Genomic DNA, 121,896 nt, shown 5'->3' with positions numbered 1-121,896 from the left:
TCTATAACTATAATTGAACAAAAAAACATATTTGATGCCTAGTTGGTGCAAAGTTCTTAAAACAGTCCTTCTCAAGAGATAATAATTCCTGGGGCCCTAGGTGGCTCAGTGGGTTAAGCCTCTGCCTTCAGCTCAGGTCATGATCTCAGGTACTGGACTGGAGCCCCAGATGGGTCTCTTTGCTCACCAGGGAGCCTGCTTCCCCCCTCCCCAGCCCTGCCCTCTGTCTGTTTCTTTGCCTACTTGTGATCTCTCTCTCTGTCCAATAAATAAACAAAATATTAAAAAAAAAAGTTCCTGTGGGTTTTTATTTATCTTTCTTGAAGTTTATATTTATATTTGGAATGTGACAGTATCTTTGTGTTCCCTTTGTGAACTCATAGTACTATGTCAAAATGTATGGATTTATCATACATCATGAGCCATTTGTCACATATCAAAATGCTGGGTTTAAAAAATATATTATTTATTTATTTAGGAGAGAGAGAAAGAAAGAATGAGCAGGGGGAGGGGCAGAGGGAGAAGTAGCCTCCCCAGCAAGTAGGGAGCCCAAGGAAGGGCTTGATCCCAGAATCCTGGGATCAAGCATGAGCCAAAGGCAAACGCTTAACCAAATGAGCCACCCAGGCACCCCGAAATGCTCAATTATGAGATTTCTGAAAGTAATTTTTAATTATGTAAGAAATACATGAACCCATTCTTGTAAAAAATGAAAACAATATAACCACAGCTCAAGGGCTCCAATTCTGATCCTGACTTTGACACCACTGTTAATGTGTGTATTCTTCCAGACTTTTTGCCATGCATTTACATACTTATGAATTCATATAAAATATATGCTTTTATTTTTTTAAAGCTTTATTTATTTAGAGAGAGAGCATGAGCAGGGGGAGGAGGAGAGGCAGAGGAAAAGGGAGAGAGAGAAGCTGTCGGAGTTGAGCAACTCGCAGCGACCAGGGAGCCCAGTGTAGAGGGGGGTACTCCATCCCACAAAGCTGAGATCACGATCTAAGCCGAAATTAAGAGACTGAGGGTCAACCGATTGAGCCACCCAGGTGCCTCACAATATACACTTTCATAAAACCAATGTTATACTATATTTTACACGCTAAAACAAAACAAAACAAAACAAAACCCCTCCAACCCACCATTGGATTTATTAATCTTTTAAACTGCTATATGTATTCTATACTATGCAGTTTCACCATTAATCTAGCCATTTACCTTCTGTGAACGTCCCACCTCTTTAGAGTTAGTGAGCCAGACTGAACAGCTAGCATACAGCTCATTGTGCAAACCTGCGGCTGTTTTCCTATCCCTGAAGGGAGTTAGCCAAATTGCAGGGTCACAGGGAAGGTTCAATTATGAAAATGTAATATATCATGCCAAATAGTCTTCCAAATTGGCTGTACCAATTTACACGCCTATGCAGAGATTTTTAATTCGTTTTCAGCAGATAATTTTACCCTAGAAGTCCCGGTTGGGCTAGCTCCACCCCTTCCCTGGCCATAACCCAGGCTGCACGCCCCCACGTGCCACCCAAGCGCCAGTTTTGGCCCCGCCCTTTCGCGCCGAGGACCAGCCGCTTGGCCTCGCCTCTTCCGAGGGCGGGGCGTGGATGGGCCCTGACGTCACTGCCGGCCAGACGCCATCTTGCTGGTTTGCGGCCGGTCTTGGATGTGGCGGCCGCGGTGGTGAAGGCGTGGGGAAGGGTGGGGTGAGGGGGCGAGGCCGCGGCGCGGGCGGCTAAACTCTCCTCCCCTCAGCCCCACCGCGTGGGACGGCGTGAACGCGGTGTCGGAGGGATGTCAGCCTTCTCTGAGGCGGCGCTGGAGAAGAAGCTGTCGGAGTTGAGCAACTCGCAGCAGAGCGTGCAGACCTTGTCCCTGTGGCTCATCCACCACCGCAAGCACTCGCGGCCCATCGTCACCGTGTGGGAGCGGGAGCTGCGTAAAGGTGAGTCGCCCCGCCGCCGGCCTGTTCCCTGGTGCCGCCGGGCCCCCTTCCCTGCCAGCCCCATTCCCCCAGCGACCCCAGCTCCCTGCTGCCCGGCACCGCCCTACCTGGCGCCCCCGGCTCCCCGGCGTCGGTGGTCCGCGGGCTGGGAGGAGCGGCGTGCGCCGCGCTTCCCGCAGAATCTGCGCCTTACTGTAGGTATTACTGCGTAGGGAACGAAGCATGCAAAACAGAACCAAAAGCCCTTCTGATTTAACACGGAGGCAACAGTCAGGGGCTCAGGGCTCTTTCCCTGTTTAGGGCCAGAAATTCGGGCAGTCAGGTATTTTCTTTCATTCTGTAGATAAAATGGAAGATAGGGCTGGAAAAGGGAAGTGGAAGTGGGAAGGAAAACAGATTGGTGTGGGGTTGGGAGTTAATTCCATCATTTCTATAACACGTCGACTCAGTCTTGTAAAATTAATAGCGGAATCAGAGTTTTGGAATCGGGGAATCTGAAATTGCATCCATGCATGATGCAGTGGATTTTTTTGTAGATTTGTTGGTAATTTTAGAGGACTAGGTTTCAGCGAATTTATTAACTGCCTGGATTGCAGTTGCCTCACGTCAAAATGAAGGAGTTAGATTGAGTGATTTAAAGTCCTTTCGTGCTCTGTGACTATATACTTCTAGGGCAGTGTACTTGTTTTGCAAAACATTAGTGCTCCTGTAAATGAAGTTAACTTTTAAGAGTAGTATGTGCTCTCACTAAAATATTCAGAATTATTTCACTTCTGCAGAGCAACTGTATCTGTAAGAACTATGTATGTTAGTGTGACTAAAAATTTTAAAATTTTTATTTGGGTCTGGGTTGGCACCTTAATTCTTGATTTATTGGAGAGAGAGAACGGCACTCCTTGTTACTGTTTCAGACCCCCCGATGTATTGATATGATGGTTATTAATTATGGGCTTTAACAACTTATTATTCAAAATAGATGCTTGATTACTGACCCATATGAAAGCCCTATCATGTGTTAATATGAGCGCTAAAATGTGGCATTGGCTATAGGAAGTGGAGAAGAACTGTCCTTGTGTATTTGCTTGTGGTTAATCTCTTAGGAGAAATGGACTTAGAGCCTTGTTTTTCAGTTCATATATAAGTGCATGTGTATTGGCACTCAAGGAGGAATTCTTCATCTGTGAGGGTTCAGAAAGGTTTGAGAAACCTAGGTATAAACGTCTGGAAAATAGCTGTGAACTTTGAAAAGGCAGTAATTGTCTTTGCTGCAGATTTTGGAAACACATAAAATCAATAAAGGATTGGTACCCAAACTGTCTTAAGAACTACTACAAATCAGCAGAAAAATAGTAATGCTGTTAAAGGCATTTCACATGAGGGGAAGCCTGAAAGGCCAAAAAATGATACTTAATAATCAGGAAAAAATAAACCGATGAGGTACCACTTTATAATCTTCAGTTTGTAAAAGTATGACAATACCAAGAATCAGTGAGGATGAGGAGAAACAGGAACACTCTTACAATGCTGGTTGGAGTGTAAAAAGATCAACCTAGTGACCTCTAATGAAGTTGAAGGTACATAGTATTTGACCTAGCAGTTCTTCTAGGAAAACTAGTACCTGTGCTCAAGAAATTACATTTATTGCAGCTTCTTAGTAGCAAGATTAGAAACAGTTTAAATATCTCATTAGTTGGGACTATGGACAAATACATTGTAATATTCATAGACTGTAATACTGACCAGCAGTTGTCATGAAACAATATGATTGAATTAAAAAATAACAAACAAGCAAAATGTTGAGCTAAGAAGGCAAGGTGCAGACCAGTATGCTATTTGCTAAAGTTTGAAAACATGCAAAAACAAATTCTGTGTTTTGTACCTGTAGTTACAGTTAAAACATGCATAGTGGTGATTAACATCATGTTGCAAGATAGTGGTTACCATAAGGGGGAGAGGAAGTGAAAGTGGATCTGTGTTATCGTATATTTCATTTATTTTTTCAAAAATTTGATACATATGGGAGAGTGATAAGGTGATATTTACTGGGCTTGGGGATATTTCCATACATAGAAGCTTCATAGTTAGGAAAAACTTAAGGCCTATAAAAAGATGCATTAGGAGGAGAGTGGTGTTGGGTGATGACGGTGATAGTGGTAGTAGTGGCGATGATCATGCTGCTGCTGCTGCTACTGACTGCCGTTTTGTTTGGTCTTGGATTATCTGCCAAAAGTTTCCTTTCTTTGATATGACTGTACTTTTGTAGGGTGCAGTCTTTGTGTCCCCCCACCTCCTCTGTAGTTCTCTTCTTCAGCTTTAGGATCCTGCATTGCCTGTAATGTAATGAGAATGAGAATGAATAATTTACTGAACATCAGGCATTGTTTTAGCCATCTTACAGTGATATCGTGAACCCTCATGTTATCTCTACAAAATAAGTGTTTATAAAATGAATTGAGGGTCAGTGGCTTGGGCCTCTGCTTTCAGCTCAGGTCATGATCTCAGGGTCCTGGGATCAAGTCCCACATTGGGCTCTCTCCTCGGCAAGGGAGCCTGCTTCCCCTCTCTCTCTGCCTGTTTGTGATCTCTCTCTCTCTGTCAAATAAGTAAAGAAATAAAATCTTTTTAAAAAACCAAATTGATCAAACTTGAAGTAAAGAAGCAAATGAATAAAATAACACATAACATTTTATGTTAAGTGTGGCATTCTTTAGTTTCTTGAAATGTTTAAAGAAGACAAAAATGTGACACTAGTAGGAAAAATTACTGTTTCAAAGATGAGAAGGAATAGGTAACACGATAATGTCACACATGGTAATCATTCAGTTTGGAAGATTTCCTTTCTTCTTCTACCTTCCTTATTTTTGCATCCTTCAAAGAAAGAATTTCTGGAGTGGGGACAAGAAAAAGAATTTCTCTTTAGAGGGATATCCCCGAAGGCCTTTATGAAGACTAAAATAGCTATAATTTCCCTGAGAAATGCAGTAGAATGTAACCAGAAACATGAGGATTTTGTTGTTTTTGTTTTGTTTTTAAATTTTTATTTATTTATTTTTAAAATTTCTTTTCAGTGTTCCAGAGTTCATTGTTTATGCACCACACCCAGTGCTCCATACAATACTACCCTCCATAATACCTACCACCAGACTTACCCAACCTTCCACCCTCCTCCCCTCCAAAACCCTGTTTGTTTCTCAGAGTCATAGTCTCTCATGGTTTGTCTCCCTCAGGATCTTGTTGTTTTGTAAGAGCTTTAAAAAAAATTTTTTTTTTTTTTAGAGATTTTATTTATTTTAGAGAGAGAGAGAGATCAGGAGCTGGGGGTGGGGTGTGGTAGAGGGAGGAGCAGATTCCCGCTTAGCAGGGAGCCCTATGTGGGCCTCAATCCCAGGACCCTGGGAACGTGACCTTAGCTGGAGGCAGATGCTTAACTGATTGAGCTACTAGGTGACATATAATAACTTTATTGAGATATAATTAACATATTACATAATTCATTCATTTAAAGTATACAGTTCAGTGGCTTTTAGTGTATCATATAGTTATGAGTCTGCTACTACAATTTTAGAATGTTTTCATCACCCAAAAAGAAATTGGCTTTTAGGCATCATCCCTAACCCCTTCCACCTTCCCCAGCCCTGGGCAACAATTAATTTACTTTGTCTCTGCAGATTTGCCTATTCTTAGCATTTTATTAAATGGAATCATACAGTATGACATCTTTTGTGACTGATTTCTTTTGGTTAGCATGTTTTCCAGGCTCATCCATGTTGTATTATAGCATCTATCAGTACTTCATTCATTTTTTTTTTTTTTAAGATTTATTTATTTTAGAGAGAGAGTGTGGGTGGGAAGGGCAGAGGGAGAGATAGAGACAATCTTAAGCAGACTCTAAGCTGAGCATGGAGCCTGATATGGGGCTTGATCTTATGACCTTGAGATCACAACCTGAGCCAAGACCCAGAGTCTGACAAATAACCGACTGCGTGGCACCCCAGTACTTCATTCCTTCTTATGGCCAAGTAATAATTCATTATATGAATTTTTTTATTCATCAGTTGATAGACATTTGGGTTGTTTTCATGTTTTGCTCTTATGAATAATAGTGCTATGAACATTTGCATACACATTTTTGTGTGGGTGTTTTTTCATATTTTTTGGAAATACACCTATGGGTAGAATTGCTAGGTCATATAGGAACCTTGTGTTTAACCTTTTGAAGAACTGCCAGACTGTTTTCCACAGTGACTATCATACAGTCCTGTCAGCAGTGCATGAGCATCTAGTTTTTCTACATCTCTGCCAACACTTGTATTATCTTTTTTATTATAGCCACCTTGCTCAGTGTAAATTGTTGAATGATTGTGATTTTCATTTGCATTTCCCTGTTGGCTAAGGATTTTGAGCATGTTTTCATGTGCTTATTGGCCATTTGTATGTTGTCTTTGGAGAAATGTTTGTTGAGATCTTCCCCTCACCCCTTTTTTTAATGTAGGCTCCATACCCAGGCTGGAGCCTAGTGCAGAACTTGAACTTACCATCTTGAGATCAATACCTGAGCTGAGATCAAGAATTGGGCACTTAACCGACTGAGCCACCCAGGCGCCCTGATCCTTACCCATTTTCAAATTGGGTTATTTGTCTTTTTATTAATTGAGTTACAAGTGTTCTTTTTTTTTTTTTTTTTTTTTAGATTTTATTTATTTATTTGACAGAGAGATTACAAGTAGGTAGAGAGGCAGGAAGAGAGAGAGAGAGGAGGAGGAAGGAGGCTCCCTGCTGAGCAGAGAGCCCGATGTAGGGCTCGATCCCAGGACCCTGGGATCATGACCTGAGTTGAAGGCAGAGGCTTTAACCCATTGAGCCACCCAGGTGCACAACAAGTGTTCTTTATGTATTCTGGATACTAGTCCCTTATCAGTTACAAGACTTGTGAACGTTTTCTTTCATTCAGCAGTTGTTTCTTCACTCTCTTACTTACTGTCTTTTGAATGCAGTTGTTTTCATCTCTGACTCAAGTTTGGGGCTGAATTATAAAACTATTAACATATATCACTAATTATATGTTACTCATTGCTATGGAAATAATGACCATGAACATACCAGAGTTTACAAAGCAACTCTGATATTTGGGCTCTTTTCTACACACAAACACAATAGAATTGGCCTCAGTCAGTTGAGCGTTTGACTCTTGGTTTTGGCTGAGGTCATGATCTTGTGGTCACGGAAGGGAACCCCATATCAGGTGCTGTGCTCATCATTGAGTCTGTTTCAGCTTCTCTCTCCCTCTTATTCCTGCTCTCTCACTCTCTTTCTCCAAAAATAAAAATTTTTTTAAAAGATTTTATTTATTTGACAGAGAGAGATCATAAGTAGGCAGAGAGAGAAGGGGAAGCAGGCCACTTGCTGAGCAGAGTCGGATCTCAGGACCCTGTGATCATGACCCGAGCTGAAGGCAGAGGCTTAACCCACTGAGCCACCCAGGCACCCCATTCCTCAAATACTTATTGAGAGAGCTCCTGCTCTGTTGCTAGACCAAGGATGATTCAGCAGATAAGACACACATAGCTGTCTTCATGGAACTTACATACCAGTCAGGGAAATGGACTCTACTAATTGTACCTGAATAATGATACAAAGAAGAAATATAACTGGAAAACTAGACTGGTGGCAATCGGGGAACGCTTCTTTGATTTGAGATATAAAATATGAATAGAGTTTACCAGAAGTTTACAAAATATATGGACAATTTTTACTGTTGTTTTAGTCGTTTAAATGTGGTTTTATGTAGAACAAATGTTACTTGACATTGTAAATATAACAGTTCATGGTTCCTTTTTGGAACTAGGCAGGATAATGAAGTAAACATTTTAGATAAAAACATTTTTTTAAAAGATTTTTTTTTTAATATTTTATTTATTTAGTTGACAGAGAGAGATCACAGTAGGAGAGAGAAAGGGAAGAGATCACAGAGAGAGAGGAAGGGAAGCAGGCCCCCCGCTGAGCAGAGAGCCCGATGCGGGACTCGATCCCAGGACCCTGAGATCATGACCTGAGCCGAAGGCAGCGGCTTAACCCACTGAGCCACCCAGGCACCCCTTTTAAAAGATTTTATTTATTTATTTGACAGACAGAGTTCACAAGTAGGCAGAGAAGCAGGCAGAAAGATAGGAGGAAGCAGGCTCCCTGCTGAGCAGAGAGCCTGATGCGGGTCTCGATCCCAGGACCCTGGGACCGTGACCTGAGCCGAAGGCCCCACTGAGCCACCCAGGCGCCTCTAGATAAATTTTTAATGTTCTATGTCTACAAAGAACTTGAAGTGATTTAAGATACTTTATTTTTTTAAAGATTTTATTTTTATTTATTTATTTATTTATTTATTTATTCAAGTAGGCAGAGAGACAGGCAGAGGGGGTGTAGGCTCCCCACTGTGCAGAGATCACAATGTGGGGCCTGATCCCAGGACCCTGAGATCATGACCTGAGCTGAAGGCAGAGACTTAACCCACTGAGCCACCCAGGTGCGCCTAAGATATTTTAAATCTTTTTGTTTTTAAAATGCATTAAGAGGATTATAATGATTAATATTATGGTCACCTTGCTGTGACCTAGGTTTTTTGGACATTTTTGGTTCTGTAGCATAACACTTGGCTGCTACCAGGCACCTATTAGTCTTATTCTTCTTTTTACAGCTTTTCCTTAGTCCCTTCTCTAATAGTCCATACTCTGATAACTGAGAAATTAAGTAAAAACTTCACTATGCTTATGTTAATTGCCTGGACTTCCCAGGTGTATTAAAAAATATATAGCAGTATCTTACTAATAACATGCCCAAAAAAATAAAACTCGAAAGGGAAGAAAGTTTATAAAGAGAGGAGTAAGACTCCTTTCCATTATTCTTCCCTTCCTTACCTACGCATTTTCCCCACCTAGAATCAGTTTGTTAACAATTTGTATATTCTTCCAGAATTTTCTATGTATATATAGCAATTTATATGTTATAATTTCATTATCTTGCTTGGACAGATGGTAGAGTATTATATAGATTAACATATAGACTTCTCTTGCTTTGCATTCTTCTAATATATATTTCAGATTGTTGCATATTTGTGTATATGGTATTGCCTCCTTTAAAAAAGTTAGAGCAACAGGGTTGTCCGGGTGGCTCTGTTGGTTGTGTCCAACTCTCAATTTCATCTCAGCTCATAATCTCAGGGTCCTGGCATTGAACCCTGCATCAGTTCCACACACACAGTAGGGGTCTGTTTGAGGGCTCCCCCATCTCTCAAATAAATAAATAAATAAATAAATAAAATCTTTTAAAAAGATTACTGCATGTATTCTGTTTTATGGGTGCACCAAAATTTATATAACCATTACTTTTACTGGTGAACATTTACGATGGATCTGTTTTTTAATATTAAAATTTGTAAATATTAATTTATGTTACTAAATATTCTAGATTCTTCTGTAGTGATTTCCACTGACTTAAGAGACCATGATTGAAGTGATAGCCATTATAGAAGTAATAGGCATTAGTGTATTACACCATTTTTTTTTTAAGACTTTATTCATTTATTTGACAGAGATCACAAGTAGGCAGAGAAACAGGCAGAGAGAGAGGAGGAAGCAGGCTCTCCGTCGAGCAGAGAGCCCAATGCGGGGCTCGATCCCAGCACCCTGGGATCATGACCTGAGCCGAAGGCAGAGGCTTTAACCCACTGAGCCACCCAGGTGACCCTAAAACCTTTTTTTTTTTTTTAAAGATTTTACTTATTTATTTGACACAGGAGAGAGTATTACACCTTTTATTTTTTTTTTTAAGATTTTATTTATTCATTTGACAGAGAGAGACACAGCAAGAGAGGGAACACAAGCAGGGGGAATGGGAGAGGGAGAAGCAGGCTTCCCACCAAGCAGGGAGCCTGATGCGGGGCTCCATCCTGGGACCCCGGGATCATGACCTGAGCCGAAGGCAAACGCTTAACTGACTGAGCCACCCAGGCGCCCCATTACACCATTTTTAAAGTTCATTTTTATTCCCACATATTTTAAATGTTTCTTTTATTATAAAATTTTTATCTGTATTTGGTATAATTTTATTGTCCTTCTGTTTCATTTGTGTCTCTATTCATGTACCACTATCACACTCTGGTATGTTTTCATACCTGGTAGGACATCTCCCCACCCCAGTCCTTTCTGCCCAGCCCCCTGCAAGTTGGTTTCCCCCTGACCCCCAGTTGTCTTGTGTATTCTTGTTTTGTTTTTCCAAATAAAGTCTAGAGTCAGCTTGTTATTTATAGGGTAAAAAACCACTTTGGTATTTTTGGAGTTACACGTCAGGTTATACATTAGCTTAAAGAAACTTCACATCTTTTAAATGGCAAATTGTGTTTTTATTTTTATTTTATTATTTTTTTAAAGATTTATTTATTTATTTGACAGAGAGAGAGAGAGATCACAAGTAGGCAGAGAGGCAGGCAGAGAGAGAGGAAGGGAAGCAGGCTCCCTGCTGAGCAGAGAGCCCGATGTGGGACTCGATCCCAGGACCCTGAGATCATGACCTGAGCTGAAGGCAGCGGCTTAACCCACTGAGCCACCCAGGCGCCCCGCAAATTGTGTTTTTAATGGCAAACCGTGCAGTCTTACTCTACATGTATTTATTGTAATTCTTTAAATAGGCTTTTCTCAAACTTGTTCAGATATCACTTCTTCATACTTTATAAAGGTTATAACTTCTTGATACTTTATAAAGACCATGGTGATATGCACACTTAATTTTAAACAACTGTACTAAATGTATTTTAATTAATTCTAGTATAGGCTAATAGACATAAGTGTCAAAGGATTAAGCAGCATTATGCAAAAAACCTTAAAAACTGAAAAAAATACGTATTTTTATTAATTGAGAAAATGGTTTGCAGTGGTTGGTCTTTGTGATGGCACACTTTGGTCCATCTCAATGAAAGTCATTCTGCTTCAAGAGCATGGCTTTAAAATCCTTACCTAGTCAACAAACTGCTTTTGTTTTTTGTTTTGTTTTGTTTTTAGTATTTGTGAAAATTATGTGTATTGTATTCTCTTTTATAGAATTTTTTAAAAAAGATTTTATTTATTTGACAGAGACAAAGACAGTGAGAGAGGGAACACAGGCAGGGGAAGTGGGAGACCGAGAAGCAGGCCTCCTGCCAAGCAGGGAGCCCAGTGTAGGGCTCCGTCCCGGGACCCTGGGATCACAACCTGAGCCAAAGACAGATGCTTAACAACTGAGCCACCCAGGCTCCCCTATAGATTATTTTTTTTTAAACAAATTAAAATTTTTTGGGTGGTCAGGGACCATGTTTTGCTGATGAAAAAATTAAGTTTTCTTAGAGTATCATGAATTACTATCTTAACCAAACTTGTGATGGTTAATTTTATATGTCAGCCTGACTGGTCCATCAGGTGGCTAGATATTTGGAGATTTAACATTTAAATCTGTAGACTGAGTAAAACAGATTGCCCTTCTTTATTGTGGGTCGGCCACAGTCAACTGAAAGCCTGAAAAGAACAAAAATGCTGACCCTCCTGTGAGTAAGAAGAAACTCTTCCTGCCTGACTGGGCTCTTTTCCTGCCTTTGGACTCAAACTGAAACATGGACTCTTCTCGATCTTGAGCCAGTTTTCAGACTGGAACTATACCATCAGCTTTCATGAGTCTCCAGCTTGCTGCCTGCAGATCTTGGGATTTGTCTGCCTACATAATCTCATGAGCTACTTATCTTAATGTTATCTCTCTATATGTATATACATACACATTTTATTGATTATTTTTCCTGGAGAATGCTGATAATATAGCAACTTTATTTAGATTTACTATAATTTAGTTAGTAAATCAGCTGTATTTGCTGTGGATTTAATCCAAGTTATTGTTTGAGAATTTTAAAAATGCAGTTGATGTGCTATAACTAATACATAAAAACTCTTAAATGATTAAAAGTAATTTTGTTTTATATATTTATAATTTGGTGCCTTAGTTACTATATCTGTTTTCTCCATCAATATGTTGATGACTCAGTGATCCTTTTTTTAGTCCCAGTCTCAGTGTTTATAGACTCAGTTTGTACTAAGTAACCCTTTATGTCATCTTTCCCCACTTCTATCCTACTGTTGTTCTTAGCTTTCTTATTCTAGTTAAAGATTACTGTCCACCAGTTGCCTAAGCTCAGAACTTTAAGTTTGGCCTGGACCCTCTGCATACATGCCTCACTTTCAGCTATTTTGTTGCTATATTAAATAATATCTCTACTGCCCACATCCTCCTCTTCTCCTAGCACCCTTAAGTATCCTCCATCTAATTTCCGTGTATCTAGCCTCTTCAGCCAACTAGTTGTCCTACTTACTAATGTAACATAGAATTACCGTATGACCGAGTAATTCTACTTTTAGATATATGTTCGTAAGAATAGAAATATTTAGGCATTCAAACATACACTTTACAAGAACGCTTATAGCAGTGCTATTCACAATACCCAAAAGGTGGAAACATCCTGAATGTTCATCAGTGGATGATAAATATATGTGGTGCAGTGGAATTCATGCAGCAGAATATTACTCAGCCATATAATGAGAAGGAATGAAGTGCTAATTCTGCTGCAGTGTGGATGCACCTCAGAAACCTGTGAAGTTGAAAAAAGCCAGACACAGAAGGTAACATATTTTATGATTCCATTTGTATGAAATACCCAGAGTAAGTAAATCTACAGAGATGGAAAGTGGTTGCCAGGAACTGGGAGGAGGGGTAGGAATGGAGAATGGACTAAATGCAGGTCATGGTTGTGCAGCCTTATGAATGCATTTACTGCCGCTGAATTATACACTTTAATGTGGTTAATTTTATATTATGTGAATTTCTCCTCAGAAAAAGTGATGTAAAGGGCACCTGGGTGGCTCGGTTGGTTAAGCGACTGCCTTCGGCTCAGGTCATGACCTGGAGTGCCAGGATCGAGTCCCATATCGGGCTCCCAGCTCCACGGGGAGTCTGCTTTTCCCTCTGACCTTCTCCTCGTTCATGTTCTCTCTCACTGTTTCTCTCTCAAATAAATAAAATGTGTTTTTTTTTTTAAGTGATGTAAACACCTTGCACATTTGTGTGCTTTTATATACTTTTTTTTTTTTTTTTTTTTTGGAGACAGAGACTGCAAGCATGAGGGAGGGGCAAAGGGAGAGAGAGTGAGGTAATTTTTTTTTTTTTTTTAAGATTTTATTTATTTATTAGACAGAATCACAAGTAGTCAGAGAGGCAGGCAGAGAGAGAGGAGGAAGCAAGCTCCCTGAGGAGCAGAGAGCCCATTGCGGGGTTCGATCCCAGGACGCTGGGATCATGACCTGAGCCGAAGGCAGAGGCTTTAACCCACTGAGCCATCCAGGTGCCCCAGAGTGAGAGGATCTTAAGCAGGCTTCACACCCAATCTCATGACTTCTTTCTGCAACTTCCTTTAGTCTCCAGGAAGGAAGAGTTAATTGTCCATTTATAGTCCCTAGTCCTAGTTTTGGGGATGAGGTTTTTTTAGGGGGAGAAAAATTCCAGTTAACATTCTAGAGTTGTAACAGTGTAGTTTGGATTGGTACCAGCTTTTCTTCAATAGCATACAAAAACTGTTCCTCTACAGCTGTCTCCCCCTTTATGTTATTATTGTTGCAAGTTACATCTTTATAAGTTGTATGCCCATCAACAGACTTATAATTATTGTTTTATGCATTTGTCTTTTAAATCATATAGGAAACAAAGAGTTACAGACCAAGACATATGTTAATACTGGTTTTTATATTTACTTATGTAGTTGTCTCTGTTGGTGATCTTTCTATGGCTTTTAGTTATTATCTAATGTCCCTTAGGATTTCTTGTAGGACAGGTCTACTAGTGACAGACTCCCTCGGGTTTTGTTTGAAACCTATTTTTGTTTGAAAACTATCCTTCTTTAGTATTGAAGGATAGTTTTGCCAGATTTCTTTCAGCAGTTTTTTATAAAAATATGGCATCTCACTTACTTTTGGCCTGTATAGTTTCTGCTCAGAAGTTGGCTGTCAGTCTTATTGAGCTTTCTTTGTACATGACAGTGAGTCATTTGCTGCTTTCAAAATTCTTTGTCTTCTGAAAGTTTTTTCACAATGTGTCTCAGTGTGGGTCTCTTTGAATTTATGCTACTTAGAGTTCATTGAGATGCTTGGATTTGTAGATTCATGTTTTTCCTAGATTTGGGGGCATTTTTTGGCCATTGTTTCTTCAGATATTCTTTATGTGCCCTCCTCTTGTATTGGTGGTGTGCCACAGAACCCTTAGGTTCTGTTCACTTTTCTTTATTCTTTTTCTTTCTGCTCCCCAGACTCCCTTTCAGTGGTCTTACCTTTAAATTTGCCAAGTCTTCCAACTCTGACATAGTCTGTGGTATAACCTCCCAAGTAGTTTCTTTTGCTATTGTTATAGTGCTTGTCATTAAGTATTTTAATGGTTCTTTTTACTGAAGGACTGAGCCTATTCCTTTGTTGCCTCAGAATCTAGCACAAGGTAGATACTCAGTAAATATGTGTTGAATGAGTTATTGAATGAATGCTGGAAAGTATGTAGTATCTGAGACTTCTAGAGCTGGAAGGAATATTGCAGAATGGTTTGCTTTTATTCAATTAATTAATTAATTTAAAAATATTTTATTTATTTATTTGACTTAGAGAGCATAGCAAGGGGAGCAGCAGGCAGAGGGAGAAGCAGGCTCACTGAGTAGGGAGTCCAGTGTGGGACTTGATCTCAGGACCTTAGGATCATGACCTGAGCCGAAAGCAGACACTTAACAACTGAGCCATTCAGGCACCATTTGTTGTTTCCTTTAAAGACAGTGCCTGATTTAGGAACTTCTGACATCTTAAGGCAAATAATAAATTTCAGTTATGAACATTTCCTTTTTTGGTCTGTAATATTGTTCTGTTCTTCCTGTGTTTATCAATTCTTAGAGTAATGTTCTTAAAGTTTGGCTGGTGGATCACCAAGATTCTTTTAGGGGGTGTATGAGTCTACCAGGTAAAAATTATTTTCGTAATACTTCTAAGACATTTTTCCCCTTTTAATGGTTAACATGCTATGATACTGTAAAAGCTGATGTGGGTGAAAACTGGTAGTACCTAAATATTAATCAAGGCAGAGGGACCACTCTGTACTAAAACTCAGTATGTTTTTCATACCACATTCACAACTAAAAATATATCACATTCCTGACTGCTAATCAAAGCGTTCACATTACTAATTTCGTTATATCTTGACCCGTGAGTATATATTTGTGTGTGTTTGTGTACACAGTGCACCTTTCTTTATTGTGGTAAAGTATATGTAATACAAATTTACCATTTTAATCATCTTTAAAATGAGCAGTTCAGTGGCATTACATACTTTCACATTGTTTTGCAACTGGGATCTCCATCCATCTCCAGACCTCTTCTCATTTTCCCAAACTTGAAACTCCATACTCTTTAAAAAATAAGTCCCCATTCTCTCCTTTCCTAGCCCTTGGCACCACCCTTCTAAACTCTATGAATTTGATTACTGTAGGTACTTAATAGAAGTGAAATCATATAATTTATTTTATGTGTATGACTGGCTTATTTAACTTCGTATGTCTGCAAGGTTCATTCATGTTGGAGCATATGCCAGAATTTCTGTCTTTTTAAGGCTGAATAATATTCCGGTTTATGTGTATACCACATTTTATTTATTCATCTGTTAATGATGCATCTGTTGCTTTTGCCTTGTGGCTGTTCGATATAATGCTGTTATGCAAATATATGTTGGAATGGCTTTTTTGTTTCTTTTTAGTATGTATCCAGAAGTGGAATTGCTGGGTCATATAATAATTCTATGTTTAATTGTTTGAGGAACCACTATACTGTTTTCCATAGCAACTGCACCATTTTATATTCCCACTTGTAGTGGTTCCAATTTCTTTCTCTCTCTCCTTTTTTTTTTTTTTTTTTAAATTTTTTGTTATTTATTTGTTAGAGAGAGCACAAACAGGAGGAGCCACAGGCAGGGGGAAAGGCAGACTTCTGCTGAGTAAGCCCGATGTGGGACTTGATCCCAGGACCCTTGTATCATGACTTAAGCTGAAGGCAGATGCTTGACAACTAAGCCACCCAGGAGTCCTGCATGGTTCCAATTTCTGCAAATCCTTGCCAAAGTTTATTATTTTGTATGTTGTTTTGTTTGGTTTTGTTTTTGAAAATAATCCTAATGAATGTGGAGTGGTATCTGCTTGGGGTTTTGTTTTTAATTTTTTTTTTTTTTTAAGATTTGATTTATTTGTTAGAATGAGCACACACACAAGTAGGGGAAGTAGCAGGCAGAGGAAAAGGGAGAAGCACGCTCCCCGCTGAGTGGGTTCCTGATGTGTGGCTTGATTTCAGGACCCTGTGATCATGACCTGAGTTGAAGGCAGACACTTAATGACTGAGCTACCCAGGCACTTCTGCTTGGGGTTTTAATTTGTATTTCCATAATGACTAACGATTCTGTATGTAAGCATTTATTTCTGGGCTATTTTGTTCCTTTATCTGTTTGCCTGTATTTATGCCTGTACAATACTATTCCAATGTGTGTAGCTTTCTAGTAGGTTTTGCAGTCAGGATGTACAAGCCTTCCAACATAATTTCTTTTCTAAGATTCTTTTGGGCATTTTATATCACTTGAAAATCTATATGAGTTTAGGTTGGGTTTTTTTATTTCTGCAGAAATGCCATGGGGAGTTTAATAGGGTTTCCATTTAATCTGTAGGTCACTTTGAAGGGTATTATCTTATCAATAGTGAGTCTTCCTACCCGTGGATATGGGATCTATTTGAATTTATTTATGTCTTCTTTCATTTCCTTCAGCAGTGTTTTATAGTTTTCTGTGTACAAGTCTTACACCTCCTTTGTTAAATTTATTTCTAATTACTTTATTGTTTTTATCTGATTATAAATGGAATTTTCTTTAGTTTCCTTTTGGGGTTGTTTATTATAATTTATAGAAACTGAATTTTGAGTCCTGAGTTTGTATGCTGCAACTTTGCTAAGTAGGTTTGTTATTTGTGGACTCTTTTTTGTGGAATCTATTTTGTGGAATCTTTAGGGTTTTCTATAAATAAAATCATGTCATCTGTGAATAGATTTTTTGAAAAGTTCATGTGTCATCTTGAGCCTAACAACGTCCCAATATTTTTAAACACTTTTCCAGTGAAATCAATAATGATATTTATACATGGGACTTTTGATACTGCCTAATGAAATGTTTCTGAGCCAAAGGCAGAGGCTTTAACCCACTGAGCCTCCCAGGTGCCCTGGAAATACATTTTTTAAACATTATGTTAACATCTAATTTTTTATTACTACTATGAAATGAACTAATATTTTAAGATTCTTCTGTTTTAATTTTTTTTTTTTAAAGATTTTGTTTATTTGACAGACTGAGATCACAAGTAGGCAGAGAGGCAGGCAGAGAGATAGGAGGAAGCAGGCTCCCCGCTGAGCAGAGAGCCGGATGCCGGGCTTGATCCCAGGACCCTGGGATCATGACCTGAGCCAAAGGCAGAGGCTTTAACCCACTGAGCCACCCAGGCGCCCCATCTTCTGTTTTAATTTTTAATAACATAAGTAAGCATTGATAAATATGAGCAATGTGAGTAAAATCTCTTGGTGTTCTCAATAATTGGTAAGAGTATAAAGGGGTCCTGAGAGCAGAAAGTTTGAAAACTGCTCTCAGATTAATAGAGACCATGAATATTTTATGTTAATTTTGTTTTATTTAATCTTAATCTTGCCTAACTTAATACAGTAGTAGTTTTAATTTTTAAAGCTGTAGCTTTCAGATCCTCTTGGGGTGAAATCAAAGACATTGCTATTAATGCCTGTAAATAGTATGCAAATAGTATGCAAATACCATGTGAGGTTTCTTCCAATTACCTTTTATGGGCATTGCTTGTGTAGTGATTTTTTTTTAGCCCTGAAACTAGAGATATTAATGTGAAATTTTAAAAAATACTGTATATTTTTAGATAATTGTAGATTCACATTCAGTTGTAAATACTACTTCCTGTTTGGCCTTTGCCAGCTTTCCCCAGTGGTAACATCATGCAGAACTCGTTTTTGTAATTTCCAAAAAAGTAGATTTTGAATAAAAAGCACAGCAGAGTTGTGATACTGACATTATTATAGTCAAGATAAAGAACATTTCCAACACTGCAAGGAATTTTGTTGCCCTATATTCATTTCACTCCCAGCACATCCCCTACTTAACCTCAGTTTATCCAATTTTTGCATTTTGAATTATGCTTTTAAAAAAAATATATTGTTTTAGAGAGAGAGAGAAGGTGTGCTTGCACGTGCGTCCCCAGTGAGCCAGGGGGTGGGAGGTCAGACGAAGAGGGAGAGAAATGGACTCCCTGATAAGTGGGGAGCCCAGTGCTAGGCACTGTTCCATACCCCCAGATCACTACCTGAACCCAAATCAAGGGTCTGCACTTAATTGACTGAACTCCCAGGTGCCCCTGAATTATGCTTTTGATGTCACTTAAGAACCTTGCTTAGCCCTGGATTTTGTTCTTTATCCCCCACTATGTTTTGTTCTAAAATATTCACATAATTTTGCCTAAGTCCATGATCTGTTTTGAGTCAATTTTTGTGTAAGGTGTGAAATTTAGGTCAAGCTTCGATTTTTGCATGTAGATGTTTAGAATCTCCAGCAGTTTGTTCAAAGGCTGTCGTTCTTTCATTAAATTGCTTTTGCACTTTTGTTTAAACTAACTTGGACTTACTTGTGTGACTCTATTTCTGGGTTCTCTAGTCAATAGATCCACCAATGAATACCATACATAGTGTTTTTCTTTCTTTCTTTTTCTTTTTTTTTTTTTTTTTTTAAAAAGGTTATTTATTTGGCAGAGAGAGAGAATTGAGACCACAAGCAGGGGGAGCAGCAGAGGAAAAGGGAGAAGCACCCTCCCTGCTAAGCAGGGAGCCTGATGCGGGGCTTGATCGGGGCTTGATCAGGGCTCCATCAGGGCTTGATCAGGGCTTGATCACAGGACCCTGAGTTCATGACCTGAGCCGAAGTTAACTGACTGAGCCACCCAGGCACCCCAACATATGTAGTCTTGGTTACTGCAACTATATCTTGAAATTGAGTAAACTGGTTCCTCCTGTATTTTTCAAAATTGGTTTAGCTGTGCTCCTTCCTTTGCTCTTCTATATTGACTTTAGAATAATCTCATCTATATTAATAAAAGCTATTTGATGAGATTTTGATAAGGGTTCTTTAATGCTGTATATTGGTTTAGGGAAAGTTGACATCTTTATTACTTTGAGTCTTCCAGCCCATAAATATGGCACAGCTTTCCATTTCCTTAGATCTTCATTGATGTTCACAATCAACATTATGTAGTCCTGTATGTGTTTTATTGTTTTCACATTTAAGTATTTCAGCTATTTTGAGCAGTTTAAAATGGTATTGTATTTTTAATTTCATTGTCCACATGCTCATTGCTTATATGTTAAAATACAAGTGATTTTTAAGCATTTATCTTGTTTTTTCTGACCTTGTTGAACTTACTTAGTTATGGGAGTTTTTTGGTAGATTTCCTTGGGATTTTTCTGTGAAGACAGTTACATCATTTGCAAATAGGTACACTTTTATTTCTTCATCTTTGACCTCTGTGTTTTTCTTTTTCTCATCTTATTGAACTTGCTGGCATTTCAAGCACTGTTGAGTAAGAAGGAGAGTGGATATCTTTGTCTTTTTCCTTACTGGGAAAGAAGTCAGTCTTCCACCATTAGAACATTATCTGTAGTTTTATTTTTAGATTTTGTATCAAGTTGAGGAAGTTCCTCTCTATTCCTGGTTTTTGAGAGATTTTAAAATAAAATGTTGATGAATTAAGCCTTTTTTGTATCAATTGATCATGTGATTTTCTAAATTCAGTCTTAATATGCTGTATTATTGATCAGTTTTCAAATCTTGAGCCAGGTGTACATCCCTACCAAAAATCCCCCTTGTCTGTGATTATGAATTCTTTTTACATATTGCTGAATTCTTCTTCTTCTTCTTCTTCTTTTTTTTTTTTTTTTTAAGATTTTATTTATTTATTTGACAGAGAGGGATGCAGCAAAAGAGGGAACACAAGCAGGGAGAGTGAAAGAGGGAGAAGCAGGCTTTTCACAGAGCAGGGAGCCCGATGCAGGGATCATGACCTGAGCCAAAGACATGCTTAATGGCTGAGTCACCCAGGTGCCCCTACATATTGCTGAATTCTATTTGCTAAGTTTTGTTAAGGATATTTACATCTGTATTCATAAGGACTTTTAGTCCACTTTGTGTGTGTTTGTGTGTCTTGTTTTAAAATCAGAGTAGCACTGACTTCATAAGATGAATTTCCCCTACTTCCTGGAAGAGGTTGTGTAGAATTTTAAAAATTCTTTAAATATTTGGTATAATTATTTAGCAGAAACCATCTGGATCTAGAGTTTCCTTTTTTGGGAACTTAAAAATTACACATTCAATTTTCTTAAGTGTCATAGGACTATTTAGATTTTCTGTATCATACATTGGGTGAGTTGCTGTAGTTCCTATTTTTTTTTGAGGAAGTGTAGTCCATTTCACCTAAGTTGTCAAACTTACATGTCTGGGGTTGTTCGTTGTATGGCATTAGTATCCATATTGACTATAATGATATTTCTGATACTGAAAATTCGTGTTTTCCCTTTTTTCCCTTGTCATTCTTGGTAGAAGTTTGTCAATTCTATCCATATTTTCAAAGAAACAGCTCTTTGATGCTCAACTTTACTAATCATTAGGAAAATGCAAATAAAAACCACAATTAGGTATCACCTTACACCTGCTAGAATGGCCCTCATCAAAAAGATAAGAGATAACAAATGCTAGAGAGGATGTGGAAGAAAGGGAAACCTTGTGCATTGTTGGTGGGATTATAAACTGATACAATTACTATGGAAAACAGTATAGAGGATCCTCAAAAAATTAAAAATAGAGCTCCCATATGATGCAGCAGTTCCACTCTGGGATATATCCAAAGGAAATGAAAATGCTAACTTGAGAAGGTATCTGCACCCCCATGTTAATATCCGTATTATTTACAGTTTCTAGGACATGGAAACTACCTAAGTGTTCATCCTCAGATGAATGGATAAAGAAATTATTGTATATATACACAATGGAATATTATTCAGCTATAAAAATGAGGACTGTTGCCATTTGTGACCTGGGTGGACCTGGAGGGCATTATGCTAAGTGAAATAAGTCAGACAGAGAAAGACAAGTACTGTATGATCTTATTTATATGTCACATCTTAAAACAAACAAACAAACCAACCCTAGAAACAGAAACTCAATGAAACATGAAACATGTGGTTACCAGAGGTGGGAGGGGGATTGGAAGAAAGGGTCAAAAGGTACAAACTTCCAGTTACAAGATAGGTAAATGCTAGGGCTGTAGTGTGCAACATGATGACTGGTTTATCTTGCTGTATTATATAAATGAAAGTTTTTAAGAGTAAATCCTAAGAGTTCTCATCATAAGGAAAAAAACCTTTTTTGGATCTATATGAGATGATGGATATGAAACTTATTGCATTGTTTCTTTCTTTTTTTTTTTAAGATTTTATTTATTTATTTGACACACAGATCATAAGTAGGCAGAGGAGCAAGGCAGAGAGGGAGAGGGGGAAGCAGGCTCCCGGCTGAGCACAGAGCTCGATGTGGGGCTCCATCCCAGTACCCTGGGATCATGACCTGAGCTGAAGGCAGAGGCTTTAACCCACTGAGCCACCCAGGAGCCCGCATTAAGTGTTTCAAAGTGTATGTAAGTCAGACCATTATGCTGCACACCTTAAACTTGATGTACAGTGATGTATGTCATTTAAATCTCAGTAAAACTTGGGGGAGAAAACAGCTTATCTTTCATGGATTCTTTTTCTTCTACTTTTGTTTTAGTTTGAGTAATTTCTGCTTTTATTATTTCCTCTTTCTGTTTTCTTGGGTTAATTTTGCTCTTATTCGAGGTTTTTGAGGTGGGAGTTTAGATTATTGATTCGGGACTTGTTCATCTTTTCCATTATATGCGTTTAGTGCTAAAAGTTTCTCAGCCCTGCTTCAGCTTTATTCTACAAATTTTGATAAGTTTGTATTTTCAGGATATTTGTGTATGCTAGTTGAGGCATTCTTATGATGACTGGCTTAAAATTTTTGTCAGATACTTCTAGTATCTTTATCACCGTAGTGTTAGCATCCATTGATAGTCTTTTTTCATTCAATTTGAGATCCCTTTGGTTCTTGGTATAATGAATGATAATTTGCTTGATCTATATTTTGTGTTTGAGAGATATTTTGTTTGAGAATCTGGACTTTATTTAATACCGCTTTATCTGAATTTCTAGCACATTATCCCATCAGGGGAGGGAGTTACTCTTTGTTACTGTTGTGTGCAAGTGGGAGTGTGGCTGACATTACAGACTGGGGGTTAGGAATGTAGGTCTTAGGACGGCTGGGCCATTGTGGAAGTCCTGGCTCTCCTCTAGGCTTCCTGTGACTCCATCCCAAGGGGCAGTGCCTTCTTACTGCTGGATGGTAATGGAAGTCCAGGCCTCCCTAACTTTGCCTTCTCTGACATCACTCCGGAGAGGTGATAGGCTCTACATCACAGCCTGGCTTCCCAGTTAGCCTTTGTTAGTGTGGATGTGGGCGGGCACAGTTTTTTGTACTGCTTTATTTTTTTTCCCTGTGGTGTTTGGCTAGAGTAGATTGGTTATTGTCCAAAACTTTCATGTCTTTCTAGGCTTCTCTTCTCCTGGTCATTTGGCTAGAATGAAAAGTTTGTGTTGGAACTTTTAATGTCGGCACGTGTTAGGATTTCTGGGTTGTTGACTTAAAGGCAAAAAGAAAACTCCAAGAACTGACCCAAAGATTCCTACCCTGTCTGCCTTTGTTTCTTTTCTTATGTTTGGTAGTTGTACTTTGCAGGAGAAATAGGGAAAACTACATCTGCTCCATCTTCCTGGAAACACAAGTTCCCTACCAACTGGTGTTTATATTGGAACTGGGACACATCACTTGAAACTCTGAGACTAGTATTTTTACTAATGTTTTCTTGTCTTAGATATTATAAGATACTTTCTGGTTTGCATGTTGTATTAGTATTTTAACAAGCTTATTTTATTATAACTATGCTAAACACATTTAGTTTTTATTGCTTTAAAATACACACTTATAGGGTGCCTGGGTGGCTCAGTGGGTTAAGCCGCTGCCTTCGGCTCAGGTCATGGTCTCAGGGTCCTGGGATCGAGTCCCGCATCGGGCTCTCTGCTCAGCAGGGAGCCTGCTTCCTCCTCTCTCTCTCTCTGCCTGCCTCTCTGCCTACTTGTGATCTCTCTCTGTCAAATAAATAAATAAAATCTTTAAAAAAAAATACACACTTATAAAATTTAAAACAGCAGAATAGTATGTTAAAGTGCTAAGTAAAAATACACTGCAAAAAGGCCAGTTATTCCCAAATCAATTTGTAAAGTCAGGGCAGTCTATAAGAAATTTGTTCTTTTACAAGAAATTTAACTAACTCTAGAGGTCATTGGGAAAAGTAAATGTAGAGGAAGAGCCAAGGCAATTTTTAATTTTTGTCTTGTGAATTTTGACTTTTTTTTTTAAGATCTTTATTTATTTATTAGAGAGAATAAGCAGAGGGAGTGGCAGGCAGAGGGAGAGGGAGAAGCCAGCTCCCTGCTTGGGAGCCCAATGTGGGGCTCCATCCCCAGGACCCTGAGATCATGACCTGAGCTGAAGGCAGACATCTCACTGACTGAGTCACCCAGGTGCCCCATGAATTTTGACAATGTTGAAGAGAAAACAGTAATGGAAATACTGTGCTTTTTTAGGTATCTGCACAATCTCTAAAGGCATCAAAGTTAGAAAACTATGATGTCAGTACAGGAAGAGGAATGTGTATGAAAGGAACAGAGTAGATACTTAGGAGGGAACCCATTTTATGCAGGCATTTGGTAAATACGACACTTTATATTTATGGGAGAAGAACTAGAATATTAAAAAATGATTCTTAAATTTCTACTCAATACCATATTTAAAGTTAATCCGGTTAAAGATGCAACACTGCAAAAAAATCCGCTATGGAATTATGTTAGGAAAAAATGCATTTATAGTTCTGTCTAGTCTTATGTAGTGAAAAGACTTTCCAAATAAGGCCCAGGGGTCTTATAAGAAATAACGGAGGTGGGGGGGTGCCTGGGTGGCTCAGTGGGTTAAAGCCTCTGTCTTCGGCTCTGGTCATGGTCTCAGGGTTCTGGGATTGAGCCCCATGTTGGGCTCTCCGCTCAGCGGGGAGCCTGCTTCCCTTCCTCTCTGCCTGCTTCTCTGCCTACTTGTGATCTCTGTCAAATAAATAAAAATCTTAAAAAAAAAAAAAGAAAGAAAGAACGGGGATCATGACCTGAGCCAAAGGCAGATGCTTAACCGACTGAGCCAGCCAGGTGCCCCTATAAGTCATTCTTTTTGATGCTCTTTTGCCAGTGGCAACCTCTGAGGGTCACCCATATCCTTTGGATACAACCCCAGTGATTTTTAAATAGCTTTCTTGCTTTTATCATTGACAAGTCATGCCAGGCTCATCTTACGCATTTCCTACTTTTATTGCCAAAATGTGTAGGGACCACAGTATGAGTTCTGGATTGCTAATTAATTTCAGTGCATTTCTTTGAATGCCTTTTATTACTTAAATAATTATTTCATTGATAAATGCAGGTAATAACTTACCGTGTAGGGTTGTTTTGAAGATTAAATTAGATACACAATAAACTTTAAGAGCAGTGCTAGTTATAAGAAAATAGTCATATATTTTTTAAATTCAGGTATAATTAACATACAGTATTATTAGTTTCGGGTGTAGAATGTAATTCAGCAATTCTATATAATTCTTAGTGCTCATTGTGATAAGTTTACTTTTAAACCCCTTTATTTCACCTGCCCTACCACCCACCTCTCCCCAGCAATCACCAGTTTGTTCTCTGTATTTAAAAGTCTGATTTTATGGGACGCCTGGGTGGCTCAGTTGGTTAAGCAGCTGCCTTCAGCTCAGGTCATGATCCCAGCGTCCTGGGATCGAGTCCCACATTGGGCTCCGTGCTCAGCAGGGAGCCTGCTTCTCCCTCAGCCTCTGCCTGCCATTCTGTCTGCCTGTGCTCGCTCTCTCTCCCTCTCTCTCTGAAGAATAAATAAAAATCTTAGAAAAAAAAAAAAGTCTGATTTTATGTTTCTCTCTTTTTTTCCCTTTGTTTTGTTTCTTAAGTTCCGTATGAGTGAAATCATAATTTAATTTAGGATTATACTGTCTAGGTTCATCTGTTTTGTTGCAAATGGCAAGATTTTATTCTTCTTTATGGCTGATGAATATTCCACAGTATATCCATCTTCTTTATCCATCAGTGGACACTTGGGTTTCTCCCATATCTTGGCAATTAAAAAAAAAAAAAAAAGATTTATTTATTTATTTAAAGAGAGCTTGTTAGGGCCGGGGGTAGAAGGAGAGGAAGAAAATCTCAAGCAGACTTCCCGCTGAGCCTGGACATGGGGCTTGATTTCACAATCCTGAGAGTAGGATCTGAGCTGAAATCAAGACTTGGATGATCAGGGCGCCTGGGTGGCTCAGTGGATTAAAGCCTCTGCCTTCGGCTCAGGTCATGATTCCCAGGGTCCTGGGATCGAGCCCTGCATCGGGCGCTCTGCTCCGCAAGGAGCCTGCTTCCCCCTCTCTCTCTGCCTGCCTCTCTGCCTACTTGTGATCTCTGTCTGTCAAATAAATAAATAAAATCTTAAAAAAAAAAAAAAGAGTTGGATGATCAACCTACTGAGCAACCCAGGTGCCCCCATATCTTGGCTGTTGTAAATAATGCTGCAGTAAACATAGGGGTACATATATCTTTTTGAATTAGTGCTTTTGTTTTCTTTGGGTAAATACCCAGTAGTGGAATTCTTAAATCATATGGTAATTCTGTATTTTATTTTTTGAGGGAGCTCCATATTGTTTTCCATAGTCACTGTGGAAATTCCACTGTATTATTTTTAAAATACTATCCTTAGAAGAGCAGAAAAGATTTAGTCTCAGTCCCACTGTAGAAGTGTAATGTGAATAAACTGTATGACATGTATTCTTCCAGAACTCTTCCAGTTGACAGTGTCTTCTACAGTTGTCTGATGGTCTGGGATGAAGTTTGTTCTTTTCAAGATTTTAAAAATTCATTTGTTGCATATACTAAAATAAAAATTTTTGAAATTATTTCAGGAACTTCGACCTGTTAGACTGGGGAAGATGTCCATTTGCTTGGGTCTGGGTTTTTTGTTTCATTTTGTTTTTCTACCAAATATTGAAATAAGAGAGATCATGTACCTATAAGACAAAGTCAGATTGGAGCATCAAGTGAGCACTACCCAGAAGCCCTTTTCAGCATGTAGGCCCAAGTTAATTATTGAATATATAACCCATGTATTTTCCCTTTATTATATTTTTTTCAAAAATTACTTATTTTAGAGAGAGAGTGCATGATGGCAGGGGGAGAAGGAGAGGGAGCCTAATGTGGGGCTCAATCTCATGACCCCAAGATTGGGACCCGAACCAAAATCAAGAGTCAATCACTTAACCCACTGAGCCACCCAGGTGCACCATGTGTTTTCCCTTTATTACTTAAATCTTTGTTGGTTATTCTTGACACATACCCCTTCCCAAATTATTTCTTGATCTTCCCCGAAGTAAGTCTGTCTACTGTGTATTTGTGTGAATGTGTGTAACTTACCACTGTGTCTGAGATACCTTTCTGTATCAGTATATAAATTTCTCTCTCTCTCTCTCTTTTTTTTTTTTTGGAGGGGTGAGCGCGGCAGAGGGAGAGAGACTCTCAAGCAGACTCCACATTGAGGGTAGAGCCAGACATTGCACTTGAGCCCATGACCCTGAGATCATGACCTGAACCAAAATTAAGTTGGACACTTAACTGACTGAACCACCCAGGCGCCCCCTGTCTCATTTTTTTAAAGATTTTATTTATTTATTTGACAGAAAGAGATCACAGGTAGGCAGAGAGAGAGGGAAGCAGGCTCCCTGCTGAGCAGAGAGCCTGATGCGGGGCTTGATCCCAGGACCCTGAGATATGACCCCAGCCAAAGGCAGCGGCTTAATCCACTGAGCCACCCAGGCGCCCCCCTCTGTCTCATTTTTGAACAGCTGTAGATTATTGGGTTGTATGGATATAGTATGATTTATTTAGTTATATCTTGTGATGTGTATCCATAGTGATTTCTTTGTGCAGTTATGATAATATGTCCATAGGGTAAATTCCTAGACATGAAATTTGCAGGGTCAAGGGATTTGTGCATTTACACTTTTCACAGGTATTGCTAAATTAATTTTCTAAGAGGTTGCACTAGTATATATTAACCACCAGTGTCTGAAGGTATCTAAAGGTGATAATCTTGGTCATACTTTTGCTAACTTTAGTTAGTGTCAGACTTTGACCTTGATCAGTCTAATAGGTGGAAAATAATTGGTTTTAAAAGCTTAGTATTTTTGTTTATTTCATCCTTCCATTCACATTAGCCCGTTTTTCTGTAGATTATTGATTTGTAAGAGCTCTAGAATGGAGGAGGAGATAAAAATAATTGAACTCAGTACTTTGAAAATAAGCAAGATTAGCTTGACCTGAAAGAAAGTTTGTCTCATAATCTGAATTTGAAGTTGAGTTTTCTGAGAGCAGTGTAATTTTACATTTTCCCCCCTTCTGCTATGCTGGGTAAGGTTAAAACCAAAAACCAGCTTAGTGGAACAAATAATTAAAGGAAGAGGTTTAGGCCAAAAATTACTGATTTAGTAAATAAACAAATTTTGAATCAACTGCTGGGCTTAATTCCACCATAGATGGGTCGATAGAGTGACGGTTGTTGCTTTCGATGAAACTTAGTTTAGTTGGGAAGCATTAGGTAGATTAAATGGAAGTAGTTGTAGTTGGAATAAGTGCTCTATAGGAAAGAATGGGGTGCTGTGAGAGCATATCGGCATTGCCTAACCTGTGGACTGGGTGGTGCAGGAGAAACAGAGGAACCTGCTGAACTGAGGTCTAAAGGATGGGTAGGAGTTGGGGAAGTTAGAGGAGTGTTGTATAGGGCATGAAGAGAGAATAGTATAGAGGGCAGAGACAGACATTTTTGGGCCTTTAGTTTCTGTTAAGGATTTACAGTGTTATCTGGCGAATAATCTTTGAAGAGTTTTAAAGCAAGAGATGGGCTGCCAAAAGTCTGAGGCATTGTTTCAGTGGTACGGGAATACACTGGCTTTATCCCCTCATTTTTCACCCACCTCAGTTGTTATGAAGCAGCCAGCTGTGTCTGACTGAACTCTTGCTTCTGTCTAGGACAGATAGAATCTATTCATGAATCACCTGTGGACTTTGCACTTTCTGTGGCAGAGAGTTAAAGCAGTTTCTGCCATATAACCAACTGTTCATCTATATGAACATGTCTTGTAGTTTATAGTAATAATCAGTTTACCAGGGAATTACATGAGGCTGTCCCGCAGTTGTTAGTAAATCTTTAGTAGATTTTTGTTTCAAGATAATGGCTTTTCTTCTGATTTCCTCCTATAAGAGCTATAGTAGTGTTCATTGGTGTGTGGGGTGTGTGTGTGTGTGTGTGTGTGTGTGTGTGTGTGTGTCTTTGTGTATATATTCGTTTATTCAGGTTTCTTTGCTGCTTTTCCCATGTAGTAGGCTTCCTTTACAAAGAGGTTCTTGTGCTAATAGATAACACAGTAAAATTTTAGCTGTTGTATTTATTTGCATTGTCATCTAGTGTGGTTTTAAAGTTCAGTCACCACAAAAACATGAGTGATTACCTTAAATTATGATATTCTGCTTTATATCAAAATGAATAGGCATATATGGTTTGTACAGTTGTAAGAAAATAAGTAATGATGCTCTCACTTTTTGAAAGATTTTATTTATTTATGTATTTATTTATTTTGGAGAGAGTGAGCAAGAACATACACAATTGAGGGAAGGAGCAGAGGGGGAGAGAGTAGGAGAAGGGGAAAGAATCCCAAGCAGACTCTGTGCCGAGTGTGGGAGCCCAACATGGGGCTCAGAACCATGACCCTGAGATCATGACCTGACTCAGAATTGGAGTCAGTTGCTCAACCGGCTGAGCTACCCAGGTGCCCCAGAGCTCTCACCTTCTGATTGTGAATAAGTAAAACTAGGTTCTGAACTGATCATGAGTTGCTGCAACTAGGTGGCATTTATGTAGTCCTTTGACTGGCAAAGTTTGTTTCATATTGTCTAATTGTGTATTATTATGTAGCTCTTTCTGACTTATGTGATGAACTGAATTTGTATTGCTCTTTTGGGGGATATGCTCAACATTTTAGGTAATATTATGTCCTCATATATTAGCCAGCCAGATTCTATTATTATTTACTTGTTTTGATTTACCTGTTCACATACAAGGTCCAAGGAAAAGGGGCTATACTTAATACCCGCTGTAGCTTAGAACTTTTAGTTCAGAGAGGTGAGATAGAAAATTGTTCCTCCCAATGAAAATATTGCCTGGTCCTTATTTGGTTATACTTTATTGGCACAAAAATAACAGTATACACACATACAGATACACTGGGTTATAATATTATATTTATGATTGCTTCCAATGTTGGCATGATACATTAGTGGAGAGAAGGAATAAAGAGAACTCACGTTTTAAATGATGTGACCTGTCATGTGCCAGTCTGTATAGAGCTTGAAAACTCTTGATTGAACAGGAAAGGTCAGTGCCTGGCATGGTCCTTGGCATATAGCAAACATTAAATAAATGTTATTTACTTTTTTTTTTTTTTAAAGATTTTATTTATTTGACAGAGAAAGAGATCACAAATAGGCAGAGAGACAGACAGAGAGAGAGATGAGGAGAAGCAGGCTCCCTGCTGAGCAGAGAGCCCCATTCGGGACTCGATCCCAGGCCCCTGGGACCATGACCTGAGCCAAAGGCAGAGGCCTAACCCACTGAGCCACCCAGGTGCCCCTAAATGTTATTTAAATTGAATAGAAAATTTAGAAAATAACTTTTTATAAGGAACCCTGTGACAATAAAAATAAAGGAAGTGATTAGGTCAGACCCAGTTTTAAGTATTACATTTTATTGCCAACAGAGTTTTTGCTTTAAGGAATTATGAAATGGTTTGTTTGCTCTTGCTGTTAATTTTGTATGCTTTAATAACAGTTTGTGGCTCTGTTATTATCAAAGTTCACTAGAAAATCATTTTTGTGGGGCTCCTGGGTGGCTCAGTGGGTTAAGCCTCTGGCTTCGGCCCAGGTCATGATCCCAGGGTCCTGGGATTGAGCTCCTCATTGGGCTCTTTGCTTGGTGGGGAGCCTGCTTCCCCCTCTCTCTCTCTGCCTGCTGATGATCTCTCTCTCTCTGTCAAATAAATAAAATCTTTTAAAAAAAATTTTTGTGTGTGTGTGATTTTCTTTGGGAACTGCTTGTTGTGATAAGTTCCATTAGTTTATTTTTGCCCTATATGAAGATATACATAGTTTTAGTTTTTACTGAAAATTTGGAGAAGAATATTCATTATAGCAGTTCCTAGGTATTTCTCATATTTTAGCTTGGGTTCTACAAGGGGAAAAAAAGGAAAATAAAGTCTTGAGATTTGGACCTCATACCAAATCCATGCTGTAGTTCTGGGTTTGTTTTTTGTTTTTTGGGGGTTTTTTTGGAATATGCTGGGAAATATATTTTGAAATCTTGTGAATTTTTGCTTTAATGTACATTGTAGAAACCATTCTAAATTATTTTTAAGAGATGATAGCCCATGGACTTAAACGTATTTTAAAATACACATTTTTAAATTTGAGTGATACATAATAGAATTTACCATTTTAACCATTTCTAAGTGTTCAGTTTATTGGTATTGGATATATTCATACTACTGTGCAACCATCATCACCATCTATTTCTAGAATTCTTTTCATCTTATAAAACTGGAACTTTATACCCATTAAACGATAACTCTCTGTGACTTCTCCCCCCAGCCCTTTGCAGTCACCTTTTGCTTTCTGTCTCTCTGAATTTATTCTAGGTACTTCATAGGAACAGAACCATATAGTAGTTTTGTTTTGTTTTGTTTACTGGCTTGCTTCACTTAGCGTAATATCCTCTAGGGTCATTCATGTTGTAGCATGTGTCATGATTCCATTTGTATGGACTACCACATTTTTTTAATTCACTTATCTGTCAATGGATACTTGCGTTGCTTCTACCTTTTGCTGTTGTGAATAGTGCTGCTAATATTCTAAAATATTTTGGTTGAGTCACTACTTGATCTTTGCAAAAGATAACCACCTTTCATTTATAACATAGTCATAAGAGGCATAGTCCAGTTAAGACAGAATGCTTAGGAGTTGGACTTTGGATTCAAATCCTGGCTGATCCCTTCTTGGATATCTCGCTGTGGGCAGATAATCCTTTTGATGCCTATTTATTGAACTGTCAAATGCTGATAGTGATGGTACCTTACATAATTTGGAGTAAATTAGGTAGTACATGTAAAGTGCTTAGAATAATAGTGTGTAACCATAGTAAAAGTAGTATTAACCTTTTCTTTGGGTAGGGATAGGTAAAAAAGAGACAGGATTGAATATTGGGAAAATTGTCATTATGGTCATCTTCATGAGAAAGGGTCCTGCTCTCTTAATCAGTTATACTGAATGGTTTATCTAACTGTACAAGAGCCAAAAGAATCAGAACTTGGTCTTTGTTATTGCCCTCTCTTCCATATCTTAGTTCTGTTCCAGAACTTTCAAAAGCAGAGTAGTGGGCCCTATCTTTAGATAGGCAAATGAGTCTATGGAATGGATGGCATAGATTTGTAAAGTCTGGTCATTTCTTTCTTTCTTTCTTTTTTTATCATGAAAAAACTGTATTTAGATCTAGCCAGCTGGACTCAGTTTAGATGATCCCAATTATGTTGGCAACATCCAAAGCATCATAGTCAGGGGCCAGCCAAACATATGCCTTCTACTCTCCATCAGGCCTGATTAAGGTGTTGACCTTGGCTACATCAATGTCATAGAGCTTCTTCACAGCCTGTTTGATCTGGTGCTTGTTAGCCTTGACATCCACAATGAACACAAGTGTGTTGTTGTCTTCTATTTTCTTCATGGCTGACTCAGTAGTCAGGGGGAACTTGATGATGGCATAGTGGTCAAGCTTGTTTCTCCTGGGGGTGCTCTTGCGAGGGTATTTGGATTGCCTTTGGAGACGCAGAGTCTTGGGTCATCGGAACGTAGGTGATGTGTGGATCTTCTTTTTTTTTGTGACTGTAGACGCCTTTCAGCACCGCTTTCTTGGCTTTCAAAGCCTTTGCTTTGGCTTCGGCTTTAGGAGGGGCAGGGGCTTCCTTCTTAGCTTTCGGCACCATCTTCGTAAAAGGGAGTCTGGTCATTTCTGACTCAGTATTTTAGTTTCCTATAAGAAGGTTGTGTGTGTCACTAGTTTCCTCCCAAGAAAGATGTGAACTAGAAGTGGCTTTTAATGTGTTGAATGATTAAACTTGAATATTCAAATTGAGAGGGCTCATTTTGTCTTAAATCCACTAAGCTGGCCCACATAAATTGAGCCTTCAATTATCAGTCCTGACCATAAGTTTCCACCATTGAATGTGGATGCCGCAGAGTCCAGTGCTGAATATAACTGTACTACTTTGAATAATTCATATTTAATCCTAGTAAAATTACATTATGAAAATAGTCAATATAAAAGATATGTTCCACTGGGGTTCCTGGGTGGCTCAGTAGGTTAAGCCTCTGCCTTCGGCTTGGGTCATGGGATCGGTCCCGTGTCGTGTCCGGCTCTCTGCTCAGCAGGGGGCCTACTTCCCCCTCTCTGTCTACTTGTGATCTCTCTCTCTGTGTCTAATAAATAAATAAAATTTAAAAAAAGATATGTTCCACTAATTAAATTTACTTATATGTATGACTCTTATTTGGGTTGGACTTAATACTATACAACTTAACATTGTAACTACTAAGAATGTATTCTGGCCCGCAATTGGAGAAATCTCTTCCATTTTTTTAGAAGGATGACTACATCCATGGAATGTTGTGAGAAGAGACATCTTTTTGTCTAGATGAATTCAGTTATATAAGGTGTGTAATCCAGAGGAGCCTGGGTGACTCGGTTAAGCCTCTGCCTTTGGCTGGCTTGGGTCATGATCTCAGGGAGTGTCCTGGGATGGAGCCCCATTGTGCTCTCTGCTCAGCAGGGAGCCTGCTTCCCATTCTTTCTCTGCCTAACTCTCTGCCTACTTGTGATCTCTGTCTGTGTCAAATAAATAAATAACAAAAAAATCTTAAAAAAATAGGGGTGTAAAAGTGGTTGAAAATCTAAACTGCCCTTTTGGTCTCCCTAACATTTACTCTATTAGCTTGGGAAATATTTATTTCATAAACAAAACACACATAATTAATTGAAATGAAGTCTCTTTCAACGTATTTTACATTTTGTACTCTTATTTTACAGTAATTTAATGATAACTTTAAAATCAGTGTGGTTATTGAAACAGTCATATATTCAGTCTTTAGGGTTCCATCTTAACATGACCAGTCACCATCTTATTTCAAATAATCTGTATTTCACGTAGTGTTAGATAGTTTTAACAAGATTTAGTACAGATTGATTCACAGAGATGCATTTTTATAGACTTGAGGATTTTGTTGTATAAAACTGCTCATTTGGGAATGGTGATAAGACAGGAATCAAAGGTAAGTAGTTTGGGCAGCTTAGTAAGTCAATGAAACTAATTGTTGACTAATTTCTCCTACTGAGTCTTTTTTTTTTTCCCCCCTCATGTTGTATTTCCAGAAACTATAGAAACCTCTAGTGAGTTAAAGAATAGTGACTTAATAAGTTTGGTGGTAGAATGAGAAGTTAGAGTTGAACATGATACATAAAGGTTAGTAGGTTTGTTGATTCAGATATTGAGAAAGTTTGTCCAAGTTAAATGAGGATATTTTAAGTAGATTTTTAATTAAAAAAAATTTTTTTTTTTAATTTTTCAGCCAAACCAAACAGGAAGCTTACTTTTCTCTACCTAGCCAATGATGTTATTCAGAACAGCAAAAGGAAGGGGCCGGAGTTTACAAAAGATTTTGCACCAGTTATAGTGGAGGCTTTTAAACATGTTTCAAGGTATGGTAATTGTTTGGGTACTAGGTAATCTGTTTTAAAATTTGCATAATATGTGCTTTTGTTAAAATTTGCTGTAAGCCATTCAACAAAAAATGGAATGAATTTCTTTGAAATTTTCATTTGAAAAGACAACTATAAATGGCATTTGTAAATATATTAAATACTTTGTATGAAGGGAAATTTTTGAACTGTTGCAATGGTGGATATTTGGAGTACTTGAATTAACAGCTTTCCTTTAAGAGACCAAAAGTAACTGCGATTTTGGAATGAACTTCATTAAGAAGAATTAAAAATTTGTGTGCTTATAAAGCTATCATTTTTCTGACTAATATTTCTGGATAAACATCATGCCTTTTCCTTTCATATTGCTTATAATTTTGAGGGTTTTTTAGTGTTTGGATATATATCATAACATTTTAAAATGCTGTGGAAGTATAGAATATTTAGAATAATAAGCCTGTTGAAAAATTTTGCTACAGAAAAATTCTGAAGGTAAAAGTCAGTGCTTTGGCTTAATGTCCTTTTTAATGCTTATGTCCAAACATAGGCAAATATTTGGTAGTTTACTAGTAAGCATTATTGGGGGTAAACTACTAAATCAGTGTAAATTACAGAATCTAGGGGTAAATCTCTGAAGATCTCTGTTGAATGATTTAAGGATAAAAAATATACTCCAGGCATGCCTTGCTAATTTAATCATAGTGGATGCATTTTTCAAAAATTACAGTGTATGAAATACTGCTCTGTGTTATTCTTAAATGAGTATTATTTATATTTCCTTTTAGATAATGTCTTTTGTCATCTTTTCAGATATTGGCATTTCTTAAGAGTTCAGTCCTAGGCCCTCTTTCTGTGGTCATACTCTTGACCTCTGGTGATTTTATACATTGCATGTATTTAGTTATTATCCACACCCTAATATCTCACAGTCTTATTCTCCAGTCCAGATGTGTTTTCTTTGTTTTAGACCTGTGTGTCCTGTTGCCTGATGGATTTCTGGTTGCATGCCTCCAGACATCTCAAATGTACTGTGTCTCATATTGAACTCATATTATGTCCTTGCTCCCTGTCAGACTTGTTTCTCCTCTATGTTTCACTCTCTAAGTGGATCCAACTCTATCTATCCAGATGGCCATATGAGAAATTAGGTGTCATCTTTAGCTTTCTCTGATAATGTGATTTATAGTATATCAAATTCTCCATTCTCCTTCACTCCCTTTATCCCATGTAGTGTATATAGTTCCCACAGTTATTTAGATTTTTTCCCATTCCAGTTCCCATAATGTCTTCTTTTTTTTTTTTTTTTAAGATTTTATTTATTTTTTAACTGAGCACCCAGGTGTCCTGATTTTATTTATTTTTTAGAGAGAGAGTGCACATGAGAACATTGGGGAAGGTGGGGACAGAAAGAGAGGGAGAAGCAGTCTTCCTACTGAGCAGGGAGCCCAAGATGCAGCTTGATCCCTGGACCCCAAGATCATGACCATGACCTGAGGCAGACACTCAACTGACTGAGCCACCCAAGAACCCCCATATTGTCATTTTCTTTATAATTGCAGGAGCCTCTAGTATTGTTTAACCAACTTAGGAAACTAGCCAGTTACAGAGCTGATCATAACACTCCCTTGCCTTTGAGGTCTCATTTGTCTCAGAGATAAAGTCTAAAGTCCTGAGCAAGATTTAAGGTGTTGCTTCATGGCCTTATCCACATTTTCAGACTCCTGTCTCACATTTCTTCCACACACACAATTCATAGTCCAAGTTAAAGCTAACCGAACTCACTCTTTTAGTTCTTTCTACCTTAACGCTTTTAAATATGTTGCTTCTCCTGAGAAATTCAATAAAGTATTTATTGACTGCCTACTATGTGCTGGGCCCTAAGGATACTGTAGTAAACAGGATAAAGTTCTGTCCTAGTGGAGCTTGCATTTCAGTGGATGACAAAAGTAATAACTAGATATATAGATGAATATATATTATGCTAGTCCTAAGTATTGTGAGGAAATTAAGGAAAGAACTAGAGGATATGAGGACTTTATATCATGAAATAAAGAGTGACTATTTTGGGGAGATGGCATTTGAACAGAGACTGAAGGAAAAGATGAAATGAGCCACTTGAGCATCTAGGAGAGGATTCTGTGTAGAGGAAATACTTAGCAGAAGTAGTGAGACATATGTGTGCTGGGCATGTTTGAGGATCAGCAAGGAGATTTGTACAGGAGAAGGTATTTAGAAAATGTGGACTGAGAAGTAGCCAGGAAGTAGAACATGTCCACCTTGTGGTCCAGAATAAGGATTTTGGTTTTATGCTTGGTATGATTGATAGCTGCTAGGCGATTGAAGAGCTGTATGATTTGACTGACATTAGTAGAGCATAGAGTAAAGATGTAAGAGCCTAAGAGACCAATGAGAAGACTTAAGAAATCCAGGCAAAAAGTAATAGTAGCTCAGTCTACAGTGGTAGTGATGAAGGCAGTAGGAGGTGATTGGGAGTCGTCTGTTTGCCACTTTCCTGTTGTTCAGTCATTAGATCTCAAATAACACTTCCTCAGATATATTTTTAAATCTGTTTTGAAGTGGGCTAGGCCTCTGCATTATGCTTGTCTTTAATACCTTGTTCTCTTTTGTGGCCCTTTTTTGTGGCCCAGCTGCCATAAATAAAGCTCCATTTGTATCTCAAAGATAGTGCCTCTGATAGTGTCACAGATAGCCTTGATCAATACATATTTGTTAAATAAATTTAAAAGTCACCTATTTGGAAGCTTCTTAGCCTCATATTCAGCCCCCATTTAGTTGGGGCATCTTCGTTGTAAACCCCTAGTAGCCAGTGTGAGCACTTTTACATTTTCTTGTAAATTTTTGTTTAAAATGTGTCTGGGGGCACCTGGCTGGCTCAGTGGGTAGAGTGTGTGAATCTTGATTTCGGGGTTGTAAGTTTGAACCCCATTTTGGGTGTAGAGATTACTTAAAAATAAAATCTTAAAAAAATATGTGTCTAAAAGCTTTTAAAGGAAGCAGAGAGTGGGTCTGTCTTGATCACTTCACCACTGGACTTCTGGTCACATAGTGGTGCTCAGTAAACATTTGAACAGCTTTTTTCAGGGAATGAATGTCTGATTGTATTGAAAATCCCCATTACCTTTTCAGTAGCTCTATTAATTATTATTTGTATTTTTTCTTTAGTGAAACTGATGAAAGTTGTAAGAAGCACCTTGGAAGGGTATTATCTATTTGGGAAGAAAGGTCTGTTTATGAGAATGATGTATTAGAACAACTTAAGCAAGCTCTGTGTAAGTGTGTAATCTTTTATCATGATCTCTTCGTTAAAATGTTTGCTTTCATTAAAACTTCAGTGTTCTCCCTTTTCAGATGGTGATAAGAAGCCTAGGAAGCGAACTTATGAACAGATAAAGGTGGATGAAAATGAAAACTGTTCCTCTCTGGGATCTCCAAGTGAACCACCACAGGTAGAAGTTTTTCTCTGTTGAGGAAGTTATATTACTGTTACTTCATGTGGCCACCAAGCTTTATTAATTTTGATGTTTTACTTCTGTAAATTGATTTTTATTATAATTCTGATTATAAGAAAGAAGCTATATGACTATCTCTTATTTTCTGATGACAGATTGCTTATGTTTAATGTAGTATGTTGTATATTAGGCAACTATATTTTGCATAGAAAGAGGATATCTGATTGCTAAATATGATTAGGTCTGGTGAGATATCCCCATTTAAATAGTTTCCTTTTAAATAAATAGAACATTATATGATAAGACTATATTATTATATGATTTAAGTACACTGAAAATGCCATTCCTAGAGATAAACACTGCCCTTTAGAGTATTTTTTCTTTTAAACATGTAAAAATGAGTGTTATAGTAACAAGCATGTATTCATATAGTTCTATGTAACTATAGAACCATATAGTTCATGGTAAAATAAGATGGATTAGAGTCATTATCTTAATACCCCATGTCCTCCCAGGTTGGTACAGTATAGCATTCTTTAGCCATCAGATGATTCCAGAAAAACATTTTTAACTTTTAATTATGTGGGCATTGAGTGTTAAAGCTTCCTCCTTCTATGTTTCAAACATATAGGAGGGACAGATAAAATTTAAAAGGAGAGAATGAAGACATAGCCATACTCATAAAACAAGGTAAATATCTTCGTGGGCTAGAAGTGGTACAGAAGCGCACAACTCCATGTGTGTGCCAGAGCCTGGTTTTTGCTAAGCTTTGGTCTGGAAGCAAACATGGCTTTCCAGAAATACTAGGGTAATAAGAACTCAAAGTGCTCCATGGGAGTTGGAGGACTGGACCTGAATTCACTGCACGAAACCAGAGGCTGGGTGAAACGCTTTCCCCAATGAAAGGAGCTTGAAAGGAATAAAATTGTGGGTGTGTTATGTCAGTGTTAATACTGGGGAGGCAGAAAGAATCTCAGCTAGGTGGTCAGCTAGGACTGGAACCAAGCTACCTGTTCACTCGTTGACAGGAGGTACTGAAGCCCATATGATCACCAGGGAGAAAAGCTTGAGGAAAAAATAACAACAACATTTCAAACAACCAAACACTTAGGTTTATATTTCTTCCTATTTGGCAATAATTAAGACAAAGCACTTTGTGCTGAGAGCCACCTTATGATTCCATGAACAGTATTTTACCCAAGTTCTGGAGATGGGGTCTGATCCTCTTGTGTTCTCTGTGATGAAAAGAGTAGCCTCGGTTGTACTTCTTAGGAGTATCTGTCTGACTCTAATCTAGTACTTAAATAAAATGCTGTTGTTTTTCATTTTATAATGACTACTTTCAGATTAGTTACACTGTTTAATTCTCAGTGGTTCAGCTTTGTAGCTGTCATTTTATTCATGTCATTCTTTATAAGAATGGCTAAAATTTCTCTTTGTAGGCTCCAGTTGAGCTCATTTCTTTCTCTTCTACGAGAAAGTTGTAGGCTAATGTTTTCAGACAACTTTGCTTTTTTTTATCTGATCCTTGACCCAGCTCTGGAAACTTAGAATTAACTCACGTGGGAATGTGAAGGTGAGATGAGAGCAGGTTGTAGTGAAAGCATGTATATCAAGACCATAAAGCCAGATTACTTCTCAGAGCTTCAGAAAATTTGAGAACTTTCTAAGACTGATTAAAAAATGACAGTATAAAAGTTAATTGGGGAACCCTGAGAAACAAGCTTTCTCATAATCATTGCTCTTAAGCTCACTTTCATTTGTAGTGGTATATATCTTAAATCAAAATTATTTTGTAAAATATTAGAATATTAAACACATAGTAATGAATTAAAAGCATATGTGGGGTAGTATATTTCTTATTAGACTCCATTCTTTTTTAAGATTTTATTTATTTATTTGACAGGCAGAGATCACAAGTAGGCAGAGAGGCAGATAGAGAGAGGGGAAGCAGGCTCCCCGCTGAGCAGGGAGCCCCATGTGGGTCTCCATCCCACGACCCTGGGATCATGACCTGGGCCAAAGGCAGAGGCTTTAACCTACTGAGCCACCCAGGTGCCCCTAGACTCCATTCATTCTTATCACATTTGATCATTTACTTTCTGCTAGACTCCAGTGACAACTTTTTTGTAAGGGAATAGCTTAAAGAAAAATCAATAACGATCTGTCAGTGTATCTTTAATGATGCACAGAATTGTATATATCCTATATTTTTCAAGTGTGTGTGTAATTTCCTACTGTTTCAGGAACTAGTCTTAGAGATTAAAAAAAAAAAGCAGGTGGGATATAAATGGAGACCAGTAAAAAAAAAATGTATTAATTTTTCTCTGGAATAAATTTATAGATATTATGAATTGAAGTTACCAGCAAAGGCTTGCCATTCCCTCCTAATTATATCTGATATGAAAACAGTGCAAGTAAAATATTCTAGTGATAAAATAATTTTTATATTGGCTAAGTGTTTATGGAAGTATTGATCATCAGATATATGGAATTTTGTGATATTTTAATGATCTTGTTAACAAACTATAGAGTAGTTGAAGATAACCATATTTAAACATATTCCCAAACTTCATTGCTCTTCTGCTTTAATTACATCATGTAGAAATAGAAACTTGAGGTCTCTTCTTTGTTGTAGTAGAACATGATTTGTATCCCCCACCCCAAATATCCAATTTAGTATTAAAATATTCTGCTCAGGTACAGTGATAATATAATAAATATGTTGTATGTAAAATTTGTATTGTGTAGGTTGAAGTTATAGCCTGCTTTCCCTTTTGCCACTGTATGTATTTGGCATATAAATGAAGCCTGTTACTTTCAGAGTCTGACAGTTATTTTTACACTATCTGTCTTTACCACTGGAGTATGACTTCCTGACGGCTGAGGGCCATATCTTATTTTAGTTTTCAATATATATTTTTAATATTTGACATAGTATAGTTTGTTTTTCTTAATATTTCTTAGAAGAAATGGACTGCCTTCAAAAGTAGTTTATATTTAAAACTTTATAGCCCATAAGGAGTAAGGAATATGAAATAAATTTTAAGCCTTTCGTATTTGTTCAAGCTTCATTTATTGTGGTTCTAAAGTTGTATAACTTTTTAGACTCTAGATCTTGTTAGAGCATTGCAAGATCTAGAGAATGCAGCTTCAGGTGATGCAGCAGTTCATCAGAGGATAGCATCTTTGCCTGTTGAAGTTCAAGAAGTATCCCTACTAGATAAGATAACAGGTAAGAAAAAAAAATGTGATCTGGAACTTTTTTGGAAGTCAGGGTGAGGGAATGGCATATGGTGTTGTTTTTGTTGTATAATGTTGTTATTCTGTGCTTTTCTTAGATAAAGAATCTGGAGAAAGGCTTTCTAAAATGGTAGAGGATGCTTGTATGTTGCTGGCAGATTACAATGGCAGATTGGCGGCTGAAATAGATGATAGGAAGCAACTCACTCGAATGTTAGCAGATTTTCTTCGTTGTCAAAAGGAAGCCCTTGCAGAGAAAGAGCATAAATTGGAAGTGCGTAACCTTTTCCTTCTTTAGTGTTTATTTGCTTAATTTATTTCTTGGTAGCCATTTCAAAATACTCCATTCCTGTACATTTTGCATTTTTTTGACATAGACCTTTTGAGACAATGGCCCAGGTAAGCTATTCCTTGCAGGAACAGGTTTCTTTCTGCTTGAACCAAGTCAGCAGCCTAAGGAAACTTAGAAATTTGGTATTATGAAAATTGGTTGCTTTATAAAATTATTCATGTGGAATTCCGGTAAGAGTAATTCATCCAAAGAATTTAAACTGTCATTTTCAAGAACAGAACTAATTGGAAAACAGCAATATAAAGTCTGGTGTGAACTATAGTAATTTATGGTTGGATTTATTGAATTCCTGTTCTGAGTACATGTATGTACTTTTAGGTATACAATAAAAAAATAAAGAGTTTTTTTGGCATAGAATTAATTCTGGGTATGTTAGTCCCCCTCTCGCTGTCCCTCTAAAGTTCATCAGTTCTGTTCAAGAAGTTAGTCTTCAAGTTACTCTTTTGTTGCATCCCTGATTCTGATGTTTAACATATTCCAACTTCACTCCTGGCTCATACGCAACCTTTGGTAAAAGAAAGTCATCACTCCTTTAAGTTAAGTGGTGATTGATACTGTTGATGAGTCTGGGGATGCAGAGCTGAAAAAGAGAAACATTTTCCTATTTCCATTGGGCAGAGTAGCTGTTGTCAGGGGTGAATGGACCAGAATCTTTTTTGACTAGTTCTTGTTTAAATTGTTTATTCCTCTAGCAATTTCTTATTCTATCTATGTATGTAGGAGAATTTCTAAGTTGTCTGGATCCCTTTATTTAAGCAGTTCTCTGTAAATTTTTAGGTTTGTTATGATACTGCCTCTACTAAGTGGCTTTTATTAGTGTTTAGTTCTTGTTTTAGTGGTCTCTGCCGAAGAGGATCATCATTTCTGCCTGTGAGACCAACTATTTGATCATGAGCTCTCCCATCCCAAATTCTCAACTTTTAATTTAGCATTAACCCTTTTCAATTTGGGGCATAGTTATTGGCACCATGCTCTACCTTTAGAAAGGTTTTGCAATTATACATGGAAAGGAAAAGGTAAAAAATTTTATGAAGGAACGGGTGATACTGAACTTAGGTAGCTTTTGATATTGTGATGCAACTTCTGTGTTAAACATTGTTACTTGTTTTATTGTTAGCAGAATTAAGGGTAAGTAATGTTATGCAATTTTTGTCCTTCGTCTGTTGGTATGGTTTCTTTAACTTCTATTGAGCTTCTGTTGCAGGTATTGGACATGGGCGTATCTTCTAACGATGTCATCATCATTAGCATATTCTTCCTGCTAAAAATAAACATCAAACTCCAAAGCCTGTATTGTCTCATGTTTTTGAAAATTGAAGACTGAAACTGTTATTCTACTGTATGCTACTTTTTCACTTTTTTGTTATTTATCACTGGTTATAAAAATAGAATTTGCTTGAAATGTAAGGAAGTATGGAAATAGATCAGATGTCACCCTCCAGTTCCCTCTTTTCCCAGTTCCTTTCAGCTAGATTGCATAGTTGATGGTTATAGGTGATGAGGCTGATCATAATAATAGCAATCACATTTACCATGCGTTAGGTACTGTTGTAAGCACTTCACATTAATCCTATATAGCGGGAAGAATGATCCCCATTTTACAGGTAAAGAAAACGGAGGCACAGGGAAATTAAATAACTTGCCCAAGGTCACAAAGAGGTAGTGAGTTGTCCAGAACCCAGGAATTCTGCCTCCAAAGGGCACATTTTTTCCCAGGTTTTAAAGAAATTTAAGTTCGTAGCAAAAGATAGAAAGTCTCTCTCCAACTCTTTGTGCTTCCTCCCTCCTCAGAGGTAATCACTGTGTTAAAGTGTTCTAGAACTTGTTTTTCAGCATGACTGGATATTATATTAAAAAAGAGACCACCTAAATTATGCTGAGCATGTTTTTAGAAGTAATAAAAATGTAGATTTACAATAAATTAGGAAGTCATTCCACAGAGCTCTTTGTAAGTTACCATTTATTAACTGAGTGATTTCTTTGTCCAAAGATTACAGAAATGATTTGAGATATTTAGACATTTTTTGTATCAAGTAGGTGGCATCACTTTGAAGTTGAGACTGAGAGGTCAAGATTTATACTTACCGTACATATAAGCCGTGGTATCATCAAATAGTTTTGAGTTATCTGCATCTTTGAATATCAGCTGTCATTGATCAGGTATTGAGTCATTTTTTGTTTTTTGTTTTTTTCTTTACATCGAACATAAAGTATTCAGGAATTGTCTCTTTCATATTTTTTAAGGAGGTTGGTATTAAAGCATTTGTAATGAATGAAAACATGAAGTGTTCTTTAAAATTTTGGCAATTACGAATCATTTTTGGAATTTGTGACTAACTTTAGCTGGTTTCTAAGCAGATGACTGTTTAGACTATTAATCTAATTTATGCTTACAAAATGCATGTCACAGATGGCTGTAGAAATCATATCTTACCACTCAGAAGTAGAAAATACCGAATAAACCCTTGTTCACCTCGTTTATTATTTTGGAAGATATTCATGGATAGGGAAGACTTAAAGTGACATTTTGATTTTGATACTGTTGGGGAGGGTAAAGTACAGATATCAGCAGTTCTTTCACATTTAAAATGATAAGGTCTTTGATGCTCAATATAGGTGGTGTAAGGAAATATGCTTTTATAAAATCCCTGTTTATGTCATTGTACCCAGGTGTGTTTTAAATTGCTAGAATTCCATGGAATATTGGAAGTCACAATTTGATGGCTTTTAAGTCAAATTATAGTTCCAAGTTCTAGAAGTCTGGATGGGAAAACTGTCAGAGAGGACTGTATTTATCGTTTTTGTTTATCTTACATCAGTATATTCAGATTTAGCTCATTTTTAAAATTGAGGGTTTAGTATTCATTGTATGAGTGTTACTTGTTTAGTTTATTTAAGCCTGTCCCTCTTCTCGTGGTGTCAGATTGCAGCCACTGAGTTGCTTTTATTAGTTTTGTGTGTTATATAGGTAGTGTTGCAGAGAACATCCTGGTGATTCAGGCTTAGTTTAGTTGTCCAAGTGTATTTGCAAGATTGATTGTCCGAAACAGAATAGCATATGTGGATCCAAGGGAATGTGTGTTTATGTTTCGACAGGATACTTAAGTCCACCAAAAGTTTCTGCCTATTCATTCATTCATTCATTCATTCATTCATTCATTTTGCTGCATTTATTTATTTATTTGAGTATAGTACACTATGTTGTATTGGTCTCAGGTGTAAATATTCTGCCTTTTTAAACTCCATGCAGTATGAATGCATCTTTTCCTGTACAACCTAACCCATGCTGAATATCAGTGATTTAAAAAAAATTTTTGCATATCTGATAGTTTAAAAATGATTTTTTTGTTCACCCAGATTGGTCATCTTTTTAAAATATTTACCAGCTATTTTTGTTGTATAATCCCTATTTCCTTTGACTGTTTTTCTGTTTGATTCTAAGTTTGCATGTTAATGTTTGTCTTTTCTTTTATAGATTCTGGGCTTTCTGGATATAGTTAAGATGGTCTTCTCATTTCATAACTTTAAAAATACTATGCTATCTTTCTAGATTTTTTCCCTAGTAATTTTATCCATTAGGATTTTTTAATTTATGGTGTGACATACAGCTTTAATTGAAGTGATAGTAAATGCCCCTTGTCATGTGCTAGTTAATGGTTAATGAGGCCGTTTCTGTTATATTTAATTCCTATATATATATACATGGGAATGTAGTCCCTTTTTAATTCTAGTGGCCCATTTGTCTTAACCATCTTTAATTAAGCAGTAGATTTTTGTATTATTTTTGGTATTCATGTCTACAATTTTAATTAATAATGATTGTTGTATATATGAGTTTTTACTTTCTTTCCACTTACTTTATATGTATTTGCTTTCATACTTAATATTTCAAATGGCGTGGGGCATCTGGGTGGCTCAGTGGGTTAAAGCCTCTGCCTTCAGCTCAGGTCATGATCTCATGGTCCTGGGATCGAGCCCCACATCGGGCTCTCTGCTCAGCGGGGAGCCTGTTTCCCCCTCTCTCTGCCTGCCTCTCTGCCTACTTGTGATCTCTCTCTCTGTCAAATAAATAAATAAAATCTTTAAAAAAAAAAAAATTCAAATGGCGTTTTCCCAAGTAGACATTTCTTACTTTACTTGGCCTTCTCCCTGTTTCTGAATACATTGTTTACTTTTGTTATCCATCCCCGCTATCTGCTAGACAGTGTTTTCCAGGATTTTCAAGAATGTTTACTTTCATAAAGCTTTGTTTCCCAGAAAGTTCAATTATCATTTTTTAAATGCTTAAGATAAATTTTGTTTTGCCTGAGACTTTTAGTGATTAGAGATTCCTAATGTCTGTTCTTTCACTATAGGAATTAAGAATGTTTTAAATAGACAGCCCTGAAAATGCAGATTTAAAAATTTTGCTGAAGGTGTTACAACACCTGCATATAGCTTTTTGATGGTTATTTATCAAATTTCAAATTTTATTAAGATTATAGTGGTAAAGATACGGAGAACTGCTTATGGAATCTTTCATCTGTAGTTCAGTTATTTCTTACATTTTACTTTTTTTTCACTGAAGTAATTGATTTAACTTTAGAAGTAATTTGATAAGATGGAGCTATATGGATTTTTTTAAAGTAGACATTACTAATTTCTGAATGGTTCTTATTTTTTGAGATCTAAATATTAAGAATCATAATCTTAATATTTTTTATTGATTATGCAGTAATCTGTTTTCATCATAGGAAAGAAGCTCCTTGAGCAAAAGGTTTAGCCCTGTGTTTTGGCTTCATGTATCTTGTGTACTTTTCATGTAATATATGTACAACTTAAACTACTGTTTTCCTTTTTAATGAATGGCTATATCATAATTTAACAGCTCTGTGTCCTTTGACTAAGTGTTTTGGTTGCTTTGATATTATTATAAACACTGTTGCAGTGAACAGCTCTTATAGTATACTCTTGACTCAAATATGTCTTCTTTTGTGATAAATTCCTAAAGATGAAATTGCTAATTCATAGTAAGGACTTGATACATGTTATCAATCTAACTTTCAGTAAGATTGTACTACATCGTCTTTGATGATTCCCAAATATTATGTATAGGTCTTCTGGGCCATTCATTTCTCTCTTTTAAAAAATGCATTATATTGCTGGGTAGATAACATGGGGCATGTGTTTTCACTTTTGTCCATGATTTGGATCTTCAAATGCAGATCTTTGGCTTGGTTTCTCACTCCTGTTTTTTGGCTTTATGGGGTAAGAGTTTTAACAGACTGATATAGAGATTTTCAGTTGATCCTTATTGTCAGCGTTAAGACTCACTATTAGGTTTCAAGGAGCTTGGTACCTCAAAGTCCTGAGCCTCTCCAAAGTTCCTCAGAATGAATTAAATCACTTTTGGTCATTATTCCTTTGCTCCAGTTTTTTCTGTCTTCCAAAAGTTTCTTGACAGCTGTGTGCTGTGATTCCCTTTTCTTCATTCCTTTGGGTTTCCACCTTTAAAAATTGTTTTACTGTTTTAGTTTCTTTTTGGGAGGGAGTAGAGATAAATATGAGTTCAGTTTATTATAAAAATGGAAGACCATTGTGCCTTTTAAAATAGAACTATAGTATATGTGTTTTTAACTTCTGCCAAGCTACCCTTGTCTAAGTGGTTGTCATATTACCTAGATTGTTAACAACTCATCTTCCTTTTCTTTCTCCTAACTCCTGTTCTTCCTAAGCAACTGCAGCCTGGTTTATCTTTGAAGAAGTCTGGGCTCATCATACCCCTGTTTAAAACTCTCCAGTGCTTCCCATTACACTTTTAAATCTTATTTAAAACTCCATGATACCACTAGTTGTGAGTCTCATGTAACCTCATCTTGAACCATCTCAACAGCATCCATTTAAGTCTTAAAGCAGGTGAAGCATTTTCTAGCGCAGGGTTTCTGCCTTGCTAATCGTTAACAGAATGGGTGCAATGCTCTCTCAACCAGTTCATGACTTAACTGATGTCTTTTTTCATGTAGATGTATGTGCCCCCCCCCCCCCCCTCACCTCTTCAGCCTCTCTCACTGCCTTTTCATTTGGTTCCACATACCCCTTCTCCTGCCCTCTTCACACCCAGTATATTACAGTGTCATTTTCTTTTTGGCTTTTTATTTGTTTTTCCTTTATGGTACATATCACTCTTGGAAGATTTAAAACTTTGTTTTTCATGTTTATTGCCATATTGTAAATGGTTGGAGTAGTACTTTTCTCCTGGTGTTTTTGTTAAATGAGTAAATGATTGAAATGATGAATGAGTGAATATCAGTACGAATGTAATTTGCAAGAAGTATGTAAGTATTTATGTTTTAAATTGGTGACTTATTTTGTAACTAAACCAGAAAAAGAATGCTGCTTTAATAAAAATGATTAAAGAGATTTGAGGCTTTTGAGGAAAATTATATCAAGCACAGTAGGTGAACTAGTTTTTAAGTCATATTAGTCTAGCCGAATACTTTCAAAAGGTGGGCCTTGTTTTCAGGAATGCAGCTTATAGAACTGCAGTTGAGCATTTGAAACAAAGGAGTAAGTGGCCATTTAAAAATTGTAAAATTATTTTACCAGTTTGCCCTGTTTTTCCTTCAATAGAATAACATGTTAACAATATGTTAGAAAACATGAGTAACAAAATGAACAGTACTCAGCCTCGAAGAAGCCCTGAATGAGTCACCTGGTAGAAGAACTGGAGCCACAAGTGAAATCAGAGTCTTTAATCAGTGTTCTTTCTTTTTACATAAAAAGAAAGGAATTTAAGCTGTAATTGCCTTCTGGTTGCTCACTCATTCAAAGAATAAACTAATAATGTAATACCCTTCAAGAGGAACATTGTGATTAAAAATTTATGTTTACAAAGCAATTAGCACTCTCCCTGAGCAAATAAGTGCTCAGTAATGGATAACTTCTACTGTTGTTACTGTGGCCGCTGAGACTTACTAGAAGTAAGTCTTATTAAGTGATATTGAAAAGTAGGTTGGAACCAGATTGTGGAGAGCACTGAAGGTCCGGTTGAGCTGATGGTTTTAGCAGTCTAAAGGCTGGAAAGGAATGGTGATGTTGGCAGTGTTTGCAAGCCTGGCTAAAGTTACTGAGCGGTTTACAATGGGGAGAATTTGCAATGACCAGATGGGGTGCCTGGGTGGTTCAGTGGGTTAAAGCCTCTGCCTTCGGATCATGTCATGATCCCAGAGTTCTGGAATCTAGCCCCACATCGGGCTCTCTGCCCAGCAGGGAGCCTGCTTCCTCCTCCTCTCTCTCTGCCTGCTTCTCTGCCTACTTGTGATCTCTGTCAAATAAATAAAATCTTTAAAAAAAAAAAAAAAGACCAGATAGGATTTAATTAGAAAATTTTACATTATGGATAATATAGTTAATAATAGCAGTGAGAAAATAAAGGAATGAGCAGATACTGGAAACAAATGGTAAAAATATATCAATTAGGTTTGAGGATAGAGAGGTAGAAGGAATCCCAATTAATGAAATGTTGAAAACCATGAGTCAAATGATTTTGACATTGACTAAAAGAATATTAAAATAGGGAACTAGTTTTGGTGGGGAGGATGATTTTGATTTTAGGTAGATCAAATATAAACTTTGTTGTTTTTATTTTTTGTGCAGCGAAGTTCAATTATTTTTATTTTCTCCCAGCTTTATTGAGATAACTGACATAATGAGCAAACTATTTTAAAATTCCTTTTTGTTTTTGCTTTCTTAAAAAATTGAATAGTTGACACTAAAATTTTTCTGATTGTAAAAGTAGTAAGTGATCCTCATAGTTTAGAAACCATTCATAAGAACACACAGATAGCACCTGTAGTCTCACTACCCCTCAAATACCACTGATAAGATTTGGAAGATGGAATCATACAGTGTGTACTATTTACATATTGTCTTTTTTACTCATTTATAAACATTTTCTCATTATCTAAAATGAAGTAGTTACTTTTTCCCAGTTTCTTGCTATTGAAAAACATTGCTTTGAATCACCTTTTTTGCTGAATCTTTGCTTATCTGTGATAATTTTTTTCATGAATTCCTAGATGTAGGTAGGGATAAAAATAAAACAGTGAAGCGAAATTATTTTCATGCTCAGTCTGCTCCAACTTAAGAAAACAAAATGATATTCTTCTGGTGACAAGAGGTGGTGGAAGTGGAGATGTCCTCAGTTGCATTTTATTGATGTAAATTCATATGACGCAATCTTTGTGAAGAGAGTTGGTAATAAATACTAGAATCCCTTATTTTACATAATTTTTTCTGGGTTGTTTTGTTTTTTTCCTTTTACCAGGTCATTTAAATTGCATAGTGCTCTAAAAGTAGCTAGTTAGTAGGGGAAATTCTGGGAGCCATTAAAGTGATGGCATGGTTCTTGCTTTTGTATTTTAAAATATTATAAAATATACATTACATAAAATTGACCATCTTAAGCATTTTTAAGTGGACACTTCAGTAGTGTTAAATACATTCTTTTTGCTGTGCAGCCTATCTCCAGAACTCATTACACTTTCGAATTCGAAAGTCTGTACCCATTAAACAACTCCTCATTCCCCACTGTTCCCAATCCTGACATCCACCATTCTTTCTGTCTCTGAATTTGACTAGGTACCTAGTATAAGTGGAATCATACACTATTTGTCCTTTTGTTATTGGCTTACTTAGCTCAATGTAATGTACTTTGGTTTTATTAGTGTTGTATCATGTGCCAGAGTTCCCATTTTAAGGCTGAATAATATTCCATGATGTGAATGTATCCACATTGTTTTCCAGTGCATCTGTTGATGGATACTTGGGTTGCCTCCACTTTTTGCTGTTGTAAATAATGCTGCTACAAGCGTGCGCTTAGCAGATACCTCTTTTGAGTCCTTAGTTTCAGGTCTTTTGGGTTGGATTGCTGGATCATATGGCAATCCTATTTTCAGTGTTTTCAGAAACTGCTGTACCATAGCATATCATCCATAACAGCTGTACCATTTTATGTTCTTACCAACAATGCAGTGAGTTCTATCTTCACTTCCTCAAAAACACATATTATTTCCGTTTTTATTGATAGTAGCCATCCTAATTGATTGGCCATTTATTTATGATCTTGAAGAAATGCCTGTCCATGTCCTTTGTCCATTTTTTAATTAGGCTCTTTGTTGTTGTTACAAAGCGATGATATATATAGTCTAAGGTTCATGGTAACTTGTTACTAGAAAGAGTTTTGGAGATCATGTAATCCACCAGTGCTGGATTGTGCTAGATGTTATTCTAGAACATTTCCCAAAAGATAGCCTCTACTTGAATGTTTCTGATGTAAAGGGAACACACTGATTGAGAGCAGTCTTTTTTCCATGTTCTGGAAAATTGCTAGAAACATGTACTTCTTTTTTTAAATTTTTCACAAAAGTATTTGCTCAAATATATATACTTATGTGTTTGTATGTGTATCCATACATAAAGATTAATACATTGGAGAAAATGGAAAATAAGAGCTCCTTATTTTTCCCCTCTTTGCTCCTTATAGACCAATTTTGTTTATAAGATCTTAGATCCTTTATTGGTGTGAAAGAATCATTTTTCTTATTTTTTATTGTGTCATTACCATTTTTCATATATTACTTGTTATTAAAATTTTTGCCTGAATATGTATTTTAGTATACTATGTCAAAATAAAGTACAGGTATAGCATTCATGAAGAGTGACAAAAATAGTGTAAGGCAAGACTGAGAATGGTTTTTCCTTTCTGCTTGTGGGTCATGTCTTTTTTTTCTCTTTTGTCTTAGTTACTGTATTTTTCCTTTCTCTTACACATTTAACACTTTGCCTAACACATATGTAGGATATTGGCCTTTTGTTAGTTTTGCTTGGTATTTGATGTTTCCTTTTATTGTGAAGATCTAAGTTGCCTTTCATTTTTGTTTCAGTTTCTCCTTAAGTCCCTGTTATGTTGAATCTTCCAAGTCTTTACTTCATGGTGTTTATCATTTCTCATTATTTTTCCTCTTTTTTTGTTATTTTCATTTAATATTTTCCTTGAGTATTTTGTTGTTGGTATTGTTTTTGTTGTATTCATCCTTATAGTGTGCTTATCTTATGTTGGGAGTTGAGATAGTTTTCTCACATTTTTTTGGGTTTCTTTTGGAAAAAAGGGATTTATTATAGCTTTTATGGGACAACTCACAGATGATACAATTCTGGGGCAAGTCCAAAGGAAATCAAAGTCACAGGAGATGATACTGCCAGAGTTTTGTGAGTTTGCCAAGTCAGGCCAGACTTGATCAGAACCTTGCATCTATTTTGCCAGCACACCAGGCACATCATCCAGTGCTGGTTTGGTTATTGTGATTCCAGAATCTTCATGTTATTGGGAGTCCCAATGGGCACAGGTTGCCTTATTAAAGTCACCCATGGGAGAATCAGCAGTATAAATGTCCATAACTACTAGAATAGTCATGCCATATCAAGACCTTGATACCAAGAGTGTTTGTGCCTATTTAATGTAAATGTAAAATACTGTTTAATTAGGTAGTAATAATGTGGGGGAGATTTTTGTTGTTGGTTATCATTTTATTTATTGCAGCAATGAGTGCTTAAAGCATTTACTCTCCCTGCTTTTAGTTAACTTTTCCTAATCCATGGGTTGGGAATTTTGCAAGTAAGTATTTAAAAGTGTATGTCTGATGAAAGTAATGGGCTCTGAGAAAAAGATTTGAGTATCATTTCAGTAAACAAAGTATGTAACTATAGTTAAGATCTGTAATGTGTCTTTATTTTTTTAATAAAGAATATTTAAGTAAGGTCCAGTAAATAAAATTTTTACCATAACATAAGTAATTTATGACATTTATTTCTGTTGTGTATAATCCTCTAGGCTCTGAAGTGCACATGTGTATTTTTTTTTAATGGAGCATACATATTTTTGACAGTGGAGGGTTGGCATTATTTTTATCATGTTAATTTTGGGACTACTTCATACCTCTTTAATTTTTTAACATCAGCCATTCTGGGAGTTGCTCATCATTCTCACATACTTAATTTCTAAAATATGTGTATCTTTATTATCTTACTGAGTCAATGTTCCAGCCTGTAGATTTTCTTGAAAACTTGACTTTTGTCATTTCTTAGTTTGGCTCTCTTGGCTTGCTTGCTTTTGCAGGTTTATTAAGGATATATTCTGAGTTATAGATAAGATGTTTCTATGTGTTAGAGAGACAAGTCCAAAACATAGGTCTGTGGTTAGAAATTTTTCTTAGTTGACTTTGGTCCTAGATCAGTGAATAAAACTTTGAGAAGCAGTTTAGCTTTGTGATGAAGAGTGGGAACTCTGGAACTGGATCATCTGAGTTTAAATTCTGGCTTCGCCACTTACTAGCTCAGTGATAACTAGGCAATACATTTGACCTCTTTGGTACATCAGTTTCCTTGTCTGCACAATAGGGATATTAATTATACCTCCCCAGCATGTAGTAACTACCTGAGAAGTTCCAGCCCCACACAAGAAAACTTGGAGGTTTTCTAGCTAGCTTGTCTGTCTTAGATCTATAGTCCTCTCAAAAAAGGAAGGTTTTTTTATTGCTAGTTATAATCTTAGCATCCTAAGGTTTGTGCCTGCATTCCTGTGTTTTTTAAAATAATATGTTTAGTCACATTTTGAGATTCTGACTTACCTGTATCAGCCTTACTTGTCTAATGTTACGGAATCTATCTCCTTAAAATTCAGTACAGTATTTGCTCACGTTCACCCTTTTAGTTCTTCGTGATTTCTTGAAAATAACTGTCTCAGAAATCAAGTTGGTCTAAAGTGTTTTCTACATTTCACCCCAGTGTTCTGGAATGTAATTGATTATGTTGAGAGATTTGGATTCAAATAAAGTATTACATTGTTTCCTTGATGATTTAGATTTTTTTTTCTATTCTTAGGGAAAAAAACAAAAGAATAGTTGCTTAGACATTCTACCCTTGACTTCTATTTTAAGATGTTAGAATAAATATGTAAAACTTAGTATGGTCTGTCTTTATCATATAAGTAATTAAGATATATAGATAGATACCTTACATATTGCTACATATCATGTAAAAATAAAATAAAAAGATAGATGAAATGAAAAGAGGGTGAGAGGAGAGAAATAGATGGAAAGCCAGATGAAATAGAGGGGTTGAGATGAAATGTATAGAGCTACAGAGCTGCATGAGTTGTCCAATAAGTGGCCTTTAGCCACCTTTGTTATTTAAGTTAATTAAAATTAAGTAAAACATAAAATTTAAATCCTCAGCACTAGCCATATTTCAGATCCTCAGCATGTGACTTTTGGCCACTTTGTTGGATGGTGTAGATACACAGAATTTTCATTGTCACAGAGAGTTGTGTTCATAATGATTGGTCAGGATGGTCAAGGTTGCTTAAAAGATACATATTGATACAAAGAAAATGAAGAAATTATATTTCCTATATATAATATATGACATAAATCGGCTCTGATAAAAAGGAAATGATGGGTGTCTCCTAGGGTCAGTATTCTTAGTAGATAGATACTGACAGGGATTGAATTGAAGAGAGGAACTGCATCTTGGCATTTACTAAAAGTGGAAGTGTTTACACAAATACTCTATACCCCACATAGAACACCTAGAAGCAGGAGGTTGGAACTAAGGGTACTCCAGAGTGGAAACAATCAGGAGGGTTAATTCTGATGCATCTCCCTTCTTGGACCAGATTGCAGCGATGAGGAATCTGTGTCTGTATGGGAACTTGGAGCAGAGGAGAAGAGCCCTTCTGGCTGGTGAGGCCCTGGAGTGATGCGGATGATATATATTCAAAACACCAATCATTACTATAGTCCATGTTGGATATTGTCCACTTTACTGACAACCGAAGCAGGTCACATACAGTCTGTATACATAAGGATAATAGTATCACTGGAACCACCAAGCATTTTCAGAAAAACAATACATAAGACAGTAGGCACAGAGGGATGAAATTTCTCCTGGCAAATAATAGAAGACTTAGCACACTGAGGTACTGAAAATGCCTAAATACCTGGAGATCCCAACCCACCCCTATCCCTCAGTAAATAGAGTGTTCTCATAGCCATGTTACAAAAAGCTCTGTACTTTGTAATTCTGACTGAAAAAGGAATGATTGGGAATTCTAAACAAGTAAGGAAACAACATTAACAACAGCATTATAATCATAATGGTTGTAAAATGAGAGCATAAGAGTGAAACAGTGGGACAAGCTACTTTGTGAAATTGTGGAGAAGTGAGGTTGCTGGGGAAGTTTGGACTTCTGTAGTCAGTATACATAAAGCATTCCTTAAAAGTGTGAATAAAATAAAGTTACAGGACATTTTTGCCACAAAATTATGTATTATGAAGGACAGTTTTCCTCAGGCAGATTTCTTATGTTAAAAATTACTATAGTTAATATTTTTTAAGGTTATTGTTTGTTTGTGAGAGCTTGAACAGGCGATGTGGGGTGCAGAGGGAAAGGAAGAGAATCACAGGCAGGCTCCATGCTCAATGTGGAACTAAACACAGGGCTTGATCTCATGGCCCTGTGACCCTGAATTCATGACTTGAGTTGAATGCTTAATCGATGAGCCATCCAGGTACCCCTGTAGTTAATATTTTAAGCCCTGTTATTTGAGATGTAAATTAGTAAGGACCTAACTATTAAAAAGACAATGCAATTTTAAATAATATATCATTCCTAAATAGGAGTAACATTTAGTCAGGAAGATCTAATCTTCAAGTTGAAAGGAAAAATTTTAGTTTTTAGGGCTTTGAACTAGAACTGCAATGTTAATTTTGACCATTGTGCTATCAGCTTTCCTTCAATCAAAAAGCAAAAGATATGTAACAATTTGCCATCTTCTCATCCTTTCATGAAATGTAAAGCAATATACCTCCTCTTTGGATTCATGAAATTCCCTTTGAGTTTGGACCATTGGTTTTTGGGTTTTGTTTTTTTGTTTTGTTTTGTTTTGTTTTTTTTAATGCTGAATCCCATTTCAGAATTACAAAATTCTGTTCTCATTTTCCTTTAATGTGGAACATTTAGCCAACCAGTTGATGTCCTGGGATTATCTAAGTGGACCTAAATATTTGCCACCATTAGCATGTCTTAGTACCCACATAAGTTTCCAGACTGCTGTACAAAATGACTGTAGCATCCTTATGGGATAGCTTTGACTTGTTTGCTAACTATAGTGTGAAACTTGAGTTTGGTGTCAAAGCTGTTTAGAATTATCTGTATATTGTATATATACATACTGTACATTAGGCATACCAGTATACGTGCATTTCAAGCAAAGTGTATTTTGTGTGAAAGTTGGAGATGCCCTGTAAGTAATGCAGAACTGAAAATTTCACAGTACATCTGTAAATGATAACACTGTTAAAGAGTTTCCTTTAGCAGGATGAGGCAAGGGAACAAAAGCAAAAGAAAAAAAATGGACAGAAGGAAAACTGGGACGAAGAAGTAAGATAGGAACAAACAGTACAGCTTGCTTTATGCCTACCAGAATTTAGTGTTGTGTTCCCATCCAACACCTTGTACAGTGCATACCAGGTGACCCTTTTTCCTTTAACTCGCTACTTAGAAGTTATCATCTGGGGGAACGTGGGTGGCCCAGTCTTTTAAGCCTCTGACTTCGGTTCAGGTCATGATCTCAGGGTACTGGGGTGGATGAAGACTCCCTGCTCAGTGGAGAGCCCCTTTTCCCCTCTTTCTCTGCCTCCCCTGTTCAAGTGCGCATGCATGTGCTCGTTCTTTCTCTCTCTCTCAAAATCTTGGGGAAAAAAAAAAGTTATCTACATGGAGGAGTGAACTATCTGGATGACCGGGGCTAGTGAGTTCGAGTTCTACCTTGTTAGGGCTCTGCATGCTAGATTACACTCTGCAGTCCCTTTCTGACTAATCAGGGAGCATCAGTACCTTTGACTTGAACTTTGTACAGCAAAAAAAACAAAAAACAAAAAAAACCCACCCACATTTATTCATCAAAAAGCTCTGCTTTTGATGTCCTATTAGCTTATTTTATTTACTCAGAATTATTCAGCCTCTTGAATGAATCTGCCAATAGTGGATAAAGGATGTTTCCATGAATTCTGTGAGTAAAAAATTACCAGTGTCTTTTTATCTAACCTGAAACCCTACGGTTGCACTTAAACTTCACTATAGGAGAGAGATGATTTAAAATTGAAAATTTTATCATAAAATAACTAATAGCTTTTATTCTGTGCCAAGGTACTGTTGTAAGTATTGATTCTATTTTATCTGGAATTCTGTAAAGTAGATAACTTTTGTTAAACATGTTTTATGACTGGGAACACCAAAGCCCAGAAGTGTTAATATATTACAAAGAAATTTGAAAAACCCATTAAACTGAATACTTTAAAGCCACTTAGCTCCTGATGACATTTTGATATATTTCCTTTTATCTTATAAAAATCATAAATTGAAAACATCATTGTAAGGAGTTATAAATTTTTAAAAAAATAGTTAATAGGGCGCCTGGGTGGCTCAGTGGGTTAAGCCGCTGCCTTCGGCTCAGGTCATGATCTCAGGGTCCTGGGATCGAGTCCCGCATCGGGATCTCTGCTCAGCAGGGAACCTGCTTCCTCCTCTCTCTCTCTCTGCCTGCCTCTCTGCCTACTTGTGATCTCCCTCTGTCAAATAAATAAATAAAATCTTTAAAAAAAAAAAAATAAAAAAATAAAAAAATAGTTAATAGCCATACTGTATGTACAAATTTACATTCTACTAGGATATCTTAGTCTTCAGTGGGTGTAGAGTATGGTCTTAGAATAATGAACTAAGAACTTAAGAGTTATGGGTTCTGGAACTTACTCTCTGAACTTAAAATTGTATAATACCAAGCTTGTTCTTTTCTCATCTTTAAAATGTAGATGTCAAATCAAATGATTAATAAGATCTATTCAAGTTCTAAAATTCAGTGTTCTTTTCCCCCTATTCCTTATCTCATGCTTGGGAACTTCTAAGTACTTGAGCTTAATTCAACTTATAAAAGCAATATGTAGAATTTAAAACTTTACCCTTGCCTTTTTCCCCAAAAACACTCTGCCATCATAAAAACAATACATGTTTATTATAGAAAATCTGGAAAATAGGGGCACCTGGCCGGCTCAGTTGGTAGCATTTAGGGTTGTGAGTTAAAGCCCCACGTTGGGTATGGAGCCCACTTAAAAGAAAAAAAAAATCTGGAAAATACAGAGAAAGAAATACAGAAAGTTTACATCAACCATTGAAAACAATTATTAACATTTTGATGTATTTTGTTCCACTCTTGTTTTTAAGTAGTTGTGTATATTCACTTTGATTTTTTTAAGAAAATGTATGTGCAACTTCTTTTCTAAACTTAACACTTACAGCTGCTGGTCAGCATTTATTTATTTGTTTGTTTGTTTCCTTCATTTCAGATAGGAGTGGAAATTTAATGGAAAAAACAAAGACCATTTATCCACATTGGGTTAAATAAGTTATACTTCTTGGACTTATTTAAAGAACTAGGTGTCTGACAAAATTGTGGAGAGATAAGTACTATCAAGAATATTTAAGTTATTGGTTTAATAAAAAGTTATTGCCTAAGTCCAATTCCTTCAGTATCCCATTGTAATTTATTAGGGGAGCGATATTACTGGTTACTATGCCATCTAATTTATCCACTCCTTGCTTTGGAAGTAAGATTTGTGTTAAAAATAGAACTTAAGTCTTGATAATTTTAATATTGCATATATCGGATTTAAGTAAAAGTAAACCTCTTACATAGTTAAGTCAATTAAAAATATATGGAGTACTGTGAATCATTTATACTAACCATCTCATAGAATGCTGTCAGACTTAGCTTCCTAAAGCAAGAATTCTTTGTAAAGCATCTCTTAAATCTGGTCGTGTTTAGATCAGTTTATGGAGAAAGTTAATTGCTTCAGAGCAAAGCCTGTTCTTCTTGGAATCTTTCTAAGATCCCAGTCATCTGATCCAATATGAAATAATATTCTTGGGAGGTTTTTAGCATTAGTAAACATTATGTTTTATTTTTTAACTATACTTTTTAAAACAATTTACATACCAAAAGGCACAGATAGTGAGGCAGTTCATTATCTGTAAACTTGATGAGTTTGATGACCTATTAGATGCTAGACTTAACATTATGCTACATAATAACACAGTAACATACAGTAATATTGCTACAGTTTTGTATTCTAATTCCTAATGAGATGGTAGATATCATTTGACTTGCAGGACTGTAAGTGTGTTTAGGGTGTTTTAATTTTTTAAAAAGTGTTCATGAAAATCAGATTATAGAGTACTAGAAGAATATGGACATTCTTAACCTTTTTTTGAGTTGCCAGAAGCTTTGAAAAATCCAACATGTACATAGATTTGCTTACAACTGCAGTTTAGGGTTACCTCTGAGACTAATAATAGTTCACAGTTTGATGACCATTGTTCCATAACCAGTGCAAATTGAATGGGGTCTCTGGAAATCTTGCATTGCTTTCTCTGCTTAAAAACTTCCAGTCAGTTCTTCCTGAGCTCACAGTGTCAGTATGGTCAGGACCCAGCTTGGCCTCACTTCATGAGAGGAAGCACCAGTCATGGAACAGTTAACATGGTGATGACATAGCTGGCTTAAACAGTGTTAAGATACACTTACGCATTCAGATTATGGCAGGTACATTTGGTTTCATTGGATGCTTGTTCAGTCACTGATGGGTTTCTTACTCAACTCTGGATTCCACATTAGCAAAAGGAATTAACTGCAATGTATTCAGAGGCAGCCAAGATGACATAGGAATTAGAAACAGTACTTTGAAGGACACCTGAAGGAAATGGGGATATCGAAGATCAGACTTGGGGACAGGCATAATTTATGTGCTATCTCCACATGAAACTATCAGAAGATAGAAAACTGTAAGGGGAGTTGGGTTTAGATAAGAGAGTACAGCTAGGACTACTGAATATATTACAGGTGACAAAACCATTCTGCTAGTTAGAATTCACTAATGTAAAGGACTGTTTAATATAAAGTACTGAGTTTCAGCCTCTGCCATCTGTATCTACAGCAAACACAGCCCATCTCCTGGTCAAAAGAAGGTAAAACCTCATAATAAAGACCTGTTTACTTCAGTTCCTGTTAAATGATAATCATGTTCAGCTTTTGAAAAAATTACAGAGTATGCCAGAAGTCAAGAAGCAGCCTGAAGAGACCAAACAGATTCATGTAGGACACAACTTTTGGAACTATCAGACAAAGAATTTGACTGGTTAATGTGTTAATAATTCTAATGGAAAAGTAGATACCATGCTAGAAATAAAAAAACACAAGTGATGAGTGCCTTTTATGGTCATCTCAATAGACTGGACACTGCTGAGGAAAGTATCGGTGAATTTGATAATAGGTCAATAGAAAATTCCAAACTGAAATCCAAAAAAAAAAAAAAAAATAAGGGGGAAGAAATCCAATATAGAACATTGAAAAATTGTGGGATAATTTGGAAAGATTTCACATGTACTTGGAACACAAGGAAAACAATTGAAGCAGAAGAAATATTTGAAGTAATGACCAAGAATTTTCAAAGTTAATGACTGACATCAAACCACTGATCTAGGAAATTCCAAGGACAGATACTAGGCAGGATACCAAAAAACCCTACAGTCTACACTTAGGCATGTCTTTTTCAAACTGCAGAAAGCCAAAGACAAAACCTTGGAAGAAACAGGAGGGGCAAGGAAGAACTCTTTATAGGACAAGAATTACAGCAGGTTTCTCAGCAGAATCACTTGAGCAGGAAGGGAAGAGGGATGAAAAGTGTTGAAAGAAAAACTTCACCAACCTAGAATTTTATATCCAGTGAAACTGTTCTTCAAAAGTGAAGGATAAAGTAATGAGTTTGCTGTTTGAAGTGATGAAGAAGAGGTTGAATGACCAGGATAAGCGGATTGTTGGTTTACTGTTCGTATTTTATTTATAAACTATTAGCCCTGGGAGATGGATAGGATGTATTCAGTGGTTTTGAGGAGCGTTATAAATCATATTTTGCTCTTGGAGCTTTGCTCCGAACATGAACATATTAAGGGTTGGAGGGGGAATGTAGCCAAGAAACTTTTTGCTCCCAAACAGCTCAGAATCTCTGACTTTTGGTTTGCCTGTTAGAAAGTCAGAGTGTAACAGTGTTTCATAAGACACCCAGTTTGTTAGATAGCTCACCTTTATGACCCTGAGATAGTGTGATTCTTTAGTGACTAGATAATACATACTGGGGGAGTGAGGCTGAAATAGTGTAATTAAGTCTACTTCGTCATTTAAATATCTGTAGAAATAGAAGGAAAAATTGACTTGATAGTTATAGCTCACTGACTTATATTACTCCACCCAACTTGATTTTTAAGTTATTAAATAAACAGAATTAGTTTACATGCTTTTAGCTCCTGGACAACCTCTTCCCCACCAAAATCAAAACTGATAATTATTAGTAGGTTCTGCTTTTCTGGAATATTGGTCATCACTCCTAAGTTTACTAGCTCCCTTTCTTATGTCATTTCCCTTGTGTCTTCTCTGTTATTGCTTTTACTATTATTGGTCCTTTCTGTGTTTAAAAAAAATTAGCGTTAAGGCCCATATGCTATTATTCATGAGAAAAGGAAAACTCCAGTACTGGGACGTTCAGAGATGTTTAAATAGCAGAATTAGACTACCTAATAAAAGTCACAATTTGTAGGATTATGTTTTACAGCCAGCACTTGGTCCTGACACTGTGGTATTTGATGTAAAGTAACTTTTATTTGGATAACGTACTTCTTCAGAATACCCATCCTATTAATAATTTCAAGATGTGAAAGCATAATGATTAAGCATGAGGACTCTGAACCCAGAGTGTCTAGGTTTGAATTCCTTTTTGCTCCTTAATCTCTTGATTTGGGGAGAAGTTCCTTAATCAGTGGTTAATTGTGCTTTAGTTTCATTATATGTAATGCATGGATAATAATAGTTTCTACCTGTGGAGATTAAATGGACCACTTAGAACAATGGCTGGCATTTAGTAAGCACATCAAAATTTTAGTTAAGATCACAATATGCTGGATTACATCTAGAAATGTAGAAAGCTTATTTTTAACAGTATCTACCCTTATTACAAGTTAGCATTGATTTCCCAAAACCCAGTTTATAACCAGGTGATTGGATTCCTTGCAGAAAAAAATAGTCCCTGAGGAAACCGTCTTTTTTTCACTTGTTAACAATTTAGAAGGCTAATGAACCTTTGCAGTATAGATTTATAACTTATTAACAGGTAGGAATTACTTATTTCGGGGATGTTTTTAAAATAAAATCTGCTTTTAGAAAACTTACCTAGAGAATGAGGGTAAGCCTTCAGAGGTTTGTTAGAGATTATTTACACTGAAGTATTTTCCATTAAATGGTAAAACTTAGGTACATAATCAAGGAAAAATGGCTTTGTCAGGAATGTGATCTGAAAGGAAATAAAGGATTTGATAACTGCATTTATATTTTTTTAAAGGTTATCAAAAGCAGGATTATATCCCAAGTGAAATTTGGGTACTTACAGAGGACAGAGCAAACCACTAAATACCTTTATCTGCCATCCCATCTTTTTCCTGGAGATGGCAATACACTTAGCTACTCCCAGTCTCAGAAAGTCTCTAACATGGAATTTTTTGGTCTTGGTAAAAACTAACAAAACCCTGTACAATTTTTTTTTTAAGTCTTGATCAATACTTAATATTTCCTGTCTATCCTAGCAAAGAGCCTCAACAACAGGGTAACCAAAATGAAGTCAAGTATAGTGAATCCTGAGAGATAATCAAAGCTTATAGTTATATTGAAGACAGAGGCTTAAGAAAGATGTGTTATGTTAACATTTTAAGGAAGGCAAGTGAAATACACGTCAAAGAACAAAACTATTTAGGTATCTGCAAGAGCACAAATAAAAAGAGCCAAGATTGTAAAGATTGGTTCTAGAATATAAAAATTATGTCTCAGTACTGTTTTGCATGAGGATAACTAACTCTACCCTCAACACTAATTTGTTCTTTTCTGACCCAAGAATTTACTTATTTTAATTACCAAATATTTAGTTACAATAAAGACTGGTGAGAATGATAAAATGTGAATTTTAAATAGAACTTAATCAAGCAGATTTCAGACTAAGGATGCATATATTAAGATACACAGGGAGAAATTAAATTGCTTAGATATTTGCAAAGATGCGCCTTTGGAAATACTTTGGAAACAAGGTGTCATGGAAATACTACACCACTACATCTATCGTTAAGAAATACTGTTGGGTAAAGTCTTTAACCATCATGCTCAGATGTTCCCTCTTTCCCTTGCTGAAAAAAAAAATCCAAATATATATTTTTATTGGGTGTTACCCAGTCCCATCACATTGTTCTTGGAAAGGACCATGAGGATTGATTTCACAAATGAAAAGTGAGAGTGACTTCTCAAAGCTTTGTTTTCAGAGCATTCTGAAGCCTGGGCTATGCTCAGATTTGCATCCTGCAAATGCTGCACAGCTTGCTAAGTAGAATCCATATTGGGCTTCCTGCTTGATGCATTCCTCCTGCTACAGCAGCTCTCAGCGGATAGGGAGAAAGGGGCTGTAACATGTCAGGCCTGATGCTTGCAGTTGTTACCCAGTTTTTAATGACCACATGTGGATGCACTTGAAATTCTTCTCTTAAGGCTTTTTTAAGAAGTCACTGTCAAGTATGGCCTAAGAGTCGAATTATTAGTAACATCTGCAGGAAAACAGATGCTACTTATATTTAAATATAAATATTTAAATTCAGAAATAAAACATTTAAAGCAACTGGAATTTTAGAAAAACAGTATCTGGGTCAGCCCTAAAATGAGGAAGAACTCCAATTTGGGGGCATTGATTTTCTTAGCTCTTCTTAGTGCAAGATGGTTTTGGTACCATCCCAGAATGGTAATCACAAGTTATATAGTACTTAATTATTTGGAAACTTGTACATTAATTTATTTAATCCCCACCTCCCTATAAAATAGGTTTCCCTGTTTTATAAAGAAAACACCTGAGGCTTAGATAATCTCATGGAATCATTGCCTAGAGTCACATGGGTATTACACTGAGGAGGCAGTACTGACACCCAAATCTTCTGACTTCATGCCCAGAAGTATTGACTAGAGACCTGTTCATATCCAGTGCTCTGCTGGACACAAAGTGTGTTTCACCCTAATTATGGATGTGAAGACTAGATAAGAGTGTAATAGTATTTAAGTTCAGAAGTAACTAGTGGCTCAGGAAGTTAGTGTGAGGCTAAAGTAGAAAAAGTTTCTGTTGTAGTGTCTGGTCTTAAAGGTTTTCTAACATGGAGAAGATTAGACAATACATACTCAGTTGTAAAGAAAGGGTTTTCAAAAGGTAGTTCAGAATTCAAGCTAGCTCTAACCCACTTTCAGTCCACACATGACATCACACCTAATGCATTAAGGCTGAAGTACATGGTAATAAAAAGCTTTTGGCCTTTGGGATGGAGACACATGTGTGTATCTCTCTCTCTCTGCCTGCCTCTCTGTCTACTTGTGATCTCTCTCTGGTCAAATAAATAAATAAAATCTTTTAAAAAAAGATAAAATAAAAATAAAAAGCATTTATGGATTTATGATGTGTCTCATTTAAAATACTGTAAATAGCTTTTGGCTAAATAGGTGGTTAAGACAAAAGAATTTGTAGAAGGAAAAGATGCAAAGTTGGTTCTCTAGTTAATTTAAATATCATTTGTTCCTAGTAGAAAAGCACTCAGGTAAATTTTTCACTTGATTTAGATCCTCTTTTCAAAAGTAATTTTTGGGGTGCCTGGGTGGCTCAGTTAATTGAGTGGCTGACTGTTGATTTTGGCTCCGGTCATGATCACAACGTTGTGAGATCAGCCTGCATCAGGCCAGCCCTTGTCAGGCTCTGCCGTTCAGTGGGGAATCTGCTTAAGGATTTTCTCTCCCTCTGCCCTTCCCCCCCCAAATAAATAAATCTTAAAAATATAAAAGGTTGTAGCTGAACCATTAATGAAAATATCTGTATTTTCTTATGAATGTTGCATTTCTTAAGAAATGTAACTCTATGTGTAAGGGTTTTAGCTATTCAAATGACTAGAATTGTTTTGTTATTATTGGTGTTCTCAGTGTTCATCAACTTTCTAGTATACCCTATATGTGTAGTATGTGAATAGTCAGTAGCATGTCAGAGCAGGATGTTGTTGAGTGATCAGGTAGTAGTGAAAGTTCAGTGTGGAGGAAGTAATCTGAGAAAGTTCGGTTGGAGGGCTTGAGATTTAAGCTGGCCCTTATAGGATAGATAGAAATTGGATGCAGATCCGGGGCAGGTAAAAATAATTTGGACAAAAGCTTCTGAAGAGAAATTTGTATCATTTTTGGCTACAGAAAAATTTTGTGTTCAGAGCAGGTTTAATACTACAGAATCCCTCATTATTTGTTAGTAAATGTTGTGTGTTGCTTTACTGTGTTATTTGGAGGCCGAAGTTGCAGATCGTCCTGCAATATTCATAACAAATCTGCATCAGAATTTAGATAATTTAATATAAATGGTATTCTACAAAAGATCTTGAATAGTTTTTTATTGTATCATCTTTCTGAGTGGTGGTTGTTGTAGCATTTGTTGAGAATAATGATCTATTTATTATTAATTTTGATGAATGTTATTAAATAAAATGTGTTGTGTGGCGGGTGTCAGGCATTTCTGACTTGAGCAGTTTATGCTGAGTTTCCTACATCTGTTTTCTCATCTGTAAAACAGGGATAGTGATCCCTGTCTTTTAATCTTTTGTGAAGATTAAGGTAAGAATGTAGGCAAAGGGGCTTCGGTAACCTGGGAAAATGTTTATTTTGTCCATTAGATTTTTTTAAATAAACTTTTTATCTTAGACGATTTTAAGTTCACAGAAAAGCTATGAAGACAGTACAGAGAGTTCTCGTTATACTTCATATCCAGTTTCCCCTGTTAATATTTTATGTTAGTATGTTTGTCATAATTAGTGAACCAATTTTTATTAACTAAATTCCACACTTTATTCAGATTTTTTAAAATTTTACCTAATATCCTTTTTCTGTCCAGGGATCCCATCTGGGTTATCATATTACATTTATTTGTCATGTCTCCTTGGACTCTTGGCTGTGACACTTTTTTTTGACTCTCCTTGTGTTTGATGATCTTGATAGTTTTGGGGAATATTGCTCGGGAATTTCATGACATGTCCCTCAGTTGGGATTTGTCTGATGTTTTTCTCAAAATTAGACTGGAATGAAGGAAGGAAGGAGGAAGACGCAGAGGTCAAGTGCCATTTTCATCACATTTTGTCAAGGTACTTAACTATCAAATCACCTATCAGTGTTGATGTGCCGTAGATCACTTTGTTGAGGCATTGTTTGTCTGGGTTCTCCACTGTAAAGTTAGTTGATTTATTCCCCTTTTCATACTCTTCTCTTTGGAAATAAGTCACCAGGTACAGCCATACTTTAGGAGTGAGAATCCATTAAATTTTGCAATTATGAAATGCTTTAAATGGACCTTTTTGAAACCTCAAATTATACCTCTTTATATTGAATTCTCTCATAAGAACTTGGAGAGCAGTTACTGCATTGGTTAAGGATGATTGCTGGGTTCTTCACATAGTGGATGTGAATGGTATATAGTTCTTCTGAGGGTTGGATAGTCATAGTACCAAATTAGTACTAGAACATAGTCCCAAAATAGTTGGGAAAATTAGTAATTTCCTAAGGAAAAAAGTTCAAACCTTTCCACATGTAGGCTTCCTGATTAATTTTCACTGCTTTTTTTTTTTTTTTTTTTTTTTTTTTAGTCCTTTTTAATACTAGGAACATTTCTGCCTTCTGTCATTAGCCTACTTCTATTTCTTGTGTGATTCTTACCAGGAATGGGAGGGGACATGCCGTGTTTTGGTGTATATTAGAATCATAGAATCATGTGGATTCAGTAAATCAGGTCAATATACATTTAATTTTTTTCTGAAACCACAAAAAGCAAAGATTGACATTATCTTGTGTGATGACAGATATACAGAAGATAGAGTGGGGGAAGGGAGAAGCAAAATGGTGTAAGGTGGCTCAGAAACATTTCTATATATGTACTCATAAAGGCCTAATGGGCTCCTGCATGTCTCATGGTTTATAGATAGGTTTTTATTTGCTGCCTCTGAAGCCCAAATCTTACTTCCAGAATGCTAGAACCACATTTCCAAGTGCCTTCTAATAGAAGTCCCAAGGGTAACACACTTCACATACTGAATATTGAACAATTTTCTACCTGTCTTTGCTATCTCAGATCATAGCATCTCCATCCAACTACTCATCAAGCTTGAAATCTCATCATTCTTCACATGAGAACTATAACCAGTCTTGCTAATTTTTCTTACTACAAATTGTTTTTGTCTTTTGAATTAAGGTATTGCATGCACACAGTGTAGTTTATAAAGTGCATTGCTGGGATGCCTGGGTGGCTCAGTCAGTTAAGCGGCTGCCTTTGGCTCAGGTCATGACCCCAGTGTCTTGGGATCAAGTCCCATGTCGCTCCTCGCTCCACGGAGAGCCTGCTTCTTCTGCCTCTGCCTCTGCCTGCCACTCTGCCTGCCTGTGCTCTCTCTCACACTCTAACAAATAAATAAATAAAATCTTAAAAAAAAAAAATGCATTGCTGCTTGACGTACAGTGTAGTTTGTGACGTGCTCTTCTACTTCTGGCTTGGTTCAGGCCCTAGTCTGTCTTTCCTAGACAGTAAACTCCTAATTAGGATTCTTCCTCAGGTTTGTCCTCTTAAATGTGGCTGTATTTGCTAATGAAATTAATTTCTCATGTTGCACCATGCTCTGTGGTGGTAGTGAATTGGCACATAGCGTGCCCTTCATTCTCACTGCCCTGCTGTCTTGCTGTTCCCATGTCCTATTATGTTCTACTCACATTTCCTCAATTCTGAAAACCTTCCCTGGTCTATGTAGTGTGGCAGAGTGCTCCATCCTCCATTTCTGGTGTGTCACAGAAAGTGGTTTTTGCATCTAATGGAATACATCATAATTTATTGTAATATTCATTTTTTGCATGCCCATTAAATTGTATATTCTTCTAGGTGAGGATTATGATTCATCTTGGTGTTCCTAACGTAGTGACTGGTACCTTCTATAGTAGATACTCAAGAAACGTTGAACTGAAGTATGGAGTAGATCAGTTGAGACCTTTGAATTCAATATCAAATAACAGAATGATGAATTTTTTGAAAAAATGAAATATGCAGTGAGCTAGAATCTCAAGTCAGAATACTGTCATCTGTAATGTTGGTATGTAAATTAGTAGGTGTTGTAAGGTACAGGTGATGTATAGAGAGTAGTTATTATACAAGACCAGAGCCTGCTTCCCTCTCTCTCTCTCTGCCTGCCTCTCCATCTACTTGTGATTTCTCTCTGTCAAATAAATAAATAAAATCTTTAAAAAAAAAAAAAAGAAAAGAATGAGAAGATTATGAAAGGGATTTAAAAAAAAACAGTATTGGCTTTACCTATTTTTTTTTTAAGATTTTATTTATTTATTTGACAGACAGATATCACAAGTAGGCAGAGAAGCCAGGGTGGGGGGCGTGGGTGGGGGTGGGCAGGCTCTCTGCTGAGCAGAGAGCCCATGTGCGGCGCTCAATCCCAGGACCTTGGGATCATGACCTGAGCCAAAGGCAGAGGCTTTAACCCACTGAGCCACGCAGGTGCCCATGGCTTTACCTATTGACTGACTTCTCAGGTTTACTTACCCTGATACAGTACATGTGTGCCACTGGACCCATAATTTTTGTTTTCTCTTTCATGCCTAGGAGTTTTTGTGGAGTTTTGGGGGGTTTGAGGGGCAATGTTGGTTTACTAATAGAATAAGAAGAGATTTGTTTTTACCAGCTTTGAAGTAAAATGGACAGATAAAATTGTGTATATTTAAACTGTACAGTGTGATGATTTGATATATATCTACTTTGTTGAAGTTTTCACCACACTCAGTGTAATTAACACATCCATCACGTCACATAGTTTTGTGTGTGTGATGAGAACACTTAGGTCTCCTTTCAGCAAATATCAAGTACACAACACAGTATTATTAAATATAGTCAAAATGCTGTAGCTTAGATCTCCAGAGCTTATTCATCTTAAAACTGAAGGCTGGTACCCTTTGACCAGCATCTCCCCATCTCCCCCTGACATCTCAGATTTTGGTAACTACCATTCTGCTGTTTCTATTGAGTTCACCTTTTCTTTCCTTTTTTTTTTTTTTTAAGATTCCACATGTAAATGAGATTATATAGTATTCATCTTTCTCTGGTTTCACTTAGCATAATATCCTCTAGGTTTATCCACTTGCAAATGCTAGAATTATCTTTTTTCTTACAGTTGAATAATATTCCTTTATATGTGTATGCACCCTATCATCTTTATCCCTTCATCTGTTGACAGAAACTTAGTTGTTTCCATATCTTGGCTGCTGTGAATAATGTTGCAGTGAGCATGGAGTGCACTCTTTGAGAATACTGATTTTCTTTCTGGGGTCAGTGTTAGATATTTGTTCTAACATCAGAAAGTCACCTTCTAGCTGTCTTCTTCCCTATTTCTCTCCTGCAAATTAGTTGGCCTACAATTTAGCTCCTATTAACAATCTCCTAATTGCCTTTCACCATAGCTTCCACTGTTCTTGACAGTACCCTTAGGCCTGAACTTCTCCTTGCCTTGTGGTTGTAACTAAAATTGACAAGTTTATGTTCTATCTGTTTTACTGCCTGCTTCTGTCAGGCAAAAATCTTTTGTGTCAGGGGTCTGTAACTAGGGATGGGGACAACGGTAAACCTTTGTTTGAGTGTTACCTCTGCTGTAGGCGTTCAGCTCTTAGTAAGAGTGAGGAGGGGTGTAGCAGCCTGTTTTCATCTCAGCTTTCCCTTTCTGATTAGAGCATCACCTCCCAAATGGGGTGCAGGGGTTGTCAGTGTCCCAGTATTCTTGGCTTGCCACATCCAAACAGAGTCTCTGTTTCACCAACAGAGGCAAAGAGTGAAGAGCCCCTGGGCCCTTAACTACACTATCCTGAGGCAGCCTTAGCAGCAGGTAACTAGGGGCAGCATCACAAATGCTGATGCCTTGCCCCTCTCAGGAAGAAAGCCCTCTGGGAGCTGCCAGGGAGTGATTCTTGTGTTCTTGCAGTGGTCTGAGGGGAGTCTGCCTTGCTTAACTGGGAGTAGGCAGGGAGGGAACATCTTGGTTCACATACCACAGATGCTCGCCTTTCCAAATGTATTTTTCTGGAACAGATATTTCTTCACAGGTTCTTTGCCTTTAGGATCATTTCCAGAAGCTTTAAATGGCTAGTATGGTTTTTAGAAACTGTTTTCACCAGGAGGTGGGTCAGTTGAACTCCTCAGACTGTCATGGAAGTCAGTCTCCTCTAGGTCAGTGGTTCTGAAACAACAGTTTGAATCTTTAATCCCCTCTTAACTCTCCCCCTACATGGATCCTTCTTACTCTCCTTTGGCCCAACTTTATTTTCTTTACTGTATTCATATCTGAAATAATATTTATGTTTTTTGTCTCCTTCCTCCTGAAATGTTAGCTTTGTGGAGGCAGGAGACCTCATTTCTTTGTTCATTTTTTAAATGGTGTATCTCCATTAATAAATTTATACTTGCCATATATCAGGGACTGCTGTGATAGCATTTCTGTAAAAGTGCTGTGAGATTACATTCATGGTGCTGCGATGATTTTGATCTGAGAGAAGTACTATTATTGTACATCAAATCAAAGTAATACATCCTCTTGTAAGCATTGTGGCTGTACGAAACCAACCTGTGGAATCTTGTAGCCTCTTTCTAGACCACCTAGTTGGGTAATTTAAGACTTTCAGGGCTATGGCCTGGGTCATGTTATCAGATAGATACCAGGTTTCATCCACCTTCTTCTTTGGGCTCACATCACACAGCTTGCCACAGGTCGTTAAATCTTCTGGGTAGGAGATCCTGCCTATGACAGTAGAAAAAGCTTTTGACTACTACATACTTTTCTTTCTCTTTGGGAAAAGTGTGACTTCACATGTGTATGAAAGATAATAACTCTTCTCATGAGATTATTGAGAGAATTAAATGAGTTCTATTTTAATGCGTAGCATGTAATGGACATTCAATAAATGGCAGCTTTTTATATTTTTATACTTTCATATTTGCCAATTTTTTGTTTGCAATAGATACCAATTAGCTGAAGGCTTTTAGTTGCCAGTATCATTTGAATCAAATTTTTATTGAAGAACAACCTATGAGGATGCTAGAAACTAGAAATTAGGGTGAGCAATAATAACCACTAAAGGTACATAAGACATTTCTCAAAACATATTCTTTAGCAGAGAATAATTGCTTATAAATATGTTTGAACAGCATCTCAATATATCATGCTGACCCCAGAGTGCTTTATGCGGCTCAGTTGGTTAAGCAGCTGCCTTCGGCTCAGGTCATGATCCCAGCATCCTGGGATCGAGTCCCACATCGGGCTCCTTGCTCCGCAGGGAGCCTGCTTCTCCCTCTGACTCTGCCTTCCACTCTGTCTGCCTGTGCTCGCTCTCTCTCTCTCTCTTACAAATAAATAAATAAAATCTTTAAAAAAAATGTTTTAAATTAAAAAAAAAAAAAAGAATGATTCAGCGAAGAACAGTGGGACAAATGGAGAGTAGTGTTTGCCCCATACCAGTGTGTTTTGAGAAAGAAATGTGCTAAATGTGGACATGTGTAATGAGATCCTACTGAGAAGTATGCATCTAGAATGTGCAATATTCTGGTGGTAATCTTTTGTGTGCCACTCTGAGGTACTATGCTGAAACTTACTTGGTGTTCCAATGTGTATCACTGGTGAAGGGGATAGGGGTAGGGGAAAATCATGCCTTGAGATTCTAGATTTCTCTTTTACTCCATCTTGATCTTCATGATAAATTAGAGATGCAGGGACATGTAGACATGGCAAGAATTGAAATCTCTCTTCTGTACCCAAAGCTGTCCTTGAACTTTTCCAGCCTTGCCTGCTTTGCCAGCTACTGTGCCCAGTTCCCTGTGCTTCAGAATTCTCCTCTCCCCCATTCCCTTAGAGCAGCTGAGTTTTAGTAATTCTTAAAAATCCCTTTCCTCACATGTGGTTATTCTTTAAAGGAGGAGGCTCAGTCATGCAAAGAAACCTCACAAGTTGATTTCATGTAGGTAGAACTAAAGAAGTGGCTCAGAACTCTGTATTAGCATTCTTTTGGGAACTTCTACAAAATTCATTAACTCTGGACCCACTTCCATAGATTATTCTCATTTAATTGATATGTAGTAGGACTGAAGTACTCTTGAAAAATCTGTTTATTCAAAAATTTCTTAGCTGAATTTTTAAAAAGATTTTATTTACTTATTTGACAAAGATCACAAGTAGGCAGAGAGACAGGCAGAGTGGGGTGGTAGGGGAAGCAGGCTCCCTGCCAAGCCGAGAGCCCAATGAAGGACTCGAGTCCAGGACCCTGAGACCAGGATCTGAGCCGAAGGCAGAGGCTTTAACTCACTGAGCCACCCAGGTGCCCCTCTTAGCTGATTCTTATGTACAGAGTTGAGAAACACTAAAGTTAATGGCTTTTTGTGGATAAGCCTTCTGCCCAAAATGAAAGCTTATCAGTAAGTTTTTCTATCTTGTTTATGAGGTCAGCCTTGGTTATTGGTTAGAAGGAGGGAGAAAGTTCTCATCTTTTCTAGAAGGAAGAATACCCATTTTCTAGATTCCCTCTTTCACATCTCACCTCCACTAGGTGATGAAGCATAGAAGGATTCTCCCTTTCCATGTGGAAGTCTGGCAACTGCAGTTAAAAGGAGATTCCCAGTGTAGAGAATGGGCTGTTTCCCTCTGAGCCAAATATGATTTTGATTGGTTTCCAGTCTCTGAGTCTTTGGGCCACTGTTGGCAGGCTTTCCTAACCTTTTTTTGGGCCATTGGAATCCTTTGGTGGTCTGGTGAAGCTTTGGACCCCTTCTAAATTTTTTTTTTTTAATTTATTTTTTATTTTTTTTTTAAGATTTTTATTTATTTGACAGACCACAAGTAGACAGAGAGGCAGGCAGAAAGAGAGGGGAGGAGGAGGCAGGCTCCCTGCTGAGCAGAGAGCCCGATGTGATGCTCCATCCCAGGACTGGGATCATGACCTGAGCCGAAGGCAGAGGCTTTAACCAATGAGCCACCCAGGCGCCCCTCAAGTTCCGTATTTTAATGTGGAAAGTAAAAGACATAGCATTACAAAGGAAACCAATTATATATAAAATACAGTTGTTGATATAATGAAATTTGTATAATAAAATATGCTTCTTTACTGAGACATTAAATAACATTTAGTTGGTCTAATAACTACCATAATTTCAAAGTCATGATAAATTTAAACAATATTAAGACGTCTGGGTGGTTCAGTTAGGCATTTGCATTTGGCTCAGGTCATGATCCCAGGATTCTGGGATCAAGTCCCTCATTGGGTTGCTTGCTCAGCAGGAGTCTTCTTCTCCCTCTGCCTGCCACCACCCAGGCATGTTCTCTCTCTCTCTCTCTCTTTCTCGCTGTCTGGCAAATAAGTAAATAAATAAACAGTATTCAAGATAGCTTTAAGAACATGTAATATAACATTGTAGCCACTCATTTCTGTTGGAGACAAACTCAAAGGTACTGATAATACTCCTGTGGTTTGTTGCCAACATTCACAATAGAAAATAATGTTCATTTAGGTTTGTGAAAACAGATATGTGCTTTTTCTTATCCAAGCTCAAAGGTGCCCTAAAATCTTATATGTTGAGGGTAAGTTTATTAATATGGTAGTTTTCTTTTCACAGATGTGTGACAACTGTTTAAGATTGTGGGTGGCTCAGTCAATTTAGCATCTGACTCTTGATTTCAGCTCAGATAATGATCTCAGGGTTGTGAGATCAAGCCCCGAGTTGGGCTCCATGCTGGGCATAGAACCTAAGGTTCTTTCTCCCTCTGCCCTTTCCCCTTCCTGCTTGTGCTCTCATACTCTCAAAAAAAAGAAAAGATAAAGATTGTGGTTTTTCGTAAAAATAGTTTACCTAGCAGTATATTTCCAAAGTCCCTCCTTTGATCCTAATGCTAACATTGTAATCATCCTTTCTTATTCAGCATTAACTGAGTGTAATACCAGATTTTATGCAGAGTATTAACTAGATTGTTCTTCTCTCAACTCCAGGAATGCTAATGAAAGTGGTTTGATGTTACAGGAATACAAGCGCAAGTTAGCCAGAGTTTCCCTGGTGCGCAAAGAACTCAGGTCCCGGATCCAGAGCCTGCCAGACTTATCCCGATTGCCCAATGTCACTGGAAGCCACATGCACCTGCCCTTTGCCGGGGATATCTACAGTGAAGATTGATGACCAGTCTCTTTCCAAGGCCCAGGACTTTGCAAGAAATGGAGACAGGTTAGGTGGACAGTCCTGTAGCATTATTTTTGTATATGGTTGAGAGAATGACTAACAAAAGAAGTGACAAGTAATTTATAAAATTGTTTAAAATGTTGGTTTGTTTACTATTTTATTGGTAAGTTAATATGACTTAGTTTAAACAAAGTGATGATCTCTGTGTATTAATAAGCTCACAAATAGTGATTATTTTCAAAAGATCTTTTTGTAAATTTTTTTGATCCAGGGCCTTGTGAGAAATTCCATGTTTCTATTTCTTCGTGTATTTTCAAATATTTTTCTTTATTTTCTTCAGTATGTAATCACTGTAAAGTATGTAATTCCTAAAGGGTGAGAAGTAATCAAGAGTTGGTAGAGATTTTATTATGGTATAGTTAGGACTTGATTGTAGAAGTGACTAAATGTTCCAACTTAATCTTTACCCTTCTCCCTGACCAAAATATCAGTTCTGTGCCTCTTAATACCTTTGATTCCTTATTCCCTAGAGGTCAGTAATTTAACACTAAAGTAAGGGTCAGATTAAAGCTTAGAGGACTTTTCCACAGTAGTCCTGTAGGGGTTCCATTCCAGCTGCCAGTGTAGAATAAAAGGAATGTTAAATAGGGACCCCCTCGATCAAACTGTTTAGAATTATTTGAATAGATTAATATGGAAATGCTTTGGAAGTGTTGTAAAATTTGACCTTCTACCAAGAGGACAACTTTGATTCTGGAACTGATTGCTATTTTCAAATCAGTCTCCTTTTAACATAATGAATCCCTTTAACATAAAGCCATCTAGGGGTTTAAAAGAAATAAAATAATGATACTTTTATTATTTGCTTAGCCATTTAACTTTTAAAACAATAGTATTTTTAGCTCTAAACTCTCAACACAATATTCCTTGAAGTTCAGTAAAGTAACCTGGAACATTTTTAATGTTTCCTTAAAGTTTTTGAATGACTGTATATTTGGAAATTAAGCAGTGCTACACTACAGGGTAGATCTGGCAAATGCTATATTTGTATATTTAGAATTACCAAAACAAATGTACTTTTACCTTTTATTTCTAACCCTGTGTGTTAGAGCAGTTGCATGCTCTCCTGCTTTCTTTTTAAATCACATTGTTAAGCTGTGGATTTGTACTCAATAATGACTTAGGATAAACATTATTTTCATTCATTACATATTAGACATTTTTCTTTTCCTTGTAAGCAGATTCAAGCTAGGTAGTTAATAAAACATCTGTTAAATCCCACAAGCCAATTATGTCTCACTAGTCTGAATGGCTTCACTCTTTTGTTCTCAATATTAGAAATTATAGTTAAAATGAATTTATATGTGAAGGAGAAGGCAAATATTTATTTTCAGTACCCAGTAGTTCTGAAAACAGTGCTTTTAACCGTTTGACCTCTCTTCAAAACATAGACACATATTAGTAGTCCCCATACATATATGGCTTATATTCCAGTCTTCTAGTCAACTTTGGGACTCTGGGCACATTTTCTCACAGAAACAATAGTAGTTAGGTTCCCTGTAAACACTATCACAGAAAGCTCACCTGGGAACCTAATCCACTTAACCACGAGTGTACTTAACTTGTAATGTGGTTGACAAATTACTAATAGATCCTGACCAGCATTTGTAACATCACTCTAACTAAGGAAATGGTGTGCAGCAGCCAGACTCACACATTGAGGTGTATGTCTGTCTGTCTTGTGTACCTCTGTCCCTAGGTGTAGGATATGTAAGAAGATTTAGCATGGGGGTAGTGGGGTAACCAGTGCACAATTATAAAAACCTAGTTAATACCTGTTAGAAAAGTATACCATGTAAGTTAGTTTATCTTGTTAAAGTGAAAGCAAAAACTTGTATATTAATTTATTTTCAACGTCTTGATCTTATTTATGATCTGCTAAAATGGTGACTTACCCATTCAAAATATATTTTTTTCCATTTAAAACTAATTTATAAACTATGTACTCCTGGGAAGATTTGAATTATTAGAAGTTTGTTGAAATATTTTCACCATTTAAGACAGACTTCTGACTTAGGTACTGATTTTAATGCCAGTATCTGTTCTAAATATTTATGATAAAAATGCATTATTTTTTTAAAGAGCTTGATGCGATTTGTGATAAGTGATAGTACTCAACCTGAATCCTACCCCCAGTCCCACCCTTTGACCAGTCCTTCACAAACCTTTAGCTGTTGGTTAATTCACTAACTGTAAACACAAATACTATGGTCTGGTTTAGAAGTTATCTTTTCAGCCTTACGATAGTTAACTTGGTAAGCCTTAGCAGCAAATCGTCTTCCTTTCTAAAAGGTAGACTTAGATTTTCTCAAGAAATGGGGTAAGATAGGGTACTGTAATACCAAATTGTAAATCATGAGCATTTTCTCCACTGTGTATGTACATGAGGCAAATCATGCATCTTTGAGTGCAGTTTGGCCTGGCCCCTCGAGAGAAAAGCATGTCACCACACTTGCAGTAGGGGTACTGTGGTTTGAATGGATACCATCACTCTTTTCTCCACAAACAGTGCAGAGAGCTGTCTGGAGTGGCAATTTGAACAGCTTCCCTGGCGTTCCCTCTGCTCCTTCCATCACTACAGTAAGTAAAATAACCACCTGGGGGAACCCGGGAGTCTGAGAAAATCAGCTGTGCTCAGTAGCCAGCCTCCCCCTCTAGGAAAACCAGTCCAGATGCAGCTATTTTGGTCCCTCTTCTCACAAGCACTCTGAATCAGGGTTTTTCTATAAGAATTCCTTCAGAATCAGCAAAAGCTAGGATGACCTGGTTATCTTGATTTTGCAAAATTAAAAGAACAAAACTAGGTTGTCAGTTGTCACTGCAGATGAGCAGATCGTCAATTAAAGTAGAGTTATTGAACTGGCTCTGAGAAAAAACTCAAAAGTACAAATTAATTGGAAAGTTAGAATGCCCTTTCTGAATTTTCCATTCTAAAAATTTGTATTATATGAAATAAAATAAAGCTACAAAACTGCTTTGTATTCTATTAAGAAATAGCTCCTAAAAGATGTAGTCTTGTTTCATAGTTGTTGCACTATATCAAAGCTTTTTAAAGTGTAAACCCAGTTCTTCTCTGTATAGAAAGGGAGCATTGTGTTACTGAATTTATTTATACAGAGCATTTGTTGCCATCTGTAATTCCAGCCATCTGCACACGAGTCTGTTCTGAGGTGGCAATAGCACATGGGAAGATGAAGTTTCCCTGTTTATTTACCCCTTTTTCTTTGCCTGTATCTGATGACAATATAAGATGTTCTTAATAAAGTTTTATGTTGTTTTTGAAATGTGTAGATGATTTCTCTGAATCTGGTTAATTGAATGTGGGGTAGGAGGGGACAAATCAATGGGCTGGGAAGGAAGCAGAGTACTGGAAGTACTCAGTGACTTTTTGGTGGAGAAACTGTTAAAGGAGATTCCTTTGGCTTGGCCAGTGGTTCCCAAACTTGAGCGAACATCAGGATTATCTGGAAGGCGATTAAACTACTGATCACTGGGCCCTGCTCCCAGAGCTTCTGGGGTAAGGCCTGATAGTTTAGATTTTTGACAGTTTGATGCTAATGCCACTGAGTTGAGGGACCACATTGTTGACAACCACGACTCTAGACGGCCTTTGAAGTCCATGATGTACTTCACAATGTGTAATTCCAGGTAAGGAGAGAATAAGATACGGGTTTTGTAGCTCATTCTTCAACAAATTCCTTATGGGGAGAGAATGAGATCACCTCTTCTTTTGTGGCCTACCATACAGTAATGCCGCAGTGCTTTTGCATGAATAGATTCATTTGGTACTTCGCACTTCAGGAGCACAGGTCTTCACCGCATCTTGAATTTAAAACAGAATTGGGGAATACTAAAATCTGTGGGAGCCTCTAGGGCATTATTTGCCAAACTTCTTTGAGAAGACTCACTTGGGACATTTTCAGAAAGTGCACTTAACTACTGAATCAGAATTTTCTGTGATTCTTATTGTCTAAAAATTGAGGAAATGTCCTCTGACCACTGCTCCTGGTTCTCTATTCCTGTAAGTCTTCTGGTCACTTTATCTGAATCCAGGTGCTTCCCATTCCCACTCCAGTTTTCCCCCTTTGAAGTAGCAGGTTTTATACAGTGGAACCTATATCCAAAGATGCTGTTTCAGAAGATTTGGGATCTGGGGCACCTGGGTGGCTCAGTGGGTTAAGGCCTCTGCTTTCGGCTCAGGTCATGATCCCAGGGTCCTAGGATCGAGCCCCGCATCAGGCTCTCTGCTGGGCAGGGAGCCTGCTTCCTCCTCTCTCTCTGCCTGCCTCTCTGCATACTTGTGATCTCTGTCTGTCAAATGAATAAATAAAATCTTTAAAAAAAAAAAAAAAAAGATTTGGGATCTAAAAGTCTGCATTTTAAGCAAGGTATCCAAATTATTTTGATGTGCTTTGAGAAATAGTGCCCTACAAATCAGTTATAGTCTATACTAAACAATAATGTAGTTCACACATATGTGGTACTTAAGTGCCCATCAGGAACTATTCGAAGCACTTCATATATTCTTTGCAATAGATACTCTGATGATCCACTTCCACACAGAGGAAACTAAGACATAGTGTAAATTCTTTGTGACCCTGAACAGGTCAAATGGTGAAGCTGGGATTCAGATCCAGCTCCAAGTTCGGTCCTGAGCCTGTGCTTCTTTCTTTTCTTTTTCTTTTTTTAAATTTTATTTATTTATTTTGACAGAGAGAGATCACAAGTAGGCAGAGAGGCAGGCAGAGAGTGAAGGGGAAGCAGGCTCCCCTTGATCTCAGGACCCTGAGACCATGACCTGAGCTGAAGGCAGAGGCTTACCCCACTGAGCCACCCAGGCACCCCTGAGCCTGTGTTTCTTAACCACTACACGATGATGCGTATCACGTGGATACGTTATGTAGCAGCTCCATGATTACCAAATCCACGTTTTTTATCACGTGTCAAGTTAATAGTGAAATTTTAACATTACGCAAGTATGAAAGTTAAAAACCCAGCACTACTGGAGGGGGCTTGTCAAAGGATGTTACACCCAGGTTTGTTTTTGTTTTTGTTTTTATTGAGGTAAAATACACGTAACAAAAAAAAGAACACATAAGAAAAAATTTACCAGGGGCGCCTGGGTGGCTCAGTGGGTTAAGCCGCTGCCTTCGGCTCAGGTCATGATCTCGGAGTCCTGGGATCGAGTCCCGTATCAGGCTCTCTGCTCAGCGGGGAGCCTGCTTCCTCCTCTCTCTCTGCCTGCCTCTCTGCCTACTTGTGATCTCTCTCTCTGTCAAATAAATAAATAAATAAATCTTTAAAAAAAAAAAAAGAAAGAAAAAATTTACCATTTTTAAGCGTAACTCTGGTGTTAAGCACACTGATGATTAATATTGTTACGCAAGCATCACCACCATGAATCTTTAGATTTTTTTTTTTCATCTTCTCCGGTGGAGACTCTACCCATTAAACTATAACTGCCTATTCCCCAGCCCCTTGCAACTACCATTCTACTTTCAGTCTCTAGGTACCTCATAAAAGTGGGATTGAAAATATTTGTCCTTTTGTGACTGGCTTATTTCACTTAGCATAGCGCCTTCTAGGTTCATCCGTGTTGTAACATGTGTCCTTTTTTCTTCTTTTTTTTTAATTTTATCTATTTATTTGACAGAGATCACAAGTAGGCAAAGTGGCAGGCAGAGAGAGGAGGGGAAGCAGGCTCCCTGCTGAGCAGAGAGCCCGATGTGGGGCTCGATCCCAGGACCCTGAGATCATGACCCAAGCCAAAGGCAGAGGTTTAACCCACTGAGCCACCCAGGCACCGGCGTGTGTCCTTTTTAAGACTAAATAGTATTCCATTGTATGGATAATGCCACATTTTGTTAATCCATTTGTCTGTCGATGGACACTTGGATTGCTTCTACATTTTGTTAATATTGCTATGAATGTGGGAGTACAAATATCTCTGCAAGTTTCTGCTTTGATTTCCATTTGTTTTTTTTTTCAAAGCAGTACTTATTCACATCAACAAAATAGAGTTAGAATGAACTATTAATATCTATATAGTTAATATCAAATCTCTTGAGATATACAGAGATTATTCAACTGCATGTCTTCTCTCAGAGTTGACAGGTTTAAAAATGACAACTTTTAGAATTGCCCAAAGCTTACTTTCATTTTTAAACTAGCATATTTCTTCTAAATTAGTGGTTTCATAGGCCAACAATATTAGCCTTAGCTGAGAACTTGTTAGCAGTGCAAATTCTTGGGCTCCAGATTTACCGACTCAGAAAAATCAGAACGTAGGGACCAGCAATATATCTTTTTAACAAGCCCTCTTGGTAATTCCGACCCACAATCAGGTTCCAGGTTTGCTTTGTGCATCGCTGTTCAGGCATCCAACACTTTACCTGAAAGAGATTTCTTCGTCTGTATGAGAAACCATTAGAGGGAGTGTTTTGCTCCAACAAAAGCAACTTAAATAAAAAAAAAAAAAAAGGCGTGCTTTCTTGACAAGCCAAGAAATGCTTTTCATCTATCTTCTTTTAAGTTTTAAAGAACCCCACTCTACAGTCTGGCGAATTCTTCCTTATTTCCTTTCTTGGTCTAGCGCACGTCTTGCAGTTTGTCAGAGGTGTGTAAAGTGACGGAGAAATTGAATGCAGTCTGGGGTCAGGTCATCAACTACGGGATCTCAAAGACTCACTAGCCCTTGGTGTTGTGAAACCACCACAGGTTTAGCTATTTTTGTTGCTGAAATCCCTGTGATTTTATTTCTAACTGTTCAATGACATCAAAAATGGAAACTATTTTTAGTACTTTTGTGGTAAAGATAATGATTATTATCTTAATAATTGACTTAAAGTGGAATGTAAAATGAGTTTTAGAAATACATTTCATATTTGAATTCCATGCACCATGGAAAAGGTGATACAAAACTGAAATTTTGAATTTAAGTGAAATTGTTATGCAGAGCCATTAGCTAATTCAGATATTCTAGAAAAATTCAGTTGTGCTGGTATTGTTTGGCTGAGTTTATCATCTTTTAAAAACCCCATTTCTGGGGCACCTGGGTGACTCAGTCGTTAAGCGTCTGTCTTCGGCTCAGGTCATGATTCCAGGGTCCTGGGATGAAGCTCACACCAGGCTCCCTGCTTGGCAGGAAGCCTGCTTCTCGCTCTCCCACTTACCCTGCTTGTGTTCCCTCTCTCACTGTGTCTCTCTCTGTCAAATGAATAAATAAAATCTTTTTTAAAAAAAGAAACAAAAAACCCTACTTCTTTGTTCAGGAAAAGGTTTCCTTTTACTTACGGAAATACAAGTCAAATGAGAGATCTTAAGAGGTTTTAAATCAAGCATTAATACAGTAGTATTTATTGTCTCCTTTTTCCAGCCCTTGATAGTTAAATTACAAAATCTTGTACTTTTGTGGGATCACGTTAATAGCAGAGTGCTACTGATGGTGTTTGACTTCTTAAAATCTCTTTGTGTATTAATAATAAAAATAAATAAATGTGGGGCACCTGGGTGGCTCAGTCGTTAAGCATCTGCCTTTGGCTCGGGTTCATGATCCCAGGGTTCTAAGATCAAGCCCCGCTTTGGGCTCCCTGCTTTGGTGGGAAGCCTGCTTCTCCCTCTCTCACCCCCCCCTACTTGTGTTCTCTCTCTCACTGTGTCTCTCTGTCAAATAAATAAAATCTTAAATAAATAAATAAATAAATAAAGGGGGTGGGGGGGGGGGACTCTTTGTGTAACCCAGTTACAACTGCCCTAAGGTGGGAAGTGGTGCTTTGGTTATATACTGCAGCTGGAGTGTGCTTAATGGAGGGAAATTAAACTCTGTTCGTTCTTCTTTTGAACTGGTTTTTGAGCTATGCAGGATCTCGATGAGCTTCATGCCCAGGTCCTTTTCCTATCTAGTTGGTAGCGCTAATTACTCCAGCCTGAGCAAATGTCATTATTAGGGCTTAACATTCTCTCCATTTGAAGTGTGCTAGTCTCCATGTCTCGGCTAGCATGATGAAGAAAGATCTAGTTCCTTTATCCTGGGTTTCTTGTTTTTGTACCCACTGATGGACAGAACGTTTACAGTTGTGGTGAAATTTTATATCAATAGCATAAAGCTCTTTCTTTTTTCCAGTTGGGTGTAATTTTCCCCACCAGGAACCAGTAAAAAGCTAACTGCTAATGATGGAACTTATTGACTGATTAAAGTATAATTTTTTCTTATGGCATAGACTTTTTTGATTTTTTTTAAGATACTAATCTTAAAATCTCAAAGCATGTGACTTGAAGATATTTAAACAGAAAACCTATCTTTTAAAAAAGATTTTATTTATTTATTAGAAAGCGAGAAACAGCATGAGCAGGGGGAGGAGGCAGAGGGAGAGGGAGAAGTGGTCTCCCCACTGAGTAGGGAGCCCGACTCTGGGCTTGATCTCAAGACCCTGGGATCATGACCTGAGCTAAAGGCAGACACCCAACTGACTGAGCCACCAAGGTGCTCCAAATCTATTTTTTTTTTAATATAAAGCGTTGTATGAATTTTTTAAAAGCTCTATATTATTTAAAGATTTTATTTATTTATTTGACAGACAGAGATCACAAGTAGGCAGAGAGGCAGGCAGAGAGAGGAGGAAGCAGGCTCCCCGCTGAGCAGAGAGCCCGATACGAGGCTCAATCCCAGGACCCTGGGATCATGACCTGAGCCAAAGGCAGAGGCTTTAACCCACTGAGCCACCCAGGCATCCCCAAAGCTCTATTATTTAAATGAGTCCAAAAACCCTCATAGTTCTACAGTGAAAGAGCTGTTAATTTAAATAACCCAGAGTAGGGCGCCTGGGTTGCCAGTCAGTTAAGCATCTTGCTTCAGCTCCCTTTGTCTACTTCCTCTCCCTTTGTCTACTGCTCCCCCTGCTTGTGCTCTCTGTCAAATAGAAAATAAATCTCTAAAAAATATAAAACAAAATAACCCAGGACAGGGCTCAGTCAGTTAAGTATCTGACTCTTGATTTCGGCTGAGGTCATGGTTTCAGGGTTGTGGGATGGAGCCCTGCTTCAGTCTCCACCTTCAGCACAGAGTCTGCTCAGATTCTCTCTTCCTCTCCTCTGCTCCTTCCCCTGCTCAGATGCATGCTCTCTCTCTCTCTCAAATAAAATCTTTAATCCAGGGCAATAAGTACGCAATTTTATTTTCAAATGCTACTCAATCATAGTAATAGATGAAAAAATATTTACTAGATATGTATTTTTTTAAAGATTTGGGACGCCTGGGTGGCTCAGTTGGTTAAGCGGCTGCCTTCGGCTCAGGTCATGATCCCAGCATCCTGGGATCGAGTCCCACATTGGGCTCCTTGCTTGGCAGGGAGCCTGCTTCTCCCTCTGCCTCTGCCTGCCACTCTGTCTGCCTGTGCTTGCTCTCGCTTCTCTCTCTATGACAAATAAAAAAAAAAATCTTTAAAGATTTTGTTTATTTGACAGACTGAGATCACAAGTAGGCAGAGAGGCAGGCAGAGAGATAGGAGGAAGCAGGCTCCCCGCTGAGCAGAGAGCCGGATGCCGGGCTTGATCCCAGGACCCTGGGATCATGACCTGAGCCGAAGGCAGAGGCTTTAACCCACTGAGCCACCCAGGTGTCCCTCAATAGATATATTTTTGACAGCTTAATACATTTGAGTACACTAATGAAGTTAGATACAATGAGGAGATGTACTAAGTGCTCATTGTACAAATTCTTTTTTTTTTTTTAAAGATTTTGTTTATTTATTTGACAGAGATCACAAGTGGACACAGAGAGGCAGACAGGGAGAGAGGGGGAAGCAGGCTCCCCGCTGAGCAGAGAGCCTGACGCGGGGTTCCATCCCAGGACCCCGGGATCACAACCCAAGCCAAAGGCAGAGGCTTTAACCCACTGAGCCACCCAGGAGCCCTTCATTGTACAAATTCTAAGTAGTTACTTTTATTGTAAAAAGTTAGTGCCAGTAATAAGCATCATTTGCTTAAAATATTCCTGTTTCATGTTTACTTTCTACTTTAATTTGGTTTCTATTTTTGTTATGTTAGTCAGTGCATCATATGGATGTGAAAGCTCACATACTAATTGAGGTTATTGAAATCCCCCAGGTAAAACTGGCCTGAGTGTTTTTCTCTCATATATTTAAGTACTGTAGTTTTGAGAGAAATGCTTAGAATATTAGCATATTTGGTGAACATATATTAAGACTGATTAGAAAGTTTATAAATTCTTTAGAATAGAATTGGTATGCCAGCAATATTTTAGATAAACTATTTTCTCTAATGAGGACTTTTATCCTAGACAAGATGGTGCATCTTAGAGGTATCCTTGAAGCTCATGGACATAGCGAAGTTTTTACTGAGTGATATGAGGAAACAACACAGTACTTACCAGAATCTTAGTGGAGGAGTATGCTCCCTACAAAATCCAGAAGTCCATGTTAGAGTTTTAAACAGAAGATTGAAGGTAGCCATACTGCTACCCAACCACTCCTTTATATTCCAGTTGTACAAAAGTCAGGTATTTGATCAACCCAAAGGCAGAAGTTTGAGGACATATTTAAAATTCAGAAACATGGCTTGTACTAACTTGGAAATGCAACATAAAACTGATTTTAAAAAGATAAAAACTGTAACTGGTAAATAAAATTGGTCTGCTTTTGGCCACAATAAAAGATAGTTTTAGATCTAACCTAAAAAACTTCTATTTATCTCTTCTTATTAGTCACAATTATATTTAAATACCAGGTTTCCTAGTTAGTGTTTTCCTGAGGGTATATGAAAAAAGTAGCTTGGGGCGCCTGGGTGGCTCAGTGGGTTAAGCCGCTGCCTTCGGCTCAGGTCATGATCTCAGGGTCCTGGGATCGAGTCCCGCATCGGGCTCTCTGCTCAGCAGGGAGTCTGCTTCCTTCTCTCTCTCTCTCTGCCTGCCTCTCTGCCTACTTGTGATCTCTCTCTGTCAAATAAATAAATAAAATCTTTAAAAAAAAAAAAAAAGAAAAAAGTAGCTTGTATTTTAGTTCGCTAATACTAACAGTGAGAATTTAGATCTATACCCTGTAAATATTAATTCCAAGATACTGAAACAAAAACCCAAACATAGATAAGTAATACCATTATCTAAACCTTACATGAGTTTTGTGTGATCTCTTCCTAAGTTCAGAATGAAACAATAAAATAACTTATCTGAAACTAGTATGATTTAATGATGAGTCTAAAGATTATATATATCTAAAAGTTAAGGATTTAAAGACATTCTTTACATATTGTAAATTAAATATACATTTGTTGGGTGTGTGTGTGTGTGTGTGTGTGATTGTAAGAAAATGTTCTCTAAAAAGCTAATTGGTCTGAAAAGATAAATTTAAAATATTTCATAGCAAAAACAAGGGCTTAATGAGATTGAATTGAATATATTAAAAACCATATACTTTACACACTTGTACCACTGCATTCTCTTTTGTCTATTAACTTTATGGACAATTGGTAATTGTACCCAAGATTTAAAACTAACATTTTGAGATGCCCAATTTATAAAAGAATATGTTAATTCCAAAAGTGTTGCTACAGTTTCTGTCTTTGAGAAAAGTAAAATGTGGTTTGGAATTATTCCAAAGCAACTTGGGTATAAAAATCTTGCACTTACCACTATGGATTAATCCACTTCAGGAAGACACAACTGAGGCTGGAAGGACCCCTTGTGCATAATTTTGGAGACTGAACCATTTGGGTTTTCTGCATTTCACAAAATGAATCCATACAGCAGGATTCCCTTAATCTCCAGTACTCACATGTCACCCTAAGGAATCAATGCCAAAGTCTGTCACTTGTTAGAACACCAAACTGGGGGCGCCTGGGTGGCTCAGTTGGTTAAGTCTTTACCTTTGGCTCGGGTCATGATCCCAGGGTCCTGGGATCGAGCCCCACATCGGGCTCTCTGCTCGGCAGGGAGCCTGCTTCCTCCCTCTCTCTCTGCCTGCCTCTCTGCCTACTTGTGATCTCTGTCTGTCAAATAAATAAATAAAATATTAAAAAAGAAAAAAAAAAAAAGAACACCAAACTGCCTTGAATTGAATATGAACTTAAATAATTAGACTAAAGGTATATTAAGACAAGTGTTGATAATGTTAAACAAAAAAGTTATTCTAACACTTGTCAAAAGGGTAAGAAAGGCTTTTTTTTTTTATTATTCAGGACTTTTGTGATATGTATCAAGACTATCCCAACAGGGAGAGAGATGGGGCTCAACTTGGAAGATGTCAAAGACAGCTTGGGTTTTATAACCAAGGAACAGAATTGGGGTTAATGGGGTGGAAAATTACTAAGAGGAGACATCAAAGGCGAGGGGATTCTTGGTGAAGGCAGGCCACAGTGATCAGATGTCAAGGGTGGGGGAATTCTCCCTAAACTGACCTGGCAGGATTCTTGCTAAATCTGAGCTAGGCAGGTAGAAGGCAGAGCCCAAGGATGATACCCAGTAAAAAAAAAAAATGGGGTTCAGAAGAGCCTCTGTAAAGTTGGTCAAGAATAGAGTCTTTGTCAATATCATTGCAACAATTTTTTTACAAATGCATTCAAAGGACAGCCACCCTAGGGTAATGCCAGATGTTATTCTTCTAGTAGTTTTTTTTTATTAGTGTTGATATTAATATTATGTAGATTTTTTTATCATTTATGATATTAGGACAAACTGCTTGAGTACTTTCAACGTGTGATCTTCTCTTCTGGGTGTTTTTCATGTACTACCTCACTGAGTCCTCACAGCATCCTTATCAGGTAAGTACTATTATTACTGTCACTTTACATAGAAAGAAACAGACTCTTAGAAATTAAGAATGCCAAAGATTACAGAGGTAATTAAATGTGATAGTCTCCCACAAAGGCTACAGTTTTAACCTTGAGTTAAGTTAACCATAGTATATGATTTTTAACCAGTAGCCTGTACTGCCTCCCAAACAAGTCATTTTTGGTCAGAATTAAGAATTACAAGTAAAGTGGGGTGCCTGGGTGGCTCAGTGGGTTAAACTTCTGCCTTCAGCTCAGGTCATGATCTCAGGGTCCTGGGATCGAGCCCCAACATCAGGCTCTCTGCTCAGCAGGGAGGCTGCTACCCACCCCCCTGCCTCTGCCTGCCTCTGCCTACTTGTGATCTCTGTTTGTCAAATAAATAAATAAAATCTTAAAAAAAAAAAAAAGAATTACAATTAAAGGAATAATTGTATGGTTTATCACATTATAAATAATACTCTCAGTTGGCTAAAGGGTTAAAACATTCAAGTAGGCATTTGGTAATGTGAGAGGTAAATTTTAAATATGAGAACTCAGGATTTTTAAGAATTCATCTTTTCCAGCTCTTAACTCTGGAGGAGTCTGGTAGCAACACCATTACTATCCTGCAGTAAAAGTATCCCCAACATTCTGTTTCTGGCATCACTACTTTCTGTTTGAAACTAGCAGGGTTTCTGGGAGAGCGGATGCTTCCATGTCTTAGGCCTGAGAGAATGAAGACGGTCCTGGAACTTTCTTTGCAAGAAAGCAAGAAGGATGCTTTCAAAGTTCTTACGGGGTTGTAAGAATAAAGCCAGCTTAAAAGGGCCTCTCACTGGCCAAGATATAATAATTTAATCATCCAGATAGAAAATAAAAATTATGTGGGGCACCTGGGTGGCTTAGTTGGTTAAGCAGCCAACTCTTGATTTCAGCTCAGGTCATGACCTCAGGGTCCTGGGATTGAGTGCCATGCCAGGCTCCGCACTCAGTGGGGAGTCTGCTTGATGGTTCTTGCTCCCCCTCTGCCTGTGCCCGTGTCTCTGCTTGCATTTTCTCTCTCTCTCTCAAATAAATCTTAAAAAAGAGAAAGGAAGAAAAGAAAAATTGTACTTAATGAAAGCAAGTAGTCTCTGGAAAAATTGTCTCCATAATGTCTTTTAAAAAGTATTTTGGGGGGCGCCTGGGTGGCTCAGTGGGTTAAGCCACTTCCTTCGGCTCAGGTCATGATCTCAGGGTCCTGGGATCAAGTCCCACATCGGGCTCTCTGCTCGGCAGGGAGCCTGCTTCCTCCTCTCTCTCTGCCTGCCTCTCTGCCTACTTGTGATCTCTGTCTGTCAAATAAATAAATAAAATCTTTAAAAAAAAAAAAAGTATTTTGGTATTTTCTTTCCAAATAATTGTATTATTACAGAAATTTATTTTTATTCATAAAAATTCCTGTTCATATTTAATTGTACGTTTAGTTCCAGGAGAGATAGAAGCATATTGAACACTTTCTACATGAATTAGACCCTGGGGTTGCAGCCCTTCCCTCCCCCCACCCCACCCGGATTTCAGACAGGCACAAGTCTCACCAGGCCTCTGTGTGAGAAGAGCTGTGCACAGGCAGAAAGGGAGCCTTCCTTACAGGTCGAGTAGAGGCATCTGCCCCAGGCTTGTGGTCAGAGCTTTGAGCATTTATTTCTCTGTGGGTGTTACACATCAATAAATGGTTTACTGAAAGAAGAAAAAGTGGGGAGGGGAAGGATCCAGGAGAAGGTGAAGGAAAAGGCAGGACTGTTCCATTGACCTGAGTTAGAACAGGGATGGCATCCAGGCTAGATGGGCAGACTGGCCCATTGGGTAGGAGGAAGGCTGGCTTTTCTCACGAGAGAAGCAAGACAGGCATCAGTGAGAAAGGTGAGAGAACTCGGCTTTGAAGTAGAGTGATGTCTCAGATGTGCGATTGCATTTTGAGCCCAGTTAATTCACTGGCACTATCCCTCTCAGGGGTGAACCACCTCGGAATATTACTTGAGTTCTAAAATCTGAGTAGTGGTCTTATTAAGTCGCCATTGTGCTTTCTGCAGCTGAGGTCCAAGGGGCTGTGCTAATGGAGAGAACAGTGGCCTACAGATTTTCATCAACTATGTGACACCAAAGTTCTTTGTGACACTAATGAGGCAATCATTAGATCTATGCTCTCTTGCCCCTTTCCCACCCATTCCTGATTAGGTTTTCTTCCTCAGCGTTCTGCCCATCCCATCCCTCTCTGGATGGTGAGGGCCTCCTTTTCATTGTCATCATGGCTGTCTTTAGCATAGGGTTGCTGTAGCCTCCAGGATCCCTGGTGCTCTGGTCACGTGTTCCAGGCCCTATATCCCATGGCTGGACAAACAGCCCAGAGCTAAGTAGAGCCATTCAGGAAGCACTGCAGTAGATACATCAGCGTATGAACAAGTCCTATGGCAATGGGACGGACATCCAGGAGTTGGAGCTGTACAGAGCCTGAGCTGTACAATGCATGTCTGCTGCTTCTCCTTATGAGACTATCATTTTCATTTAATCCCAAGTATCTACACTCTAATCTGTTTAGGAAATGTTTCATTTCATTTTTTTAAAGAATTTTACTGAGATAAAATTCACATACCAAAAAAGTCACCCTTTTAAATTGTAGACTTTAGTGGGTTTTAGTATTCAGACTTGTGTGGCCATTGCGAATTCCAGAACATTTTTGTCACCCTAAGAAACTCCATACTCTTCAGCAGTTATTCCCTGTTCATCCCTCAGCCTCAGGCAGCCCCTATTTTTCCTATTCTGAGCATTCTTTATAAATTGAACCATACATTATGTGACCTTTTGTGTCTACTTTCTTTCAGTTAACATATTTTCAAGGTTTATCCATGTTCTAGGATGTATCAGGAACTCACTATTGTGACTGAATATTCCACTATATGGATATGTCACATTTTATGTATCTATACAGTAGTTAGGTTGACATTTCACTTGTTTCCACTTCTTGGCTATTACAAATAATGTTGCTATGAATATTCATATACAAGATTTTTGTTTTCAGTATTGTTGGGTATATAACTAGGAGTGGTGTTGTGGGTCATATGTAAATACTATGTTTAACTTCTGGAGGAACTGACAAATTCTTACACGGTTGCACAAATTTTACAGTCCCAGAAGCAGTGTGTCAGAGTTCTAATTTCACCACATTCTCATCAACATTTATTACTGTCCTCGTGATTTTAGCTATTCTAGTGGGTATGAAGTGGTAGCTCCTTGTTTTGATTTGGATTTCCCTAATGACTAATGTTAGATGGAAGATGTTGAACATCTTTTCGTGTGCTTGTTGGCCATTTGTTTCCTTGGAGAATTGTCTGCTCAGAATCTTTGTCTGTTTATTATTACATTTTAAGTTTTTTATAATTCTAGATATAGGCCTCTTAAGAGATACATGATTTGCAAACATTTCTCCCATTCGGTGGGTTATCTCTTCATTTTTTGATGCTGTCCTTATTTGAAACACACAAGTTTTTAATTTTGAAGTCCAGTTTATCTATTTTTTCTTTTGTTGCTTGTGATTTTGGTGTCATAGCTAAGAAACCACTGCTTAATCTGAGATTATGAAGATGTAGTTCTAGGTTTCCTTCTGAGTGTTATGTCCACAGTATTATTTTAGTATTCTCTTTAAAGATGCCCCAAATCCTTCTCTTAAACAGAAAAGAAAGTCAAGAATCCATGGTATTTTTTCATTTGCTCCTGAGGTAATGTGACTAACTTCCCACCTACAAGTTCCTGCTTTTACCATTTCTCATCCATTTCCCAGTCAGGTGGCTAAAAGGACCTTGGTTCTAAATCTGGTATGTAACAAGTGGGCTACAGAATTCAAAATGTCAATGTAGTGGTTTAGGGATATTTGCAGAGCTTGTGCTCTGGGCCACAGCAAATGACATCATGCAGGCCTGCAAAGAGCTCACCAGGCAGATGGGGACACAATCAGAAATGGGAAACTACAGGGTCACCTGCACTTTGATAAAAGAGTGGCCCCTCATAATACAGTAGGGTTGAAGTGGAGGGCATTCTGCAAAACCGTGCAAAGGCCCAAACTGGCAAGAAAATGGTATGTCCTAAGAACTATAAAGAGCTCACTATGGGTGATCAGAGAGAGCAGAAGAGAGAAGAGCAAGAAGAAAAACAGATACTCCAGTGAGAAGTTAGCCAGAAAGGTAAGGTAACATGACCAAAGAATTGTGCCAGATGCCCTGGATAGAGAGGGAAGGCCCAGCTCTCTCAGCCTGTGGCTCACAGGCTAAAGTTCACAGTGATGACTCTTGCCATCCCTCTCTAATGCTGGCACTAGTAGTGTAATTTCACTTCATGTAACTACAAGACCAACTCAGTAATAACCCTGGCCTTTCAGAGTTTGCCAAGCCCTAATGGGAGATGTTTAGTTTAAAATTTTTAAACAACAGAGAGAGCTTGGAAGTAATTTAAAGTATCTAAATTATTTATTTAAGGAATTTTTAGAAGACAGGTTGAATACAACCTTAGCCTATCATTTTAATGTGTATCTATGTTCCAGAGAAGATTTAACATAGCTAAACTATAACTATGTTGTATTCTGCTCTAAATTTTAGACCCAGAAATTAAGTCTTCACCAGAACAAATGAAATGCCACTTGTGATAAAACATTGCTAGGAACAATAGAAAGTTGTAAAAATGAAATCTGGTGGGGCGCCTGGGTGGCTCAGTTGGTTAAAGCCTCTGCCTTCGGCTCAGGTCATGATCCCAGGGTCCTGGGATCGAGCCCCACATGGGGCTCTCTGCTCAGCAGGGAGCCTGCTTCCCTTCCTCTCTCTCTGCCTGCTTGTGATCTGTCAAATAAATAAAATCTTTAAAAAAAAAAAAATGAAATCTGGTGTATTTGAATGATTTACAACTAAGAATGCCCTATATATTTACTTTTGCGTGCAAAATTATTTGTGTGTGTGTTAAATAAAATCTTTTTTAAAAAAATGAAATCTGGCATATTTAAATGATTTACAATTAAGAATGCTCCATATATTTACTTTTGCATGCAAAATTATTTGTGTGTCAAATAAATAAAATCTTTAAAAAAAAAAGAGAGAAGATAAAATAACCACTCAATGTCCATAATAGATTTGCTACTTACAAGGGTTTTCATATATTTTTGATCCTCACAACCACCTGTGAGGTAGGCGGGTTTCATTTATTCATTTTCATGAGCTATTTTCTTCATTACCACTGAAAAATGCCCAGAAAAGTTTGTTCTTCTTGGACCCTAGATTCCATGTATTTAAAGAATAAATAAAAGGGTTTCTTTTTTTTTAAGATTTTATTTTTTTGAAAGTAAGCACGTGAGAGATAGAGAAAGCAAGCGAGCACACAAGCCGGGGTAGGGAGAAGCAGACTACCCGCTGAGCCAGGAGCCCAATGTGGGGCTTGATCCCAGGACTTTGGGATCATGACTCAAGCAAAGGCAGATGCTTAACCAACCTGGGCCACCCTGGCAACCCAGAAAAAATAAAAGTTTTAAGAAAAATATTTTTCTGGCTAACCTTAGTTTCAGAAATTGCATTAAACATTTATTTTCAGAGCCCATCCTTTACAAAGACAGTAAGAAATTTCTGAAGTCCACTTTTGAATTCTTCTGGGATTCACTCTGACTAAGCAACATTTTTAGTCGAGAGAAGTGTTTCTTTGTTTTGCTCACATTCTTTGAGGAGCAAGTGGGTGTTGACTGTCCAGATGTAGGTGTCCTGAAAACAAACAAAACCACACTTAGGTATACTGATACATAAGTTTAAAAGTGCTTTTCCTGCTTAGCCTGAATAACTGCAACTAGAATCCTTTTCTACTCCGGTGTATTATGGCGATAAACAAGCAGTGGCTGAACCCAGCATTCATTCCCATCTTGTTAAAAATCTCCTCACTACATAGGCTTTAGGCAACATTCACGAGGTATACTTGGTGGTTCTGGAAGTTTCTATCACACTTGAAGAAGGCTATAAGTGTCATCAGGCCTGAATCCCCTTTAAGTTTGATATCAAGATTCATGACAATTCTAAGGACTTTAAAAACCTGTTTCTGGGCGCCTGGGTGGCTCAGTGGGTTAGGCCGTTGCCTTCGGCTCAGGTCATGATCTCAGGGTCCTGGGATCGAGTCCCGCATCGGGCTCTCTGCTTGGCGGGGAGCCTGCTTCCCTCTCTCTCTCTCTCTCTGCCTGCCTCTCCATCTACTTGTAATTTCTCTCTGTCAAATAAATAAATAAAAAAAAAAAAAAAAAATCTTTAAAAACCTGTTTCTTCACAGCTCAAGACAACTTCCCTTCTCAAAAATGAAGAATTTCAACCTACCCATGCAGGTACCACTGCATTATATCTCCCCACCTAGAACATAAACTCCATAGGGCAGAATTTGCACTACTAATTATATATTCCACTGCTTCTTAATAGTGCCAGGCACAGAAGAGGTCTTCTAAAAATATTTCCTGGATAAGTGATTCCCAGCTGCCGTATATTTCTGTTTTCTTCTGTTTCATGCCCTCCAACTGTGTTCCATACCCATGAAACTTTATTGGGGTTTATCAGTCTGATCCCTCTTCTACTCCCCATGTGTACAACAAATGTGAAGTATCTTTCTCATTCGTGCATATAACTAAGAAGCAGTCTGTTCTATATGCAAGTGAATTATTTTAAATATTTCATTTTAATATATTTTAAATAAGCCAACTTTTATCTACAATTATCCAATAAGGTAGAAACTTCTATGAATTCTTATCATGCCAAATATCAAAATAATTAAATCAAAATATAGAGAAAAGTAGACTTAAAATTTCAATTCTTATCCAATTTTATAAATGTCAACCCAATATAAAAAACTCAATGCAGTAAACAGATAAATTTCACTCTTTACAGAATTTTGCTGTTTATGTTCAAGAAACTACCTTCTCAGTTTCTCTTTTGGTATAAAATGTTCAAAAAATTCCTTTCCCAGTTTCTAAGGAACTAAATTTACTATCACAGTGAATAAAGTACTGGGAACTACAAAAATAGTTTGGTGCTCAGTCAATAGCTGACAAATCGCTATTCAGTGAGATTTCCCCAGGAATTTCTGACAGGCAATATCAAGAACAAAGGTTCAGAGCAGGAACATAAACTGTGAGTACTTCAGTTCAGTTTTGCTAACACACAGGATGATTTAAGGCAAAATAAGAAGGCACATGCACTGGTGCCAGGTAGGAAGGACTGGGAAGCCATGCGGGAACATTTGATCTAGATGCTACGGCATGAGATGGTAAAGGCTTCTCATCAGAGCTGTGCTGTAGGGAAATTATCAGACTACAAGCGTTTGAAACTAGAAGCAGGAAACTACTGTAGTAATCCCAGCAAAAGAGGAATACAGACTGAACACAGTAGGAGGAAAAAAGGAGAACAGATGCAAACCCCACGGAGGAAGGGCAGATAGAAATTGGTGACTAACTGGACAAAACCCAAGGGACTAGGCGTTATCTACTCTACTCACCATTTCAGGTTAGACTGTCTACAAAGGCATGTATGTTCACTGACAGAAGGAACTTAATAGGATGAGCAGGTGGGGACATGCTGGGGGAATAAAGTGGATATATTTAGTAGCAGCTGGGAACAAGTAAAGGGAGAGGTTGGAAGTAAAAGAATATGGCTGGAATTTATAAGCAGAGATGGGAATGAAAGATGTATGTACAGGATATTAGAAAAGGGTATGGAGGAAAAAATGGGGCCAAGGCCTGGAGTGCATGGCAGATTTAGGGAGTATATATTAAACAGAGGAAAGTCGAAGAAATAAGAGCTCACACCAGCAATGCAAATAGCTTAATGAATTAAAGATACCTGAATATCAAGGCTGGGCTCTTGCCTTTGGAACCACACGTAGGATTTAGGTTTGCAGAACTGGGAGTCTTTCTTTCTGGTGTCTTCAGGCTGAGCTTACTTGTAGGAGTAGTAGGACTGCTCTTCAGTGCTGAGAGAAAGCTTCTACTTTTACCATGATGTTTAACTGTTCTGTTGCATGTTTTACAAGTAGTCAACTAACATAAAAAGAAGAAATATTGGGCCTCATTTCTCTTATAATCTAACCCAATAAATTACATGTTCATTAAATTCTTGAATTAAGGGACTACACCAGGTACAGGCAGGTAAGAGAGGCTGCCCTCAGGGAGTCTGTAATCCAGCAGCAGCAATCAGACAAGATACAAATGAGAAAATCTACAATTAAAAGTTATTGGCTAAACACTTGTAAATTTAAAAAACATTTTAATTTTTATTTATTTAAAAGATTTTAAGTAATCTGTACACCCAATGTGGAACTTGAACTCATGACCCCAAGATCAAGAGTCACATGCTCCACCTACTGAGCCAGCCAGGTACCCCTAAAACACCTTTTTAAAGATAACAAAGTCTCTACTTTTTCAATGTAAAACCATGTTTGGGGGAATAAAGGAGACTGTGATACCCAGTTAACTTATGGAACAATGTTCTTCATAACAGCAGTTAACATTTAACATTTGCCACAGAACTTCAAGTTGTTTTCAATAAAACGTGGCAAATTATCACTGAAAATCTAAGTGACCCCTGCAAACCCTTACTGATTCTATATTCTTCAAATATAGGTCTAAATCAATTCATAAGACCAATTGAATGAATTCTCACACCTCTTTACTTCATTAAATCCAGAGGCAGAATTTCATGCTCGGAATTTCCTAATGTATGTAATTGTCAAATCACTGTGTGTCAACTTGAAAATAACGTATCAGCTATACATCAATCAAAAATTTTAGGGGCATCTGGGTGGCTCAGTGGGTTAAAGCCTCTGCCTTCAGCTCCGGTCATGATCTCAGGGTCCTGGGATCAAGCCCCACATCAGGTTCTCTGCTCAGCGGGGAGCTGCTTCCCCCACTCCCTCTGCCTACTTGTGATCTCACTCTGTCAAATAAATAAATAGAATCTTAAAATTTTTTTTAAAAACTAAGTTTTACTCTTGATCAAAGATCAATCACTAGAAAAAAAGTTATGTGCACATTTTGACATCCTGGGTATATTATCACAAACCTCTGAGTTATATGTAGCCTGATCTTTAATCAACCTCATTTTAAGTAAAAGGAAATTCTAGTTTATTTACACATACTGGACTGAAATCTTACCAATACACTTTTGGAGTCTTTATATCTTTTCACAAGTTTTGCTTCTTTAAAACTAAGTGTATAATTTCTTGCTTCTCGATTAAGAAGTTTTTGTATTTTGGGAGTCAGTTTGGACTTGGGTTTGAGGCGTACCCGAGAGTTATCCAAAACCAGCAACTGCAAACAGTATGGACATGTTCCTTCAAAAGTAATGTTAGCATCTGAAATTATACAAACAAAACTCATGATTCAGCAAATTAGAATATTTTGTTACCTCAAACAGCCAATACTCTGTGATCAAATATACTATTTAATATGAACAGATATTCTCTTTAAGCAAACTCAAAATATGAGTACTTGCAAAAAAGGCAAATTGGCAATAATTTATTTTGCAAAACACTTTAATTCTACCCATTCACTCCTTTTAGCAACAGACCAGTTAGGTCCCCATTTTTTACTACCTTACTTATTAGTTGTTACTATGTAAAAAAGGCTGTCTCACCAATTTTACAAACATATTTATCACAAATCAGTAAGTTATACTGTCACTTTCTTTTTTAAACAATTAGCACACAATTTTGTGATTTGTGGGCCAGGCTTTCTGCAGGTAGCTCTCAGTACAAGGTAATAGAACAGACTTGCTCCAGATTGTCTATGCACATCAAGAAAGCCATTTACCATGCTAGGCTGGGAAGTCATAAATAAAGAGCAAAAGAGCTCCTATCTTTAAATAACTCACATTCTGGCGGAGCCCTAATGTGAATATGAATAAGACTGGTAACACCTGTTAACAAAATATGATTAAAATGTCCTGGAAACTATTAAACTCTGTGTGGACCAGCCAGAAATACTCCAAAGCAATGGCTTGACAAAGGTCAAATACTCCAAATATCTGTACTTAAAGATGGTATCCATTACTGGAAAAGGGCTTTCAGGTGGAAGTACAGTGAAAAAGAAAGCATGACTATTAGGGAAAGGTGAGGGTGTGGGGGTGATACAGCTGGAAAGGAAGGTAGGTACATCAAAGATTTATTCAACAAATATTTGTTAGTGAGCACTCTGCTGAGTATACAACTAAGGACCATGCTTGTAATTCAGTTCTGCCACATGTTAAATTCATTCACATTTACTGAGTGACTGTCCAGTGTCATGCACAGTTCTGTGTACAAGAGACAGAACAGTGAATAAAGGACAATTCATGTAGGGGAAAGTAAATATAGCAACACCGAATATGTAGTGCTGGGGGGAAAAAAAGGAGATGAACAGGGAGTGGCGATGGAGTTGCCCTGGTCTTTAATAAGGTAGTCATGGTAGGCTTTGTGGAGTGACCTGTAGAAAACACGAGGAAACAAGAAAGCAAACCACGCAGATATATGAGGTCAGAGTTCCAGGTCAAGGATGGGGGCAACTTGGAAGGCTTTTTATAAAAGAGCAAGAAGGCCTAACAGTTGAGTAAGCAAAAGGGAAAGCAGGCCAGAGAGGTAATGTGGGCTTCTGATATAGGGCCCTGTAGTCCTTTTAAAAAAAATTTTCACTTTGGGGCGCCTGGGTGGCTCAGTGGGTTAAGCCTCTGCCTTCAGCTCAGGTCATGATCCCAGAGTCCTGGGATCGAGCCCCGAATGGGGTTCTCTGCTCATCGGGGAGCCTGCTTCCCCCTCTTTCTGCCTACTGTGTGATCTCTGTCAAATAAGTAAATAAAATCTTTAAAATAAAAAAATATATATTTTTTTCACTTTGGGGCACCTGGGTGGCTCAGTTCGTTAAACCACTGCCTTCAGCTCCGGTCATGATCCCAGAGTCCTGGGACAGAGTCGCATATCGGGCATCCCCTACTCTGCAGGGAGCCTGCTCCCTCTCCCTCGGCCTCTCCCCCTGCTTGGGCTCTCTCTCTGTGTCAAATAAATAAAATCTTAAAAAAACAAAAAAACAAAAAAAACTTTCTTTCCACTTTTACTCTGAGATGTCAAGACATCTGAGAGTTTGTGGCAGAGAAGCAACAGGCTCAAGCTTAGGTTGCTCCTGCGCTCACTCTGGCCGCTCAGTTGAGAATGGATGTGGCAACGCAGGAGCGCGGCTGGCAAGGGCCCAGCCGCTGCCCCGGTCCAAGACTGCGACATGGCCTGGTGAGAAGAGACGAGGTGCTGCGTATACTCCAAAGCCAAGAGGCGTATTTGCTGGCACACGCGCTTGGGGAGGAAGGCTCTCGGAGCCGCGAACGGCCCCAGGGTCTCGGGGGCGGAATTCACTCCCCGGATGGATTCAGCGTTACTGAACGGGGAAGAACTGGAGGACGACTGTGCTGCGGGGGTAAAGCTCGAGTTTCGCCCTGACACAGATTCCGAAGCAGGTGTCAAGAAGACATCTGGATGCGAGCCTAGAATGGGGAGAGGTCTTGGTTGGGGTACACATCTGGAAGCCATGAGCCTGGATGAACAGCTGTGGCCAAGGGAAAGGAGTGTAACTAGAAAAGACGTCCTAGGAATTTGGAGCTTTCGCGGAACAGCCGCCCCTGGGGGGATTTATGAGGGCAGTGGCTCGAGGAGATTGCTGTTTTGCGTCGTCCTGAGGAGGGCGCGGGACGGAGCGGGGCGAGGCGCCGAGAGCCTGACCCACAAGCGTCGGACGTTCTCCCTACCGTGTGACGAACTGTAGGTCCAGCTGGAAAGGAGAAGGAGACTCGTGAGGGAGGAGGGGGGACCCCGCCGCCGCCGCCGCCGCCCGCCTCCCCTCCCGCCCTTCTCTTACAGGAGATAGCGGGCCTGGCCCGGGCAGCTATCGTATAGCTGCCGCGCCGCAGCCTCAAGGTAGTGCTTCTGCCTCATCGCTACCGCCTCCCCTCACGCCGCTCAGGCGGGACAGTCTCCGGAAGTCGGCTTCGCAGTCTGCCGGACTTTGACCCCGGAATCCAAGCTCCGGCCAGAAACCCGCGCCCACTGCTGAGGAGTTCCGGTTTCCCTCGCGTTCCACCCCGCCTTTGGCCCTGCCTCTAGGCTCCGCCCCAGGCTCCGTGTGGTCCCGGTGGTCCCCTGCGGATCCGGCGCAAACGTGCGCCTGCGCGGAGCCGTGTAACCTTGTCGGGTTGGGGCCGCCTGCGCGGAGCTTTCGGCGCGCCTGTCTTTCTCGCTCGTGATAGCGTCTTCTGTGGTACCCTTGTTGTCATTTCCTCAACCCACGTCGCCCTCTAGATTCTCCATCCGGGGTGTCGATTTGGGCCGGGCAGGCGGTGTGCGGCCCGCAAGGAGGCCACCGTTGTCCGCGCGGCCGCGGGCCTGGGAGCGAAGAGCCGGCCAGCTTCCCTTCTCCCCGGGTTCTCAATGGAGCACAGCAGAAAGTTAACAGTTCGGGACGTTTTCCGTATTGCGGGAACACCAATGTTACCGAGTTTGGAGACATTTCTGTCGTCCAGCAGGAAACCCCATCCCCATTTAGGAGCTGCTATCCGTTCTCCCCTCCCCACTCCCAGCCGCTGGCGACCACTCGTCGGCTTTCTGGTTCTTCGGGCGCATTCTGGACATTTCTTGTAAATGGAATCATAGGTGTGATCTTTTGTGTCTGGCCTCCTCCACTTAGTAAAATGTTTTTGAGGTTCTTCCACGTCGTAGGTGACATGACTGAATATTACTACATTGTATGCATGCCGAGTATTGTTTATCCATTCATCCGTGATGGACATTTGGGTTCTTTCTGCCTTCTGGCTGTTGTCAATATTGCTGCTGCTAGGAACATGGTTTTTTGTTTTGGGGGGTGGTTTTTTGTTGTTGTTTTGTTTTGTTTTGCTTTTTTGTTTGTTTGAATAAACACCTAGGAGTGAAAATACTGTGTCATATGGTAATTCCATGTTTAACAAGGATTCCAGGGCGCCAGGGTGGTTCAGTGGGTTGGGCCCCTGCCTTCCGGCTGGGGTCCTGATCTCAGGGATCCTGGGAACGAGCCCTAGGTCGGCTCTCTGCTCAGCGGGGAGCCTGCCTCCTCCTCTCTCTCTGCCTGCCTCTCTGCCTACTTGTGATCTCTCTCTGTCAAATAAATAAATAAAATCTTAAAAAAAAAAAAAAAAGGATTCCAATTTCTCCACATCTTTCCCAACCCTCGTTTTCCACCTTTATTTATTTATTTATTTGTTTGTTTATGTTTTATTCTAGCCATCCTAGTGAGTGTGAAGTGGCTTCTCACTGTGGTTCTGATTCGCATTTCCTAGTGAATAATGACGTTGAGCATTCTTTCATGTGTTTGTTGACAACTTGTATATTTTCTTTGGAAAATGTCTACTGAAGTCCTTTGCTCATTTTAAAATTAAGTTGTTTGTCTTTTGTTGTTGTTAGAGTTTCAAAAAATAAATTCTAGGGGCGCCTGGGTGGCTCAGTGCGTTAAAGCCTCTGCCTTCGGCTCAGATCATGGTCCCAGGGTCCTGGGATCGAGCCCCGCATGGGGCTCTCTGCTCAGCATGGAGCCTGCTTCCTCCTCTCTCTCTGCCTGCCTCTCTGCCTCCTTGTGATCTCTGTCAAATAAATAAATAAATAAAATCTTTAAAATAAATAAATAAATTCTACAGACTAGACCCTTATTTATCCTTCATTTTCAATATCCAAAAAGGACTCAAATCTAGATAGGGAAACGGAAGGATTCCATTTTTAGAAAGGCTTCATCTCTGCTGTTTTTCTGCAAGGCCCCAAACCAAAGAAGCTATGTTCTCACTCCAAGGGGGAGGCAAGAAAGTTAATCATTCTTTGAGTTTTGTCCTAGGTGTCCAGATATCTGATAACATCTAAAAAGAACAAAATCTCAAACATGTTCCAGGACATCAGGTTTGAATAAACCTTACCCAGAGTCTGGCATCAGTACCTCCACCTTCGATGATTTATGAAATAACACCTATTATTCACCTGTCACTCACCTTTGAATTCAATCCTACCCTGGATTTCTGAAGTAACATGTTCCCTGGACCCTTTCCAGTTTGAACCACTAACGCCAAGTGATGAAGAGAGTCATTCTCCTTTCCTTTTGGAGTGTCCCAGACTCCCTGTCCGCTGTACTCTCACTTACACTGTTCAGTAAACTCTGCTTTCACTTCCCACTTCCTGATGGCTCTTCTGTACAAAGCCAAGGATCATCTTAGCCAAGAGATATCCTCAGCCTCTGGGTCCTCAGATCTGGCCTGTGTATGTCAAAATGATACAGAAGGTTATAAAGAGAAAAATATATTTACATCTGTATAGACGTATTTTAATGTTTCAAAAGAAAAGTTACTTCATCTGCTCTTCCTACCTTTCCATCCTCCTCCTCTGACAGACATTTAGCAGTTGGGTATCTTCTCCTATGTCCACCTGTAAGTAAATGGCTGAATGTGTAAAAATCCCTTCTCACCACCACCACCACCACCACCACACACACACACACACACACACACACACTAAAAAGCCGAAATGTACACAAAAAAGCTAAACCAAAAGTAGAAAGTTAGTCCCTTACTATATAACTTGCCTTTTTCCTTAACCATAGGCCATACACATCTTTCCAGATCAGTACATATATTTTTATAACAGCAAAAATCTTGTATATACTGATGCTTTTTATTTCATTTGTCTGAATTTCTAAAAGAGAAATTATAGACTGGAATGATGTGCACATTTTTATTTGCCAGATCATCCAAAATAGGTTGTAGCAATGTGCACTCCCAGCATTAATATCTGAGGAAGTTGGGTAAGAAAATCTGATGGCTGGGGCACATGGGTGGCTCAGTGGGTTCAAGCCTCTGCCTTAGGCTCAGGTCATGGTCTCAGGGTCCTGGGATCAGGCTCTGCATTGGGCTCTCCACTCAGCGGGGAGCCTGCTTACCCCCACCTCCTGCTTCCCTCTCTGTCTACTTGTGATCTCTGTCAAATAAATAAGTAAAATCTTAAAAAAAAAAAAAAAAAGATGTGATGGCTATTGGTTAACCTCAATACTAGCAAGATAAAGTCTCTTTTCACATGTTCTTTGATGCTTTGCATTTTCTCCTGTGAAGAGAAATCTTCTGTTGCGTTTATCAGTTTCTAGGAGATCTTTGTGTCTTGGGGGAAATTCATTCTCTGCTTGTCATATATAATGCAATACTTTCTTACCTCTTATCTTTGGCATGGTTTATAGGATTTTTGCCATATAGGATTTTGTACGTTGTTGAACGTTTTTCATTACTGGGTCTGGGTTTCCTGTGCAGCTTTAAAGATTGTATTTATTTATTTGACAGCGAGAGATAAAAGAGCATAAGCAGTAGTGGGTCAGAGGGAGAGGGAGAAGCAGACTCCCCACTGAGCAGGAAGTCCAGTGTTGGACTCCATCCCAGGACCCTGGGATCATGACTTGAGTTGAGGGAGACACTTAACCGACTGAGCCACCCAGGGGCCCCTCCTATGTAGCATTAAAAAAGCCTCACGTAGCGCTTGCTTCGGCAGCACATATACTAAAATTGGAAGGATACAGAGCAGATTAGCATGGCCCCTGTGCCAGAATGGCATGCAAATTTGTGAAGCCTGAAAAAAAATTAAACAATAAAATAAAAATCTTCGTTCATGCCAAGACTAGATAACTAGCTATCCAACCAAATGTTTTTCTCATACTTTTCTAGTTTAATTTCTTCCATACACATCTTTAAGCAATATGAAATATATTTTTATTTAAGTATAGGGTTGAGACCTGACCCATTTTTCTAGATGGTTAGCAAGTTATGTGGATATCTCTTAGTAGGTAAATTACTCCTTTGCTGTTGGAATTGAAGTCTAAAAAAGTGTAAGGAACATTGAATGTGTGGCAGGTACTTTTCTAAGCATCTGACTTGTAACTCATACATTCCTCACGAGTACACAGCATAGGAGAAATGCCAGTTTATCACATATAAGCTTTTCAACATTGCTACATCTGTTTCTGGATTCTTTACCTGCTTCAGTAATCAGTACAGCAAAAAGAAAAGGATGGGTGCACTGTGTTCACTGTGTGCACTGCACGCCCACTTCCCCTGCCCCCCAGGAAGCTTTCCTCCAGTTCTTCTCTCACCTCTGAGCACCACACTCCTATATCCAGATGCTTCTTCAGCATCTCTGACTGCATTGTAACTTGTCTTCTCAGATGCAGTGCGGCCCAGATGGCACTCTTGATTTCCCCCCTCAACCTGCCCTGCCACCCAGTCTTCCTCTGTCTCAGCCCCACCAAGTGCCATTGCTGCTTCCTCTCCCCAGCCTTGCCTGGGGTGCCAGCTCCCCATCAGGAGCAGATCTGGTCACTTCTCTGCATGCCCTGGCCAATCTCTCCTTTTGCCTGCACCCCCAATGGCCCCCCAAATTCTTTTCCTGCATCCCTTCTTGCCTGCTTCCTCTCTCCCAGTCCATTCTTCACATGGCTAAGTGGCTTTCTTAAAATGTAAGTTAGTTTTGGGGACAGGGAGTATCCTTGCTCAGAGTGTCCAGGCCCCTCATTGCACCTGGAGGACAGTCGCCTGGCTGTGCTCTGCAGGTCCCTGCATGGCCGGTCGCTGCCCCACTTCAGACCTCACCTTGTCTCCCCCACCACCACCACCCTCACCCCGAGCCCTGCTACGCTGGCCTTCTCCGTCACTCAACATGTCCTGCTCAGACCTACCGCGGGGCCTTTGCTATTCTCTGCTTTGAGTGAGGATCCTTCCCATGACTGCTTTTCCTCATCATTCCAAGATCAGCTCAAATATCACCCCCTCAAGAGGACTTTCTTATCTTCTAGAATGAAGAACTCCCCCCCAACACATACACCCTTGCCCATCAAGTTACTCTCTGCCATAACTGGTTTTTATTACTGTCATTGTAACCTCATTATGTGAATTATTAATTCACCATTTATCTGTTCCACTCCTAAATGTGAACACCTGGCAGCAGGACTCGTTGGCTGCTCTGTACGTGGACCCCCCGTCCAGAGCCTGGCACAGAGCAGGGTCTCAATAAGGATTTGTTACAAAATCATCCTGGAAGGAAAGGAAGTTGAAGGGGTTGAAAATAAAACTACATTGACCATGAGTTAATTCACTGCAGAGAGAAGTGAATTTGGAATTTGAATTTTGCCAAATGCTTTTTTCCTCTTTTTTTGCATCAGTTGAGATATAATTTTTTCCTTTACTACCTAAATATAGTGGATTACACTGATTGACCTTGTCATACCAACTCTGTATTCCTGGGATAAAACCCATTTTCTCATGATACATTTGTGTATTGTTGGATTTGATTCACTTCTATTTTATTTTTTTTTAAGTTTTATTTATTTACGTCATCTCCATACCCAATGTGGGGCTTGAACCCATAACCCCAAGATCAAGAGTCTCATGCTTCTCTGAGTCAGCCAAGCACCCCAATTCACTTATATTTTATGAATGTTTTCTGTATTTGTATCATGTAATGTGGAGTGTCAGAGATATGCTGGTCTCACAAAATAAGCTGAAAAAGATGCCTTTCTCCTTCACGTTCCAAAAGAGGTGTTTTTTGCTTTTGTTTTTGTTTTTGGTTTTTGGGTTTTTGTTTTTGTTTTTGTTTGTTAAATTTATTTATTTATGAGAGAGAGAGAGTGTGCTCAGGGGAGAGGCAGAAGGAGATGGAGAGAGAGAATCCAAGTAGACGCCCCACTGAGCTGTCGACCCTGAGATCGTGACCTGAGCCAAAAATCAAGAATCAAGACAGTTAACGGACTGAGCCACCCAAATGCCTCCTGGAAGAGTTTTTTGTAAGATTGCTATTTTTCTTCCCTAAATGTTCGATAGAATTCACTAATGAAACTCTTTTGGGCTGGGGTGTTCTGGGAAGGTTTTTGATAACTAATTTGATTTCTTTAATAAATCTAAAGCTATTTGATTTTTGTGTGTGTTAGTTTTGGCAAACTGTTTTTTTTTTTTTTTTAAGATTTTATTTATTTTATTTGACAGAGAGAGAGAGAGAGAAATCACAAGTAGGCAGAGAGGCAGGCAGAGAGAGAGGGGGAAGCAGGCTCCCCACTGAGCAGAGAGCCCAATGCAGGGCTCGACCCCAGGACCCTGAGATCATGACCTGAGCAGAAGGCAGAGGCTTAACCCACTGAACCACCCAGTGCCCTGGTAAACTGTATTCTTAAGCAATTTGTCTAATGTCATCTAAACTGTCAAATTTATTGGCATAAAATTATTTGTAATATTGTCTTATTATCTTTCTCATGTCTGCAAGATCTGTAGTGATATCTTCTCTTTAATCTCTTATTGGGATTCTTGTTCTGGAGTAAGCACACTCCATCCTGTCTCTCCCCTTGACTGTAATCATAAAACATGAGCAGACTGCATAGAGCACCCATAGGAAGACTGAAAAGTATATAGTAGCAGGTTGAATGAAAAGAGGACTTAAAGTGCCAATGAATTGGAGGTGAGTTTACCACTATTGTTCCTTTGCTATCTCCGGGCCTGAATGCAGTTTAACCTGAAGCCCAGAAGTGGGAAGTGGGATGTGTGTAGGGAGAGATCCAGGAGAAGCCCTTGAGTTATGACTGAGTAGCTGGAGAGGGTGTGGAATTCTCCATGTTTCTTTCTTTCTTTTTTTTTTTTCCTTCTATTTCTTGAGCCTTAACCCCCAAGCCATCCTTTGTTGGCAGCAGCAAAGGCCACAACAGGAGCCAGCAGTAGCCAGATTCTCAGGAAGGGAAACATTCATCTCCAGTCAACCAATCTCTCTTGCTTTTCCTCCCCTTCTCTTCCTGCCTCCTGCTACTTGGCCAAAGATGGGAGCAGTCACAGAGGAACACAACGAAGGAGTAACTTTCTAGCTCTAGCTTTCTGGCCCCAGAACCAGAAAGGGGCATTGTAGGAAAGTACCAAAAGTCCTGGTGAGATTATGGAGAAAGAAGAGCTCTTTTTTAGCTCTATGGGAAAATCCCATTAAGTTATATGAGAATTTCCAAGTTCACTGAGCTGTGCGCATATGGATCTGATCAGTTTAACAGAGACCTTTAGAAGAGAATTAACAGACCATCAATCAGGTTCCAGATGACCAATGAGTAGTAGGATCTACCCAAGTAATATTTCAAAGGCTTTAGAAACTGAACCTAAATTTTAACCACAACTCTCAGAAGGTGGGTTGAACTTATAGTGTGAACCTAAGCAGATCTATTGCCTACAACAAAAATAAGTACATTCTCCATAGGATTTAAAAAAGACTTGGGGTCTCATTATATAATATTTCAAAATTTCCAGGAGACAATCCAAAGTTACTTGGCATATGAAAAACCACGAAAATCTCAACTCACATGGGAAAAAACAAAACAATCAACAGACACCAAGAGCAAAATTGACACAGATGTTGGAATTATCTGACAAAGACTTCAAAGCAGCTATTATACAATAGCTCTACCAAACAGTCAATCACACTCTTGAAATGAGTAGAGTTAGCAAACTTTTCCCACGAAGGGCTTGGTAGTAAGTACTTGAGGCTTTGCAAGGCATGTGGTCTCTGTTGCATCTACTCAGTTCTGTAAAAGCAGCTGCATAGAGAGAGCCATGCACACTATGTAAGCAAGCAAGCGAGTGTGGCCATTTCCCAGTAAAACTTTATGCATGGGATTTGGCCCATAGATCATAGTTCACCAATCCCTGAACTATAGTGTTTTTTAGATATTTTATTGATTTTTCTATGTTTACTAGATTATCAAGACCTCACTGACATTCGTTGCCTGGCTTGCTTGTTTGTTCCGTAGTGACTGTCTCCCTGGGTATGAGATGGTATCTCACTCACTGTGGTTTTGATTTGTGTTTCTCTTAGAATTAGTGATGCTGAGCATCTTTTCATATGCTTGCTGGTTACTTGTCTTGATAATCTATATATTATCAAGAGCAGGCTCTTAAAATCTTTCACTATGATTTTGTGCTTGCTTATTTCTCCCCATAGTCCTGTTAGTTTTTCTTAATTCATGTTGAAGCTCTGATAGTAGGTGCATAAATACTTTCATTGTTATGTTTTCCTGATGCATTGACCTCTTTCTCATTTTGAAATTTCTTACTTTATCTCAATGTTTTGCCTGAAAGTCTATTTTGTCAAATATTAATATAGTCACTTCTGATTCCTTTTAAAAAAAAACATTTTATTTATTCATTCATTTATTTATTCATTTATTTATTTATTTGAGAGAGAGAGAGCATGAGCAGAGGAGAGGAAGAGGCAGAGGAAGAAGCAGACCCCTAGCCAAACAGGAAGCCCCCCAAGTACAGTTTGATCCCAGGGCATCCCAGATTCCTTGCAAGGCAGCATAGTATTTCCTTGTGTGTATTTACCAGATTTTCTTCATCCATTCCCCCTTCAACAGACACTTAGGTTGCTTCCACTTCTTGGCTACTTTGAATACTTCTGTGATGGACATGGGTATGCAAAGCTTTTTTTTTTGTTTTTTGTTTTTTTGAGATCCTGCTTTCAGTTCTTTCAGATAGCTACCCAGGAGTGGGATTGTTGGATTATATGGTAATTCTATTTTTAAATTTTTGAGGCACCTCCACACTGTTTTCCATAGTTGTGGTACCACTTCATAGTCCCAGTCACAAGCATTTCCATCTCTCCCACCCTCATTGACACTTGTTATTGCCCGGCTTGCTTGTTTTTTCCCTAGTGACTGTCTTCCTGGATATGAGACGATATCTCACTGTGGTTTTGTTTTGTGTTTCTCTTAGGATTAGTGACGTTGAGCATCTTTTCATATGTTTGCTGATTACTTCAGATTTCTTATTCTTCCTCTCTGCCTGGTGTAACTCTTTCTATCCTTTACTTTCTTTCTTCTTTTTATTTATTATTACTATTTTTAAAAATTATTTATTTATTTGAGAGCGAGACAGCATGCAAGAGCTCAAGTAGGGGGCAGAGGCAGAGGCAGAAGCAGACTCCCCACTGAGCAGGGACCCCCCCCTCCCTACGTGGGGCTTGATCCCAGGACCCCAGGATCATGACCTGAGCTGAAGACAGACACTTAACTGACTGGGCCACCCAGGTGTCCCTATCCCTTTTCTTTCACCCTACTTGTGTCTTTGTACTCAAAGTGCATTTGGGGGGGGGGGTGTATATAGCGTGCAGTTGGGTCTTTTTTAAGTTTCATTTTGTTTTTAATCCAATCTGACAATCTCTGTTATTGAATTGGCATACCTAGTGTATTTAATGTACTATCAGGATGTGACATCTTTGAGGCAGGGGTCAGATTCTGGTAGGCAGCATCATGGCCCCCTGAAGTTGTCCATGTCCTAATCACCTGTGAATATGTTATTGTACATGGCAAGTGGGATTTTGCACATGTGATGAAGGTTACTGACCTTAAAATGTGGAGGTTATTGTGGATAATCTGGGTGGCCCCAATCGAATCACATGATTCTTAAAAGCAGGGAATCCTTCCCAGGTGGGTCAGAGAGATAGAAGAAAAAAAAGGATAGATTTGAAGCATGAAAAGGACTCAACCCAAAGTTGTAAGGCCTTTGGAGTTGGAGGAGGGGAAGTCTCAAGTCATGGAATGCCCCAGTGCCCAGGGGAAGCTGGGAATGATGCTCAGCTGACAGCCAGCAAGAAGGCAGGACACTCAGTCATAGACCTCAGGTAACTACAGTCTGTCAACAACCCGAGTGAGCAGAAAATGCATTCTCCCCTCCAGCCTCTGCAAAGGAACACAGCCTGTCAACACATCAACTTCGGCCTGGTGAGACCTGTTCACGACCTCTGACCTCCAGAGTAAGATAATAGATCTGTGTTGTTCTAAGCCACTAAGCTTGTAGTAGTTTGTTATGGCAGCAATGGAAAACCAATACAGCATATATTGGGGGGCTCATCCTCTGCACGGATGCCTCCCTGGGTTACCTCTCTAACTTTCCCATTCTCCTGCTGGCCTCCAACTATTTTCTGTCCGCTCCCAGCCAGTCAGGCTGTGGCTCTCTGCGGCAGGAGCAGCTCCTGCTTTTAGGGGGCTGCCCTTGGGGGAGAAAAGCCACCAAATCACAAATCTCAACAATTTCTGTTCATCTTTCAAGGTTGCTCTCCTTTGCAGTTTCTGTCTTCTTTTGGTTATTCGCCAAGCCCTCCAAATATTGCTTTTAAATGTTTTGCTCAGCTTTTATAATCGTCTTCTGCAGGAAGACTGGTCTACCTTTACCAAAAGCTGGAATCTCATGATACTCTTCTGCCTCATTATTCTCTTTCACCTTTGCAATTTTCCTGGGAAATCAGTTGTTAAAAATTAGTTTGTGACAGGTCTGAATTTTTCTCATTCTCATTAATCTGAAGGCTTCTAACACGGAGTTGCCTTGTCTTAGTATGGCACTTTCAAAAATGAATAAATGGAAAGTTTTCTGACTTCTGATGGGGGTGGGAGGTGGGAAGGACCCCCAGCCGTAGCAGGCAGGAGGGCAGGAAGCTCGGGGGCCGGTTTGTTCCACCACGTGCAGTTCCCCACAATCACCAGCAGGGGGAAAATTAGTTTTCTGTTTCCGATGGATCCCCGCGCCCCGCCGCTAATTCCCTAACCAAAGGAAAACGGAAGAGCGTCGGGGAGGTCTCGCTCAGTGTTGGGAGGGAACTGGCTTCGCGGGGTGCCTGAGAACGCCAAGACCCCACGAAATCGGGTGTACTTATTCCAAGCAGCCGTCCCTTTCGAGGCACACGGAGAAGTTGGCTGGACCTCCCTGCAGACCCGGCGGGCAGGGCTGCAGCGGCGCGGAGCCGCCTCCCGAACGGCCGCAGCAGCGCGGGCGGGAAGCGAACCCAGGTGCGCGGACCAGGTGAGCCCTCCGTGACCAGGTGAACCCGCTCCCGGGTCTGAGAGTGACCCAGGTGAGTCCGCGACTGAGCAGGTGAGTCTGCGCGGCGGATCCAGGTGAGCCCGCGTCCACCGCTCCGGCGTCTCGCGCCGGAGTCTGGCGTCTGGTGCCCGGACTCGAGCAGTTGGCGGGCTAGTGATTTGGGGATCCGCGCCTGGGCACGGTGGCGGCTCCCGGGGCTGACGGTCCGGAGATCTGAAAGGACCTTCCGCTAAGTGGGCTCATAGTATTTTAGCTTTAAAAACAAATCATGCAGATGAGATGATGTGTATGGGAGAGGCGACCGAGTGGGTATTTTTATGAGTGCTGGGCACGCATCCCCTCGAGGACCTTGGCCAAAGTGCTTCTTTTGTAACCGGGTGGTACAGCCTGGGTCTGTGCCCCTGAGTTTCGAGCACCTGCGTGGGTAAATCACGAGCTGCAGACGGGAAGAAACAGCCACCCCTTTAGGGGTGTTTTAAGATCGAAAGTCAGTGGATGCTGAAGCAGTGAGGAAGATGGAAAAGAAGGAAAGCGAAGAACAGAAGCAAAGATATGGGAAGTAAAAGCAAAGCAAAACAAACACAAACTGGAAACAGTCTAGCGGATCCCATAGCTCGGTGGGGCGCGCAGGTGGGCAGCAGGAGAGCTGTGTGGGTTGCGGTGTGTGGGGGACATGACTCAGAACAGGTCACTGGAGTCAGAGGAGGTCTCTGGTGAAGAATGCGTTGGTTATCGCTGGGATTCTAAAGTTACTAGAAATGTATGTTAATAGTTAATAGAAATGGATGCAACATGAAGGCAACAGGTTTTCCTTTGACTGATTATCAAATAAGTTATAAACCTATAACTGGATTCGTAGATGAATCGCAAGGTGCTGTGTTTTTCTGTACCTTGATGAACATTCAAAGAGGAATCTCTAGAAAAACATTTAGTGTAAATAGACTTTAGGATCAAAGTGTTACAAAACAGCACAACAAATTATTATTCTAGGTCTCAATTGCCTATGTCAGTAGAACTCTGTATTTATTTATTTATTAGAAAGATTTTATTTATTTCTTTGACAGAGACAGATCACAAGTAGGCAGAGAGGCAGGCAGAGAGAGAGGAGGAAGCAGGCTCCCTGCAGAACAGAGAGCCCGATGCAGGGCTTGATCCCAGGACCTTGAGATATGACCTGAGCCAAAGGCAGAGGCTTTAACCCACTGAGCCACCCAGGCACCCCAGAACTCTGTGTTTAAATGTATTTCAGGAACGAGTCCATTTGTTTTAGATAGCTAACTCCTATTTTAAAATAGATGAGAAAATAAAATACTCCAATACTTTGAAATATATACAAAAGTCAGATAAAGCATTTGCCAAACTCTACATGAAAATGAGTGAAATAATAACATAGCCAAGTTCAGCTACTTTTCAAGACAGGTATTATGTTTGGAGGCTGACATTTCCTTTGCACTTGTATTTGACAGCAGAGGGTATGTTGGTCATTGCCAGCTTACATCTCTGTGACTGTCAGGCCTGTAATACCTAAATGGCCTTCCCACTTTTCAGTTTGTCAGTCATAGAGTCTTCCGAGGTACATCTTTTTTTTTATTTTTTTTTTAATCCTATTCTTGTGTCATAAAACTTGCCTATTTGTTTGATGTTTTAAAAAAAATTTGAAAGGGGGGGCGCCTGGGTGGCTCAGTGGGTTAAGCCGCTGCCTTTGGCTCAGGTCATGATCTCAGAGTCCTGGGATCGAGTCCCGCATCGGGCTCTCTGCTTAGCAGGGAGCCTGCTTCCTCCTCTCTCTCTGACTGCTTGTGATCTCTCTCTGTCAAATAAATAAATAAATAAAATCTTTAAAAAAAAAAAAATTGAAAGGGGAGAGAACAGGCAGGTTACATATCTATGAATCAGACAAAGCCTCAATTATTGGAGAGGGTTTGTTGATTGAATGGGAAATGAGAACTAAGGGGAGGGAGGATATGGTGATACTATTTGAAATTTGCATACTATTTCTTCCTAAATGGTAAGGAATTCAGAACAGGCACTCGGGCTTAGTTTTGGCTGAAAGACATTAAAGATATTTTTCTTAGGCAGTGTTTATATGAGGGGCTTCTTAGCACTTTCTCATAAGCTCCCGGGGACTGCCTTCCAGTATCTTAGAGGCAAGGTACTTGTCACTAAATTGTTACTTTCAGTCTTACTTTGGTATATCTTATATGGCTGTAATGGAACTTAACAATCAGAATATGTACTATTAGTTATTTTTTATTTTTTTAAGATTTTATTTATTTATTTGACAGAGAGAGATCACAAGTAGGCAGAGAGGCAGGCAGAGAGAGAGGGGAAAGCAGGCTACCTGCTGAGCAGAGAGCTTGATTCAGGGCTCGATCCCAGGACCCTGGGATCATGACCTGAGCCAAAGGCAGAGGCTTTTACCCACTGAGCCACCCAGGTGCCTCAGTTATTTTTTTTTTTTTTAAATAGGAAGTGAGTGTGGGTATTTGATTCCTTCTGTTAGTTATTCACATTTGAGCCTGTGTCTATGGGAAAAAACAAATAACTATTGTCTAAGTAAGATCTGTTTTTATTTATTTATTTATTTTTAAAATATTTTATTTATTTATTTGACAGACAGAGATCACAAGTAGGCAGAGAGGCAGGCAGAGAGAGAGAGAGAGAGAGAGAGAGAGAGGAGGAAGCAGGCTCCCTGCAGAGCAGAGAGCCCAATGTGGGGCTTGATCCCAGGACCCTGGGATCATGACCTGAGCTGAAGGCAGAGGCTTTAACCCACTGAGCCACCCAGGCGCCCCTATTTATTATTTTTTAATGTGTAGACACTCTGGAAGTAGGTAGTCCTTGTCCTGTATAGTAGCTCCTCTGTCTCGCCTAGAACCTAATCTCCTCTCTTTTTTTCTACTATCTTCAGTGCATAGCTTCCATCTTCCAGGTGACCTCGTGGTTGCAAGATGACTGCTGAAGTTCTGGTCATCACACCTACATTCTAGACAGGAACATGGAGGAAAGGGAGAAGGGCAGAAGGGCACCTGGTAGCTTAGTAAGATTTAACAGCTTCCACTTATGTTTTGTGGTAGATTTTCTGCAAAGATGGCTGCCAGTAGTTCTTGCTTATGTCACTTTTCCCATCAAGGAGTGGAATTTATTTCTTCCTGAGTTGGGTCTGGCCTTGTGACTTGCTTCTACTGATAGAATGCATTGGAAGGCCTTACTTGGTCTTGCTAATTCTGTTATTGCCCTCTTGGGATCAAGCTGACATGTAAAAAGGCTTGCCCGAGACTACTGAATAATGAACAACCATGTCAGGAGTGGTCTAGCCAGTCCTCTCCACCTGAGGGGCAGTCATGTGCGTGACGCCATCTTGGATGTGCCAGCCCCAGCTGAGTACCATTAGGCACTGCTGGAACACAAGAACCCCCCAGGTAAGCCCTGCCAACTTATAGAATTGTCAAGGATAATACATTTTTGCTGAATTGGGCTGAAACATGATCAGTTGGCCCCCTGCCTCCAAATGCCAGGATGTGCAAGAAGTGACGTCTTGGCTGCATGGGACATGGTAGAAGTTTGTAAACCATCATAGCAAGCCCTCTGGGATGGTTATCCACGTGCTTGGCGTTGATGGGATTGGGTCACCCACCCAGGCTGTGTTCCCGGGTTCAGCTTCAGTCCTTCTTCTCTGCTCTGAAGCTTCTATGCTGCATCACACCAGGCGGCCCCCAAACACTCTCTGGACACACGGTGAGCTCACAGATACCTGCTGCTGTCAGGTCGCCTAGCTCTTATTCTCAGAGTGGAAGCCTGATTGGATCAGATCACTTAGCATGCGGCTCATGGCCAGGCCATTGCTGTGCTTTAGATTTGCTGGCCATCCCTTACTTCTTATCCCTTTCAAGGGATGTGGTCCTTGAGCTCTGAAGGCACTGGATCAAATTCTGACATGCCTCTCTGGCTATATGACCTCGAGCAGGCTTGACTGCTTTTTGCCTCAGTTTTTTCATCTGTGAAGTGGGACTAAGGGTAGCCCCTTCGTAGGGTTATTGTGAAGATTAAGGCTAGAGTGCCTGTAAACACATGGTGTGTGGTCAGTAACTGGTGGCCATGACTATTCATATTTTACTGTAACTGACACAGCAACCATGTGCTCCCTTTGTGGAGTCCGTGATCTTGAAAAGTCAGCTATCAGTCAAGTGATACTTCCCCATGGATGTCTGTCATAAAACGAGATTTTTTTTTTCCCACTGAAAAGTTTATTTTCAACCATGTTATGACATTTAAAAGCTTCTTTTAAATTACTGGAAAAATTTTTTCAAAATCTTAAATTGAGAGGAACATTATCAGGTAATATATTTAAAGATAACCAGAAGTCTATATGTATCGTATATGCCTGTTTTTGCTCTGTCTAGGGTGAGTGGGAAGGGGAAAGCGTGAGATGTCCCTCAGCATTCCTGTCACGCAGTTCCCCCCTGCAGCTGTTGGGCGAGACTTACACTACTCTCCTGGGACAGAGGCAATTGAAGAGAAAAACCAGGCACTTCCGGGTACTTTTGAAGACAAACTTTCGATGCGTTCTAGGCTGTTCCTTAACACAATGTACATATGACCTTCCATGCAGGGAGGGTTTTAAATTTTGTGTGAAGTGGATTCTCATAATTGCTCATTTAATAGCTAGGGCCCGGGATGGTACACTTTGTTGATGCATTTATTTGATATTTTTTTGGTAGGTGTTGATAGTGAGGACAGGTTTGCCATTCTGTTTGTGATGTACCTTTAAAATTATTATTTTATATTATATATTATTTCCGTAAAGACAAATCCCTCAAAGGGGTCTTTTTGCCTTTCTTAGATTGTAAAGCACTATGTAAATGTAGACATCCCTATAATTCTTTAAGTTGGACACACCCTAACTTGGTTGTGACGTTTCTTTTTGTGACCCTGGAGGGCTGGTGGTGGTGGGATGTTCCATATGTAGAAAATGATGATTGAGGGCGCCTGGGTGGCTCAGTGGGTTGGGCCGCTGCCTTCGGCTCGGGTCATGATCTCGCGTCCTGGGATCGAGTCCCACATGGGGCTCTCTGCTCAGCAGGGAGCCTGCTTCCTCCTCTCTCTCTCTCTGCCTGCCTCTCCAACTACTTGTGATTTCTCTCTGTCAAATAAATAAATAAAATATTTAAAAAAAAAAAAAAAAAAAGAAAATGATGATTGATTCTGTGAGCTTGAGCATGACATGGGCTCTATAACCACTGGTTAGAGTGTTCACTGCCGTCTCAGTGCATCTGTTGATAGGAGGCACGGGGCAGGGGGAAGGGATGCTTTTCCTAAAACAATGAGTTTTTACTTATGTATAAACTAATCTAATCAAGTTCAGACAGGACAGGAGGGTATGAGACCTCCCTCCACCCCCCAGAAGTAGGCAGGCAGCCACTGCTTAGAGTCTCTTATCCTCCTGATCGCAATTTTCTGTACATTAACAAACACGTACTCACATGGGTTGTTTCTATTTCAGCACAAATGGTGTCACACTGTATATGTTGCTAAGCCATCTTTTCTTTACGTATCTGTAGGGCTGGAATGTTTCCATCGCAGCATCCATATTCCATTTTATTCTTTTCAACCACTCCAAAGCATCCCCTTAAATGGCAGGGCCATGATCAAACCAAACCCATGTGATGATCATTTCCAAACAGGCTATATCTAAAACTGAACACTTTACTAGAATTTTTCAAAATTACTAAACCAATTTTTAATAGACTTTATTTTCAAGAGCAGTTTTAGATTTATAGCAAAACCAAGCAGAAAGTACAGAGATGTCCCATCCACCCCTTGCCTCCACACATGCCCCGCCTCCCCACTATCACCGTCCCCATCAGAGAGCGGGACCTCAGTTAAAATCCATGAAGCTACATGGACACATCATTAGTTTAGAGTTGAGAGTTCGTCCTTGGTGTCATATGCTTGGTGGGTTCTGACAAATGCAATGATATATATGCACCTTTGTAGTATCAGAGTAGTTTCACTGCCCTAAAAATCCTCCGTGCTCTACCTGTTCATTCCTGCTGCACCCCACCCTTGGCCATCTCTGATCATTTTACTCTAGTCATAGTTTTGCCTTTTCTAGAATGTTCTATAGCTGGAATCATTCAGTATACAGACTTTTTGGTTTGACTTCTTTCACTTAGTAATGTGCATATAAGTTTCCTCCAGGCCACTTCCTGGCTTGATAGCTCATTTCTCTTTTGTGCTGAATAATATTCCATTGCAGAGATATACTGCAGTTTATACCTTCATTCACCTATGGAAGGACAGCTTGGATGCTGTTTAAGCAATTTTGAATAAAGCTGCTATAAACCACCCTGTGCAGATTTTGTGAGCATAAGTTTTCAACCCATTTGGAAAAATTCCAAGGAGGGTGATTGCTAGATCATATGGTAAGAGTGTATTTAGTTTTGTAAGAACCTGCCAGACTGTCTTCCAGAGTTGCCATACCATTTTGCCTTCCCACCAGCAGTGAATGAGAGTTCCTGTTGCTCCATATCTTTGCCAACATTTGGTGTTGTCAATATTTTGGATTTTGGTCATTCTAATAAGGATGTAGCAGTACCTTATTGTTTTAATTTGCATTAATTTGCATTTCCTTAATGACACATGATGTTGAGTATCTTTTCTTATGCTTATGTGCCATTTTTCTATCTTTTTTGGTGAGGTGTCTATTCAGATCTTTTGCCTCTTTTTTAAAACAGGTTTTTATTTTCTTATTGTTGAGTTTTAAAAGCTTCTTCTTCTTCTTCTTCTTTTTTATTTTTTTTAAAGACTTTATTTATTTGACAGAGAGAGAAAGCATGGTGGCAGGGGGCAGAAGGAGAGGGAGAAGCAGACTTCCCATTGCTGAGCAGGGAGCCCAACTCAGGGCTCAATTCCAGGACCCTGGGATTATGACCTGAGCCAAAGGCAGATGTTTAACCAACTGAGCCACCCAGGTGCCCCTAGGAGTTATTTTTAACCCTCCTGTATCAGATATATCTCTGGCAAAGATTTACTCTCAGTTTGTGACTTGTCTTCTCATTCTCTTGACTTGATTTTTTCTAATTACTGAAAAAAAATCATACCCATTGTGGCAAGTCTCACAAAGCAAAGCTATATTAAGAAAAATGCAATAATCTTCTCTTTCCCTTTGATTGTACCCTATGAGGTAACTAATCTGAATAGTTTGATTTGTAACCTTCTGTATCTTTCTCAGCTAAAATGCTCATTTTTTTCTTCATATTTTATTTAAAAATAATCTGTTTTATATATTTATCCATAACTTTCTTTTTTTCTAGGTAATCTCTACACCCAACGTGGGGCTTAAGCTCACGCCCTGAGAACAAGACTCACATGTTCTATTGACAGAGCCATCCAGGTGCCCCCATAATTTTCTTTTATACATTCCCTCTATGCGATACATCACTAGTATATTCCTAGGCAAATATGCGTAAATGTAACTTGTTCTTTGTCATGGTTGCGCAATATTTCTTGGTACAGAGATCATAATCTAGTCAGTCTCTCCTTAATTGTGGACATTTAGTTTGTTTCCAACTTTATTTTCCTTTTCTATTTTAAACAATAATGGTGCTTTTATTCCTGTAGGAGAAATACCAAAGTGGGACTTCTGGGTCCACAGTGTTATGCATTTCTAATTTATGGCTATTGCCAAATTATTTTCCAAAAGATCATGACAATTCATACTCCCATCAGCACGTGCATTTTCCTGCATTCACATCAGTGCTGGCTGTTAGCGGTCTTTAAAATGTTTATCCATTTATTAGTATTATTTTAAAGATTTTATTTATTTATTTGAGAGAGAGAGAGCACGAGCAGGGGGTTGGGCAGGGTGGAGGGGTAGAAGAAGAGGCAGAAGCAGGCTCCCTCCTAGGGAGCCTGATGCAGGGCTCGAACCCAGGACCCCAAGATCATGGCCTGAGCTGAAGGCAAACACTTAACTGACTGAACTACCCAGGCCCCCTTTGTTAGTATTGTTTTAATTTGTATTGTTTTTACAGCCAGCAGCACTGCGCATCTTTTTGTAGCCTTGTGTGTTAGATGGTTTATATTTTTGTCCATGTTATCCATTAGGTTTAAATGTGGTATAGAGTAGGACTATAGCTATATAGTAGCTATAGAGTAGGACTCAGCGGAACAGAGCAGCCAGTGCGGGCTCCAGATTTCTGGTGGGCAGGGCATAGGGTTCCACCCTCCGGGCAGCTACTGTCCTCACAACAGGCTGGGGATGCCCACCGATGATGCCCCTTCCCTCCTGTCTGTGTGTCCCCATGCGGAGTTGCGCGGTAACCTCCACGTGGGTCTGTTTGCTGTCTTTTTAGGCTCTAAACTTACTGCACTTTGATCCTCAATGTCGAGTATCGTGTTTGTTGCATAATTAGGCCTCCAAAGTGTTGCTGATTGAATGAATAAAAGCGTCTGCAAGAGCTAGCAGGCCTCAGGTGGTGGTAGTGATGGTGGTGTTGGTGTGTGTGCGTGTGTGCGTGTGTGTGTGTGTGTGTGTGTAAATGTCAGGCACTCAGGCCAGCCCTTGGGAAGGGGCTGCTGTCAGGAAGCTCAGCCGGGGCATAGAGGAGGGGTGCTTGGCAGGTGGGACCCCCTTGCTGTCTACTTTCCTCTATTTTCCTCTTCCTGCTGCACTTGGCTTCTCTCTGCTGTTCCCTCTCTTTTCAACTTGAAGTAGGGGTCACTGTCCTTTCCTGAGAACTCCCTCCCACCCACCGCTTGAGGGTCCTTCCCACACCAGGGCAAGAAGATTGTGTTAGATGAAGCCACTTATTCCCCAGAATATTTCTCCCAGAGAAGGTGGATTCTACACACTAACCATTGCCTTGTGTGTGATTCGGAAGGAATTGGCTGAACCCCAAAGACAGAGCTCAGAAAAGTCATGACCAACTATTACTGATTAAAGGAACTAAGTGTAGGGGGTAGGACTATGTATGGGTCGGCTGGGGGAGAGTTGAGATCAAGGTGAATGGGGTGGAGGTGGGGAAAGGAAATTGAATGGATAACAAAAGCCGTTTTATTTATCAGTTTTCTTCCATTCATTCATATCACAGATTTTAGACAGGTTCAGGATTCACAAACTTCTTGAGGTCAACAAATTCTCTGAGGAACTAGAGAAAACTGTTGACATCTTCTCTCACAAAAGCACAGGCCGTATGCACAAGTCTTGTGTACAATTTGGGGGGAACTCACTGATCGCCTGAGACCTCAAAGTTCCTTGGTTCCTTGTCTGTAACCTCAGAGGAGGACAGCTATCCTAGAGGTAGCTGACTTCTTAAAGGACTATTACCACATTATAATTACTTCCCCCCTAAAAAAGCTAATTAAAGCACCCACAAAGCATTAAAATTTTCTTAGTTGGATTGAGTCACAGTGGAACAGTAAGGAGACGGGATAGAAACGTCTGTTGCCAAAAGCACATGAATGCCAGGTGAAGATTAGAAAAGCCTTATAAGAAAGATAAAAGGCATAGTTTTCACTTTGAACTTGAAAAACATCCACTCTGCACAAAAGCAAGTAGCTGAAGTTAAACGTGACAAAAACAAACAACAGGGTTCAGAGCTATCATCATAGGCAGTTAGAGCTGTGGGGAGTTTTTAGAAGGTATATCATGCATTTACCCTCAGGGCATTTTATACATTTATTGCATAATTTTGTCATATTTTCCTGTTCTAAACCTCAGTGTCGTCTCTGTCATCATTTAATAGGAAAAGGCCTTGCAGGGTACCCCAGTCCAGGGGCCACGATGCCCTTGTGTGACTGTGGGTGAGGCAGGAGCCGCGTAGCCGTGAGGCCTGGAAAGAAGGCCGGGAAGTGGAGGGAGGGGCTGAGATTTCCATCCTGAGGTCTTCAAAAGGTCTTCATCCTCTCAGGCATTGGCTGCGAGCGCAAATGTCACGGAGGTCAATTCCTTAGGATTTGCTGATTTCCTTTTCTCAGTTGCCTGCACCCCGCTGACTATCCCAGGACATCGAACATGTGTTATTCTGAGTTAATACACATTAATTCATCCACACATCCTATATCTTCCACAGAAATCATTCCAAAAACACAACACATGGTTTGACCTTACTCCACTGAATGGTCTATTTTGTTTTGGAGCGATGGGGAGAGAGCCCACCAGCGGTTGATGCCCCGGGAGGGATCGCAGGTGGGCTCACACGAGTTCCAGTTTTTGCCTGCTTTCCAGGTACTTTCCAGAAGTACAAAGGAGAATGCAGGGCTTCAGACCCAGAAGCAGAAGAACGAGGCTGCTTTCTTCAAAATTAATGAGTTCCAAGGAGAAGCAGTCTTTTACCACAATGCACAACTCTTTCTTAAATGCCAGAAAAACTCTACCTTTTCCCTTTTTCTCTGCCTTCATCCTTGTCCTTTGATTTTCCAGTGGCATCCCAAGTGTTGTCTACTGTTTATGCATCTCTAGCACAACGCGGTTCTTCAGTCAGCCCGTCCTCCTCACTGATGCTGAGGTTGCTAAAATATGCAGGAGAAGCCTCCCTCAACTGTCTTCAGGTTTGATCGGAAGCCCACCTTCTGAGCTGAGTGCACTTTTTCCGACATAACAGGAGACTACAGTTCCTCTCTGCCTTCCTTGATATTTTACCTTTTTACTGCATTCCAAGCAGAGGAAATATTTGAAAATCACAGCTTTCGTATTCTGAGGCTGACAGTCTTGGGGAGAGCCGGCAGTATCAGTCTATGCCCTTGTCTCTTGGTGGCAAACCCACCATTCTCTGCTCTGTGGAGCCAGGCTGGGGCTTTGGAAACCTCCTGTTTCCCCCTGCGCACAACCATTTAGGCTCTGCCCCTAAGGGGCGCTCGATGGAAATGGAGGCAGCAGGAGGAGGGGATTTTCTCCGGCCCCCTTCTCCCAGTTTGTAGGTTCCTGGGACTCTCGCTCCAATAATGGTTCACCACTGTGGTGGCGATGTTTCCACCCAGGGGGCAGCTGGATCCTACCTGATCCTGTCTGTAGTTTTTCCAATGCTTGTGAATCCAGATTCACCATACCCTTCTGAGAGACCGCAGCCCCAGCTACCCAGGGCCTTCTCCTAGAGATCTGAGTTCCCGCCACAGCAGGCTCCTGTCCAAACTCAGACACCTCAGCACTCACCAGCCAGGGCCCCCTTCTCAGGGCTCTGGGTCCCAGGTCTGGAAGTCACCTTTCTCTGAGCAGCCCAGAAACACCAGCATCTGTGGGAGCAGCTTGCCATCTTGTGCCTGAAGAAACTAGCTAGCCTTTCTTGGCTGGAGAACTTCATATGAAATGTCTTATGAAGTGAAATTCTTTCATAGAGTTTTATTTTCTGAATAAGGTCTTGAATTGTTGAGGTAAGAGTGGTGGTAGGAAAAAAACTAACGTTGGACTGTTTCCTTGCTTACCACCTTGTCTAGCAGTAGATTCATGGGCTGTCCTCAGGCAAACCCCAGGTTCTGATGCAAGATACAAGACCCATCATGAAAGGTCTCTTTCTCAGTGTCTTGGCTCATGCTGCAAACAGTTGGTAAAAATCAAGAGGTTGAAGATTAGATTTCTTCTTTCTTTCTTTTTTCTTCTTTCCTCTTTATGGATGCCTGTAGCATTAGGATATGCAAAAGGAGTCAACATGTCCTTTCTTTTATGCTTCAGATCAGGGGCCTGGGCTCCACTTACGAGGAAACTGGCAAGCACCATTATAGGACCTGTTTCGTCAGCCTTGTATAACTGCCCAAAAGGAAGAGTACTTTGTAGTGCATTTATCTGAGAATTCCACATGTTGTCCAACAACTCCAGGGTCTGATCATTCCTGTCATGATTCACTTTGAAATGGGCAAGTTGACATTCACAAAATGTATCACTCAGTCAGACGTATTTGGTCCTGGAAAGCTCTTGCCTTTGGCTGGCCACAGAGCTGATCTTTCCCTAAACACCTCTTCCTCCTCCGCAACCTCTTTCTTCAGAGCCAGGCAGCGGGCAACAGCTTTAACGATGAAAGTCCAAACTGGCTAAGAATTTGATGAGCTGTCCCTTCTGAGCTCTGATGTCCTCTACGCCCATGCCTTGTCTTGGTTAAATTTGTGTTTGAACAGAGCCTGTGTCAAGGACTGTGCTGTAGGCAGTTTCTTGGGAGGTGATTCCAGGGGAGGGGAGCACGAGGCAGGGAGGAGGAAAGGCAAGTATGAGTAGAGGCTGTCTTGGTCAGGACCTGCGGGAAGCATACGGAAGCCTCTGGCAGCCATTGTTGGGACCCCTGCTGCGCTGCTATTGGAACATTCTTTCCTTTGGCTCCCTTGGCTCATTGACTGCAGGCTC

At 39.1% G+C, this 121,896-nt stretch overlaps 2 protein-coding genes and 1 non-coding gene across 5 annotated transcripts; 2 read left to right on the top strand and 1 right to left on the bottom strand.

The window, feature by feature from the left end:
- Window positions 1–1,626: 1,626 nt before the first annotated feature.
- RPRD1A (regulation of nuclear pre-mRNA domain containing 1A) lies at window positions 1,627–77,153 on the top strand. 3 transcript variants are annotated; one of them, XM_059409478.1, is made up of 8 exons: window positions 1,628–1,956; window positions 34,122–34,251; window positions 37,435–37,541; window positions 37,621–37,718; window positions 40,830–40,956; window positions 41,063–41,238; window positions 73,651–73,848; window positions 76,373–77,153. In XM_059409478.1, exons 1-7 carry the CDS (start codon window positions 1,806–1,808, stop codon window positions 73,798–73,800), a joined length of 939 nt encoding a protein of 312 aa, XP_059265461.1. In that variant the 5' UTR covers window positions 1,628–1,805; the 3' UTR covers window positions 73,801–73,848; window positions 76,373–77,153. The 3 variants fall into 3 exon arrangements, with proteins under 3 accessions (XP_059265462.1, XP_059265461.1, XP_059265460.1); XM_059409479.1 differs by lacking the exons at window positions 73,651–73,848; window positions 76,373–77,153 and adding an exon at window positions 42,521–49,690 and having other exon boundaries at window positions 1,627–1,956; XM_059409477.1 differs by having other exon boundaries at window positions 73,651–77,153.
- A 15,047-nt stretch (window positions 77,154–92,200) lies between these two features.
- C8H18orf21 (chromosome 8 C18orf21 homolog) lies at window positions 92,201–98,728 on the bottom strand. The gene is made up of 5 exons (XM_059409476.1): window positions 98,540–98,728; window positions 98,430–98,452; window positions 95,816–96,015; window positions 94,506–94,702; window positions 92,201–92,396 (listed from the first exon to the last, which is right to left on the bottom strand). Exons 1-5 carry the CDS (start codon window positions 98,614–98,616, stop codon window positions 92,243–92,245), a joined length of 651 nt encoding a protein of 216 aa, XP_059265459.1. The 5' UTR covers window positions 98,617–98,728; the 3' UTR covers window positions 92,201–92,242.
- A 3,478-nt stretch (window positions 98,729–102,206) lies between these two features.
- LOC132024019 (U6 spliceosomal RNA) lies at window positions 102,207–102,313 on the top strand. Its single transcript, XR_009406139.1, has one exon. It is a non-coding gene; the product is annotated as a U6 spliceosomal RNA (small nuclear RNA).
- The last annotated feature ends 19,583 nt before the right edge of the window (window positions 102,314–121,896 follow it).

The sequence above is a fragment of the Mustela nigripes genome, chromosome 8 (assembly GCF_022355385.1).
Source record: "Mustela nigripes isolate SB6536 chromosome 8, MUSNIG.SB6536, whole genome shotgun sequence".
NCBI lineage: Eukaryota > Metazoa > Chordata > Mammalia > Carnivora > Mustelidae > Mustela > Mustela nigripes.
The sequence above is the reverse complement of the archived record's forward strand: the minus strand, read 5'-3'. Positions and strand labels throughout refer to the sequence as shown.

What these genes read in the sequence shown, in the direction of transcription:
- RPRD1A (XM_059409478.1), top strand. Translation starts at nt 1,806, where the DNA reads ATGTCAGCCTTCTCTGAGGCGGCGCTGGAGAAGAAGCTGTCGGAGTTG. An exon ending in CTCCAAGTGAACCACCACAG is followed by an intron (nt 37,719 to 40,829) that starts GTAGAAGTTTTT and finishes ATAACTTTTTAG; the next exon opens with ACTCTAGATCTTGTTAGAGC. An exon ending in CCTACTAGATAAGATAACAG is followed by an intron (nt 40,957 to 41,062) that starts GTAAGAAAAAAA and finishes TGCTTTTCTTAG; the next exon opens with ATAAAGAATCTGGAGAAAGG.
- C8H18orf21 (XM_059409476.1), bottom strand. Translation starts at nt 98,616, where the DNA reads ATGAGGCAGAAGCACTACCTTGAGGCTGCGGCGCGGCAGCTATACGAT. An exon ending in GACCTACAGTTCGTCACACG is followed by an intron (nt 96,016 to 98,429) that starts GTAGGGAGAACG and finishes GTATAATTTCAG; the next exon opens with ATGCTAACATTACTTTTGAA. An exon ending in AAGACTCCAAAAGTGTATTG is followed by an intron (nt 94,703 to 95,815) that starts GTAAGATTTCAG and finishes TTTTTATGTTAG; the next exon opens with TTGACTACTTGTAAAACATG.